Source organism: Thalia democratica, chromosome 6, assembly GCF_965202585.1.
Source record: "Thalia democratica chromosome 6, ktThaDemo2.hap1.1, whole genome shotgun sequence".
In the NCBI taxonomy this organism is placed as follows: Eukaryota; Metazoa; Chordata; class Thaliacea; order Salpida; family Salpidae; genus Thalia; species Thalia democratica.
In genome coordinates, this window is record NC_139170.1 from 10,640,997 (window position 1) to 10,785,175 (window position 144,179).

The 144,179-nt window shown below is 26.3% G+C and overlaps 3 protein-coding genes and 2 pseudogenes across 4 annotated transcripts; 4 read left to right on the forward strand and 1 right to left on the reverse strand.

Moving 5' to 3' along the window:
• Nucleotides 1-19,129: 19,129 nt before the first annotated feature.
• On the forward strand, nucleotides 19,130-20,314 carry LOC145838717 (kelch-like protein 7). Its single transcript, XM_082946342.1, has one exon. It carries the CDS (start codon nucleotides 19,130-19,132, stop codon nucleotides 20,312-20,314), a length of 1,185 nt encoding a protein of 394 aa, XP_082802468.1.
• Nucleotides 20,315-29,989: 9,675 nt separating this feature from the next.
• On the forward strand, nucleotides 29,990-100,644 carry LOC145837885 (BCAS3 microtubule associated cell migration factor-like). Of its 2 annotated transcripts, none has more exons than XM_082945367.1 (21): nucleotides 29,990-30,094; nucleotides 31,873-31,961; nucleotides 32,816-32,867; nucleotides 34,738-34,890; nucleotides 36,327-36,411; nucleotides 37,391-37,454; nucleotides 40,354-40,547; nucleotides 41,079-41,155; nucleotides 41,314-41,409; nucleotides 42,956-43,138; nucleotides 43,316-43,549; nucleotides 46,399-46,526; nucleotides 54,075-54,199; nucleotides 56,217-56,462; nucleotides 88,989-89,172; nucleotides 89,463-89,667; nucleotides 97,564-97,676; nucleotides 98,015-98,086; nucleotides 98,767-98,837; nucleotides 99,225-99,407; nucleotides 99,590-100,644. In XM_082945367.1, exons 2-21 carry the CDS (start codon nucleotides 31,900-31,902, stop codon nucleotides 99,646-99,648), a joined length of 2,586 nt encoding a protein of 861 aa, XP_082801493.1. In that variant the 5' UTR covers nucleotides 29,990-30,094; nucleotides 31,873-31,899; the 3' UTR covers nucleotides 99,649-100,644. The 2 variants fall into 2 exon arrangements, with proteins under 2 accessions (XP_082801493.1, XP_082801494.1); XM_082945368.1 differs by having other exon boundaries at nucleotides 40,387-40,547; nucleotides 99,590-100,643.
• Nucleotides 71,443-73,580, forward strand: LOC145838657 (guanine nucleotide-binding protein G(i) subunit alpha pseudogene; annotated as a pseudogene).
• LOC145838637 (guanine nucleotide-binding protein G(i) subunit alpha pseudogene) lies at nucleotides 78,218-81,077 on the forward strand (annotated as a pseudogene).
• Nucleotides 100,645-112,793: 12,149 nt separating the features above from the next.
• On the reverse strand, nucleotides 112,794-117,494 carry LOC145838718 (uncharacterized). Its single transcript, XM_082946343.1, has 7 exons — nucleotides 117,317-117,494; nucleotides 116,393-116,586; nucleotides 114,932-115,048; nucleotides 114,145-114,270; nucleotides 113,747-113,867; nucleotides 113,390-113,544; nucleotides 112,794-112,958 (listed from the first exon to the last, which is right to left on the reverse strand). Exons 1-7 carry the CDS (start codon nucleotides 117,492-117,494, stop codon nucleotides 112,794-112,796), a joined length of 1,056 nt encoding a protein of 351 aa, XP_082802469.1.
• Nucleotides 117,495-144,179: the final 26,685 nt, after the last annotated feature.

Here is a 144,179-nt window from a genome sequence, read left to right on the forward strand (position 1 = left end):
AATCCTTTTTGGTCTACATTTAAAAAGTAGTATACTTTATATTTATTTATTGTAAAATTTTGCAACACTTGTTGTTTTAGACATGTTGGCTTTTGAGCTCAAATAAGAAAGCTGTATAAACCTAGAAAAGATATATTGTGTTTAGACTTTTTTTAAACATACTAAAATGTAATTTTTTTATGCTACTCAAGACTTGACAGGCTAATTTTTTTGTATAAGTGTAGCTAAACTTTCAAATTATTTCTTAAAATAAGTAGATAGAGTATTATCTCTTATAAAAATAAAAAAACTTATATATTTTATATGAGTTTTAAATCTTAGTACTTTTAATTAAAACACCTGTTTCATTTTTTTAACTAGTTGGGTTTAAGACTAGGGTAAAAAGAATTGTACTAATTATATAAATAGTTGAAAAGATGTTAGTTGTATAAAACCTTTTTTTACCATTGAATGATTTTGTACTACTTTAGTTTCAAAAGTACTTGTATAAGTCAATGAAAAGTTCCAATTCTAAAATCAGGAACTCAGAACAGTTTAAAGTATTTTTTTAACTGAATATGTTTGATTTTTTGTTTACTCACTTCATGCTAAGACTTATAACTAACTCTTTTTTATAAAACTATTTGATATTTTCTCATAAACTAATTTTGTTTCTTATAGTTTTGTAGACTAATTAGTGATAAATTTGCCATTGTATTTTATTTAATCAAAAAGTTAGCTATTTTTTATTTAAACTCAGCTAAGTGGTATTTTTTTTTAAAAGAGTGCCATCCTTACATCCATTACATCCATTACAATAAAAATTATGTTAAGTTCATGTTTAATAGGGTTGCCTCTTAGAGTACTCAAGCTAATACCGAAGAATTAAGCTTTAGGAAAATTCAGGCTACATAAGGACAACTTAACAGGGTAACAAAAAAAAAGGAATCCTGGAAAAACCAGGAATTTTACAACTTGGTCCACTTTGGGAAACCCTGATAAAGATAAATAATTTTTGTCATCATCAATTTTTTCTATTGTAACACACATGTAAAGTAGCTTTACAGTATCTTTTCTACTTTAGTGAACTACTAAACACATTTTTTACCTTAACTTAACTTTAAATTTGAAAAAGACCAAAAAAGTGTACTTTCAAAAACCTGGAAAAATTCAGAAAACCTGTAAGAAATTTCTCAAACAGTGGCAACCCTGACTTGGGATAATTTAATCTTTTTAGGTTATTTAAAAGTCTCAGGTTAGTTTTTTATGTTTTAGACAAATTTTTATGTCTTTGATATATTTTTTGTCAAAAACTGTATTTATATTCTAGTAATTTTATTCTAGTAAATATTGTTTAAAACTTGTATTAACACACATACTAAGTATTTTACGTTCTAGTTAGTATTTTGTTTTAAAAGATGTTAACCTTAACCATTTGTCTTTGTTGAAAATGCCAACTTTCTTGAATTATACTGTATATAACAGTGGTGCGCAAGGTTACGTGAAAATTCAAATTCTGACAATTCAAATTCTAAAAAATTTAAGACAGCGAAAACAAAAAAGTAATATACATTTAAAAAAATAAAAGAAGCGTATGAAGATCTTAATAATATCTACCAGCCATTTTGCAAATTTTGAAGATTACTAAAAATTACTATGTTTTAAAACTTACTTTAGCCATATCTCAAAAAATATTTAAAACTTAAAAAAAATATTAATTTTTCTCGTATATATGGTAAGATCTATATACAATTTTTTTTTCAAGTATACACAATTTTTGAGCTGTTGCCCTTATAAATTTTTTTAAAGAATTTAAGAAATTTGAAGTTTGTACGAAAAATTGAGTTGTTATGCAGCCGTTGGCAACATACTGCCTGCAAATGTAAACATTTGGCTTGCGACATACTTCACAGTGCTCTCAATATGACTTTTATAAACGTAAGTGCTTTTTAAATAACTATTTCATTTGAATTAAGGGATTAAAGAGGTAATTTTTAATTAGATAGTAAAATTCTACATAATTACGCTTTCAAAAAAATATATTTTTAACAAACCCGGACCATGAATGAGCTTTTAGCCAAATCAGGCCCACCTACTAGAAAATTTGCCCCTTTTTATTATTGTAAAGTCCATTATAGTTTAACAACATTTAAAATTTATCATCTGTTTCTTCATTTTTAAACTAATATTTTTATTTTTTAAATTTTGGCAGGTAAATAGCTATTAGTACGAGCTATTAGTAATATTTATTTATTATGTTGTTGAACTATAAGAATTTTTAAAGATATTTTATTTATAGAAAAGAATTCAGATTATATTTCATTTACTAGAGAGTAATTACAAAGGAAAATTGAGAGCTAAAGTTGTGTGCACAAAGCTGTGTATCCAGTTAAATTATTATTTTTAACTGAACAAATTAATGCATACAACAATTTTTATCTCTATGTAAATTAATCAAAGTTAAACTGAATAATTTTTAAGTTTTTTAATCATTTAAATGAAACAAATTTCATATTAAAATTGAACAGTTATATCTAAGTAAAGTTTTTATACTTTTAATAGCATGCGTTGTACAGATTAAATTCTTTAAGCCCTAAAAAGGTATTGTTTGTAGAAATTATAAAAGTATAAAACAATTATCAAATGTAAAAGAAAAAACGATGTAAGTTTGAATTATAAAACACACAAATAAAGGAAAAAAAAACTATAAGAGTTATAGATATTGTAAAGTTTTTAAATAAAAAAATCATTTTTTTCTATAATTTTCTTTTAATTTAAAAAATATTTGTTAATTTATAGTAAACACGTTAGTTTTAAAAAGTTTAAAACCAAATCTTTAACAAAAATTCAAATTTTGACCTCTGCTTTACCTTTTTAAACTAATAGGTAACTTAGATTTATAAATCGAATTGTTTAATATCATTATAAACGTTTAGCTTTACTTAATTTTAGCTTCCCTAATAAATAAATGTCAAAAACCTAAAAAGCTTTGAGTTAAATCGTAATTATTTTTTTTTTTACAAATATGCGTTAAAACTATAAAGGAAATAAACTTAAACAACTACATTTTCATATAGAAGTAATAATAAATACACTTAAATACTCAAAATGATGATGTTTTTGTTCTATCTGGAAATAATTGCCATGGCTTGCATGACATTGGTAACAATCTTCTACTGGTCTGGAAAGCCCGAGAGAGAGTACAAAAGACTCAAAAGCCTTTCAGTAGTCCACGGAAACAAGGAATGGCACAAAAAAGCTTTGGGAGAAAGCATCGCCGAAAAAGACAGGAACTTTTGGAGAAAAGTGTTAATTTCGGCGGTGTGGTGTGTCCTCTTATCAACACTGTGCTCGTTCTTCGAGTACTCAACCGACAAACCTCGGTACGATCCGTTCGAAATTCTCGGAATCCCCAGCAACTCCAGCATGAGAGAAATCAAGACGGCCTACAGACAGCTCTCAAAAATCCACCATCCGGACAAAGGGGGAGAAGAGGAAACTTTGTTGACAATCCAAGAAGCCCACGAAACTCTGACGAGGCCCGAGATTAGGGAAATATGGCAGCGCTACGGTCACCCGCAGGCTGACTTGAAAAACAAATTGGGCAAGGGCGGTATTGCATTCCCGGAAGCTTTGATGGACCCCTCCAACTGGTTAAGCGGTTCGCTGTTGTACTTGTTTTGTCTTTTCTTGTTCGGATGCGTTGCGTGTTTTAAGTTTCAGAAGGAAGAAGAGCGAGATGTCGGTACCAAGCAGGTTGATGTTGAAACAAAACACCTTTACACTAATTTGTTTTTGAAATTTCCGAAAATAGACGACCTTTCCGTCTTGATTGAAATCTTTTCAATGGCGAAAGACTTCGATCATCAAACGAGCTCTGAAGTTCGCACGATTACTGATGAGAACTGGAGCGAACAAGAAGGACTTGTAAGAGAAATTTTAAATTTGACCGGCATAAATGTTACAAAAGACAGCAAGCTGTCAAAATTACCGTTGACGTACGTGTCCAAGGCTCGCTTGATGCTGTACTCTCATTTGGTAGGAATAGACGGCGGTTTGTCAGCAGAGCAAGAAGAGGACCGGGACTTTGTTCTTGAAAAGTCTCAAGTTGTGTTCGACAGAATGGTTAAGTGCTTCGCAGATGCATGCTTTATAGGGATGACACGGTTCAAAGAACCAAGGCGTCTGAGCATCGCCACCCTGCAAAAAATAATCGACCTTTCTCAGTTGACCGTTCAGGGACGCATGGAAAACGAATTTCCTCTGCAGCAACTACCACACATCACTCCTGAACTGGCTAGATTCTGTGCCTTCGGTCAAAAGGATCCTATCACAGCGCTTAAAGATTTGGCTTGTGTTGCCGAAGACGAAAGAAGAAGACTTCTTCACAAGCTGAGCGATGACGAGTACAAGCAAGCGATGGGAGTGTTGGAAACATTCCCAGACGTTCAACTTGAAGCGCACGCCTCCGTTGCTGGTGAACAAGTAATTCACACAAGCTCTCTTCTTACCCTTAAAATTCGGCTTAACAGGAAGTCTTTGTCTGAGTTCATGAATAACAGCAGTGACAAAAAGTCATCGAAAACAGGCAAAGGTTTTGTTGCGGCGAAAAACAGCGGCCAAGCTGACGAGTGCGACTTGCTGATAGAAAACCTCAAAGCAGAGCGCGCGGCCAAATTAGCAGCGCGCTTGAGGAGGAGCGAAGCCGAAGCGTGCACGGTTCACACCCGCAGCTTCCCGCAGGAGAGGACGGAAAGCTGGTGGGTGTTCGTCGAAGACAAGAGCAGCGGAACGATGATAATCGGGGGTTGGACGCTCCGCGAGCTGAACAAGATATGCGAAGACGACGAGATTGAGCTGCAGTTCATGGCGCCGAACGTGGCGGGAAGGCGCGAGTACGTGGTGTGGTGCAGGAGCGACTCGGTGTACGGGTGCGACGCCAGCGTCCAGTTGGAAGTGGAAGTTGTGAGTGGAGGAGATGGTGTGCAGGAGGAAAGCAGTGAGCCTTCTTTAAGACGTCGGATGAAGCAGGATAAAAAACTGAATTGCTAATTATCAATTAAATGTTCTATTAGTATTTGTTTTTAATATTAGTCGTACTATTTACTTTAGTATGTGTGTTCATATCGTGTTATTATGGTTTTAAATAAAATATTCCGACAAGCTTTGTCATTTAAAGATACTTATTCCTAATAGACATAGAAAAAAATCTTTTCAAGTACATGATATAGTTATTATATTGTTCAAATGTTATATAAATCTTAACTAATCTTTCTAAAAATACAGATACCTGCTTTTTTCATTAATATGTAAAAGTTTCAAGAAGCGGTATACAATATACTGAATCCGGCAGTGTAAGTAATATATTTCAGCGTATTTTCTATCTGGAATGGAATATTGATTTACGCAAAATAAGTAAAACTATCATTTAAATCAAAAGCCACGATAACTGCAGATGATACTTATTAGCAAGACTCTAAGACTTAATTTAAAATAGCTTGGTTTCAGTAACGAGAAACTTAACTATGATCTTCATTACGGCAACGATTATATAAAATGTGGTTTAAAGGTTTGACACTAGAAAAGTGTTTTTATTCTCTTACTCTAGCTACGAATTAAGTATCTCAATTACAGTTGATTTCTTTTGCACTAATGATTTAGTTATAAAATATTAAAAAAAGTATCACTAAAAATAATACTTACAAAGTTAAGTCTGGTTTTAGTAATAATAATTCAAGCAGTAAATGTCTAAACATGTTTAATGTACTATATTTTATTACGTTAAGCCAATATCAACCTGAATACAGAGTTTCATTACAACAAACAAAAACTTTTTTATATTGTCGTTACGAAAGAAATTCATAAACTAGGTATGCATTTTCGCCAGTATATAGTTAAATAACGATAACTTAAATGAAGAGAACGCAGTTGAAAATTTTCTATCGTTTGTAATTAAAAACCTGAAACTAAATTAAAAATTCTTTAAAAGGTCACAGCATGGGCGGCGCAAAAATAGATGCAATTTTAGACTAGATGTTTAGTTTAAACCTAAAACTTACTAGATGCCACAAAAAACTATGGATACATATGCCTGCTCTTAAATCAACTGCTAAATTATTTTTTCTTAAAATATTGTTAAAATAAACACAACACTTTAAAGTATAGTTTTATTTTACTCATATAGATTCAAACATAAATTCCTTTTTGTTTTACTGAGTTGCCTATCTTCTTTTTATATTTATGTGGTGTAAACCTTTAGTTTTACTGGAAGCAAGAACTTAAAAATAAAAAGACCATAGATTATTTTAAAACCATTAGAGTTTTTTCGCTGACTGATTTAGCACAAAACTCGTGTTCTGACTTATACAATTAAAGTATCATTAAAAGATTATGTAAAATTTTGTAGTAAATTAAATATCTTTAAAAGGTTTAACGTAAAACAGCTATAATAGCTTATTAACTTTTTACAAACTAATTAAGTCTTATAAAACTAGTGTAGTATTCAGTGTAGTACTCAAATTAAGTACTTCAATTACTTTGTTGCTTTTTAATTATGAGTGGTAACAATATAAAATAAAGTGATCTACTATTTTTATCAACTAAATTTATCAACTTTTCTTATAAAGAGAGCACTTAGAAGCATACATTATAAGAAATATGATGATAGTGTTAGAAATTTAAAAACAAGCTAACTTTAATGATTACTTTAAAAATGTTAAAAAATATCCATAGCTATCATACGAGGTCTTAAGAAACAAATTATTTCCTACCTAGATTCAACAACAACAGTGGTCACAAATTGCTAGCTTACCAAGGTTGTAAATTATGAACTGAACTACGTATGTTTAAAAAATAAATGTCATTTTGGAAATTTCCACATTGAACAAAAAAATTATTTAGTAACTAGTTAATGATTGTCAAGGTCATAAGTATTCATTACTACTTGTTTATTTACTTTTGTTTAGGGAATTAGTTATAATTGTTATCTAATACACAAAAACTTTAGTTCAAAGTTGATTTGTATGGTTCAGGGTTGCCTGAAAACCTGGAAAAACCAGGAATTTCACAATTTAGGCTAAAAAACCTGGAAAAGCCTGGAAATTTGAACAATTTTAACATGTTTAGTACTAAAATTTCGATTTGACAGAAAAAATATATCTTATAGATATTTTTTTTATTATTATAGCTTTCGAGTAAACTTTATACTCTTTAACACAGATTCTTACCTTAAACTTAACTTTAAAAAATAAAAATAGACCCAAAAGTGTGTATTTTTAAAAACCTTGAGGAAAATATGTGAAAATAATTATAGTTGGTTGAACGACAAAAAATACGCTCAAAATATTTGGTCCTAGGACCTGGTGCACGAATAACCTCTCGGTTATCAAGTCGCAAACCACGGATACCTTTAAAGGTCTTGTCCAGGACACAATGAAAGTTTGACTCTAATTTAAAAGTAAGAAATTATTATGGACATGTTATTACTTATCTTATCACATTTTTGGTTAAAAATTGTATTTTTAATTTTTACTGCAATTAGTTTACATAGCTGCTTCGCCGTGCAAAATGTTTTTCTATACAAAAAGGCCCATGAGCGAACTTGTCTCTGAAAACTATTCCTTAATTTGCAAAAGGCTGACTACTTTTCTTCTATGTAAACTGCGAGCAACTTTTTAGTTTAGGATTTAAATTCTTACAAAAACATCAAGTAGTCAAAATAACAACTAATTAGTTAGATTTTTTTTTGCAAAAAAAAATTATTAAGAAAAGTTAATTTAAACGAATAAACTATAGTATAATAACTAAACAATGTTCTTTTATTTTAACCATTATAAATTTTAAGTAATAAAGTATTTCAATTAATAGTAGTTGATTGCTTATTAAACTATAATAATCACTGAGTTTCAGACAATAACTGAACAAAGTTCATTGTTCTTAAACAATGTTCACTGATAGCACTAAAAATTTTAGATTATAGATGTCCTTCATATTGAATTAGTTAATCACTTATAAGATTTTAATTTTTTCACTGACCTGCTTAAGTATCTAATTAATTAATTATGTTCAAGATGTACATTAATTTTAACCTTTTTTAATTCTCTCTCAGCACTATGTAAGAATCTTTAAATAAACACATAAGAATTTTATTTCATTATAATGTGATATAATAGCTAAACGTTTTTTAAGAAATATATTAGTAAGCATAACATACTTTAGTTACAATTATGAGACTTTTTTAGTTTATAAACAGTTTTTTTTTGTTTGTTTATTTTCAGTAGCTTAATTGAAAATGTTTTACTTATTTAATCATTAAAAGATGAAAAAAAGTAGTTTTCAATGTATCAATGAAAACTTCTTTTTTTAAGCAACTGTATAAAAGTTGCACCGAGAAGTAGACACATACTTTATAAATTAATAACACAATTTTAAACGCATTATCAAAACGAAAAATAGAACTTAATGTTCTGAAAAAAATGACTTCCAAAGAAATTTTACACGAAGACTTTATTTTTCATTGTTTAGTTATTATAAAGAAAAATAAGAAACTTGAAGTTAATTTAACTTCGAAAAATATATACAAAAAGTGTAAAAACAAAATACAAGTATTTTATTTATATACAGGAAAACTAATTTAGTAAAACGTTGAAAAGTTTGCATTAATAAGTGAAATGCTAAACTTTAAAGCAGCCAAACTCCTAAACATTATAGTTTGTTTAGTAGTCATTTACGGGACTAAAGGTTAGATAATTCTTTAAGTCTGCTTCCAAATGTTTTTAATATTCTATATTTTGTCATGCAAAAAAACTAACTAAATACTGTTTAAAAGTATGTAAAAAATAAGTCATGTGATTTTTTTTAAAACCTAAACTGTTTTGAATAATACATACTATTAGCTGTTTCTAAAAATGTTGCATAAAATTTGTCAAAAAAAAGTTTTGAAATCTACGACTACTTCTTTGACAAAAATATTGCTAGTGAATTTAAGATAATTTTTTTAAGAAAAAAGTGCTATTCTCCTATTTATTTGGTACGTATTACAAAACACAGAAAGCAAAGCAGCGGATACAGAACTTTTATCGTGGAAAAGAACAGGGTTCCGAAAGTTGACGTTCAACTGTGAGTTTCTGATGCATTCCAAAGGCAATGTGACGTGGCTTTACAACGGTGAAAACATAGAAACACTAAACAACTTGCGCGAAGGAGGACCTGCTGCTTTCAACGTGACCGAAAAGAAGAGCTCCATTCAGAACGCCCATTTGTCGAACCACGTCATACTTTCTAGTACTTTAAAGGTGGTTTGCATACGACTGTTTAGTTGATTATTATTTTTTACTCAATATGCAAATATATAAAACTAAAGGAACTACCAAAACTTGTTTTAGGTTTCGCCAAAAATAACTAGCATTGGAAACACTTTGACTTGCAAACAAAACGACCAAAGTCACATTTTTAGTAAGTTTACAGACGTGTGTTTGTTTTTTGATTAATTTCCAGTTTATAAAACATATCTTAAACTAAAACTGCTTAGATGGTATTGAATTAAAATTATCCTTTATTTGAAGTTTATTTTAAATTAAACAATTAACTTTAGAAAAAAAACTGACACCTTTTAAAAGATTATGTTAAATACTTTTCAAGTACGGTTTGAAAAATACATATTTAATTTCAAACAAATCTATATACTTTTAAAACCTAAGTGTATTGCAATGTATTTGTTATTGAAAGTATGATTTATTATTTTGTTGGTATTTTGATTATCATTAGTACAAAAAAAAACCTCACAACTTATGTTTATACTTTTGTAATCGTAAACAATTACTCTAATTAAATTAAGTTTTTTTATGTTTTTATTTATAGTTTTTACAGAAATCAAATCAACAAAGTTTATTTCTGCGCAAAGATTGGGGAGACACGACATGACTTTTGTGTGCAAATATTCAGCTAGTATGCCTAGAAATGTCACGTGGCTGTTGAACGGTTACAAAATCAACAGTTACTCACGACATTTCAAAGTAGTGAGCAAGTTCTATCCAATGATGAACAAGCTTATTAGCGTTTTGATACTGGTTAGTTCAGTTGCGTTTTTGATTTTTTTTTTCAAACTAAAAAGAGAAAAACAGCTAATTTTCATCTTATCATTAGTTTTACTACAATATAAAAAATTACGTGCTAAAAACGCGTATTAGTTTTAAAATATTTTTTTGCAAAATATTAGAATGAGAATGTTTTTTAGGAAAGGCCTGAAATAACTAAAGCTGGAAGCACTTATACTTGCAGCTGTGACGATGCATTTTATAAATTTCGTAAAGTAGAAGGTAATAATAATATTTTTGTAAAAAAAAAAGTTAATGTACAACGAAATTAATTTTATTACTACAACATTTATTTTGCATATATAGAATTTAGAGGTTTTTTACAATTTTGTCAGTTATCAATAGTTTTAATATTTTTGTATGCTACGGTATCTTAAAATGGTATTTATTTGTTAGTAAATTGATTTGACAGGTATTTGGAACCCGTCTAGTATTGGTGGTTCTAATGGAATTGGAAGGTTTTATTTTGGTCGTGAAACCGACGATCTTAATAAAACAGTTGTAGAAAACAGCCACAAGTTTCACGTGGACACAGTGAAGGATATTTGTTACGGTTGGAAAGCAACCTTTGTTAATCAAAATGGAAACAACAGCATTTGCAGTAAGCAAAAGCTTAATTAAAGATTTTATAGTCTAGTTGTTTTTCGTGTTTTACTTCAGTTAATATTGAGCTATTTTGAACTTTAAACAAATTAGAGTTTAACATTAACAAACCATGACTTTTTTTAATGATATTTCTGTTGTTACTTGTTTTATAAGCTTTTGATTATGCTAAAAAAATCACAAGTACATTTAAACTTTTTCACTAAAACTTTGTGTGTAGAAATTTTTTTAAAAACAATTTCTATTTCTAGTGGGAAAGGGATGCTATTGTGACGGCATAAAAAGTTAGTTTTTGTTCTATTTACCTTTATAAAACTAATCAATTTTATTTACTCACAAGCTTCACATCATTGCACGTTTTCATACGATATAGTCATCAACTCTTAATATTTTTTCTTCTTTGAACTACCTGAGTAAAATACTTTAAATTTTGATTTTCCTTGTTCAGTTTTCGATTTCGAGAGCACCGTGAGCGCGTACACCAAAATCAAGCCGGTGCCCTTCTTCCGGCTGAAGCTGGACGACCGCGTCACCTTGCCCGAGGACCGCAACTACACCATCAGGTTCGAAACTTCAGATTTCGACCCCGTCATTGTGGAGGGGGTCAACACGACCAAAGTGACCGTTTCCGATGAAAAGTTCAAGCCGGACCATGAGTATTCGGTTAAAGTCAGTTCTGTCGCTTTTGAATTTTAGGCTGTAAATTTTGTGTATACCTTTATGTTATACTTATTACTTACCTTGTTTGTTTTTAAAACATACATACTCAGTACAAAAGTTTCATATATGAAAATAACTTCATGTTTTTAGATCCTGTGGAGTCACCCAATTATGAAAAAGCCAATTTTGTTCACCAAGTCGCTTGTTTCCACAAGTTTGAAGCCAGCAACTCCTAGTATAAGTTACGCATGGATGGATGGGGATACGTGTAAAATGCATGTGAAATTTCCAACCAATGTCGCTGTTAAGGATACTTATGAGCATTTTGTAAGTTTTTTACTCTTTGTATATAAAGTATAAAGTTGTGATATTTTTGAACCTAAAAGTTTTTCATTTTTCTTATTTGTTTAAAACAGACAAAGATTGTTTTTCGAGATGAATTTTTTATCAATAATTGCAATTTTAGTCAATTTTGTCTCTTTTTTTAAACTGCACAGTAACCACATTGAAAACAAACAAAACTATCTTCCAGAAACCTCAAATACTAGTGAACGGAGCAGCATCGAAAATTGCTTCACGAAGAACTTCCAGGTTTTTCCACAATTTTTTTGAGGTCGGAGTTGACAAGAATATAGAAAACTTTGTGTCGGTACGAATTTTGTCAACTGAAGAGAAGCACAACTCAGATCTCAGTAGAGAAATAAAATGCGTGAAAAATGAATGAAATATGCTAAATTTATAATTTGTTTTTGCACCTCAGTGTATTAATTTTGAATAGACATCGTTTATATTGTTTCTTTAAAATATTTTATCGTGTTATCAAAAAATACTCGAAAAATAACAAATATTTTATTTTAGTATTTGATATTTATGTAACGTTGAAAAAATACTTAAACTATTTTATTGTTTGGGAAAAATAATAAAAAGAAATGTTTTATCACCAGCCTCAGGATACTTTAAACTTTGAAGATACTAGAAAAACAATTGACTTTCCTTCTTAACTCGAAGTAGTAGACAGCTTCGTTTAAGGTTCACTTTTGAATGTCTTGATAAAACTTTCTGAATTGATTTATTTGTTTTTCCTATAAATTTTTCTTCAAATAAATGAAAGTTAGTACAATTATGCTTTAGCCAAGGGATCGGCGGCCTTTTATAAGTTTCGTGCCAATTTTCCTGCGGGTGGTAATTGTTTTTAAGTAGTAGTAGTAGTGCTCAATACAAAAACACTACATTAATAAAAAGTATGATAAAATAAGCAAGTATAAAAACACTAATAATGAGTAATTACAAAAAACTTACTTATCAAGTAGCTTTATCTTAATTTTCAACAACAACACTTTTCAAAATATTTTTAGCCATAAAGTACCTCACAGGTCGCGGTTTACCGACTTCTTTTGCTTGAGCTTAAAACAAAGGGTGATTCCTCTTTGTTTAATATTGATCGGCATCATACTGCCTGACCACCTTGACCTCGGAGTTTTCCTACTTAAACAGGTGAAGTATTGGTTTTGTCCATATTATCTAAATAAATGGTTGAGTTGGCAATTGTACCTCTTTCAAATGCTAGGAATGTTAAATATCTTTAGCCAAATTATTTTACTAAGTTTAACATGGCGAGTAAAAAAAAAAGCACTAAGGATAAACACAAATAAAATAAAATTTTAACCTTAAGTAGTGAAAACTTAGATTAACAAAGAACAACCTGTCAGCATAGTCCAGAACAGCCATGTCAGCACAATGTATTTAGTTTAGGCTAAGAACCTACAACAGACAAGAAATTGCAGTTGGTAAAAATTTTACGAAAGAACCATACTAAAATATTAAAATCATGTAATTCCAATTGGGCTGTTTCAAAGTCAATACTAAAATAAAACTATACAAGAGAATATTAACAGCTTTTGGTAATAAACTTGTTCACACTTATTTACTGGATTTAACTAACTTAAATAAATTAACAGCAGCTTATGTGTGTTTTTAGCACTCAATGATTATTATCAATTTTATTAAGAAAAACAGTTTATACTTGTTTTGTTTTTGATATTGCTCTTTTCGCACCTACAGCACAGGGAAAAAATCTTTAATAAACTAACTAAACGTTAAATAGTTTATAAAAGTAAAAATCAGACAAAAATAAAAGTTATTATTTTTCATAGTGGAAACACTGTAACAAATTAATTTATACAAATACTTAAATCAAAGTATCAAGTTGAAATACTTACAGGTCTTACGATTAAACATAAAATAAGTTTTATATAAATAATTTACAACACACTAAGCAAAATGTTTAATTTCTAGCAATTCTATACATCAATAACTATTCAAACCATCCAAAATCTGTAAGAAGTACATTCATCCCCATAGTTCACAACCACCTTTGCAAATTATCTTTTAATAAAACACTTTGATACTGCCAAACTTCCTTACAATGATACCCTTACAAAAAGCGGCTTTAATCTACTAGATGAATTTAAATGTTCCACACAACCCAGTAAAAAAAGTTTAGAAGAAGAAACATCATATACTTCCACCTCCCTTACTGTAACTCAGTAAAAACCAAAGTTGGAAAACAAATCCTCCATCTCATAAACACGCATTTCCTTGAAGGTTCCACGCTACACATGATATTCAACAAAAAAACAGTCAAGATCACCTACAGCTGTTCTACAAATCTCAAATCAATTATCCAAAATCACAATAAAAAGTGCTATCCGAACCAAGCTCAACTGATTAACTCTGTAACTGCAGAAACACCACCCAATGTCCGTTCAACGGTCAATGTCTACGAAAGGGATTTATAAAACTTTAATTACATATCAGAACATAACTAAAGAATACATAGACTCAACTGGCGTATTATTTAAGACCATACATAACCAGTACAAATCTAGCTTGGCACATGAAAAGTTGTGTGCATACATAAGGAAAAATAACTAAAATCACACCAACATTTCATGGACATTCATGTATGAAGCTACATGCAAAAACCCTCCATACAAACCAGAAGCAGACACTATAAGCAACTTGGAAAGAGTTGCTATCGCCGAGTCTAACTGGGAAAAATCTTTGAATCAGCAAGTACAGCTCGCTATCTTGTGTTCCTACTTCAGATCGTGCTATTTTTGATTTAATTTAATGTTATTTTATTCGTTGCAGTATAGTTTATATTTTTTGTATTGTACTTTTAAGTTATTTTTTTTTTGTTGTAAAAACTTAATTGTATTTCAGTTAAGTTTTTGACCTAACAACTACTAATAATATTAAATACTTATCAAAGTATTGCTTATCACCTCTAGTTACCTTCCTAACTTTGTATAAATGTAAGGTGTTTTAGATCGTCGTTTTATTATTTTACATGAAAATTTGCTTAGCAGTGAAACCTAGTAGTATAAAAAAAACGCTTGTTTCTGAACGTTTTATTATTATTATAATCGCTCACGTTTGCGTTTGTGCACTTTATCATTATCCTGCTAGAGACTTTTAGAGTCTATTATGTTTAATTTAAATATAAACTTTTCGAATTTTTTCTAATTATAAACAAAACTATTGAGTTATCAAACAATAATTTTTTTCTTATATTATTTAAATATAGGTTAAAAGACTGCGTATATAAAACAATAATGAATTGTAGTTACTTATATTCTATTAAATCTCAAATATATAAACTTCTTTATGTATCGATCTTTATAAATAGATCACACTTTAAAAACAAACTTAGCAATCTTTTAACAACTTGGGGTGATCAAAATAGGATATTATATATTGGCTAGTTGAAAATAACTTAAATTCTAAATAAAAATAACTACTTCTAAAATAAAATAAAGCGTTAATACGATTATAAGTGATATAGCTTTTTTTCAATTGTAGTTTATTAAAAGGTTTATCCGTTGTTACTTGAAAACAAAAATTTTGAAACAAGTTTCAAGTACCGTGTGCTTCAAGAAATGTCATTTGGTTTAGTTGCAATAGTTTTTGATAATTATTTTAACAATGTATAAAAATAAGTAAGTCATTAAATCTATTTTTTTAGCCAAAGCATACAAAATTCTTAGAAACTTTGCAATTTTAAAATGATTTTAGACATTTAGACAAAACAAAATCAGTTTGAAAAGATTTAAATTAGTATACTTTATTTAAGATTTAAATGTAATAGCTTAAGTTAAAGTTAATAATAAGTTAAGTAATAATTTTACTACTAAAGTTGACAAAATCAAAAAGTTTAATGTAGGTTTTAGGTTTATTAAACTATTTATAAAAAAATACATACTGCTTAAAATAATACAATTAATAGACTTCTAAAAAATTATCATAACTCTGAGAGTATATACTATACATAATTAATTTATTAACTTTTATACAAAAAGTATAATTAATCATTTACATAAAAAAAAAAATTTCAAAGTATTGATACTCAATGTTAATTCTTTTAGTTATAACTTCAACGAAAGATTAAAAAAACGTAAGATCTACGGAAAAAATAAAAATTACTTTAAATCTCGTAAAGTTTTTAGAAATGTTAAATCTTTGGGCTTACAAAGTAGATTAAGTAGTTTATTATGTTCTAAACATGGTTAAAAAAAGTATCAAAAAACTATAACAACTAAACTAAATAACCTATATTGAAGCATACGGTATTAAAACTTGTTTTGATACTGCTCTTTTCCATATAACTACGGATAAACTTTCTTATAAATAGCAGTTAAAACAATGTTATATCAAATGTACATGAATTAAACTTTTTTTATTTCAGAGTTAGTCATTTTTATTTTTAAATTGTTATCATTCAAAAGTTATAAAAAATTAATTAACTTAAGTTTTGAAAAGATTGTGAATTTCTTTTTTCAAACGTAGATCGATTAAAAAGGTAGATAATTAAAAAAAGTTATTTATTTGATATCTAACAGAATTCATTCAATGCAATTAATTATAGTTTTTTATACATAGTTCATTAAGCTACATTCAACCTTAATAAAAAAAAATTTTAAATATTGCAGTTATTTTGTTTATAATTAAAAAGTTTCTTTTTTCTAACAGTTATTTTTTCCTTACAGTATCGTTATACAAATCTGTTACGTTATAAGGGGTTTTAGATTATTATTTTTTTTGCTTAAATTAAAAATTTAAAAATTTTGCGATGAGCTGTAATAAGTGAATGGTTAACTAATATCAAAACTACCAAATAGATAAAAGTTTTTAAATCATGTCCTGTAACTAAAACATACTTTGTCAGCTTTATAGGAGTAATCTTCAAAATTTATCGTAAAAAATTGTAATAATTATGAAAAGGGAAAGTCCATTCCGGCAGCCATATTAATAAAAATAACTTATTTAAGTTTAAAAATCTATAAAATGGAATACTGAAACTAACAAAAAAACAGATAAAAACTTTGCTCAAAAGCAAAAAAAAAAGCGTATATTTGTAAGCTGTTATCTGATATATTTATTTAACTTAATCTTTCTGAAAAAGTATTTTTCTGGATAAAAGTGACTTGGCCAAGAAGAGAACTTTTACATAATTGACCACATTCGATCTGAAGCCAATGTTTTAACGAGTCAGTTTAGTCATTAACATTACTTAAAAAATTTGATTGTGTTGACAACGAAACTTAAAGATAAAGTTTAACTGAGAAGTAAATTTTCAAGCTTAAACTTTTTATTATATAATTATTTACATAAATAAACAAAAATAAAACTACACTACGTTTTATCAAGAATAAATATTTTCACTGGCTTTTCAAAAAATAAGTCAAGTTTGTGGTCTAATTTTTGGAAATAGCTTAATTATTCGTTGAAAATTCAGCTTACTCTCAGTCGCTGAATTAAACCATAAGACTATAAACTTTGAAATTTTGAAAACATTAGTATTGAAAATAAAAACAGTTTTAATGTATAAAAGTTATTTAATAAACTAAAACACAAACTCATACAAACACAAAATTATAAATTTTGATGTATTTAACACACTAAGTTTTTTTTGCTACATACTTTGTGTGTTATAATATAATATTGTGTGATAAATTTTGTTCAAATAATTATTTTTCAAATAAATTATAAAAATAAAAATGGTTTGACTTACAGTTGCAGGTTGACTTCCTTTATTAAACAATTGTATCAGATGAAAAGTATTGTGCGAACAAAAAAATATATATCTTTCTTATAGTTTCTCTATTTCATTGTTTGGAAATAGAAAGAAGTATAGATATACATTTTAAAAACAAAAAAACAAAAAACAGAGCTTTAATGTACAATTAGTTTTGGGGTTTTGGACGTCTTTAACATATTTTTAATTTAAAGTTTTTGGTATCTACCAAGTAACAGTTTACAGTGATGACGAAATAATAGTTTTTAGAAGGTTCCTATAAATGTGTTTATGTATATTATATTTTTACGTTTTTTATAACAAATTATTTTGCTACAGTTTATATCAACTAACATCATGTATAATTAATTATAAATTGTTCTTTTACTTTATTTGTTGAGTAAAGTACACAGTTTTTCATTTCAATTTTTGAAAGTAATTATTGACAACAACAACAACTTTAGTTTTAAATTATCTAAGATTTTTTAAACTGTAGTATTAAAAGTAGTATTATTTTTTCTGTTCAGAATTTTAAATCTTATGTTTTTTTTTCCTCATTTTCTTAATGAATTAGACTTTTTTTAATAAGTTAACTGTTTGGTGTTTATTAATTTCATTTAAAAAATAATATTTTTTTAAATGTTTTAGTTCTATTTCTACATTTAATGTACTTCAACTTATTGTAATGTTAGTATTAACAAACTATATTATAGTATTTAAAATTTAGAACTAAAATGTTTTTGTTATTAAAAAGACCGCTAAACTTAAGCTTAAAGCCAGAGAAACCATACTTTAAAATTGTTGAAAAAGGATTTTTTCTAATTTTCTAAAATATTTTTACAGTTTTAATATTTATTGTTTTATATTATTTTGAAGGCCCATTATATACGTTACTATAATATTTTTATTACTTTATATGCTGTTTTTGATAGATTTTAAATAGATTTAAGTAAATTCATACTACTTTACTATTAATAAAAACCTCTTTTTTTAGACAATAACACCTAAAACAACAATAAAGGAAAGTTTTAAACGAAATAAGATATGAATTTTCAAAATAAAAGTGAAAAGAAAAGTGTTGAAAACTTCCATAAAAATGTGCTCAGTTGTAATGCATCCCTAAAAAATAATAAAAACCTAAAATTTGTAAATTTATGTAGGATGAACAGTTTAAAAAAAGTTGATCATGAAATTTTACAACCCATAAATGAACTATTTATAAAAGGTTTGGTATTTTAGTACTTGTTTTATTTTCAATTAGCTGTATTTGAATACTTAGTATTAAGGTTAAAAAAATATAATAATTTTTATGCAACTTTCTTGTTAACTTTTTAGTATTTATATTTCAACAAGAATTCTCATAAAATTCTTTGATAATGAATGATAATGCTGAAAAAGTCTTATGTGTTTATGTCAAAATAAAAGAAGAATAAGTTGCTATAAATAAATAAATTTAGATAAGTAGTTTTAAAATAACTTGTTGTTTTAATCGCCTTTTTACTGTCTAGGAAAATTAACGTTTGACGAAAAAGAACTTCTTGTTGCGGTAAAAGCAAATAAGCTTCTGCTTAATGATGATAGGAGTGACAGAGTTTTCAGAAAGATTATAAAAGTAATAAACGTTGAAAATGTTGCTACATTTTATTACGTATCTAACATATTTAAAATATCAAGTCTTGTCAAAGAGTGTCTGTGTTATATAGAGCGTTGTTTCACAATGGTAGCAAAAACTTCAAGTTTTTTGGAACTGGATTTTTTATCTGTTGCAAAAATAGTTTCTAGCTCAAACCTGCACATTACTTCGGAAGTTGAAGTATTCAATGCAGTAGAGTTTTGGTTGAACCACAACATAAAAGAACGAGGTAAGTTTGCAAAAAGACTTTTGATGAAAGTTCGTTTTCTGACATTATCGAGCCATGCTCAAAACGACCTTTATGACAGAGCTTCGTCTTTAATTCAAAACGGTGTTGATAGTTTGGAAGATTTGAAAACAAGCAACCTCTGTTCAACGAACAGGTACTGTAATGGAAACAAATTTAACATTCTTATTTGTGGAGGCTACGACACACGATTGAAAGAAGATGTTAAAAAAGCGCATTGCATCAATGCTATCAATTTTGAAAGTGGCAACGACATTCCTCCGATGACACAGCGTCGATGCTTTTCTAAAGCAGTTTGCATTGACAGTGAAGTTTATGTGTTTGGCGGGTGTGAATCAAAGCATGAACTTCTGTCAGTTGAAAAGTACTCACTGCTCACAAACGCTTGGACCAAAGTATCTGAAACCAAAAGCACCTGCGGTTTTAGTGTTTGCGCTTTTACTGATAAAGTCTACGTAATCGGTGGTTTTGAGCACGACGAAAATGAAGTTCCGGGCGTTACTGGCTTTTGCTATGAGTTCAATACAGCAAATAACAAATGGAAAACTCTTGCTGAACAAAGGGTTGAAAAAGTGCATGCAGACAGCACAGTTTTCGAGGGCAAGATTGTAGTTTGTGGTGGTTTGAATGACGATTTTGAAGTTTTGAACACTGTTGAAGCGTTTGACATCGTAGCAAACAAATGGTCAGATATGCCTGGCATGGTCAATGCAAGGTCAAACCACAACTCAGTTGCAATCAAAAACAAGCTGTTTGTGATAGGAGGCTCGGCGAAAACTTGTGAGGTGTTTGATTCAAACAGCAAACAGTTTGCTTTGTTGAAATCCCCTTCAAACTATATTTTAGAATATTTGGAACACCCGTCTGGAATCATAACTATCGGGAACACACTTGTTGTTTTTGGCGATCAATCAAGAAAAGTTTTGTTGTATGATGTTGAAAATGACTGCTGGTCAGAAAAACAGTGCGAAACTATAAAAAACATTATTTGGTCTACTTGTGCAAAAGTGCCTCAGATGTAGCAAGTTTGAAAGATTTTGTAAAACTGGTTAATTTATAGAAAAAAATAATTTGTTATGCTCCCCTGGATTCTGCAAAAGTGGTAAAATGAGCTTTACGTAAACAAAGTATAAACACTTTATTCCAACAAAGTTTCTAAAAATGAAACTAACTTGTGTATTTCACTATTATGATTTTTATTTAATAAAACAGTGCTACTTATATTTATAAAAGCTAACTTTTTGGGTTTGTTTAGTGTTTCTTTGTGATTTGTTTATCAAACTTTCACGTTTTTTGTTCAAATTTAAACTTTTGGTTTTAATAAACTGTCAAACCATTTTATACAATTAAAAAGTTTGTTTAGTAGTTGCTCTTGCAAAACTTATAGTTAATTTTTAGTAAAATATTATTTTTAAGAAACTACATATCTCAACTAAAAAACACATATAAAATTTAAGTTAAAAAAAGTACAAAAAATTTTTGAAAATTTAGAATTTAATATCATAACCAATGACCGATGGCTCGGTCGTAGTTAGGTTAGGTGATTGCTTGTTCTGGCTCTTCGCCTTTGTTTGTAACCGCGTCATGCGTTTTTTATCGTCCATCGATAAGCGTTTGGACGACATGAAATAATAATTAATTTTTTATACATAAATAATATTATAAATTGTTCTAATGGAACGATCGTTAACTTAAATGTATTGAGCTTACTACTAAGCTAGTGCTAAGAAGACAACTTGAAGTGCATGGTGATTTTATGTACATTAGAAAACAAAGCACGATAGTGTGATAAAGTAACGTGATGCAGTTCTACCACAATTGATTCGGGTTTTTTTTAAGCTTAGTGAGTGTTCGCTGGCTACGATTTAAAAAACTCGAACAATTCTTCTATCCTCTGCAGTACTTCTATTCCCTTTGCCCGATCCGTCAACAACACCCCGCACAACAACCCAAACATCCTTTTAACATACTAAGAAAAACTTATTAATTTTTTACTCATTTCTCTATTTACTACGTCTCGCGCAAAAGCCTTTCTGTAATTTTCCACTTAAACTTGTGTTAACTCTTTCGTTGTAAATGTCCACTTAAACTTATGTTGACTCCTTTGATGTATTTTTCAACTTAAATTTATCTTTGACTCCTTAATTGTACTTCTAGAAACAAGTAGTAAACTACTACTTGTTATACTACCCTTCCAACCTTACTTATTTGTTTTGTTTTATTTCTGAGTGCTAATATCTTTGAAGTTTTTCTCCTCGTTCTAGCTTTTGAAACAAGTAGAAGGTCCTACTTGTTATAGTATATTTATCGTAAAAGTAAAAAAAGCAACAATCAGGTTATCAAAAACTTACGCACCTTTAAACTGACAGCAAAAATTTGTACCTTAGGTTAAGTGGCTCTTTTATTTTTTGAGATAAATTTAACGTCTTTCACACAAAACAATAGCCAAAACCTACTTTTTTTTGATAAAGCTTCAATACATTCTAGTTTAATTTAAACTGTATAGTTCTTTACAAAATTTACTTATACTTTCATTAATCGAATTAAGATCATGTTTTTAGCTGTTAACTTAACTTTCATCATATTGCTATTTAAAAATTTTAACAATTTACATTAAGTATAAGTTGAAAAAAATATATACTAGTTATAATTTGTTTTATATAACAGCTTGTAAGTTTTTAAAACAGCAATACAAAATAGCTTAACAGTTTTTTGTTTAAAATGGCTCATTAGAAATTAAAGTGATAATAATCAAAGTTATACCGCAAATATAAACAATAGCAAGTGCATATTACCAATCAAAAAATAATCTGAGGTATTAATACCTTTTGTATTTTCTGGTATATATGTTGCTTATACGTTAGTTTAGGTACTATATGGATATTCTTAAGAGAGTAATCTAAACTAATGTGCTCCAAAATACAAGTTGAATTCAAAATTATTGTTTTAATAGAGTGCCCTGCTTAGCAAAATTAAGAGCCAACTAACAAGTTTAAAAACTACACGATTTAAAAGCTTATTCTCTACAGAATAACTTAACGATTAAGCAAGTTATATATCTAAAAGTAAACAAGTTTATCTAAAACCTAAGATTACTTTTTTTGTACTAGTTTGTTATGTTTTTGTTTATTATTGTACTTCAATTTTACTTATTATCACTTATAAGTTTTGATAGGCTTTTTTAGGCGAAAAATTGCTATCTTTTTACTTTTTAAACAAAACTTAATTACATAAGCTTTTTAAAGTTAACTTGAGAACTTAATTTTATATATTTTTTATTAGTTTATCTAATATATTTCTAGCTATATTAGTGTATGAGTTTAACTATGTTATAATGTTTGGTTGAATTAAAATTATGTTAATATATGAGTATAATAAGTGACATTTTTATTACTTGCAATTTATATATTTCCTCGTTATTCTAAAATACTTTTTCAGCTTAAAGTATTTACTACTATAAAGGTTTGTTAATAAGTTTTTGTTATATCTTTAAAAGCTTTGTTTTAAACATTAGTTTGCGTAATTAGTTGTGTATACTTTTAATTTCATAGCATAAATTAGTAATTTTAAGTTAATATTTGTTTTTAAAATACTTAATTCGATTAAACTATTCAAGTACTTTATCTTACAAATTTTCAAAAGATCTTTTTAGAATACTTTAAACTTTTTTATATTATCAGTTAGTTTGTATAGTATATTATTTTATATAAAAAACTATTTGTAGGTAAAATGAAAATAAAAACAGTAAAGTCACACAAAAAATGTTAAGGTTTATTATAAACACTCTTTTTGAAATTACTGAAATTTTAACTTTTGTAGATTGCCAAACATCCTATTATCCATTGTTTGAATGTTAAACTTTTTCTTTAATTGAAGTGAGAAATTCTTAAATATCGAGTCTCCACTGATAATAAGAAATGGGGGTTCAAATTGATGTTTTCTGCTAAAAATTCTTCTATTGCTTCTATCAACACTATATCGGCAGCGTTTTTGACCTTATCTTTATAGGGCATAACTTGACCTCCAATTGCTGAAAATTCTTTAACTAAATGCGAAAAATGGTGGAAATTGTCGTGAACAGAAGTTATTAATTTGAAGCTGTTCACTACAAACAGTTCTTCGTAAATATTTGATTTAATTATTTTGAAAACATTTTCTAACGCGTTTTTAGAACTATTTCTTCTGATATGGCAATTTTCGGAATCCCAAAAAATGCCAACGTGTGAACAAAAATTTTTTTTGTAAACTTTTTGGTAAATACTTGTGTAAAAATTAAAACATTTTACACAAGTTAAATGATTTTTAGATTTTAATTTTAAAGATGTGTTTAAAAAAAATAATCTGTTTATGTTAAACTTAAAAACTGTATTATGTTCTGCAAAAAATTCTAAAATATTTATTCTTTTAATGTTGTTTTCTTCATCAATTTTTCTGCAACAAAAAATACAAGAAAAACTATTTATGCTTGGTATACTTAAAGACATCTTTTTGTTTTTATGGGTGGTCCTATTCATTTTAGAGATTTTAATAAGTCGAAGAGAAATAATTGCCTCAACAATTTTAAGAAGAAAAGACTTCTCCTTGCTTTTCGCAGTAAAGCAATCAAATTGGTAGTGTTTTGTCTCGTAACTCAAGTTGAGTATTTGATTCGTATTTGCAGGTATTTGCAGGAGGTTAAGACGGTGTAATATTTCTTGGTTCATTTTTAAATGCAACAAAATTGTATTTTCTTTCTTCATTATAAAAGCAACAAAAAGTTACGTAATTTAAGTGTTACATAACCGATTAGGCTCCTTTAAGTTTAAATACTATTTATAAAACTTTTAGTTTCAAAGTATAATTATTTACTATTTTAGTAAATAAATTGAGCTTAGCTGTTAGAATATACTTAAACATGCTTAATTTTGTAATACTTTTCCTTTGTATAGCTTATTTCTATTGATAAAAAAACGATAAGAATTAATTATACAAAAAAAATCTTAAATTAAAATTATTTATTTTATTTTCTAACAACCTGTATTTAAATAAATAAATAAAAAAAGACGTTCATTATAACATTTTAGCTGTTTTGTAACTACTTAAAGTTTATTTGATTAAGTTTAAGTTATTGATAAATAAAAGAGATTAAAATCACTACTTTTTATTTTTATTTTTAAAGCGTTTAAAGTCTTAAACTTTGATAAATAAACAATATAGAAGAAAGGTAAGAATTATAAAAACTGGTTTTGACAACTAAAAAATCGATGTTCTTAGCCGATATTCTTGTTTTAATGCTGTTGTTTAAGTTTAGTAGTTCTTTTAAAAACAATAGAAAATATTTTTTTATAAATTAAAAAACTGATCGTTTTTCAATTATTAGAAGCTTAATTTAGTTTTAATACTAAAAATTAATAATTAATTTAAAATATTAACTATTTTTATAAACAAGAAAAAAGTACAAGTATGTATCTGTACTCTTATATCTAACCTAGCTTAATTAGTTGAAAATTAAGAAAAAATTCCCTATAAGCTGATTTCTAACAATCATAGACCAAGTAAATATACGTCTAGTTAATTAAACCTTAAAACTTTATTCATGCTAGTTTAACATTCATTATTAAATATTTTTCAACACAAAACTAAGTTAGTTATTTCCACATTTGCTAAGTTCTTCAAAGCTTTTGAAGCTGAAATAAAACTTGTACAGTCTACTAAAAGTATGCGGCCTATCAGATGAAAATAGAGGCTATGAAGGTCACTACTGGGAAAGAGCAGGCTTGACACTTTCATTTTATTAGTTAGCGAGAACATTTCTAAACGCTCTGAGTCTTTGAAACTTTTAGTATTTAATATCCATTCAAACGGCATGAAAAAAAAGAGGAGCAGCAAAACTAAAACCTTTAATGTGCTTAAAAGCGAGTGTTTAAAGTAAATCTTTTAAAAAGTTAATGTTGCTTACACTATTGTTTGTTGATACTTAACCAAATAGTATCTTAAGTAAGAATTAAATAATGTCTAAAAAGTTACTTATAAAAAATGTAAAACTAAAATGCATAAGCTCATTAGCCTGTCTAAATATTTCAAAATTTATTTTCATAGCTTAAAGAATATAAAATAAGCCACATAATTACAACAGTACACATAAAAAATTACGCAATTTGTTGTTTTTAACTAAGCTTTACAAAATTTAAAAGATAAATATAAACACACATTTTATAGGATATAAGGATTTTCAGCTGTTTTAAGTAAACGTTTTTCTGTTAAACAAGACAAGTAATTAAACTACTATTAATAATTTTTCGTAAACTCATAATTTTAAAGTAAACCATTTAAAAATAGTTAAACCGATACAAAAATAGGCTAAAAGTCTACTCAGCTTTGTTTGTTTTAAGTTTTTACAAACTTCCATACTTAAATATAAAACGAATAGCAATGATGTGTATTCTATAATGACTTTGCTTAATCCTTGTTCTTCACATTTTCTACTGGTGAATTTTTTTCAAGCAAACAAAGCAAAGTTACAAAGAAAAATAAAAAATAACATAAAAGTTTATTGTTAGATTTTATAGATAAAAGTTGATGTTAAATAGAATTTTAACACACGTGGACAAGATAAAAAATAGTAGATATAATATTTTTAAATGTTAAAACGTACTTTTCTTTCAATTAGTGTTATAAATTATTTCACAATATTAAGGTTTTTAATTGAAAGTGTATTTTTATCAACTAACTTTTTCAAACTTTTTATTTGTAAAAGTAATATATATTTTTCTTCATTTAATATTCAGTGTTTTTTATCTGCACTTTTATTTAAACATATAGCGTGGGTAAGTATTAATTTTTCAAGACCTGAATAAGTAATTTATATTTAAAACCATAACAACTGAATGAATTCTATTTCATTCAATATTCTGACCTGTCCATATTTTATCTGCAGTGAAACGTCGTAAGTCAATTAAGCATTGGCGAACAGAATCGATTGTTTTTAACTCCAAAAGTAGACAAAGCCAAAAATCGATATTAATCAAATTTGTATGAACTTGAGCAATGCTTAAACACCCATAAAGTTTATACTAATTCTGGTAGAAAGCGTGTATATAAAATAAATGGCTGATTTTTTTATAAGTAAAAGAAATCAGAATACAAGGAAGTTCTTAAAAAAAAAGCAAATGCACACTTAGAAGAAGTGCACATAAAATGGGAAACGCTCAGTTTCAACCCGCGAACCACTCCCATTCGATCAATTGCCGATTAATTTAAAGTAAAAATAAATGAAAGGAAATATATACATTCGAAACAATACAGAAAAAAAAATGACCAAGTGTTAGAGGTAAAAAATAAATAAAAAGGAAATAAAGGTTGTGTACGCGATTCAGAATTGTGTTGTGAGTATACCTATGGGATAAAAAACAAACAAAAGAAAGTGAAAAAGAAAACTAAATTTATAAACTATTTTGTTACTATTACTTAAGATCATTAAAAAAAAGTTATAAGAAGAAATTTTGTTGGTTTTGAATCAAAGCAGTTGGAAAACAAGGAAGAAGGAACAAAAACATTTTTTTAGTAAGATACTTGATAAATGAAAATAGAGGACTTAAGTTTTACAATAATATATTACTAGAGATAAACAAAAACAATAACAAAAAGCTATGGAATTGCAAGACATCAATTGAAGTCTTAAAAAAGGAGATTTTGAAAAAAAGAAATAAGAATGAAAAACAAAAGATTGCATACACATTGGCTGAAGGGGAAATGAAATTAATTAATTAATGTAAGTGCACAAGACAACGATAAACACAGAAAAAAACTAAACCTTTCTTTTTTATAATGATGCAACAGTATTATCTAAGAAGAGATAAATAATCTAAATATAACAAATCAAAAGAAGTTGTATAAAATTCCAATTCTAGCTAAATTACATGCAAAATGTGTTTAATTAAAACTCAAAGAGTTTTGAAATAATAAAAACTTTTTTTAACCAGAAGAAGTAAACTAATTGGTACCTGTAGAGTGTACATAAGGCAAAATATTAAAACATAACATGAGCAGTGCTTAAAGTTAAAACGAATAGTTCAATGTTTTTAGAGCAAAATTGTAATTGTATCAAACTGCAATAAACTTTTAGTTTTTTCGTAAAAAATATTATTTTGTATTAAAAGTAGTAAAACATTGAGCAAATTTAGTAATTTTATTGCATTAGTAATATTTTTAGAAAGTTTAATCTCGTTAATTAGTTTAAAATTAAAAATAATTGCAACTGCTTAACTTAAAAACTTATTTTTATAATATTTTAGTCACTACAAAACTAACCTAATTGAAAATTAAATTAAACAATTAACAAACAAATAACAAATAAATTAAGAAATATTTAATAACTATTCCGCATGTTTTTTTTTTTTAATCTTTATATTTCTTATAATTGATAAACTTATTTTATTCTTTTAATTAAGACTACTTAGGAACTTACACCACGCGAAACATTATTTTTATATTTTTTTTTGGGTTTTTTAAGACTCTAAACAACTAAAACGCTAAAACATTTAAATCTTATATGTAATTTAATTTCATAATATGTCATTCTTGAATAAAGTTATATAAGTTTTAGATTAATTAAATGTCTTTGTTTTAGACCGAATACTATTAGTGTTTAAAATGTTTTTATGAAGAAGCATACCATTAAATTAAACAGTCAATAATTCAAAACTTATTTAAGTAGTAATAAAATAAGTTTAAAAACAATAAGTTCCGTTTGATGCTATTTAACTATTTGTTTTTTATATTGTTTATAGAACGATAAAAAAAGCGCTCATAAGTTTGGTCTAAGGACTAAGTGTACAAAGGAATCTTTTAGTTATCGAGTCGTAAACCACATGCTTATAAAATCTTTTACGAGATATTACGTATAGTTCTTTTATCATCAAAATATTTAAAACTTTAGTAATAAACCTGTCAATAAAACGAAATGAATGGAAAGGAAACTAAACGAAAATTCATTAAACTTTGTTTACAAAATTGTAATTAAAAATGTCTAATGATATATAAACTAAAAAAAAAAGAAATCTACAACTTTAAACTAACTTATAAAAGGAGATAAGCAAAGCACTACCAAGTACTACTAGCAAACGTGGGAATACTTGAATGATAGGTTTCAATAAAATTTCTTTAAAAAGGTAAAAAAGTAGTAAGCTAAGACATTTTTACGTAAAATTTTATCAGTATTTTGTGCTAAAATTATAATTTTTCTTTTTAATTTAGGAATTTTACTTTGAATGTAAAGCAAATTTTACATTTGAATAGATAAAAAAACGATTGTAAATTATTAAAAAAAATTTAAAGAAGTAATTTCTACCAGAAGTACACTTAACTTTTATTTTTGTCCTTGAAAACAAGTTAAAAGGTATCCATCGTGGGCAACTTGATAATCAAAGGCTTTTTCGTGCACCAAATCCTAATACCATATTTTTTGAGCATTTTTTTGTCGTTTTATAAACTATAAAGTTTTTTACTTCTTGATTTTATAACAAAACTTGGCATTTTTACCTTTTTGAGTTTTTTGATCTGTGCTATTTGGTACTTACCAAAAAATGTTCCATTTTATCCATAGTCAGCTGAGAATTATTATTTTGTAAACAAAGTGCTATTGTAATTATGCTAAACTAAAAATAATTAGGTTCAAAAAATAAACATAGGACTTATTCTCCTTATACCTTTATAATATCCATAAAAAGCTCAGAAATCTACTAAATTAAAAAAAAATTGTTTATGTATTTTGTAATTACCCTTTGCTTCTGAGTTTAAAGAAGTAAACAATAAAGTAAATGAGTTAAGTTTAAATAAATTTTTGTTATACTGAAGTAGTTTTTTTATGCCCAACCTAACTATTAGTTTGACGCTTAATCTACTAACTTGCTTATTAACCCTAATTTTTTTGAATTAATTTAATTCATACAATCTGCACTTTGTAAAAGTTAATACCAAGCAAGCAAAAATATTTGAGAAAATAAAGAACAATTAGATAATATACATTAAAACTAAGGATAATAAATTAATTTTATGTTAATAAATTTACAAGCTGAACTTTTTGAAACAATTAATGTAATTTTATAACAAAAACTTGAAAACCTTGAATAAAAAACTAAATAAAAGCCTAATCAAAACATTCAGAAATAATATCATATGACTAAAAAAAGCTTACAAAAGCTATTTCTTTTAAGGTAATTAATTCTAAACACTTTTCATATATGAATTGACTTAAAAAATTGTTTATCAAAAGCTTTGAAAAACTGTAGTTGAAGTAAACAATTTTTTTTAACTCTTGAAGATATAATAACTGTTATTTAAGAATTTTGATAAAAAAACTTTGAAAGACTTATATTGAAAGCAGACACCTTCAAAACTGAATACAATCACTTAAACATATTAAAAAAAAGGGGTAAGATGTATGATACATGTAAAGAATTGTGTTAATTTAAATTGTTGGATTAAAGTATGTTTTCAAAAAACCCATTTTGAATTTTTTCTTATTATACATACCTCTATAAAACTTTGATATAGATGAAAATATAAACATTACAACTTTTAGGCCATAGAGGGTAACTAAATTCTTTTTTAAATTTAGTCTTGTTTTTATCAAAGCTATCAGTTACCTTTACTGACTTTTTAATTTCAGATGTAAGTAATCAAAGTTGGAGAGATTCAATAGGTTACTTATGGTCGGCTGGAACTAAAAAGACTATTGACAAAAATGTTTTTTCTTTCTACAACGTTGAGCATTTCTTGTCTAATGCTCTCTATCTAATCTAAAAATTGAAATATTTTTATTAGTTAGTAACAGTTTTTAGTTTTTTAAATATATCATATAAACAAAAGTAAAGTCTCATCTTCATATTTGGAAATATTTTTTTTTGTCCAATATAAAATTGTAAAGTAAAAATTCTGGAATTTTGCAAGTAGTGTTTCCTAAAATAAAGTTGCTGCAAAAAAATAGGCATTTAATAAATTTTTGTTTATATATTACAATTGACCATAAAAAATCTTTTCGATATATGATTTTATCAGAAACTTTTTACTAAAGAGACTATATCTCAAATATTATTTGAACTTTTTATTTTGTCAAAAAATATTTATTGTTAACAGTAATTTTTAGCTGTAAAGTATGTTCATAATGACCTAAAACAACTTTTGTATTTTATAAATCCACTATGGCCTTAAAGTAGTTATACAAATGATGTTTTAAAGTATCTTTTTATATAAAAAAGTCAGTCTTCTTTAAAAAAAATACACATCTAAAAATAATTTAGTTCTAAATCTTGTTGTCAATTGATGACTAAAAAACACATAAAAAAATATTTTCAGTTTAATCAAGGTAAATATAATGTAATACCATAAAGACATATTTCAATCTTTTTGAAGACATTGTTTTATTTTATTCTGGAATCCTATTAACAAAAATATAACTAATTGACTGTGATTACAATTGAATTGCAATCTAAATTGAATGACATATCACAATTGTTATGACTGAATTAGTTTTTATTTTGAAATTTATTCTGGTAGTATAAAGATGCAACAATTTTTATACATTTATTAAAATAATAAGTAAATTATTAAAAGAAGTTTTGAAAAAAAGATTTTTTAGTTTTCTTACTTTTTAGCTTTAAGTAAAAATTTTGCACTATTCTACCACAAAGTAGTTTGTTTTTAAATGAACATTTTAAACAGGTATAATATACACAACTTTAATTTAAAGTAGCATGAAAGTAGCTAGTATACCCAAATTATTAACTAAAAATTAGTATAAATTTTGATGTCAACTATATTCAATTTTACAAACTAATTACATTAATATTCGGCCTTAAAACTTTTAAGTTTAAGTAGGATTCGTGTAAGTCCATTTAAATTTTGTTTAATTTTTAACTAAGCTAAATCAGGGTTGACCTTTACACCAAAAAACCCTGTAAAACTGTATAAATAAAAAAAAAGGATGACACTTATGGTTGAAAACAAAAAGTTGAAAAATATTAAAAAAACACAGAAAAACTAACAATTTTAAATTTTCTGTTAGGTAGTGATATTTCAAAGATATACATAATATTTTATTACATGAAGGTAAAAGCATTACGCTTTTAGGTACAGTGGGGCGCGTATAATAATTAAAGGTACTTAATTTGAACTCAAGCAAAATTGCTTAGACTACATAACATTTTACCCTTTTGTCACTAAGTATAAATAACTTTATATATACTTGTTAAATACTTTTTATTTTTTTTAGATTCTAGATAAAATATGCTAGATAAAAAAAGTTTTACAATTACATTAAAATCATATTCAGATTATATTTTTGATAACTTAGTTCTATTCATTAAATAACGAGTCATAAAATTTGTTTTAAAAAACAGTTTGATTGTACTCATTTTAAAGGTTTAGTTTATTATTTATTGATGTCCATACTCTAGTAATGTTTAATTGAATTATACTATACTATTTGGTACCTGGTTAGATTAATAATTTTAATTTATAAATTTGAATTTTTTATCAATTTTCTTAGTTTTAGAAGCTTGTATCTATTGTGTAACCAACTCAATAGCAAAAATATTTTTAGATTAATTAATTTATTATTTGTACCAAAATGGATGAAGCTGATCATTCAACACAATTTGTCCCAAGAAAGTCTCTACCTACTAAACCTGAGTAAGTTTTAAGTTTTTTTTTTAACGGAAAGAACTTTTTAAGTAAAACTTATGTTTATAAGTTTAAGCTATGTAAAAAAAATCATTTCATTAAATAAATTGAAAATATTTCTCATTAAATATGAAATTTTATAAATAGTAAATGTAATAGGGTTTGTACGCATTCTTATAAATCAACTTATTTTGCAATACTAGAAAATTTTTGGAATTTATTAGTTCAATTGCTTGAAAAAAAAGAGATTAAATATTAAATTGCAATTTTCTTATAATTACTTATTGTTATCAACCTTAAGTTCAGTAAGATCAAAAAACGCATTAAAATAATTCATTCCATCTCAATTTGTAATTTTATAAATCTAATAACTTTTTTAAGGCTCAAGTTGCACAGTTTTGAGTACAAACCCTGGTATAAACACAAGGTTGCCACACTTTCAGGATGCTCAGAACACTTAGGATAACTCAGGATATTTTAAAGTTTAAGAAAATCTTAGGATGACACAGGACAGCTCAGGATATTTTTGTTTTCATTTTTAAACTCAGGCTGAATCGGAATAGTTTTAATGAAAAACTCAAGATAGTTTTATGTTTTTTTTAATAATCTCAGTACTACTATTTTTTAAAATATTTGAATGAAATTATTTGATTGAGTTTCAATATTTGATAATTTATAACCAATTTTGTTGAAGAACTTTAATTTTGTTATTTTTGAAAACTTAGCCAAAAACTTTTTCTAAGATTTGAAAAAACTCAAGATGACTCAGGACAGTTTAAAGTCATTCAGGAGTTGTAACCCTCTTATATAAATAGTTTTAAATAATGTCGTGATTATTCTAATCACTAATTTTTATTTTGCAGTGAAAAATCTACTGTAAACAGTTTGATTGGAAAAATTCAAGTCTTCTCAAAAGTGAGTTTTTTTTTGATATATAGTAGAGCATAACATTCTAAACCTGGGTTTCCCAAAGTGAGTCATATTTGTAAAAAGGGGGTGAGTAGTAAAGGCACCACAGGGGGTTTCATGAGGCCATAATTTGAAACTTACACTAGGTATTCTTGAGTCAATCGATGAAAAGCAAAAAAAAAGTAGTTTTTGGAGAAATCTTGTTGGAGGGGACCAAAGTTTTTTTTCTTTATTTGGGTTCTTATGAAAAACAGTTTTGAAAACCCTGTTTTAAAATGTAAATTGAAAATAGTGTATTAACATGCTTTAAATATTAAAAAGCTTTTGTCTAAATATTAATCTTTTCTGTAAAATATTATTAAACTGTTGTTATAAAACTAAATGAAAAAATAATGTAACTGTCCTTGTTTCTGATGAAAATACTATGTTTTATTGGGACTTGCTCAGTTCTAACCCGTACACAATTTCCACCCAATCAACTCAAATAATAATATTAAAAAAGTTATCAACCAAGTGTAAGGGTTAGGGGTACCAGTGATAGTTAGATAGAAAATAAAAAATAAAGAAGTAGAAAAAAAAGTTTTGGGTGGAAATGGATTAAGGTCGGAATTGATGAAGTGGAAATTGATTTGAGTTTGATTTGTGAGTATACGGTTTTATTCAAAGCTTACATAAAAGTTGTACTACTAAAAATAATCATTATAAGTTGATATTTATATTTTTAAATGGTACTATCCTATTTTTCAACAATTTTGGTTACAAATTTTATATATACTTATAATTTTATATACTGATGTTTATTAAAAGCTAAAACAGAAAATAGATATGCCAAAACTGTTTTAAGTTACTTTACAATAAACATGTAAGTTATAAACCATTTAACAAATTATATTTTGTGATCTTGTATACCTAAATATGTACCTCCAAAAAAAGTGAAAACAGTAATTAAAAAGTATATATAGTATAGAAAACAGCCTAGTAAATCTAAAATCAAACAAAAAAAGCTACAATCAAAACTGTAGATAAAAAATAAATTTTTTATTTAAATATTACAAAATATTTCATTTTAGAATAATTGACAGGATACTTTTCAAGTAATATTTTTAAGCAACTATCATTTTTCAAACTGAAAGTTAATTAACTTTTTTACATCTTTGTCATACACTTACAACACTAAGAATTGTTTATTATTCATGCACGCTATTAGAGTATTTCATTCTAAAATGATAACATAGAACTTTTTACAGACCAGATAATTTATAAAATTTTTTAGTTTTAGTACTCTAATTTAGTTGTAATAAGCATAAAAAGATACCCCTGTTTTAACATATCTTTTTATCAACTATATGCAGTTGATTTATAGCTAGCCATAGTTTCTGTATACTTCATATTGGCATATTGCATCGAACTAAAATCTTGGTGACCATAACAAATTATATCTAGTTGCAAAGATAGCATTTAATTAAACCAAAAGTAAAATATTTAATTAATTTTTTTTAACTAACAACCAGTAAAATGCACAAATATTTATACTATAAAAATTTTTAGTTAGTAATTTTTTTTAATAAACACTCTTTTTATTTCGTCCAGTATTTTAATCCTACACTTTAACTTAGGTGAGCATTATTACTATTTAAATTTAAACCTTTATCTTTGAGATGTTGACTTGAATATTTTTTGATGGAATATGTGTAGCTGTAGTTTTTATAACATTAAACTTATCAATCAAATGCATAACAACTCCATAATTGAATTTGTTTTGTATCAAGTTTCTATGGTTATAGTTTTAGGATGGTTGTTTTGAATTTAGTTATCATACAAATTAAATTCAAATAACCATTTTTTTTACGAAATCATAACAAAGAACGTTTCACAGACCAGTTCAAAGAGTGAATACAAGGAAACAATCAAGTGGACTCGCATACTGTCGCTGACAGATGGAGTCAGCAAAAGCAGAACTCTTGCTTTTGATCCCTCGCTCGTTCTCATCATAGGCTACACAAGTGGTTTTCAAATATGGAAAATGATGGTGATTTTGTTAAATTTTTTATTAAAATTGATATATTTTATTTTTAGGAATATTAAAATATAAACTAGAAGTTTCTTCTTGTAAAACAGAAAAAAATAATAATTTGTGAGATACATTCAGTTTAAAAACTTTTCCATATAGTTTAAATGAAGTAGTTCTCTATATTATTATATTATTTCTTTGTATTTTATCAACCTTGTAATTTTACTCAAATTATTTATTTAAGTAGTTTTTTAAACACAGGCTACTAAAGTTTAAGAAAATAGTCCTTAAATAGTTTAAAAATGATTTAAACAAAACTGATAAACAGATATTTTTCCAAATTTTGTAACTTAAGTCTTCAAAAAACTTTAAATTTTTATTGTGTTTAAGCATTATTTGTAAGATAATTAAAAAGTACAAAATAATAAGTTATAAATAAAGGTACAAAGCTATAGCGTTGTAAAAGTATATTTTACAGCTAAACAATAGCAATACTAAAAAATTCTTTTTTGTTTTAAAAGGTAAACTTTTTGTAAAAATCTGTATAAATAGTTGAGTTTTGTGAGATTAAATACATTTTTGAATACTTGTCCATACATTCTAACGTGTGTATATAAAAAGAGTTGTAGAAATACATAAGTAGTGACAGTTTAATACTCTATAATGTTAAATCTTTGATTATAGTAAATAAACTTATTAAAAGAGTTTAATTTTTTTTAATGATAAGTTTTGCTTTTTTTATCACTTTAAGCTTAAAATAGTAAAAAAAAAAAGAAAAGTTTTCTTATGATTCTTATTGTTTTATTAAACAACGTTTTAGCACAAACTTAATGATCTAATATATTTTTTGATGAACATATTTTTGTTTTTTATGTTTTGAAATAAAATTTTTCAGACATTTTTTACATATATATAATATTTTCAAACAGTTATAACTTTAATTTTTTAAAAATTTACAAAGTTTATACGAAATAAGTTAATAAGTAAAAAAAGAACTTGTACATACGGAATTAAAAATTTTCATAAAATTAAAAAATAAGACTATCCAAGTTTTTACAACATGACTTATACAGGATTGCCATATAACTTGAAAAACTTGGAATTTCATGTTCAGTAGTAAATTTTGATTTGACAGAAAAAATATATCTACAGATAAAAAACTTATTTTCATCATCAACATTAAAAAAAAAACATACAAAATAGCTTTACAGTATTTTTAAAATGTTTTTATACTTTTTAACACAGTTTCTTACTTTTAACTTAACATTAAACTAAAATTAGACCCAAAAGTAGGTACTTTTAAAAACCTGGAGGAAATTTTGAAAGCCTAGAGAAAGTTTTCCAAAAAACACTTGGCAGCCCTGCTTACATGTTTACACTGTGCAAACTTTAATTCGTATTCATTTATTTGAGTAGTTATGCTGAAAATGATATTTACCAAACCACTCACACAGGGTGACGGGGTGATTGAGGAAGTTTATTCAGTACGGGAAGGAAACGTAAAAGCTGTTTGTATTCTCAATCCGGAATTGAAAGAAGGTAATACTAATCTTGTATTTTTGTTGCAAAGTTAATTCTTATGTATTTATTATACATTTAAGTTTTAATTTTTCAAATACAGCATAATGTAATTTTTGGTTTTTAAGATTTGATCTTGTGAAATGTATTGGTAGTAATAATATTTACCGTAATTTAACAACTTAGTTAGTATACTTTTTAATTAATCATTTAAAAACTTAAACCTTATCAATTTTTTTTAATGTTAATCTGTTACTGTAAATTAAAACCTTTCTAGTGTACATTAAGGGTAGGAAACTTTTTAAAATGTTTTACATATGGTGTTAAATAAAAGCTTTAATCTCGCTAAAAATCTAATATCATTAAGCATTAAATTTCCAGGAAATGTTCTGTATGATATTACAAATAGCTTGCAAGAATCAGGTTTTTAAAAAAGACATTAAAAAATATTATAGAAAAAAACAATTTTTTATGTTTTTTATAAAAAATATATTTATATACAAATTTTAAAGTCTTTATCCTAAAAGTTGTTCAAAACTTATTAAAGACTACTCTGAAATTACTATTACTATTACTACTAAATTAAAACAATTACTGACAAAAATTAAGGATGTTATAGACTTTTAGTGAAATAGTCTATTTTTGCCATTTTGGTTTGCGTTTTTCATAAAGAACTTATAGTACTCCTTAACTTATCTCAAAAATTTAAAATCAAATGTTTACATGTGGTAAAGAAAACTGGTAGCTTTATTAATTATGTAAATATTTTGATTAAATTATAAATAAAAGCTTTACTCTCCTTTGCCCTTAACAAGTTTTTCTAAAGTTTTTTATTATTAATTTTCTACTTTTAATGCTTTGTTAGTACTATGTAGTACTATGAAATAATATTATTTAATGATATATAAGTTTTTTTCTGTGTATATAATAAAAACAACAAGCTTCGTTTTTAGTTTCATCAAATATTCAGAAATAAAAAGTTAACTGTCAACGTTTTTAGGTAGCTCAGATGACACATTGGCTGACAAGTATCCACTGATAGCGTCAGTGACCACCCGACTCAAGTAAGTTGAAAGTGTGAACATACATTTTCTGAAATGTAAGCCTTGAAACTATAATGTATATATTTTTAAAGCAAACTTCGATCTATATTGAACTTTGTTGTACGTTGATAGTTTTGAAAGCTGTTGGAGTAACTTTAAATTAAATAGTTATTTTTACTTGGTTTACTTTATGTATTTGGATACAACTGTTTGTAGCTTGATATTAATGAAACGAATTCAGATATATTATTTTGTATTAAATAATTAACTTGTATTCTTAATATTAGAATTTTATACCTTTAACTCCTCATTTACATTTAATACATTGCTTTTGTTTTGACTAACATAGTTAATTTTATGATAGTTTTTTTATTTTATAGATATTATATTTGTTCTAAATATCATTTATAATTATAACATAAGGAATAAGATTATTTGTTTGATGTGAAAATATTAAAATACATTTTTAGTAAAACCTTTTCAAGTTTAAAAAAACAGTTAAGCATTAATATTTATATACAGTAAAAGTTTGAAAATGTAGAAACATTTCTATAATCTAAGATAAGTGTTTTTACTTGAACTCTGATTATTAAAATTTAATTAGCTTACAATGCTTATTTTATTTTTTAATTAGATATTTTAAAGAAAAAAATAATGTTTGAAATTTATTAGTTAGTTTTTTAAAAATTGGTTATTTTATTTTTATTTGATAAGTTATTATTTGTTAAATTAACAAGTGTAAGTTATTTATAAAGATACTTACTGATTTATAATTATTTATTTTAATAAAAGTTTGAAAAGAGTTTTTTAGTGTTGTCTATCAGAATAATAAAAACTTGACGATTGTTTTTAGTCAAAGAAAAAGTTATTTTTTGTTCTTAATTTTTATGTAGTTCAGTTTCAACGTACACATTTTATCTTCATTTTATTAATAGTGTGTAAGATATTAATGTATTCAACGGCATTTCAAGTTTTATTACATTATTTAAGTGTCAAACTTAAAAAATTGGTTAACATATTTTAAATAGCTTGAAACACTGAAGACATTTATTATTTGAAAATAGTGTGAAGACACTTTTGGAATTTTGAAACTATCCCATTTTTAGCATATCCCATTGTTTTAAAACAACACATATTTCTCCTTAAAGTTATAAGTTTGTAAAAAAAACTATTAGTTATTCTTGGTTGAATTTGAATATGAAAAGTATTTCTTGTAGTGTTAGTTGTTACTCATTATATATATATATATATATATATAATACACTTTAATAATTTAAATTTAATATATTATATATATACTTATCTTTAAATATTATAAATAAATTTAATTTATAGTTTTTATACAATTAGATAAATATTTAGCTCCAATTTAATTTGTCGAGTACTATCGATCAGAACTTGTTATAAAACTTTTAATATATATATATATGATATATTAAATTTAAACTATTAAAATGTATTGTATTTTGTATTGCGACTTAGTACAAAGTTTACTAAGTTTTAATTAAACTTTACTTAGCATAAAAAGATTTCATTGTAGTGTACTGTATTTCTTAAGTGTATTCTTTTACTTAAATATTCATAACTAACCTACATAATTTTTTTAGTTAGTACAATGTTTTATTAGCATGATGGTTTTTGTAGCTTGTATTACTAAAACAAGTTTTAATTAGAAAGCATCATTAAACATTACTAAGTTTGATTTGCTTTGCTTTGACACCAATGCCACAAGTTTTGCGTAAATGATCAAAAAAACAGATCAGATGTTGTAAACTACTTTGTAAAAACCTGACTTTGTAGCGAGTTAAGGTTTTAGCTGATTAATTTAATTAGTTTTTAATTTTTTTATTAATCATTTGTATAAGAAAAGAAATAAACCTATTTTTGTGGTTGGTACTTAAATACAATCATATAAAATTTTATAGTGGTACTTACCATTATAAAATTATATTACATTTTATAGTACTCATACATTAAACAATAAACTGAAAGTTTCAAAACGCAAAAACATAATTATTAGGAAATAAAAATAAAAATGAAAATTTAATAATGTAAAACTAAAGTTATTTTAACTAAAGTTTTAGGACTAAAAATTCTGTAAAATCGTCTCTATAAGTTTGTTAATTTTCTAAGCTGACACATAAAATTAGAGAATATTTAAAAAAATGAACTAAAAGAAGGCACATGGTGTTATAAATGACAATTAAACCATAACAGTTGTTACGACACTAAATATATATCTTTTTATTTTACACTATAACAAAAATACTTCCAAAAACTATATTTTATGAACTTTTTTTTTTGGTATTTTATTTTGTTATTGAAAATAAAAGCTAGAATAAAATAAAAAAACATTAGTTTAAGTAGTTTTGTTGTGGTCATGATAAATAGTACTAGTTTAAAAAATGTAGTATCACGGAAAAGTTTATATTTAGATTAAAAATAAATTTTAATTTTCATGTGATGTATTCTCAATGTGACATTATTAGTTGTTCAAATTTAATAATATTTCAGGATTGTGTAAGCGTATTTCTATCTTTTAAAAACTATAAACTGTTAGAAATGAAGCAAAGATAAATTATTGATTTTATTTTTATCTTATTGCTAAAAAGCAATTTAAAAGTTTTGTACTTAAAATAAACCATGTAAAGGTGTATGCACATAATGCTTAACATTTATTTTTTTAAAAATCTATGGTGGGTTGATACATTTAATTTAAGTTTTAAAATAACATACCACAAGGCATAAGTAGAACTACCAAACTTGCTAGCTTCTAAATCTTCTATCAAAGTTCAACAATTTCTCCAGTTTACTTATTTTTCCCCAAAAAAATTAAAATTCCCCTAAACCGCAAACTTGTGGGGTTGGCTGTCCCGGTTTGCTGTGCTTCCTTTCGTCACACACTGCATCATCACGACAGACAAAACGGAAACTTGTTTATTTCCTACGTCAGCTTCCGAAGCCTCGTCGGAGGAGGGGAGATGGTGAGGACGGCGGAAGTGGACGGTGACGTCACGAAGCTGGTCGCCACGGGAAAGTACCTGGTTGCCACGGTGGCGGGGCTGGTTTACGTATACGACGTGTACACGCTTCTGCTGCTGTTCAAAGTGAAGGGTTTGTTGAGTGTTGTTATTCTTATTAATATTTTTTGGTTGGTACTTAAATACTATCATATAAAATCTTATGATGGTATTTGCCATTATGAAATTGTATTACATTTTGTAGTACTCCTGCATTTAAAAATAAAATGAAAGTTTCAAAATGTAAAATAAAATTACAAAGTTACAATGAATGAAAGTTAGTTCAAATTAGTTAGATAGAACTACAACGCTTGATGTCAATTAGGAACTCGAAATAAAATTGTTATTAGCAAGCTAGACTTTTTTTTTTAAATTGCTGAAAAAAATAATATGCTGATATCAATATCATTAAAAAGTAACATTGAAAAGTTATTGAGTATAAATGATTGCTGATAGTGCAGTGACTTTTTAAAGCTAGTGTTGACAAGTTATTGTACCTAACACTTTCGTACTTAACATAGTTATTAAACAAAATTCTCTTTGAAAAAAATGTTTAAATAACCTAAGAACACTTTATTGACCCTAATGCTAAATTTACAATCTATGCTAATGTTGTTTATTTCAGACTGTTACCAAAGCAACTCACTGAATGCCAACCCAATATCTTGTTCTCAAAAATGGTTGGTGTATTCTCCAAACTCTGTGAGTAGTTTTTCTTTGATGAATTGTATACAGAACTAGTCATGAAAAATATTTTTGTATTAATAACTACTTATTTAAGAACTTGAAATTATTCATCACATTGTAAATATATCTTTTTATTATTTGACGGACAAAAGTGACAACTGTTTTCATGACAGATTTGCAGAGAGGTAATGTCGCTAGGTGGATACCAATCGGGGGATTACCAGTCTTACACGGGCACTGTCACCTCTGTTGCTCAAAAGTCTTACGAGGTTGGTTTGAGTTCAAATAAAATAATGAGATTTAATGAAAGTAGAGACTTTTTAAGAATTATGAATTAACATTTTTGTTTAAGTAACAAGTTTTGCAAATTCAATTTGGTAAAAAATAAAAAAATAATTACTATTAAAGTACAAAGAGAATTAATATTTAAAATTGAAACAATTTCGAAAATTTGAAAAGTTATGAGTTCAACGATTCTGTTTAAGTTACAAATCTGAAAATGTTTTAATCTTATGAAGTTTATAATGAGTACAAAAAATATAAACATAAAAAAATAGTAAATTATTTACAACGCTTGTAATGTTATAAAAATTGATATATCTAGTAAACCTATTAAAAAACTAGTTAAAGCTGAAAGTTTAATAGTTTTAGTCAGATTTAGTTGAAGACTTTCCATTTATATATAATGAACATTTTTTATAGTATTTATAAATGTGGAGTACTATATAACATTTGTTTTTAACAGAATTAACTTTATCAATGAATATTGCTTTAAATAAAACTTACTTTATTAAATGTTAAATATGTTGCTATTAAATTGTTAAAAATCAATGATGTGTTGTATTACTTCAATTTAAATATTATGGAGTTATGTTATACGTTTAAGTTTAAAAAGTAAATTTGTAAAGGTTTTATACTAGTTTACACAAAGACGCTTGATTTGTAAATCTTAAATAGTCGGTTTAAGAAAATTAAAATTCAGTTGTAGGAAAAAGGAAAATATTATTTTATTTTTGAACGTACGTAATTATTTCATTCCCTTTAAATCTATATATAGTCTTTCGAAGTTAAATAATTTCGTCTGTTAAAATTTTCTTTAAAACTTTGCTCTTGGAATTCTTTTTCTTTTATTATTTTGTTTCATAAATAAATTGTACGAGATAGTAACGAATATATTTTGTTTTTTTCTAAATAAATAGTACTAAAGTTTGTTTTTTTATTAATCTATGACAAGTTTTATATTTGACTTAATTATTTTATACATATGTTATAATATGTTTATATGTGTATATGCTTAGCTTATACATACCTTAATAATAAGATATTACATTTATTGCTTTGATAAAAACTATTAAGTAATAAAAATAAAGAAATAAATGATAAAAAAAGCGGTATAAGATAAATGCGTACCAATATACTATATTATACTTAATAAATTATTATAGTTAATATTTTTTTATGTAAGTTGTGGATAGTTTTTTTTAAATGGAGAAATTTCATAATGCTAAGACAATGAAAACAGAACTACTTAGGTTCTACCATTAAATTGTAATTGTTTAAAACCAACAAATATAGCTTTTTACTTATTTACATTGAAGCTTAAAAATATTTTTTGTTTTTATTACAATAAAGTAGTTATAAATTTTTATCAAAAACATAAAAATAATTACACTTTTTTATAAAAAAACATAAAAAATAAAGTATGAAGTAGCCATTTTTTTTTTAAATAAAAAGCTCGCTGTTTAGCAACTCCAAACAGTTTTATATTTTCTCACGGGGCGTTGTTTCTTTTTATTTTCGTGTAAATCAAAACAGGCGCTGTCCTCAGTTTCCCAGTACGCCGCCGGTTGGCTCAACACGGGGAGTTCACCGAAACAAGAACAGCCGAGCAGGTCCCGCCACAACAGCGTGTCCTCCTCGCACGACAACCCGGCCCTCCTGGGAGACCCCGGCTACCTGACCGTCCTAGACATGGACCTGGTCGCGCACTCCGAACACGTTTGTTTCGACTTTGTTTAGAGGATTTGAAAATTAGGTAGAAAAACATGAAAGCAATTTGTTTGTATGCTTTTTAATTTTTCTTAAATGATTATAATTTCAAAGTTGAAAAACAACAAGTTTATTGTTGCAATGTTGCTGACGCTGTGAAATGTTTCAGAAATTTTTTTTTTCCAGACCACCGACGGAACGTTCCACCCGACCGAGTCCCTGGTCGTCGCGCACTTCCGCGCCCACAAAACTTCCCCCGTCGCGTGCGTGGAGTTCTCGCAGTGCGGCCGCCTCCTTGCCGCCGCCGACGCGAGGGGCCACTCCTTCCACGTGTACATGCTGAACGTGTACCCGGGCGACAGCCGGCAGACCTCGGTCCACCACCTGTACGAGCTGTTCAGGGGCGACACCCCAGCCATGGTAAGTTGTTTGTTGTGTTTAAAAAGTATATTTCAAACTTTATTTATTTTATTAAAAAATATTTATTTATAAATTATTTGAAATTTTAAAACAAAATATATTAGTTTAGTCTTAAACAGTTGTTTTTTTGGTTTAAAAAGTAAACTATCAAAATCCACCCGCATTCTAAATCCACCCAATTTTTTTTTCTTTATTTGTTAATTTACTTAATTATATTTGTTGCATTTTTTATTTGTTTTTTATTTATTTTTCACTATCGCTGTTACCCCTAACCCTTACCCTCGATTGGTGAGCGGTTCTCGAATTCGACTGGGTGGATTTTGATCGTGTCCCGTAAATAGAATGTAGAATACTCTGTGGTTGATGGTAATTGTTGTGTGTTGTCTTTTGTACTGAGAGTGTGGTTACATTACAATATCAATAAATATTTTTGTGGTCGAGGTTTATTAAGTTTTAAAGTTTTAAAGCCGTGTGTTGATATAAAAAAGTGTGTGTCATGTGAGCGATTGTTTTATAGTTTTTAATTGTTAATAAACACTCATGACATCTTGAAAAGCTTGTTTATGTAACACTTCTTTGTTTATAAATAATATCTTAACATTTGAATTTTTTTGAATCGTAATTTATATTTAAGTGAAAATTTGTGTAATAATTTAATAAAATATTGAACTAATAATTCACCTTCTATAAACTTTGCTATAAATAACAAACAGTGTTTAAATTAGGTTTAAGTGATTTGAATTATTAAAGAAAAATTAAAATAAGCAACTTCTTTAAATTTCTACTTAAGTCTTAAGAACCGTTTTTTAGTATCGTTTTTTATGAAAATAAAGGTTTTCTTAATTGATATAATAAATTAGTTCTCACGTCAAATATAATTGAAGCTATGTCAAATGATTAGGATAGAAAAATGTTTTTGTCGTTTGTTTTCATTTAGCTGGTTTTAAGACAAAATTATACCAACTTACCAACATAAATAATGCATACATAACATTAAATGCATTAAAAAAATTTGAAATTGTAACAAAAACCTTGTTTAAATCAGCAATGAAAGTGTAGATAATTATCTTTCATTACATTGTTATACATTTTTGGTAACTATCAAACCTAAATTTATAATTTTTCTTTAGATAAAAGAAAAAAAAAAGTTTTGCGAGGAAATTTCAACCATTGAATAACGATTATAAAATTTTTAAATGAAATAAAAACTTCAAAAATTGATTGTATAAGTATTAAATTTGTCCGCTAGGTTATGATAAAAGTCTCAATAACAAATTAAAAGTTGTTTATTAGACTGCACTATTTCAGCTACAAGTTTGAAATATCGTTTTATCCGTTGTCAGATGACAAAGAGTTGTACTATAATCTAATTTAGCTGCGAATACTTTCAGGGAAATGCGTAAATTTAATAAGTAAATAAATTTCGGCGTGCCATGACCCTTGATGTGCAAATTGCATATGAAATTTTCCGGTCGGCGTTGCAAATGAACTTATTCAAAATCGATACAACAATACGAATCGAACTATGTTGAAAAATATGGATTTTTCAAAAACGACACCTTTCAACTTTTAATTGCCCGTTTTCCTGTGCAATAAAATTTTGTATCTGCTTTTAGTCTTCCTTTTCCGTGTCGGTGTTTTGTAGTTTCAGTTTTTTATTTGGTTTAAATTCTGCTTGAACAAATTTATAAAATTGCTTAATCTATTATTAAGGCTAATTTGGCAATGCAACTTTAAACTATAACAAGTTTGTATATTAAGTATAGTATGAAAGTAAAAGTTGATGCACATAAATTAATTTAACTGGTTTACAGCTTCCAGACACAGTATAAAATCTTTAGCTTACCAGTTTAAACTAATACCACAAAAGCTAATTTCAGACCTGTTTTAGAGTGAGATTCTTTAAATCACCATTTTGAGGTACATGTTGAAATCTTCTTCAAACTGACACTTTCAGTTCAAATAAAATAAAGTTGCGAGCCAGTTTACGTGCTGTTTGTTATATGTTCACGATTGTAACTGATAATAAATTATTTAGAACCTGTCCGTTTTAACTTAAAAAATAAATATTTTAGTAATAATCCTGCTATTTAAGCTTACAAAATGTTTTAAAAAACCCTACTTTGACAAATAATTAACATGTAATAAAATTGGTTAAAAAAAGCATATAAAAAGATGTCTTAATTTTTATTCAAAAACAAAAAAACAACAGATACAAATATCTTTCGTTTATTATATAAAAGTTTTAAATGCTTATTCAAATAGAATCCAATTATATTCGAATAGTTTGTACTATTTGAATAAGCATTGAAAATATTTACACAATAAACGAAAGAGCTTCGTATCTGTTGCTTTTTTGTTTTTGTATAAAAATTTAGACAGTTTTTTATGTGGTTTTTTAAACCAATTTTACGTAGATTACAATATTTAAATTTCTACTTAAAAAAAAGGCAGACTACCTTAAAGCAATTACTTTTAAGACTAATAGTTAAAACATAGTTTAATAATAATATATAAAACAATTTAAATTTGCGGAGTTTTTGGAATCTACTTCAATGATTTAGTGGTGTGATATTATAAGCTTTAATTATAACCTTTTAATTATAATATATATACCTTGATGGTTGAAATAACTAACATTTACCTTATCTTATATTACTATTATTTTTTTTTTATCTATCCGTAAAATTTAAAGTGCAATAGAAAAAAAGATTGCTTTAGTAATTCTACAATTTTTTTAGCTGTAAATTTTGAACTATGTATTAAGAAAAAACTGTTTTTTTGGAAAATTTGTGAAGTTAAAACTTGTGATAATAAATAAAAATAAAGAGAAAAATTAATGTGGTCAGGTGCAACAACTGAGTTGGAGTTGGGACAGTCGGTGGGTTTCCGCGTCAACATCCAGGGGAACCACCCATTTGTATGCTGTTTCTTCGTATGGGGGGAGTCCCACTGTTAGAAGTCACAACAACAAGAGGTTTGTTTATGATAAGAATATTTTAGAGTTTTTTTGGTATTATTGCTTCCCGGTGTGGATTAAACAAATTTCTTAAATTATTAAATTTTTTATACAGCTATTCTTCCTTTAATAATACATTAAAACTACTATCAATTACCTAAAATAATTTAATTACTGTGGTTTTACTGTGAATATTTTGATATTTGTTTTAATTAAAAAGTCAATCAATAAAGTATTAATTAATTTAACAAGTTAAATAAATAAGTCTTACTACCGAAATAGTTTTTATAAGTTGTAATCTTAACTTTAAAAAAACCCGTAAACAAAAGTTACATAACTCGAAATTAAAGTAAACAAAATTGGATCAATACAAGTTTTTGATAAAAAATAAAGTCGGTAGTTACTACGAGCAGCTGGTCTTAATAAAAATTCAATAATCATCATGCGCGCATGACCTGATAGCTTCATTAAATTGTATCACGCATTATCTATAACGCTTTCAAAACTATATATATACTCATAATTGAATTAACCCATCTGACTCACAATTGATTCCGTATCGATTAGATGGTAACTTGGAGCCTGCGACTGTAGGCGTAAAACAATATTGAGTTAAAGAAAAAGTTAATTGGTCTTATTAAGTTATGGTCACGTACAAAGGTTCGAGTTTTTACAAGGTCAATTTAGAGGTTATATTCAAAATTACATCGGGATCAAATTTGAATATTTAATATACAAGTTTTACCGCAGTTCTAATATGAAAAGATTTAATTGTGGTTTCAAAGTTTGAATGTAGTTGTAGGTTTTTATATGTTAATTTAGTATTGTTGTTAATATAAATCTAAATGAGTTGTTTAAAATTTATAATAAAATGAGAATATATTGAGGCCAAGTATATAATTTAATTTGAGTGCTTTAAATTCAGTGTTTTAAAGTTTAAGTTAAATTCATGAAAAAAGTCAGATTGTAGTCCTGAAATATAACTAAATAAATGTTTTGATTAAAAATTTGTTTTATTTAAATCAAAGTAAATCTTTAAAAACTATGTAGAAAACATTATTGTAATAAATAAATTAATTATTAAAAAAACTGTTTACGCTATTATAAATAATTTAAAAGCAACAAGTTTTTTTACAACTTAAAAATATATTTAGTCACTTAACACTAATAGATATATATAATTTTTAGAAGAAAAACTTGCTTTATTTAGATTAAAAAAAATTTAAAGAGATACACATTACAATTTCATCATTTATTTTACTTTGACGGCGTTTCGACTTTACCTTGGTCATAATCAAAAAACAAAACTGTGCAAAACAAATAAAATGTTTTTAAAATGGTTTTGAAAAGTTCAAATATAGCCTCCTGTAATTTATTTAGATTATAATTAAATTTTTAAAAGCTTTTTTATAAGTACTTTAAAATAATTTAAACTAAGAAACACATAATCATATTAATTACGCTATGTATGATTACCTTAAAAACAAATAATTTCGAAACATTATTTAGTCATTCAGTAGATGTAGACAATTAGTATCATTCTATAATTTTAATAATGAAAATATAACTAGATGATTTTTTAAACACTTTATTTAGACCACTTTCATATAAAATCTATAATGTTGTTAAAATTTAGTTTTTGTATCACGGTACTCTGATATATACTGATATCTGATGTTTGATAAATTTAAAGCTAAAACTTAAGGAACTTAGAGTACTAATTTAAAGTTTTGTTTATGATTCAAAATGTTTACAGATGGCTTTATCTAATTGATAACGAATGTTTTAGTACAGTAAGTGTATAATTTGTTGTTATAGTTTCAAAAGTTAAAGAAGTTAAACAAAAAAGTTTGTATTTTAGTCATATTTCATAAAACAAAAATCTAGCAAAAGTAGTGTTATTGCCCAAATAAGTTTTACAAAGTTCAAACTTGATTGAAATTAGTGATGTACCGGACCCACAATTTCGGGTCCGGCCGGACCCGGACCCGGACTTTTTTTTCAAGTTAGAATCCGGCCGGAAACGGACCCGGACTTTTTTTTCAAATTAGAATCCGGCCGGAACCGGATCCGGACTTTTTTTTCAAATTAGAATCCGGCCGGATCCGGATATCAGACAAAAATGGCAATATCCGGCCGGACCCGGATAGTGAGTCCGGTACATCACTAGTATAAACTAGCCTGAGTCAGAATGAGGTTTTTAAAAACTGAAAAAAAGAACTTTAATCTAATAATAAGTAGAACAGCTAGCCACAAGGTTTACAAATTTAGGTGTTATTTACAATTAAAAATCTGAAATCAAGTTCTTGAACAAAATACACTAGAAAATTACCAAATATTGAAAACTGGATCAGCTCAAACTCATTCAAAATTTAAAAGAAAACAAGCCTGAGTTTTTATAAAAAACTAAACTAGCCTGAGGCAGTCCAAGATTTTCTAAAATTCCCAAAAGTTTTTAAACTAGCAGGGTTGCCACTGTTTATGTCAATAAAACTAGCTAGAGTGAGTATAAACAAGCCTGAGTCAGAATGAGGTTTTTAAAAACTGAAAAATTACTTTAATCTAATAATCAGTAGAACAGCTAGCAAAGGTTGACAATTTGGTAGTAAAGTTGTGAAGTGATTGTGGTACACTTAACTGATTAGTACTACCCATCATAGTTAAATCCTACCTTATTTAATTAATATCTAACAAATACTAAATTCTAACAGAGACTACTTTCTATAATCAGACACGACAGTTTTAAGTGATGAATCTTTTATATAAAACACAGCGAGAAATACTAGCATATACAAAATTATTAATTACTTTGGTAACACTTTAAAAACTGGAAGCTATCTAAATCTATATCAAAAAACTTAAAACAATAAACTAAAAATTAAATAAAACTTTTAGTAAAGAAGAAACTGTAAAATTTTTAATAAACTATCAAACTATAAACCTGGCTTAAATATTTTAACAATTAAACACCAGTTGAAATATTCACTTTTAAAACAAAACACTACTTACAATAAGATTTCACAAAAACGTTCAAGATATTTTATTGCTTCAAGCTGCACACCAAACTAACTAACTGCTTACATATATACTGCCTGTCATGTTCTGATGTTTTGTTGCATCAGTATTTAGTTTGAAACATTTCGTCATATGATTCTCATTGGCTCGTACATTTAACCGTATTAACTCTAAATCTTCTCTGAGCTCAACTTTAAACAATAAATAATGCAAGTATTCGTTCAAAAATTTTCAATTTTACAACATATGTAAAGAGTTGCATATCTGAACTGTTTATTTCATAGATTAAATGTAAACAAATGTAAATTAGTCACGTGTACAAAATGAGCCAATCACGGTAGGTGTTTAATTTTAATTGACGAAAATGACTCTTATTAATTTACACAGGGTTTGTTTTTGAAAAAAAAAATTTCAGTATGCTCTTTTTTACAAACTAGATCCGGGTCCGGCCGGATCTCTGTTAGGATCCGGCCGGACCCGGATCCGGACTTTTTTTTTCAAATTAGAATCCGGCCGGAACCGGATCCGGACTTTTTTTTCAAACTAAAATCCGGCCGGAACCGGATCCGGACTTTTTTTTCAAATTAGAGTCCGGCCGGATCCGGATATCAGACAAAAATGGCAATATCCGGCCGGACCCGGACCCGGACAGTGAGTCCGGTACATCACTAATTGAAATACACCACGAGTGAAATGAATCGTATGACCGAGCAGCCTTGATCAAATCATGTTTAATTTAAAAAGAATTTTCTTGCAATTTGCGAAAAACAAAATCAAGTAATTTCTCATACTTGACGAATTTCAATCAAGCATTTGTAAACAACTTGTGATTATGTGTAACAAAAAACAAACTTATCAAGATTCAATTTCGTGTGTCACTTGAACTAGCTTTTATGGCGTCATTAGAAAAGTTTTTTGAACTAATTTTTTTATTCAAAATCATCTTAGATTTTGATTTTCGAGTCCAAAAGCTTAATACTAAGGCGTGTAGTTAGGTATTAAAAATAGACAGTTAAACCTCTTTAAATTAGATAACACTTGTTTTAGGTGATTTTTACGTTAGTTAAATTATTTTTAGTTGAAAAATTATTAGAAGTGTACAAATTAAAATCAAACAACCAAGAGTTTAAGTTAGTGAAAATAAAATACAAAAAAAACTATCCAGTATAGTATGTTACATAATAGTATACTTGTTGTGACGGCTTTATTTTAATTTATTACGAAAAACAAGTACCTTTAACATCAAATTCTTAAAGTTAAAGTTTTTATAATATTTGTTTTCGTAGAAGCTCGAAACTTGAACAAAAATATTCGAATGTTCACTGAAAATTCTTCAGTCTAATTTTGGATGCGCGTCTGAAGAACAATGTGTTTTCTTAGAATAGTTTTGTAGTAAATAAAAAAAAGTTTTTATTACTATACAGCTTTTATTATTTTTCTAAAACCATACTTTTATTCTACCTCCCGTAGATTGAACTGAGCTAAAAAAATCTAATAAATTTCTGAACACAGTTGTGTAAAATTTCGTACCGTATTTTAGGTCAGTACCAGACGGCAATTAAAAATAAAACGCAAGCAAAAACTCATGTTAAGCGGTGAGTGGTAAAGTTTTACGCAAAAACCGATCCGGGAAAGTTACTGCAAATGAAACCCAGCAAATTAGCCTAATCACCGGTAATTATCGAGCATGCGTGAACGTGATGGCTGAACGTCAAATTATTAAAAAAAATATTCAAATTAAACTCCAACGACACGATTTTAATTGAAATTTTTAATACATTTCTGTTTCCTTGAAAATCGCTTTCTCGAAGTGCTTTTTGATTTTTTTATTAAAAATTTGGAATTTTTTATCAGTTTTCTTTTACATAAGGCCTACGTATTTTATGTGTTATTTAAGATATAGTGATTGATATTAGTTTTGTTCTATTTTATTAGGCTGACATAAAATCAAAAGTTTGAATTTAAAAAATAATACAAAAAAATTGAATTATTCTACTGTTACTGTTTAGGCCATAGGGAGGTGCAATTTTTTACAAAAAAAAATTTGGCTTTTATATGAAAGCTTAAAGTACAAACTACAAGCCAGTTTTTATAGAATTGAAAAATATCCATTAAATTTTGGGATATTTTATTTTTTGTAAAAAGTTTCCGATACAAACGTATGGACCACAAATTTTTTGGGGTCAATTATTAAAAAAAAATAATATTTTACCACAAAAATTTAAAAAAAAGTCTTTTTTTTTTAAATGGTATTTTTACTTAAAATTTTGTAAAGTCTAAAGCAACATTTTTTCAATGTATAAAAATTAGACTGTGAAAGTTTGAAGAAGATTGCTTGAAAAATGTAGGAGGAGATAGATAAAAAAAAGTCGGCTTTTGCTGTTTTAGTTTTCCTTCCCTATAAGGAATCTATTATGCGGCCCGACTTTGACCGGTCATATCTCAAAAGTTAATTTGAATTTTTTTAAATGATAAAAAGCAACTTTAAGTTTAGTAAAAACTCTATAAAATAAGATCAACTTGTAAAAACATGGCCTACCCCCTATGGTCTTAACTTAAAAACGTTGAATTTTTTTTTCAATTTAGTAATGTGTCATTTGCGTTTTTTAAGAATTCTTAGTTAAGTTATCATACTTAACTCTTGGCTAACAACTTTTCTTAAAATATCTACTTCAATAAACTAAAGTTTTAAAAAACTGTAATTTAAGTTAAATAGAATTGAAATTTGTATTGCTCTCTTTGAAACTTATATAGTTGGGTATTCACACATTTAACATAAGTTATGATAATTATTAACATTGTTTCTAACAAATATAATTCATTTGTTATCGTATAGGTTTTATAAAAAATGAATGATTGTAAGCCAAATATTTTAGTAATTACTAAAATTATTAAGATGAATAAAGTTTACACATTATTTATAAAACAACTAAAAGCCTTTGTTTAGTGTAGAGATGAATTAATTCAGTAAAATTTAATAACCCTTTTCCCCTGTGAATAAGAAGTTTTCTTAATGGAACTTTACTGTTATGCCAAACTTTTACAATTAGACTGATGGTATTTTGTATAAAAAATATGTTTACCACGTATAAAGGTATTTTTATCAATTTCCTTTGTGCGCTAAAACAATTAAGATTTAATTTAAAAGCTGTATTTGTATAATTTATAAATTGTAATTCCTTGCACGTTTTAATTTATTAAAAGTAGTTTTCGGTTTAAATTTTATAACAATTACAAAGTATGTTTTAAAAATAAACGGAGATATTTATGTACGTTAGACTGGATTTTAAACGTTGACTATTGCTTACTTTAGATTTACCTAAAAACATAAAACGTTTTCTGCTAAAAGTTTACCATTTTATGGTTTTAGTAATCAATCATAGTAAGTTTTGTAAAGTTAGACACTAAAATTAAAAAACAATAGTAGATTTTAGTCGAAGAGACTTAATGTGACCTGGTTTTCAGGTTCAAAGTCCAACAAAATGTGGTTGACTTTCAAAATTTCAAATTTGAAATTAGTTTATCAAAAAAAAAATCACGGTCATTAAAAAATACTATGTAAGTTCAAGTATTGTACAACCAATTTAGATTAAAAGTCTTATGAAGTGGCTCGTCAAGCTTAACCGTCAGAACGTTTATCGTAAAAAGAAACGAATGTATGTAGTTTCCACTATAAATTTATAATTTTCACGTATTGCGTCGTTTTCATATGTTGGAGTTAGTTTTCTTAATTTATCAGGCTTAAAACGTTAACATTAGGCCGTTAAAAAAAGATCGAAATTACATAAGAACATTTGACTTAGAGTCACGTGTTTTTTAACACCGAAGCTTCCAACTGGCTATTCATCAAACTCCGTGTCCGGAAAACGGAAAAAGTAAGAAAGTTGAAAAAATTGCTGCAACAATTAGCACTAGTGTTCGCAAAATTGATTTATTCGACCACGCGTCGCTTTTCATGTGGCAAAGATCAAACGAAGCTTCCCGCCGTGTTCGAAGCTTCTATTTATACGCCTCGTTTGTATCACGGCATATTGGTCACTTTCGTTTTGATGTTGACTTTGAACTTTCAAAACACACAGAAAGATTTTAACATGCTTTTGTGTTCTTAAACTGGAAATCGGCTTCAGGATTAGATGTAAAATAAAAATACTTACCAAAAAATGTCTTCGGTTTTTTTTTTCAAAAAACTTGTTATAATTGGTTATAGTTTGAATCATGCGGTTTTTTCAATCTTTCGAATTTGTACAGATTATACTTAGACAGTCGCCTCTATTATTAGAATATGTATGGCATTACGAAAACTATTTATGCTTGCTCTCATGCTTAGAGCTGAATTCTATGTGTTTAATTTTGTGATAAAAGTTTTAAAGAGTTTTAAATGTTACTAAACGAACGATTTTGTTCCTGACAAATGTAACAGTGTTCACCTGCTCAAATAATTTTGTTTAAAACCTAGTTTTGCAGTAGGTAAGAATCAGAACGCTTTAAGACATACTTAAAGATATTTTTTTACGTGGCAATATCAAAAGTTTCATTTTGATCAATTGACAGGATGGTGAGCAAGCTGGACCGGTACAGCAAAACGGCGGACAAGGACGATTGGGCCAAGCTGGAGATCGTCCAGGCAAACATGGCGGTGAAATCGCAAAAAAGCGCGTCGCAATCTCACAATTCTGGTGAGCTCATGTTTTATTTTGAATATATTAATTAGCAATTTTTACAGGTAAAATTAGTATTGCACTTATGATTAAAGTCCGATCACAGTTAAATTTATTTAAAAAATAGCGTTGTGATAAAGTACTAAAACATTATACAAAATGAATGTACGCAGTTTCCACTATAAACGTTAATTTGCAAATATTACGGGAATAACGTTGATTTAATATTGTTAATTAATCAAGCTTAAAACGTTAAAATCAAGTACATGGTGTTTAATGTGCAGGCTTATACTTAATTATGTTTAATTTATTTTGTCAAGTTTTTTTTCTTTATTTTTAGAAATAAATTAAGTTCAAACTTTTGTGTAAAGTACACAGGGGTTGGTTATTAATTTAAAGTTTTAGTCCAGACTTAAATTGTATACATGATTGATATAAACATGATACACAATGTGATACAGTTTAAAACATGCTTGTTTTAATAAACAGAAAAAAAAAATTTTTTATTGAACTGATTATATCGAAACACTGTACACTTGTATTTTAAACATTTCCTGAGTGTTATTAGAAAGTATTCGAACCATTAACTTCTTAAGAATAACCAACAATTTTTGTTGTTTTTATTTTTTAACAATTTTTCGTTTTTATGTAACTTGATTACTTGCACACAGCACTAAAATGAAAAAAAAAAGAATATAAATCAAATCTGTGAAGAAAAATATCTTTCAAATATTGAGTCTATTCAACGTGCACATTGTTTTCCTTACAATTATGTTTTATTTATAATGTTCAATACAAGCTGTGTGTTTTCGTTTTATTTTATTGTGCTGTTAATGAAAATTCCCAGAATGCTAAAGTAAATGAACACGAAGTAACAAACGAAAATTGCATATGTTAAAGCAAAATTAAAATCAACAAGAAAATTGTTTGTCCAAAATGCTCGCTGCATCGTCTGCAATTATTCCATTGTTCTTTGAAAATTCCGAGAATCCGTGTAAATAAATCATTCCTTTTGTTTCTACTGCAAACAGCCACTAATCAAAAATATGTCTTTTGAAAATTTTGCAAGGAAAAACGGGCCGGCCAAGTTATAATTCGTTCAACTTGTCTTCGCTGCACATTGATATATTGCAGCTTCCAAATCACCGTTCGAGATGGCTCTTTTAATTCGGTTGTAAATAATTTATCGCTGTCAACTTTTAAATGTCTTCTGCTGAGAGCTACTTGGAATCACGTGCAAAAGTTTGAGTTTGTTTTTGGTTCGATCCGTCAACAAATGAGTACTCAGTTCGATATTTTGCTTTGAAAAGAGGTAATGGCATTTTTCAAGTTGAAGTTTCGAGTTAAGTGAAGAGCTGTTTAAAAATTATTTCATTATTAAGTTTAACTTTTATTCGAAACAAAATTAGCAGAACGCAGTAAAAGTTTAATGAAGTAAATAATTTTTAAGTTTTATACTATAAGTTGTCTTCAAAAAATAAAATTGAAGTTTATAAATTAAAAAAGATATGTATTATAATGAAACTTGTAAATATTGTCAACATAAAAACAATAGTTGTTTGTGTGTTTTAGTTACAGTTTCAGTGGTAAACATAAACAAATGTTTAAAGATAATTGAAGTAATACCTAGCTAAAACTTTCACGTGTTATGCACAGTAAAAAGAAATATGTACTTTCACTCAACGAAGTTAGCAATATCTGAATGAGTACTTTGGTTTTCTTTTGTGTGTAAAATTTTTCAAAACAGAAAAAAAAACTTAATAGATCAAGCTAAAAAACTCTCTAAAACTACATAGTCAAGTATTTTGCTTTCCATGTTGCTCCGCAAATAAAGAAAACGTAAAGATTTGTTATAAAATTCAGTGGATATATTAACGGTTATATGAATTTTTTTTTGAAAAAATACAAAACAAAGTTTTAGCTAAAAAATAAAATGGTTGTCCATCAATAATATATCTTACTAATAAAATTTACTTTAAATTTCTTCCAAAACTCGCACATTTAAAACGCTCAGCAAGTTTTCACATGCCAACAGAGTCGCGAGTGAAGAAGCTGCTCCAGTGCCACTCCGCCCACTACAACCCCCGCCTGCCCCTCTTCCCCGACACCACCCGCCTGCCCTCCGCCCTCTGCAAGGTGCACGACCACTCGTCGTCGCTGCTGTCCCAGATGCTCGCCGCCCACGCCAACCAGCCGAGCGAGCCGTCCAAGCACCAGGCGACGGACAGCCAGGTCGCGGTGGCGACCTACTTCCTGTCCAACTGCTCGTTGGACGGTTGGGGTGAGTCGAGTTTGCGTTTTGCTTGAATAACTGCATGATTAGTTGGGATTAGAATTTTTGACGGGAAGTGGTAGAAAAGTTTTGTTAAATTTTTTTTGTGAAATAGTTTATGTTAAAATATGATAAGGTTCACCTGGAAACCCGGAAAAACGAGGAATTTGAGAAATCTTTAATAACTTTAATATTTTCAGTTGTAAAATTTTTCAAAAAACCATTTCCAAAATGTAAATAAGGTGGTAGAAAAGTTTTGTTAAATTTTTTTTGTGAAATAGTTTATGTTAAAATATGATCGGGGTTGCCAATTTACCTGGAAACCTGGAAAAACCTGAAATTTGACAATTCAGGCTAAAATAATCTGGAAAAACGAGGAATTTGAGAAATTTTTAATAATTTAACATTTTCAGTTGTAAAATTTTGATTTGACACAAAAAATCTATCATATAATTAAGATATTTTGTCATCATCAAAAATATTTTTTATTAAAAAACACATTTACAGTATCTTTTCAATGTTTTTATACTATTTAACACAGTTTCTTAAATAGAAATTACCTTAAAACTAAAAATAGACCGAAAAATGTGTACTTTTAAAAACTTGGAAAAAATTTGGAAAACCTGGAAAAAAATTGTAAAAACGAGTGGCAACCCTGTTTTATACAGACTTTCCAAAAAATCTGGAATCCTGAAAAAATCTGAAATTTGACAATTTAGGCAGAAAACCTGAAAAAATTTGGAATATGAGAAATTAAAAAAAAAAACTGGAACTTTGAACAAAAATCACTTAGAATAACCTGGAAAAACCTGGAATTTTTAATAACTTTTACATGTTAAATAGTAAAGTTTCGATTTGCCACAGAAAATCTATCGTTAAATGTTTTTTGTGATCATTGTAAAAAAATTAAATAAAAAACACATTTTAATTAGCTTTACAGTGTCTTTTCAATGTTTTTATATTGTTTAACACAGTTTTTTACCTTAAACTTAATTTTAAACTAAAAATAGATCCTAAAACGTGTAGTTTTAAAAATCTGAAAGCAGTTTTGAAAACCTGGAGGAAAATTGCCTAAATCATTTGGCAACCCTGTTTTCAAAACAAAGACTGATTAAAAGAGGGTATAAAGAGTTACACGGTAAAAATTCATTACGAAGGTTGCATTTAGCCTTATAGTAAAACTTATGACAGAAAAGTTGTTGAAAATTTAGATTTATAAAAAAAAATAAAGTCTGAGGTAGAAAGTGCAGTCGTGTCGCATTTTTTTTGCATGTTGTGTTATTATCATAGTGCGTATACTTTGTTTTTATGTTTGCATGTAGTAGTTTAATAATTTATTTTTGGCAATTAATTTTCACAATGAAAATTCCTTCGCTTGAAGATAACGGAAATTATTACGTGTGGAACAAGGTAAGTCTTGTTTGTAAAAAATATATTATACTTAAACACATCACAAGAACAAAATCAATAGTAAGTGTGTTCAAATTGACATACTGAAACATTCTATTTGAATAAGTTTGTTGCTATTACAAAAAATATTTTACAAATGTATTATATTTGTTTCAAGAAAACTGGACTTATTGGACTATCTGAAATTATAAGTTTCGTGCTAGAAAGTAAAATAATCCATCATTGCAATAGTGCATTTGATCTCGTGAAGTTGGTGGCTGTCTCTATATCTTTAGAGAAATCAGAATTGTGCAAACAAAAGTAATTAAGTATTACTTTGCACTGATTGTTTATTGCGCTAATTACTTTGTTAGTTTTAACTTTTGTGTTTTTAGTAAAAAAAAAATATTCATTATTTTATATTTTGTTCTACTGTTAGGTTCTGACAAAAATTAGTGCAATACGTACTAAACTATTACAGAAAAACTTGGAAAGTCTTTTATATCTGTTATGCATTTAAATAAAAGCTAATAATATTTGAAGTATTAGAAAGTTGTTAGCAAAATTTACAAAAATCGTGCCACAAGTTGTGTTTCACTGAAACAATCTTTGTTTTGATTTTGGTCTCTTACTAATACAATTTAACTTTATGAGCTTAAAGTTTCAATAATAGTTTATAAATAATTAAATTAGCAGTTAAGATATTTTTGTTGTATGTGCAATTGAATTTGATTTTTGATATTAGTTGTTAGCAAAAAAATTATATGATAGTATAAAACGGATATATATTGACTGTTATGAAAACATTCATGATATGCAGCTTGATTGGAATTTAACGAAAAGTTGTAATAATAACTCGATGTGAACTAACGTGAACCATATTAAGTTGATGAAAGTCATGAGAATAAATTACAAAATACAGTTTCTTTTTTGTACCAATAATTGATATTTAGTAAAATAATTAACATATAATTCTAAGTTGTTAAATCATTGAGTGTTTCAAACTAGTTTGGTTTACTTCAGAACTTTAAATTTTTAAAAAAATATTGTTGTAACTTAATATTAGTAGTTCAGTGTACAAATAATTGAAAGTATTGGTAGTATACAAAAAAAACAATTGTAGCAATAAACATAAAATTGGTCTTCTTTCTTTTTATAATCAAGGTTGTAAGTCAACTACAAACTTGAAGATTTTTTTAAACAAGAATAAATTAGAAAAAATTAAAAAATACACATTACAAAAAAGTTAACTACCCGAAATTCATTTGACATTTCTGATGATGTTTACAATGAAAAAAACAATCTTACAAAGTATTGTTGTTTAAAAATAATACTTCATATTTCTAATACTGTTTCTGTAAGCTACATATATTTATAAACAAGTGAGTAGAACTATCTAGTAGACTCATAAAATAGTTTATTGCTTTTCTAAGGCAGTTAAAATATTTAATACTTATAAAGTAGTACTTATATGCATAAAACCATTGGTTACAAAATATTTGATAGGACACCGTACACACTGAGTTGAAAAATGATACTTACAGGAAACATGCTTGAACGGTTTTTTGTTGAAGAATGTCTTATATGCACAAAGTTGCATGTAAATATTGATATTAGCTATATTTTGTTCAAAAGTTAAATAAAAGTTTTGATTGGTGCTTTTGTAAAGTTTAGATTTTGAGAGTTACTTGAATGATGGTTTACAAATCAGCAATTTTTCATTAATAGAACAGTTTTTATGATTAGTTTCGTTATTTTTTGTCTAAAAGTAAAAAGAATAAGTAGTATACCATTATTGTTATGTACTGGTGTTTATTGATAGTGTTAAGTTATATAAACAAACTAATACTAGTGCTTATTAAGCTGAAATTTTTAAAATTAAGAGTTTTTAACATTTTAAAAGTGAAAGCTAAAATGTTTTTCTTGTTTCAAAATTATCTTATTTTCTTGAACACTTTCCTACAAGGATTCTTTTAAAGCAAACCATGATGTTTTGCAACAGTCAATTATCATAATAAAGTAAACTTGAAGCAATTTAAACAAATAATTGATACTAAAGTGCTTTGTTCTAATTTGATCAGCTCTACTTATTTATACAACTACTTCAAAGGTTGTAAAAGCATCTTGCAGCACGGCATCTGTTCAACCCGAAGTAAACTTTGATGTTGTTTTCATTTCATTACAACGAAAGTTTAAATTTAAACCAGAACAGTTCGAAAGTTTAAATGTCTGCAGTGGCTGTTCAATTCCGTCCCGAAAGTGAGCACTTGAGTATTAGCACATGAATTTGCAGCGTAACTTAGTTTTCTGCAGTTTTAATTTTTGTTGCATCGTTTTATACTTAAAAAGCTTACAACCGCTGCTGCTAAGTTGAAACTGTCTAGTTAGACAACCAAACTAAGTTCAAGATTACAAATGATTAAAACTGTTAAAAGATGCTTTGTAGAGGTTAAAACGCTGAAATTTTTAATGGGTCTCAAGGGAATTAAAACTACTTATAATCCCAATCGGGTTGGAAAATATGAGTCAGCTGTAGATTAAATTAATAAAGTTTTAGGGCTTTTAATTTTTAAGCCAACACATGTTTAAAACTTTGAACATTTACAAAACAGTTCGTTTTTGAGTTGACTTATTTCATAAAAGGTAAAACAAGTCTTTTAGCTGTCTTTAAAACGCTCTAAGTGTTTGTATCAAAAAAAATCAACTACTAAATATATAAACGATTTATATGTTTTTATTAATGTTTGCTCAATGTTGATGTTAAAAAAAATTCATAACTTAGTTGTTTAAAACTGTAAAAAAAGCATTTTAGTTATTTATAATTTTCTAATGTTTTTAATGTATTTTAAAATTTAATTTTGACTTTATCTGTAACAATGAATAAATTTGTTTTGTACTATTTCAACGTTATTTGTAACTGATATTTTGGTTTTGATATAATAATAACAACGAGTGTTTTTCTATGTTAATCTGCACTTTACTTGTTAGTTAAAGACCATTTTTGTTGTGTTTTAAGCATCAAAAAGTAATAAAAATCTTGGGTAAAAAATCTAAAACTAAGTTAAAGGGAGTTCTTTCTTTCAAAAACGCTGAATGATGGAATTATTTAATGTCAAATGGTAATACTCTTTCACGCTTGCTCTCAAATCTTTTTAGTTCGTCTGTGCATTTCCAATACCTTTTTGTAGTTTTGCGAGGGAGAAAAAACAAGTTTGCGCGTTAAAATTTCAGATTTTGTTGTGTAATCTAAATAACTTGATGTCTGTGAAAATATCAAGCATATGTTATGAAAAATTGATTCAGAACGTTTTTAATGCATGTCTGGTTACTTTATGCTAATTAATGATAAAATGTTCTTAGTCAGAGCAATTGGTTGTAAAAGAACTAAAAAATTATATTTTCAAAAACATTTAAGCTTGAAATAAAAACATTTAAAAGTTTCATAAAACTTAATAATGTTTTTGATTAATTTAGAAAAAAACTATTTGTTTTTAAACACCGTAAAATAAAACTATTTGTTATAAGGTCTCTTAAATGATTTAAGCTTCAAAGTATTACGTAGAAATAGTTCATTAGTTTAAAAAAGATACGAAAGTTTCTATATTTTTTCATTAAAACTAATAAATGTTATAGAATTTTAACCAAAACTTTTTTTGACTGTTTTTTTAGTTTTAGGTTAGTGAGTAGTTTGCTAAAAAAAAAATTAAAGGTAAAATTTTTTTGTTGATTAGAAATTATACCAAACATAACATAAAGTTAATGTCTTAGTCAAATGAAAGTTTTGCTTATAGTTTAGCCCAGCGGTTCTTTATCATTTTTCATGTTTTACCCGTTTTAGGAACGTTTTTATCAAATTTACCGCTTTTTGGAAGGAAATAAATAAATTACCCCCAATCTACAAAATAGTATTTAATTAAAAAAAAAAAAAACTAGATTTTTTGAACTTTAGCTTATTAAATAAAAAAATCGTAGAATTTTAACTAGCTTAATTAACTAAAAAAATTATTACAGTTAAATAAAAGCTTATATATAAAAAGACAACTAATAAACATTGTTTTACTTAACTTGTAATAAAGAAAATCTACCCCCTAAAACAAGATAAATCGACCCAAGGTTAATAATCGCTGATCTAGCCAATTAAACTAAATAGTATCAATTTTTATGATTTTAAAGTATAGAAGGTAGTTAAAAAAAAAATTAATAAGTAAATTTCTGCTGATTTAAACGAAAATAGCAATTGACATTCGCACTTGTCATGCAGCAGCTCACGTGAAAGCAGTTAAAAGGTAGCAAATATGATTTCCATTACGAATCCGACCCAAAGTATTTCACAACCGAAGGCAACTCGCTCTTTGAAGTACGGACATTCTACAAATCATACAAAAAATCATGTTTGTAGATAACAATTTGCTTGTCAGCTGAACGCACCAAGGCTGGCAAGAAAGTCCTTGCAGCTTCTGCGCTGTAATATCGACTATGTGTCCGCGCCAGCTTCCGATGTTTCTCCACTCGCGTTTGCTTCCTGCTGTGACGTCACAAAACACGTAGCTGAGGTGGCACGTGAGAGTGTTGTGATTTTGTTATTCGCGCGTTGATATTAAGATCCCTGCGAAGATAAACAGATAATGTTTGGTTGCGTGATTCTTTTATAATATTGGGAAATTGTTTGAAAACATTATTTTAATCTTATTGTATTTTCTTTAATTTTGTAATCTTTTAAAAACTTTTTTAAATAATTAATCAAGTGTGTCAAAAGTAATCAAGCTTGAATTATTAAAAAATAGTTTTCTCCTACAAGCTAATTATAATGTTTTATTAAACATGGTTGATTTAACTTAAAACCAGCTTAAAATTAACACTTAAAATGGTTTGTCTTATCCAGTAAGCTTAAAAAGGTATTAGTAAAGCTACTTTAATAATTCATGGTATTTCTTTTTGTTTGTTAATTTGGTTATTATTTAAGCTTAAGGAAAACCAAATAAGCATGCTTCAGTTGAGTTATAAAGGAGTTGCACCACGCTTCACTTATAATTCAATATTTTCCAGTCTCTTAGCTTTCACACTCGAATCAGCTTTTTTTTTTCTTTAAAGTTGCATACAGCCACTAAAGTTACACAAAGTTCTTGACTGGGTTGAGTAAATATGAATTATATATTTTTTTTTATTTTATGAACTACCAAATTTTGTATATTATTGCTTTAGTCTTTTATGTACTTGTTATAAAACCTTCAAAACGAAAATTACTGTTGTTTAAGACTCCAGCCAAGCCTAATATATTTTGATTGAAAAGCAATATGATAGTTTGATTGCTTGTAATTTTGCTACCACTAAAGTCGCTAAAGGGCAATCTTTTTTTCTTTTTCTTTTTTTAAAGCAGATGCCTTGTTTTAAAATTGTTTTAATAAGAAGTTTGCGCTGATAGGTACTGTCTGTATTTTTTTTTATGATTGTAGATGCATCACAAGTTTATAATGACATTAAGTTTCTTTAGCTGTGTTTAGGTAGGGCTGAAAAGCTTGATTTTGTTTTGGAGTGCTGTTTGTAAACTATAGTTTTTAGCGTTTCTTAATAAAAAGGCAATTTATAGTGAGTTAACAAAACTTAAAAAAAATAGTTTTAGACAAAGCTCTGAAAGCCATTTATAGAGTTGCCATAAAATATAGAATCCTGAAAAAGCCTTAAACTTTATTCAACTTTTACATTCAAAATAAAAAGGTTTTGATTAGGTACGAAAAGTCTACCGTATACAATAATGTTTATTTGTATCATTTACAACTTTATTTATTTAAAAAACATATTTAAATTAGCAACAGTATCTTTTCAGAATTTTTATTTACCTTGAAACAATTTTTTTACTAAAAATGGACAAAAAAACTTATACTTTTAAAACCTGGAAAAAAAAATAAAACCATATCTTCGGCAACCCTGCGTTTTTAAATTTAGTTTTAAAGTATAAACTTGCATTTAGAGCTTATTACAATTAAAGGCACCATTTAAATTAGTCTTTAACTTTTTAATCATCTAAGTTTCCTTCCTTGAACGTGTAGTCAGCACGTAAGGAAAAAAATCAATTTGAAAGTGCAACCGAAACTATGTTGCTGTTACAAGAGAAAGTCTTTGTTACTTGCAACAATAAAATGGAATTTTTAGTTAAAGCATAAAAATGAGGAAGTTGGTTGTTAAAAAGGAGTCTAGACTGTTATCTCTTTGTAGAGTCTCTATTACCATTAAGTACCTAACTAGGCAGTGAAAGTTTAACAAGTGCTTGGTTAATTTGTCCTTGGTTTTATTATTAAACGTCTGCAGTCATGTATTAGTTGGTACTTTTAGTATTTGAAGTTTCATGTTTTTGAACATTCAGCAAACCAATGTTAGCATATGATTCTTTGTTTGGTTTCTGAAGAGAAGCCTAATTTTTGCATTGACAAGTTTATATGAAATTGCTGCATTTTGTTACTGTAGATATATACATATAGTATATAAAGTATAATATATATAGTATTAATATACTATTATATATATAAATATATATATAATCATATAAAATATAATTATTGCCACTAGTAATATACAATGATTTATTGTAAAAAAAGTGATTTAACCTTAAAAGTAAAATTTAAAATTTATTTTCTATAGCTTTGCAGTGTCTCTTTTCATAGTTTATGATAAGAAAAAGTGGTGTTTGCATTAAAAATGATAATTTGTTGACCGCTTGTTGGTATTTTTGAATTTTTTGTAGTCGACGTAAAATTATTGTTTCAACAATTGAATAAATAACTAGTTTATTATTTTAAGCCATAAAAAGAAAGTTAGCAGCTTTTACAACCCCAAAGCAAACAAAAAGGAGCCATTTATTATTAATGTTATTTTAGGGGTGGCTATTTGAAGTACTGTTTTATTACCCCTTATTAGCTAATATTTATAACCGCGATAAAAATCAACAAATTGATCTTAATGTAACTTCTTAGATACGGTAATTATCGTAATTTTTGTTATTTTTTTATTAGCAGGATTAATTTTTCAACTTAATAATTTGTTTCAAATTGGTTTAAGCATTAGACTGCAATTTATTTAGCTAAAGCTCGAACAAAGTTTAAATTTTAAATTTCCTTAAAAGTTATAAGTACCTGATATGAGTAAAAGTATTTAATTTTAGTATTTTTCAAAAAATACTTTAACAAGCATACTAAGCAAAGTATTTAAAGAATGAAAATAAAATAATTTTATTTGTTTAATGTTTCAAAATAATCACTCATGTAACTTTCTTATAAAAGAAACATTTTTAATTTAAGTTTATGTTTTTTTTTTATTATCTGTAGTCAAGCATTAAAAGCTCATGTATTTAGAAAAGTTATGGATTTCATTTGTATAAGATTTATCTTTTATCTATTTACCGGGCCTTTCAGTTTGCTTGAAACATATGGTTTGTGTGTGTGAGTAGTTGGTTTTTCAAATAAGCTTGTTCAAAAGTAATTGCTTGATAAATTCCTATTGGTTGTAAAGTCTCAGATTGACTGTATTTTTTCTTTGGCCGAGACGTAATTCATCATGTTCAGAGAAAGTTGTTTTCTATTACAAGCAAAATCAATGTCATGTTATGCTATTTTTATTTTGTAATACAGAAAACAATAGTATGCCATGTAAGAAAATTTGGTTAGGAAGCTACTTATTAATAATATAAACAGTTTTTGCATTTAACATCAAGTTGTTAAAGTACTTATTAAAGTTTAGAGTGTGATGAAAAAGTTTCAACTGGTCTATTGGTAAAAATAGATTCATGGCGTTCAACATTTACTTATCTAGCCAACATGTTATTTAAGATGTTAGTGTTGTTCTTATACTTTCTAAATATATAAGTAGCTTTTAGAATATTGACAAGTTGATAAAACTTGGCATTGAAACAAAACTCAAGCTAAATAAAAGATTGATAAAAAATACGGGTTTAATTTTTGCTATTACTTTCTAACATCATTCAAAACAAAACAGAAGGTTTCTTAATTTTTTGAAAAAAAAAGATAAAATTTAAAATAAATTTTGTTATACCTTTTTGAAATACTTATGAAAAAGTAAACTTTGAAATTGAATTGTTAGGTTCTATTCATTAGTTTCTAAGATAGTCTGGACAAAGAAAAGAATAAACAAAAGTTTATAATCCGTTTTTAAAGTCGGGAGTATATTCTTGGCTTGAATGGTTTATGAACACCAAATAAAGTCATGTTTTGTTTTTACAGTTCTTGTCTTTTCGTTGTATATTGCCTATGAAAACTTGGCGAAAAAGTATAAACAAAGTATTTTGTACAGTTGTGGCTTCCAACGCTCTTTCTCTTCAAACTTATTCTCTGTGTTTGATGCAACAAAAGGCAGCTTACCTGTTTAATAACCGCTCGCGCAAACTCTTAAATAGGTTACAATAGTTTCCGATTTGGCATGAAAATAAACTGAATTTCTCAGAAAAACTTCGCCAAACTTTGAGATTTTTCCATTAATAAAAAAAAGCTCTGCAAGTAGTCTTTTTTTTTTCGATTTGAAATACTGTGAAAAAAATAATTTTGAATTGTTTTGTAAACAAACGTACATAATTGCATTGTTTGTCATGAATTTAATTTATTTAAGTATAGACCTTTTCAATAAATTATACGTTTTGTTTTTAACAGTAGGTAATTTGTCATTTGTGTTTGTTATTTTCTGCTGAGTGCAGATGACTTGATTTGACCTGTAGCAGACTATCATTTAATATTTTATTTTGTTGTCATGAGTTCATTTCTAGACTCTTAAGACAAAAACAATAGTTATTTTGAGACAGCGTTTACTTATAAATTGATTTAAACCAGTGTGATTAAAAACAGCTTCAAAATAAGATGAATTAGTCGAGTAAATTCACTATGCTTTTCTCACCTTTCATTGATTGATTTTCACCACAATTGTTTATTTTCCTTCAAATTTTAAAGATTTGTTTGATATTACTGAGCTTTTTTGTGTCTGATACAGTCATTTGAGATAAATGCATGTTTGTTTAAAGTATTTTTGTTTAAAATTAGTAAGACAAGTTGAAAAAAAAATTCTTTAGATTACTACAAAATTAACAGCTGGTAATTGTTTAATAAAAGATAAAAACAATTTGAACTTTTAACTGTAGACTGTAAGAACAGTTTTAAGCTTAGTTGCTTCTACTCAAATATTTTATACATATTTAAATACTACAAACAATATGTTTTAATTAACTGCAATTCGAAAACTGTACGTGCTTTTTAAACTACAACTAAATGTTTTAAATTGAAATATAGTGTTTGATTAATATGAGTTGAAAGTTTTATTTTAAAAGCTCTTAAATAAATCTAATGTTGTGTTTCTTTCAAAAAAAAACTTAATAATTGAAAAATTGTTAAACTTTTTTACAAATAAAAAAGCCTTACAGCCTTTTACGTTTTTCGTTTTATTCAATTTTAAAATTTTACATATTTGTTTGACATCGTGAAAAAGTACTTAGCTGTTACGTCTTGTTAAGTTTTATAACTCTAAGTAGCATACCTTAAATTTTTTACATCTTAATATTTTTTTTTTCTTTTTTACATTTAAAGATTTGAAGCACTGATTCTCGTATGATTCAATCAAGTAATGTTCATACTTTGTCATTAATAATTGTTAAAGAGTTTAAAAATGTTTTTTTAAAGAGTTGTTTACTACTTTTTCAAGTGTATTTCCCCATAGTTTAGTTGATATTTTGTCTTATCAATAATGTTTTAGTTCTAACTTGTATAATGGTATACACATGTGATTATAAAAACAGTCGCTTATTATTGTTGTTCAAGTACAATTCTTTATTAAAAAAAGAAAAAAACTGTTTTACTTCCTTCTAAAAAAGTTTTATAAATTATAATACTTTAAACCTTATACTTGAACAGCTAGTTTGAGTAAAATAAAATCAAAGTTATTTTGTTTATTGACCGTTGAAAACAAATTAGTTGAAGTCCTTTTAAAACAGGCTAATGTGAATCATTAAAGCAAGTTTAAAAATAGCCACCTAAGTTCAGCAATAGTTCAATACATTCTTGTTGTATAATACATCAAAGTAGTATAAGTGAACTTATTTCTTTGAAAAATTTTCCTAAGGCTAGCCGTTATTGTAATGTAAGCAACTTTTTATTGCCTTGCCACTTTATTGCTTCATAATTTATGAGCATAATAATGAGTGTAAATAAGTAATGGATTTTATGGTTTCATCTGAGATAAGTACAGCTTAACTTAAAAAATTTTAGTACTTGGTACTTAATTGTCTAGATAATTCAAATATTATTTTTGGTTTTTTGGAGAAGCGTAAAATAATATTTTTAAAACTTTAGAAGCAGCCAGCTAAAATGTATAAAAGAAAGTTTTGATTAAATTTACAGACTCAGCATTTTTAATCTTTTTTTTTTGCAAACTATGCAATAAAGTTTGTCAACTTAACATAACTATACATATGTATATATAATACTTATTTCTTATTGTTCAGTTTGCTAAATTTTTTCAGCATTAATTTGTCATTTCACTGTACTAAGCTATTTTTAAAATAAGTTTTTAGATTAAAATAAAAAACATGACTGTTTTAAAAAGCATAAACAAAATATTGCATGTATTATAAACTGCTCATACGTTGCATTTTGAAACGTCATTTCCTCTACGCTGCCTTCTATATAACACGCAGTTAGCCTTTGTTTTACTTGAAACTGTGTAGAAAGTTTATTGTTGTGGCTGAGAAGAAACTTGATTATTTTTGTTTTGTTGAGGGTTTTTGACTTTGTTAAAGTTTAATAATAAAACATATTATTAAAAACTCTTTTAAAATCAAGTTCTAGAAAAATTAACAATTCAGCACTCAAAAACAAATGCATTTAATATGATTTTTCTTCTTGTACACGATTGTTTTTTTATTGTTAAAAAAGAAAAAGTTAATATTTTCAATCAGTTTTTTATCGTGTAGTAAACTGACAGCTGCCAATTCGAAGCAGTTCAGCACTCCGCTCTCTCGATTCGCCGTCCTCTCTCCTTTCTTCTCGCTAGCGCCGACAGTGGTGAATTTGTAGGTACCGCCTTTTACTTATTTTGAATCTACTTCCACCACACAACACATTCGAACACGAAAAGCCTTTTTGTAGCTGCTCATGGCTTGGTGGCAAGGCAGCTCGTTTTTGTTTCACAGCCAGTAGTTTAGTTTCTTATAAGACAGGTGTTATATGTGGATTTGTTTGTTTGGTTGCCAGCTTTTTGTTTTGCAACAAGAGGCTTTTGTTTGTTTGTTGTTTGTTTGTTTTTTGATTTAGGCGCGCTGTTCAAATGTTAATATTGTTACATTGTTTTTAATTGATTTTAAGCTCAAATTAAATTGGTCGTAATTATGGTAATGATTATATTATTTAAAAATTAAATTATAAACACTTTGTTCCAATTATGTTGTTTATCTAATTTTATTACGTTTACTTAAAATGTTAAATTAATTTGTGTTAAACAGCTGTAATTTAATAAAGTGTATTTTTATAATAATTTTATGTAAGAATAAAAACATGTTAATATAAGTTACTAATATTTTGTTATACTTATTATGGAATTGAAACTATTAACAGAACTCAAAGTCAACATTGTTAAAAATGCTATTTAAACAATTTTTTTGTGAAATTTAACCATTTGTTTTAACAGTTAAATTTGTTACACTAGTTCGAGATTAAAAGCTTTATTGAAATATTAAGCTATAAAATTTTAAGTATTATCTTAATCTAATTAGTTTTGTTTAAGTACAAAATAAGTTTTGTTGTTTTGTAATTAGCTAACTACTAATGTATTTAGAAAAAAATAACAAAACTAATTATAATAATTTTATATTTAAATGAAAAAGATAAACATATTATAAGATTATATTGGAAGTGATAGTTTAATAATATAACCAAAAGAAAATAGAAACAATTTATACAAAATTGAAACTCTCAGATTACATTGAACAGTAGTTTATGTTGTGTAATAAACAGTTTTACTTGTTATTAAGAGACTGATAGCAATGCATTTTTATTTAGTAATACAAACTGTGTTTATTGTTTTATTTACATTCAACTTATATTTTAAAAGCTTGATAGATTTAATGTATTTATGCTGACACAGCACTTAATTTTGAAATAGTTGGTTAATGTTAGCATTAAAGAAAATTACTTTAAATAAATTTGTTTCTATTTTCAGTTAGTCTTAGTTTCAAAATAAACATTTATAAATCTACTCAGAAAGATTTAAGATTTTATTTCATTTATATAGATAACAAAAGCTTACAAAATTTGTTAAGTATAAGCATTAAAGTGAAAAAAAACTTTAAAATTTTCATACTATTTTATACATTCAAAAAAGTTTTAAAATGAACAATTATAATATATTCTTAGATATTATATTTTATGTAAATAGGTTAAAAAAGCTTACCAAGTTTATATCATTTTTTGATACTTAAATTTTATTAAGTTTAGCCTTTAATATAAGTTATTTACTTAATTCAGTTATAATACTCTTATAAAATTAAAGCTAAGACTTCAGTTAATTAAATAAAGCATTTATTATAGTTTAATTTTTTACAAAAGTTCAATATAGAAAATGTAGATAAACTAAACTTTAAAACAGAAAGTTATTTTACAACTAATTAATTTCAAGCTTGAAAAGAACTTAAAGACTAAATATAGTTAATATACAAGTTTAGATATTTTTTCTTTGTTATTAGTTCATGTGCAAACTAAAAATGAAAACTTAGAAAGTTTGCATAGAAAGAAAACTTAATCATAGACCAGTTGGTTTGTTATAGTTAAACTGTGTTCAGTATTATACCGTAGTTAAGAATCCTTAACCTAGGTGTTATTAGTTTTTTAATTATTTATGTTTTCTTATTTACAAAAACAGAGTTTGAATATAATACTATACTTGATAGAAAACTGAAGGATTTTTATAGCTTTTACATGTTGTTAGAATAAATTATTTAAAATGTATATAAAATGTTTTTGTAAATAGTGTTGCAAGATTTTTAATGTAATGTAATCAGGGTTGCCACTTTACCTAGAATCCTGGAAAAACCTGGAATTTGACATTTTAGGCAAAATACGCCTAAAAAAACCTGGAAAAACCTGGAGTTTTTAAGAACTTAAACATCTTCAGTAGTAAAGTTTCGGTTTGACTCAAAAAATTTATCATGTAGATAAAAAATTTAAGTCATTACCAAAATTTATTGTATTAAAAAACACATTTTAAGTTGCTTTATAGTATCTTTTCAATCTTTTTATACTATTTAGCACAGTTTCTTACCTTAAATTTAACTTTAAACTAAAAAAAAAACCAAAAAATTGGTACTTTTAGAAACCTGGAAGAAATTTGGAAAACCTGGAAAAAGTTTTGAAAAAACGAGTGGCAACCTTGTGTAATATAATGTTCTATATGAACTTGGTAAAAATTTTTGTCGTGATTTTGTTTCATACTTTTCGTTGAACACAAACAAAAATATTTTATTAGAGTCCAACCTTTTTTTTCAAATAACAGTAAACCCATGACCCATAGTCATTGAGTTAACCACCAGCACTAACGTCTTGTTAAAACTTGCAGTTCTTTTAATTTAAAACTTGTAAAACCACCTAGTGTCAATATACAATGGGGTGCACCGCTTCGAAGATAGAAGGAGACAAGGAGGCCAGGCAGAAAAACAACCAGATCGACAAGCAACTGCGCAAAGACGCGGAAGCAGAGAGGAAGCATGTCAAGCTGCTCTTGCTGGGCGCAGGAGAGTCCGGCAAGTCCACCATAGCCAAGCAGATGAAAATCCTCCATCAGGACGGGTTCAGTGACGCGGAAAGGAGAAACTTCAAGCCGGTCGTCTACGCCAACACCGTCCAGTCGATGGTGGCCATCTTGAAGGCCATGGAGGCGCTAGAGATCAGCTTCGGCGACGAAGGTTGCCTTGACGACGCGCAGAAGCTGAGAAACGCCACTTCGCAGATGACCGATTTCGACTTGGCCACCGACGTTGGGCCGTCGCTGAAAAAGCTGTGGGCAGACTCTGGCGTGCAGGAGTGCTTTTCAAGGTCGCGGGAGTATCAGCTGAACGACTCCGCCGCCTACTACATGGAAGCCCTTGACAGGCTGTGCAACGCAGATTACGTGCCGACGGAGCAGGACGTTCTGAGGACCAGGGTGAAGACGACGGGCATAATCGAAACGACTTTCGAGTACAAGGAGTTGAACTTCACTCTCATCGACGTCGGCGGTCAGAGGTCGGAGCGCAAGAAGTGGATCCACTGCTTCGAAGAAGTGACGGCCATCATATTCTGCGTCGGGCTGTCAGCTTACGATCAGGTGTTGGTTGAGGACGAGGAAACGAACAGGATGCGGGAGAGCCTGAAGCTGTTCGACCAGATCTGCAACCTCAACTTCTTCCAAAAAACCTCCATGATCCTGTTCCTGAACAAGAAGGACCTCTTCGAGGAGAAGATCAAGAAGAGCCCTCTCAAAATCTGCTTCCCGGAGTACGAGGGCGAGGACGACTTCGAGCAGTCGTCGAACTACATCAGGCAGCAGTTCGAGGCGCAGAACAAGCAGGGAGACAGCAAGGAGATATACACGCACTTCACCTGCGCCACCGACACCACCAACGTCAGGTTCGTGTTCGACGCCGTCAGCGACGTCCTCATGAGAAAAATACTCGAAACCGTGTTCGGGTCGGGGTAAAGACTTTCGGTCGCGCTCGAACTTTATCAGTGGATTCTTACTGGACGTACGTGGACGTCCTGCTAATGCTGAGACTCTTAAAGGCTCTTTTAAATTTAGTGACAGTCTTGGTCGTTATTTCTCGAGTAATGTGTATTTAAATTTTAGTGATATTTTGCTGACAAGTTGGAAACTCCCATTTTTTAAAAGTTTATTTTTGACATCAACGAAATTTTAGTTGTATGATTCTAAAAAACTTTCAATACTTGATAATATTTTACCAATTTATTTTAGATGCACTTTTTAAACATGTTAAATGTCCTTTTGCTGCGTTGAATAATTTAAGGCTATACTTTTTTCTAATTTCTTTCTTGTATCTGACTAATGCTTTTTATTCCAAAACTTTCTAACATTTATTTTATAACAAAAATTTTAACAAAAATTTTCTAACAGCTATAAAAGTGCAATTAAGAAACATTATTACAAGCTTTTTAAAATAACAATACAATAAGAATGTTTGTTAGTCGGTTACTTTAAATTGAAATATTTCAAAAGCTATGATTTCTTTTAAAAATAGTTTTCTCTTTTTAGAGCATTTGAAGCTATCTATGGTTTTACGTACTAATTTTTTAAATTTTATTATAATGAAGCATGAGTTTTGATCGAGATTTTAAAGGAGCCTTTTTAATAAATATAAAAGTATTAAGCCTTTAAAATACAAGCCTTTTGAAGAGTTAATTCAGATAACTACGTGTCAAGTGTTTAATCTGTTATAATTGTAAATATTTCTTATATAAGTTTGTTTCTAGGGTATACCGTTTCGATTGTAATACTTGATAATGTGCTTTAATGATATAAACTTTCATTCGATAAAGTCTACCAAATTACTTTCCTTACTTTTTGTTTAAGTGTTTTTTTCGATTAGTGTTCACACACAAAGTTAGCAAAAAAGTTTGAATGTTGTCAAGTATGTTTTTGATGCTTTTACGATTTTTGTTGCAAAAATACTTTTCGCAGTTGAACTTACCTTTTCACGTTTTTCAGGTTTAGATAATGATATAAAAGTAGCAAATATTGAAATTAGCGTGCACTGAGCAACACATTGGATGCTCGCTCAGTTGAATTCGAACTGTTAACCTCTATAGGTGCATATTCGAAAGGTTCATGTTTTAATTGCTGTCACGGAATTTCTTTGAATTTTTCAAGTTAATCGGTGTATTAGAAGCTGTTTAGTGTTAAAGAGGTAGTTTTTAAATTGAAAAATAACTCTTAAAAACTTTTATAAAAGGTCATATGATATAACTTTGAATAAATTATTTAATTTACCTAAGAAATCTTTATTTGGTTAATTTTTAAAACATCATCTAAAACCAATACTTGTTATAAACAAGTGTTTTTGTTAATTTAAATTTTAATAAACTTACAAATTCTGTATAGTTTAAATTATATAAATACTTAGTTATTTTACATATGAGTTAATCTTTATTATCCTGTAATATCTTAAATAGTTATAGCTATTTTATTGATTGTGGTTTCCCAGTCTCATGCTGTTTGATTTTTGTCACAGTTTGAACTTACTAACAAGATTAAAGCTGATATCTTGTTTTGTTTTTATTTTTCACTTTGTTGTTTTGCCGTTTGCAGCAGATAAACAAAAACACAAAAAACATTTTGACCTTTGTGCTGCTTTATAATCTGGCTTCACACGAGAAGTCATGAAAAGTTTAGGGGTTTGGATTACTTGCACAACTCATTGCACTGTAGATATTATGCTGACTAGTGATAATTTTAGTGTTGTGTTAACAAAGCAAAAGTAGTTACATGTAAATGTGCTGACCTATGCTGTTTTTGAGTTTATGTTTAAAGCCGTATGTTACAAAAGTTGGCAAAGACTGGTTTGTTAATATTTTTATAAATGTTTCTCTCTGTAAATTATTGGCAGTTAGTTTTTTTTTTTGCTTGGGAGAATCTAGATTTTATAAAATTAATTTGAAAGTTTCTTAAGAACTGAAACTTAAATGTGTAGTATAAGTCTTTAAAGTATCTTTTTTAGGTTGTACATTTGAAAATTTAGTTGCATAAGCTCTGGTAAAATATATTTCAGATATATTCTTTGTTTTAAATATTTTGTATTAAATATAAACAAGATTTATATAAAAAGTTAAAAAAGATTTGTATATTTAGATAAAATAATTTATTTAAAAAAACAAGCTTTTTTAACTTTTTATTAAAATTTAGTTTAAGGTTGTCATACTGAACTTAAAAATAATATTTTGTTCATATAGGGAAAGATATTTTGATTATTATATATGTCTGCAACTTTGTTATTGAAAGCAATAAACTACCAAAATATTTTAATTAAACTTTTCAAATATTTTAAACTATTATTTTAATTTAATTTTGTTTTAATTTTAAGTAGTATATATATATATATATATATGTTAATGTTTAAATGAATTTATAAAAATAAATTTTAGGTATATTAGATGAAAGTGAAAAAAGTTATAGTATTAAAATTATAATGACATTATAATAGTTTTATTGTTTTTTTTGTTGTATTTTATATAATAAGTATATTTTTTTGCTTTGGTTTTCAACAATTAAGCCAAAATTAGTTGAAAAGTTTATGCTTTATTTAGGCTGGCAAAGTATTAATTGTTCTCCTTTTCTCAAAAAAAAAAAAAAGACAATAAAGTTCAGATTGGTAATGTTTGTTTATGTTATTAACCATGTGTATAATTTTTGTCCATTATTTTTATAACTCACAATTAAGCTGTATGGGTTCGAATAGGTTGACATGACTTTAAAGTTCCAACTGTAAAGAGCATTCAAGTTCACGAAGCAGTTATTTTGATCTTTTTTAGTAACTTATGAGTGTTCAAAATCTCCAGGGAAAATTTTAAACTCATCTGATTTGTAAAATTGTGTTACAAGCTAACTTATGAAAAAAAACATTTTATAAACATTTATGTTTACCTGAAAATCCCATTTAGTAGCTGAAAATGAACTGACTGTACAGTTTCTTATAGACTAATATTATAACACACTCTTTCCTTAGGTTTTAAAAATCAGCTTGAATAGAATTGTTTAAAATCTTCCAGACTTGTTTCTCTTACTTGAACAATATAATACTGTAAGTATATCCTGGTTCAGATCAAGCAAAACCAATCTTTTATTGCTTTAAAGTGGTCGTTCCATTAAACTTAATTACATGCATGCTTTTGGAAAGTTCTTTATTCAAACAAGCCTTTTAATTCACTGTTAAACATGAGTGTTTATTCTAAGAAAAGTTACCTTTCCAAAGCACATTTTAATGATGCATTTTATTGAAAACGTGCTGTGAATAACATCAAATTGAACACAAAAAATGATTAATTTAAATCAGTATAATATTTTCCACAGCTAGTTTTTGAAGAGAATATAAACATTTATGAGTTTATTGCATCAAATGCCAATACTGTTATTTTTATGCAAGGACTAATGTATAAGGTACTCTTTTATGAGTTAGTGATAGAAAATATATGCTTTGGTTTACAATGATTTAATGTAAAAGTGTATAGTTTGTGTTGATTTTTTTTTGTTCTGCTTATTTTTGTTTTATTTAAATCTCATGTTATTTTTGATACATAATGTGATTTAGTAATAAATTGTGTAGTAATAACAAGGAAATAATGAATTCGTGTCATATGCATAACAAACCACATGCTGTGATGTAATATATAGGTTTATATTTCATTTGTTAAAAACACAATTTTATTAACTTTTTTTTGTATTTTTACAAAACTTATCAAAAATAAGCTTAACTTTTAACTTTACTTGATAAATTGTTTTTATTGATAAGTTATTATACTTCTAACTTTTTGTTTGATAATGTACCTTTTAACTAAATTAATCTAGTTATTAAAAAATATATATAGCAGACTCTTTGTAAAAAAATATATTTGGTTTTTTATAAAGTTTGTTGTATGACTTAATTTTTAGAATATTAATCATCAATTCTGCCACTGTATAGTAGTAACACATGTAAAAATATGTTTTTTTTTATTAATACTATTGTCGAAAATTATTTGTGTTACAAAATAAAACGTTGTTTGATCTTCACTAATTTTTTAGATTTATGTCTTTTATAAAAAAGCTATATTTTAAGTCAAGGTAAATAATTAATGTTTTTTTTATAAAATTTGAACTAATTTAAAGATTAAAGTGAAAGTTTAATTCAGTACTTTGAAAACATTTTGATGATCATAGCACAGGGTTTTTTAAGTTACCATGTGTATAATAATATGTGTATGTTTTTTTGGAAAAAAAGATATTAAAAGTTCCAAAATAGGGATCAATCAAATACTCAACTAATAATTTAATTTAATTATGTTACCGTTTTGAAATTATTACTTGGCCAAAAACTACACAGCGTTACAAAAATTGATTATTTGTCATTGTTGAGACGTTCAGTCTGCTTTCATATCTACACGAAGTCATTTTGAATCGATACTTTGTTGTTTACGTGACAATGTAATTTGTGTGTTACAAATGTGCATATTTATATTTGCCTGAGTGGGGGTTTTGTTAATGCGTCTACAAATATAACGCAATGAGTAGTAAGTCTACAAGCTCATTATCTCTCTATTTTTGTCAGTTATTGAACCAGTCTGTTTCAGTTTTGGAAGTTTGATGTTGCAACAGGCTTCGTGTTATATTACAATATTTGTTGGATTTGGTATTGATTTGGTTTATTAATTAGCTGCAACGAACATGTTTTTATTTTTTGTTTTATGAACCTTTTTTGTTCTATGAATCAATTATGTTTATTAACAGTTAAATAAAATTATGATTATATAAGATAGACTGAAATATTTAGCTCATCAAATAAGTGATACATTTCTTAAAATGGTAATTGATTTAAAAAATTTTGATTTTGTTTATCAAGCCTATTTTTCTGAATCAAATCTAAATTTCTTTAAGGATGAGACACCTTAAGTTATAAACTGTGTGAAACAAAACTTTGCTAGAAACTTATTACTTTAAAACACTAATTTAGAATAACAGTGAAAATACAATGTTTTAAATAAAATCGAATTAATTTAAACTAATTAGAATAAGTTTGTTGTAGTTTTTAGGCAACACTTGCTTGAGTAGAAATTTATTGATGCAAAAATACTGTAATGTCTCGTAATGATCAAATAGTTGGTTTTATTTGAAAGTACTTGTGTTAAATCAAATAACTGATAAAGCAAAGGTTGTTAATAGTTGTTTTACAACTTTATATAAAGAGCTGAAAATGTTAGCATAATTATCAATCGTTTTGACAAGATCATGATATATGTTTTTAGTACGTTTAAAACGAAAAGACGAATTCAAAGTTAATCTGAAATCATTGAAAATTTTTTAACTGTGTTTTAAAAATAAAATAATGATCCAGTACATCGTTGAAATATATAACAAGTAATTAGTGAATATGTTAAGACAGAGTATATTTTGTTTTCATTTTATGTTTTCAGTTTATAAAATGCAGGGAAATATATATTTAATTAATTTATATAGCTTGAATATATAACCTAAGTCATGATTTTTATGTAGTACTGGTTGTTGATAATGTCTGTTGTATCTAAAACAAAACTAAATTTTTATTTGCATAAAAACACAACTAATTTAATCACTGAAGTTGCTATTTTGAGAACAGTACAAAATATTTAACTAAATTTTACCATTGGCCTTGCTGTGAACATACTCAACTAGCAACTTGTTAACTTTCAGAAATTAGTTCTTACCACTTTATTTTAATTTAAACAACACACACACAACATGGGTTGCACGAGCTCGAAAGGGGAGGGAAACAGCGGCAACAAGCTGAGAAGCAACCAGATCGACAAGCAGATCAGAAAGGACGCGGAGCTGGCGCAGAAGAGCGTCAAGCTGCTCCTGCTGGGCGCCGGAGAGTCCGGCAAGTCCACCATAGCCAAGCAGATGAAGATCCTCCATCAGGACGGGTTCAGCGACGCGGAGAGGAGAAACTTCAAGCCGGTCGTCTACGCCAACACCGTCCAGTCGATGGTGGCCATCTTGAAGGCCATGGAGGCTTTCGACATCGAGTTCGCCGACGCGGCGCTGGCGGAGGACGCGCAGAAGCTCAGGCACGCCTCCTCGCAGATGGACGACATTGAGCTGAACGGCGACATCGGGCCGTCGCTGAAGAAGCTGTGGGCTGACGGCGGCGTGCAGGAGAGCTTCTCCCGGTCGAGGGAGTACCAGCTGAACGACTCCGCCGCCTACTACATGGAAGCCCTCGACAGGCTGTGCGACGCCGAGTACGTGCCGACGGAGCAGGACGTTCTGAGGACCAGGGTGAAGACGACGGGCATAATCGAAACGACTTTCGAGTACAAAGAGCTTAACTTCACTCTCATCGACGTCGGCGGTCAGCGGTCGGAGCGCAAGAAGTGGATCCACTGCTTCGAAGAAGTGACGGCCATAATATTCTGCGTCGGGCTGTCGGCTTACGATCAGGTGTTGGTGGAGGACGAGGAAACGAACAGGATGCGGGAGAGCCTGAAGCTGTTCGACTCCATCTGCAACCTGCCCTTCTTCCAGAAGACCTCCATGATCCTGTTCCTGAACAAGGTGGACCTGTTCAAGGAGAAGATCGAGCGCAGCCCGCTGTCCATCTGCTTCCCGGAGTACGAGGGCGACAACTCGTACGAGGACGCGAGCAACTTCGTGCGCCTGCAGTTCGAGGAGCGGAACAAGGATGAGGAGAGCAAGGAGATATACACGCACTTCACCTGCGCCACCGACACCACCAACGTCAAGTTCGTGTTCGACGCCGTCAGCGACGTCCTCATGAGAAAAATCCTGGATCAGGTGTTCGGGTCGGGATAGGGGTTTTTAACAGTGCGGGGCAAAGTTTGGAGAAAATTTTGCCCAGCTGTCAGATTCAGCTTTCCCATGACTTTGTTTTAAAGCGGTGTTTTGTACTTTGCACCAGGTATAGCAAGCAGTTTTAACGTTTAATATCTATCGTTTAGTTTTATTCTTCACTTATAACTTCATCACACTACTAGTTGTTTTTGTCAGTTTTTCTTTACCAAAATCTACTTATCTAAACAACTAAAATAAGTTGAATATATATAAACGCAATTAACTTTGGTATAGTAAAAAATAAGTCGAGTGATGATTTTTTATAAATTTAGTTGTTCCATATTTTATGGTGAAACGTGTTTTTATACATATACTTTTGTACTATACTACTTTTTATTCTAATAAGTATAAAATTTTGTGTATTTTTTACATGACTTAATAGTTGTTTTTTGCTGCTACTATTTTTATGTAGTTCCTCTACCTTTTGTTTATATTTTAGTAGTTTTAAATTCATAAAATTGACCAAATTTCAAAAGTTATAATTTTAAAACATAGTACTAAACAGAAAACAATTAGTTGTGTAATTTTCTTGTACATATCTAACTGCTGTCACCTTTTAATAGTTTTAAAAAGAATTAAATTGCGCGTTTATAAAATAAACTGGGTGGCCACTAAACCTAGAGTTTGACAAATAAGGCTAAAAAACCTGGAATTTTTGACAAAAATCATTGAAAAACCTGGAATTTCAAATAATTTTTACATGTTAAGTAGTGAAGTTTTGATTTGACACAAAAAAATTATCATATAGATTTAAAGTAACTTTACAGTATTTTTTCAATATTGTTATACCATTTAACACAGTTTTTTACTTAAAACTTAATTTCAATCTAAAATTAGACCCAAAAACGTGTACTTTCAAAAATGTTGAAGAAATTCAGAAAACCTGGAAGAAATTTCTTAAAAATCACTGGCCACCCTGAATAAATTCTACAGTTATTTTTTTACAAAGTTCTGCTGCTTTTTCTTATAATAAGAAGTTGAATTCAGATTGATTATGTCTACTTTGTTTTACTGTTCTTAAGTTTACTAAGCTCATTTCTTAATAAATTTTAGTTGTTTTTTAATATCTCAGAAGCAAATAAGAAGCTCATTTTTCCATCGGAGATAGCATACTTTTACAATATAAACTTTTTGACAGTTTTAAGGTATCATGTTGTAGCTTTTTACCAATAAAGCAAACATTACTAGATAAATGAGATTCATTTGTTTTAAAAGTATTTTAATACTTTTATTACAAACTTAATATATATAAAGTTTATTTTATACATAGTTTAATACTATAAGTTTTTTAATTGCATATTTTTTTAAAAAATTGATAACGTCTTGTTGTGAACAAAATAAAAAACTAGCACTTATTTTCTGCCGGTACAAAAGCTGGTGCTATGAACCAGCAATTAAAACTTTTTTAATGAAATATCAAAAAACATCTTTTTGTCTTTAGCTACTTTTTGTATTCCAGCTTTTTATGAGATTGACTTCTATGTTTTTATATTGTTCTTCTTCGATAGCCTAATTTCGTAGTGTTTTGTGGACTTTTCAGTTCATAAGGAAAATTGTATTGATGTCTCCTTTTTTTTTTTGATTACTTTATGCCAATTTAAAACAATAAACTGCATAGTGTTTTAATCGTTCGTATTTATGCTTATACACTGATACTGATATTACTAATAAAAAATTTGGATAGCTTAACGACTCCTATATTAGTATGTATGAAAAATTAACAAAGTTCATAGCCATTAAGTTTCTACAAAGTTTAACGTTTTAGTTTAGTTAGTATACATATTAACAATATATGCACTTTATTAAGTAAAAAGCTCTCTTTGACAATCAGGTATCTGTAGCTACTAATTAAATAAAAGTATAATGTGGTTGTCTTGTAAAGTTTTACAGCTACTGAAATTTTTATAAAAAAGTTATGTTGTAAAAACTAAATAGTAGTAGCCTTAAACTACACGTTTACTTTTCTATATTTTAACGCCAAATTTAAGTCCACTAACAATTCTTGCAGTGAACTCTAATGATTAATAACTTGAGTTAAACAATTAAAATAATGCAATAAAAACGGTGTTATTAGTTATATATCCAATAGAAACTATAAATCACTGTTAGTTCATTTAACCAAACAATAAATTTAGTAAATAAAAATAAAGTCTGTTTTACAAGTTACATACATACTTTTACTTGCGTGCACTTTAAAAACTTTAAAACATTTACTAAAAAAGAAAAATAAAACAACTTTGTTTTTTTTTATTTAAAAAACCTACAATAAATTGAAAATTGTGTGAGTTAGCAATAACAGCTGCATGAGTAAATATTCCAACACTTTCCAAATGTATTATTTTTGATTTATTGCAAAGAGATTCGACAAAATTGTTATATAATACAAGCTTGAACTAAATACATATATATAAAAAAGAAATTAAATGTTGTCGAAAAGCTTCCTACTGTGATGTCACTTCCGCCTCAACTTTTTGTATTGCTCGTTACGTCACAATGCTTGAGCAGTATGCGCTCTTTCTTAAAAGTTTTACTTTTTGTTCAATTTATATGTTTTTAAATATATATAGTTCAAATAAAAACTATATTATGTTTTAAAAAAGTAAATAGTTTGAAGACTTTTTAAATTGTTACTTAATAATTAATATAATATCACATTTAAATTGAATTTTAATAATAAACTTTGTTAGCTTATGAATATTTCTTGTTTTATTACTTAAAGATAAAAAAATAAGTTCTAATTAACAAATGTATTTTAAAATAAAATGTGTTTTTTGTTTTTTTTTCTTTGCAACACATGGTTGTACGTATTTTTCTTGGTCAAAAGTTAAGTGTGAACAGCAACAAAACGTCGAAAAAAACAACTAACTTATTTTTTTTAAATCAGTTTATTGCATTCAAATGTTACCCAAATAAGGTTGAAGAACACTTTTTAATCAATCTTGCAATGTTGCATGTGATAAAAATGACTACAGGTACATACATCAATGTCTTTGAAACCAAACGGTCAGTGTTAATAGTTCCGTTTGTTGTCGATTTGAAAAACTACATCAACTTATAAATTCACAACATAGCATCATGGTAAAATATTGTCGCTGTTTTCAATCACAGCAATGCTGATGCAGATATAATTAGCTGACAGTTTTATTTTGAATTATCTGTTTGAGCCATGCAAGTCGTTTGTGCACAGAGACACGGCAAGATAAAGTCGGTTTCTGCGATCAATTAGCGCTAAATGGTAATTCATTGGCACCAAACTTGACTTGTGACCGCCAAACAAGCTCAATACACATTTTTTTCAATCAAATTTGATTTATAAGCCGACTATCCCATACTTAGATCAAGGTGTTGAAATTGAAAATTACACTATCTAAATTTTTGATTCTGACATATTGCACAAAATGTATTTTAATTAAACACAATTTTTATTTTAATATTATCACATATAAAAGCAAATAAGTAATGTATTACTATTCAAGGTTATTAAGTTATATTTATAAAGCGTCCTTAGAAGTTTTAAAAGTCGTTCTTTTAGTTTTCCTTGTTATACTAATGCTAATTAAATTTGTATTGATCGAAAAGTGTTTTATAAGTCTTATCTTTAAACTTAGTACAATACGTTTTCTTGTAACTTGTATTATCAATTTAACAATTTACAAACATTTTGTATCTTCTTTTTTTTTTAATTTCTATTTGTATTGGTTCACTAAAACCTATTTTAGTAGTATTACCTTAAAACTTTTTTTTTCAATAATAGAAAACTTTAATAAGTTGTTATTTCGTTTTTATTTCAAAAGATATAAAATGAATTTTAGTATTAACACTTGTTAATATTTATCTAAAGTAGAAATTAAATAAATTACTTAAGATATATAAAAATAAACAATATTTAGAAGTGTTAAAGTTGAACTAAAACAAGAAATTTTCTCCAATCGCAGATTGGGTTTTTTAGATTCGCTTACACTTTAAGGCACTTCAGATTTACCACCTTACTTATCTATTTTAATTTTCTAAAATTAAATCTAATTATTTATTTATGCGTCAAGTTCTATATTCATGTAAGTGGCCGTAGAAATAAAACTGAGTATTGTTTTTTGCAAACCAAACTTCTTTCTAACTTTAATTTTAGATTACAAACATCGATTATAAAGTACTAAACGTAAGTAGTTAACGTTTTGTTAGTTACATTAAGTATATATTTTCCATATATTTCTAAAATGATGAAGAATATCAAAGTTTTGCTTTAAAAAAAATCAAAAATAGTTCTGCTAAATACACCTAAACAAACCAAGTATATTCTCACAATTACGAAACCACATAAAACAAAACAAAAACTTGAGAATACAGTTGCATAATTGATTTTGTAACAAACTTTTGCGGTTTTAGTTACACGTGATTCTGTCTGATTATCAGCTTTGAACGAAGAAGAATCTCGAAGGAATATATTCGAAGTTGCAGTAAGCTTGTGCAGATAATTTTACAAGAGAATCACGTCTGATTAGCTTCAAAACTGATTAAATCTCACTCAGGCTGTTTCCAAGCTATCCTGCCTTATTAATGCTTTGTTAAATTAAAAAAATAAACTTTGTATTGCTTTCCTGAGTGTTTGCTACTGCTTGTTTAAGCTCAAAAAAAAACATACTGTTTTAATTATTTCTAACCATAAACAGTAAAGTTTTTACACGACCAATAAGTTTTTGAACAAACTTACTGTAGAAACAATAACGAAATCATTGATGAAAAAGTTTAAAAAAATGTCATGTAAATATTTTTGTTGTTCATACAACTTGACAGAATGATGAAGTAAAATAGTGCATTGTAGCTTTGGAAATTTTAGGTGTGTGTACATAAAAAAAATCCTGTCCATTAGACTGCTACTAAAATTTGAGAACCACACTTAGTTGCTAAAACCTAAGAGCACTTTAATTGCAAAACCTTTTACTTTAGTGCGAAGGTTCGGTGTTTGTTTCGTAGAAACAAGAATATAGAAAATGATTAAATTAAAGAAATGTTTTAATCGATAACAAATTAATTATTATGTTTTTGAAAGGTTGAAAGCATTATTTTAGCACTCAGTTGTACAATTAAACTGTACACAAGTAATTTTATGTTTTGATTTATTGAAAAGTTTACTGGTTTTCTTTGATTTATAAATGAAGAAAGCTTTTAACATAGCATGTTTTTGCAACATATTCTTTATTCATTTAAGCTTTTAATTTCAATAAGAAGTGTTATACATCTTTATAAAGATAAAATAAATATAATTGTCTATATGTTTTAAAAACTAGTTATATGTATTTTGTACTCGAATTGTATTCATTGAGTTATAAAGTAAGCTTTGAACCGTAACCATAGGAATTATTAGACTATATAGTAAAAAAAATTAACTAAAAACAAATACTAGTGTATAATTAACAATACTTAAATACAATTAGTAATACTAAACGCTCTGATTGGATAAAACTGCATTCGCTTACAATTTTACCAAGTTAGATTGAATAACAAGACGTTTGATTTTATTTTTAATATAAACCTTGAGTAGAATAAAGCTTGAAACTTCCACACTATGTACATTTTGTATACATCCGATAACTTTCATGGTTGTTTGCATTTGCTTGTAACTCCACTTATCAGCGTACAAGATACATGTGTGCTCGTGTTGCGAAACTGAATGAAGTTTTTGTTGCTCAATCGTAAACAACTTGTACAAGCGAAATTATACAACTTGAAAATTGCTGTTGTTGTGTAGCGTTGTTTTGAATTTATGTTTAATCGAAGCAATTTTTCTTCTTAACTTGTTTTAATTGTAGTTTTGATTTTTGTCGAAATTAAAATGAATAGGCATTTTCAATATTTTTTCTGTCAAGTTTTGAAAACAATAGTTTCTGTGATAATTGATAAAATATTTACGTTTGAGTAAAAATATTTCGTTTTCTAATAATATAGAAAATAAATCAAACAGTTGTGTTGTTGTTTAGTTTTATATACCTTTAAGACATTTCAAAATTGTTTTAGTTAACGGTTCATTTTTTACTTAACCTGAGCTTAATATTAATAATAAAAGAAGTTTTAAATGATATGGTTTAAAATCTACAAATAAATTTAAAGTCCTTAATAATTCTTAAATAAGAAATTGTTGAAAAAGTTTTAAGAGATAAATGTAACTTGACAAAAATAATCATACAGCTAATTTTACTTGATTCAAGCTGTTACTTGATCATAAATTTTGTAAATTCAGTGTTTTGGATTTTTGTTGTTTTAAAAAAAATTGTGTCTCTTGTTTTACATTTTTTTTCTATTTTTAGCTTACAAAAACATAATATCCACAACATCGCTGAAAATAATCAATTTTATTATAACAAGTAAAAAGCACACGTTTAAATTGTCTTTAGATTGTATAGAAAAGTATAATTTGCCTCAAAATGACAACTCAAGATAAACAACTAGGTCTAAATGATTTACAGGTTTTAATTATCGTGTACACAATTAAAGCTTAATTTTAAAAAATGCTGTCCTTAATTGTAAACAAAAATATTTCAAACATTTTTTTGTCATGCTTCATAGAAATAATTATAAATAAATGTAAAATAGATTTAAATAGCTTTACAGCAAAATAAACTTTAATTTTGGCTATAAACTCTCCTTAAGTATAAACAAAAAAATATTTTTAACATTTCTGTAGTGAAAAATTATAGCCTTCAGTTATTATATACTCAATTATAAATCAAATAATTGCCAAATGCTGTTGAAGTTATAAACAAAAGCTTTTTTTTTCCACACATTTTCATTTGCTTTTCTAAGTTTCTTAGTTGGTAGAAATTATATTTTTAATTATAAAGTAATTGATTGCCAATTACTGTACTTTTGTTTGTTTAAAATCTAAACAAAAAAAATATACTTTTCAATCATTTTTGTAGAAAGTTAACTTTCAAGCTGATGCAGCACTAAAAACTAAAGCTGAAGAAATTTTATTTTGCTTGGTGTTAAGTTGTTAAGAAGACATACAAATTGATTGTTTAGTAACAGAATTGTGTAAGCAACTCATCAGCTGTTACTAGCATGTTACAGCTGTTGATTAATTTCATTGAGATTCTGCTTACCATTAAGTTCAATGTTTGCTGCAAGTAAAACTTTTCATGCCTGTTATTAAGTAAATGTTTTTTATACTTTATAAAATTTAACAGTAGTTTCCTTAAGATTGTGTAAAAACTTATTTAGAGTTTTCTTCTTTTTTAAATAAAATGTTATTTGTTACTATATTTTTTAATTTGGTAAATAGTATTTAGTTTTTTATAGTTGGCTATCTAGCTTATTAAACATGCAAAAGTTGATTTCTTAAGTCTTGGCACAACTTAATTTTTTTTTTTTAAATACTAGTTTTTTTGTTAAATAAAGTTTTATTCAAAGAAATCTGGTAAAGCTAGTTCGCATTAATTTTTATTTATAATGCTTTTATTTTTGTTTCACCCACAATTTTTAAAAGCAAATAAGTATAAATTATAATTTACTCCTAAAAAAATGACGTTTATTTTATTACGCATATTACCTATAAAAGTTTAAATAAACAAACAACTTTTTATAGTTTTTGTAAAAAAAAAACTCCTTTAGTATAAAGCCTACTGATTACCTATATAAATTCATACTTTTATTAACTCACTCAGTGGTTCTTTAAACTCTTTTAAAACAAACTTGACTTTTTAAATTTTTACTTGCATGCGTAACTTGATTTAAGTCGTAGTTTTTACTTAGTTGTTAATTAACAACAATCACCGTTTTAAGAGTATTTTTGTTGTTCGTATGTGTTTTGGTGACTCTTGTTTAATTTTGTTTAGAAAACGCGTCCGCCCACTCACATCAGTCGGTTTGCGTTGAACACTGAAGTTACTCGAATTAATTTCGAAACGCGTAAATTGAAAAAAAATTGTTTTCAGGATTACAAAACAAAGCTTAAAGCCAGCTGTCAGCGAATCTGGAATTTTTTGTTCAGTCAGTTTTACTGCAGCGTTGAAATGTGCGTCTTTCGAGCATTTTAACAGCTTAATATCATGTTTCGACTTCGCACATGCTCGTGAAAAACTGCAAAAATACCTCTTAAATGACACAAAGCAAAATATGACAAAAGTGTAAATTTCCATTTAAGCATGGGTAATACCGTTCAATATTAAAAGAAGCAAAAATTGTGTGCAACAAAATTTTTCAGAAGTAAGAAGCAGATATTGTGTATTAGAACAGTTTACGAAGTTAGTGACACTTGGGGTAGCTACTTTAAATAATATTCTTTAAAACTTGTAAACTTGTTTTAATTATCCAATTTCGCAAAAAATTCTCAATGAATTTTCAATACTTACATTAATAAATCAAGAAATTAATTTAAAAATTTAATGCTTTTTATATGTATGAAAAATACGGCTTTTCATTAAAAGCTGCTACAATGCGAGGTTGTCATTTTTGATTGATCAGTTTTCGTCTTGTTTCGATTTTTTTGGCAAAGTATTGGTATTAGTATTTATTTTATTTGTAACCTCTAAAAAACTCTATAATTAGTGTTAACAAGTACCAAGCTTCAAAGTAAGCTAATGGAGTTTTGGACTGGTTAAAACTGAATAGATAATGACTAAACAAGAAATTTTATTTGTTAATGCATTTATTGTTTGGTTAACTTAAGTTTTGAAATAATTTAATTTAAGTACGTTGTTTTTATTTTAAAATAAGTAAAAATGTTAACCTTATAAAATCGTGACTTGCATTGTTTATTCACAGTAATAAAAATGATAACACTACTACCACTCATATTTTAAACTGTATATACTAGTATACAGTTATATACTGCAGAAAATGTCATTAATGACTTGAATCATAAATCATAACAAGCATTTTACTCCAAGTTTATTATTATAATTTCCAAGCAAACTGAATTTAGAATTTCCAAATATACATACCGTAAGCATTTTTCAATATAAAAAAAGCCAAATACTTATGGTGTCTCAATTTGATGAATATTTAATATGTTACTAATTGGAGAATAAATTATAGATTTTTAATTGAAATAATGTTAAGTTTTCTTCTAATATCTAAAAATAAAAGAATAATTTTTCCATCTGAAAAACTTTCATTGTTTTGTATTTAGTATTTTTTTTACATAATACAAAATAAATGACCAAAATAAGTATTTTATAAAAGCTAGAAATTTAGTGTTTATATTAGTTCTTTAGCAAAACTTGTATAGATTGATAATTAAATTCATCCTTGTCAAAAATTTTAAACGTGTACTTATCGAAAGTAAATATCTAACTTAACTATTAAGTTCAATTTCCAGTTTATTAAAATTAATTTATAGTAATTCTTAATATTAAAGTTCAAATAATTGTTCATTTAATCATTTTTGACCATTTGATTAAAATTTCAATACAACTTTTTTAGCTTGAACTTTTTGATGCTTGTTGTAGTAATTTGTTATTGCATGCTGACATACCATGGTAAATTCTAGTTAAAAAAAAAGTATGATTAAAATAAATAATTATATAACCATCTTGATTGCAGCGAACAAGACGGAGGACGCGGAGCCGCCCAAGGAGGGCAAACAGCGCCTTCTAGTGTTGAGCTCGAGCGGGTTGCTGACGGAACACGTGATCACTTGCAAGGCGCACTCGGGCGAGACGGTCGTGAAGGAGTATTCGCCCATCGAGGCGAGCGTCGCTTCCGCCCGTTGCTGGAACTTGCAGAGGTTGAAATATTGAGTGAAAGTTTTCTTTTTTGTTGTATTAAAAGTTACTAAGAGATATTTTATAATAAAAACGCCCCGTTAAACTGTTATTTGGTACTGTAAAGTCCTTGATGAATACAAAAACCAAAGCAGACTTGTTTACAATTTTTTTTTAAGTAAAATGTATAGTAATTTATGAATTTTAAAATCGTCAACTTTGAAAAATGCAAGCGTTCAACGTGAGTTTTGTAAAAACAGAAGAACAAATTGTCAATTTGAAGAGATTTAAACCAAAAAAAAAATGCATACAGGCACTCAGTTTGGGACATACTTCCTTACAAGCTGCACCACAAAAACTCCCTCCTCAGAATGTTCAGGAAATTTTCTCCGCAAGATGGCGCCGTCGGGGACGTGAAGACGGAGCAGCCGAGGCGGCTCACAAACGGGGATGCACCCGACATGAACGGGGAAACACCGAACCAGAAAGTTCCCGTTTGCAGGGAATGGCAATCGCAGGTGAGACTTGGAAATTGATTGATGTGTTGTTTGAATTTTATTTTTTTATAAGGTTGTGTATAAGGTCCGAATAACATTAGTTATTTATTTGAATAAAATTCCTGGTTGAAATATCAATCTATTTTTTGTTAAATTTATTCATACTAGAAATTTTTGTAACCGGTGTAATAAGTTTTAAACTTACTGTACAAAAAAAAGTTCAGTTTTTAATTAGGAAGGTCAAATTGTAATGTTAGTAACGGTTGCAGCGTTTCTTTTTTATTAGTTGTTTTTTAAATATTAGTATATTTTTAGTTCTTGTATTTAAAAATCATATCCTAGTGAAAATTAAAAAGTTTACGTAAAATTTGAAACAGTCAATTAAGAAATGAGTCACAAAAATTTATAAATGTTGTCTGTTGTCAAGTAAAAATTGTTGGTTCATCTCAACTTAAATTTGTTGTACGTATATTATTGTAAAAAACACTAAATTATTAAAACGCTTAGCAAAACAAGCTTTGTTTTTACTTTACGAGTTTTACCTAGTGCAAACTAAAGTATCAACTTAGAAAGCGTTAAACAGCTGAAAAAACTCTAATCTATTTTTGAAAGTTATCTCCTTTTTTTAATAGGTAAGTTGTAAATGGGGAAAAAGAAACATTAACCTCAATTGACTTATTATATGTAACTGCCAAATGGCTCGTAATTTGTCACAAAAATGCTTATAGTTTGTTATGCAACCAGAAAGCGGTACGAAGGTTACATCACTGACTCGCTCTGCACATTACACGGTTTAACACATAATATGGGGCTCATTACACAAACGCATGTGTTATCTAATGGCATACATATATATATCCGTCTGCAGACCTTCTATAAATTGATTTTTTCCAGATAATTTTGTCACGTCCAAGTCATTCATCTCGGTTTTTTTTTCTACAATTTAAAACAAGTTATTTTTATTTATTTTTTTTTATTCTGATAATATGCGTTTACTACAGCTTTTTTATTGTTTTAAAAATAGAATAAAACCTTTAACGTTACTAAAATTAACTTAAAGTAATGCTCAAATCTTGATTTTCGTAAATCCAGTTAGACTGAATGTAGTTAAGAATTAGTAAGATTTTTTTTTAAACGTTCCCACATAAAAAACATTAATTAGTTTATTTTGTTGACATGTCTTAAATAATTTCTTACAATATCAAGTTATCTCAAACTCCTTTGGTTGTTGTGATTAACGCTTTACTAGTTCTAATAAAACTTAGCAAACAGTTTCAAAAATAACCGAGCATTCTTTTAAAATAAGCCATACTCTGAAAATTGGTTATGTAGGAAAACAACCAAAAATTTTAATTATTGAATAAGTAAAATTTTGCTATTGAAATGGTGTCTACTTTAACATTAATTACCTACTCGCAGCAAATTTTTTTACGAGCACTTCTTTCTTATGCTGCTCACAAGGTTCACTAGAACTAGTCCAGTTTAGCAGAATTTAATATACCACTTGTTTATTTACTTCCCCCACACTGTGAGCAACTTGAAATCTGCCTGCGAAACGAACAAATTGACGCAATAAACTACCGTGCTAATAAACTTCACACTTCTTGACGAGAACAATGAATTATTTATGGTTTGTTTGAAGTATTTATAAAACTAGTGCACACATGACACAAGCAAACTGCAAAACACACAGCATAATCTCGCGTCTGAGCGAGTGTTATATCATAATTAGTGATGTACCGGACTCACTATCCGGGTCCGGGTCCGGCCGGATATTGCCATTTTTGTCTGATATCCGGATCCGGCCGGACTCTAATTTGAAAAAAAAGTCCGGATCCGGTTCCGGCCGGATTCTAATTTGAAAAAAAAGTCCGGGTCCGGTTCCGGCCGGATTCTAATTTAAAAAAAAAGTCCGGATCCGGGTCCGGCCGGATCCTAACAGAGATCCGGCCGGACCCGGATCTAGTTAGTAAAAAAGAGCATGCTGAAAAGTATTTTTTCAAAAACAAACCCTGTGAAAATTAATAAGAGTCATTTTCGTCAGTCAAAATTAAACACCTACCGTGATTGGCTCATTTTGTACACGTGACTAATTTACATTTGTTTACATTTAAACTTTAAATAAACATTTCATAAAATGCAACTCTTTACATATGTTGTAAAATTGAAAACTTTGGAATGAATACTTGCACTATTTATTATTTAAAGTTGAGCTCAGAGAGTATTTAGAGTTAATACGGTTGAATGTATGAGCCAATGAGAATCATATGACGATATGTTTCAAACTAAATACTGATGCAACAAAACATCAGAAAATTACAGGCAGTTTATATGTAAGAAGTTAGTTAGTTTGGTGTGTAGCTTGAAGCAACAAAATATCTTGAACGTTTTTGTGAATGCTTATTGTAAGTAGTGTTTTGTCTTAAAAGTGAATATTTCAACAGGTGTTTAATTGTTTAAATATTTAAGCCAGGTTTATAGTTTAATAGTTTATTAAAAAATTTACAGTTTTTTGTTTACTAAAAGTTTTATTTAATTTTTAGTTTTTTATTTTAAGTCTTTTGATATAGATTTAAATAGCTTCCAGTTTTTAAAGTGTTACCGAAGTAATTAATAATTTTGTATATGCTAGTATTTCTTGTTGTGTTTTATATAAAAGATTCATCACTCAAAACTGTCGTGTCTGATTATAGAAAGTAGTCTCAGTTAGAATTTAGTATTTGTTAGATATTAATTAAATAAGGTAGGATTTAATTATGATGGGTAGTACTGATAAGTTAAGTGTACCACAATCAGTCCACAATTTTACTACCTTTGCTAGCTGTTCTACTCATTATTAGATTAAAGTAATTTTTCAGTTTTTAAAAACCTCATTCTGACTCAGGCTTGTTTATACTCACTCTAGCTAGTTTTATTGACTTAAATAGTGGCAACCTTGCTAGTTTGAAAATTTTTGGGAATTTTAGAAAACCTTGGACTGCCTCAGGCTAGTTTAGTTTTTTATAAAAACTCAGGCTAGTTTTCTTTTAGATTTTGAATGAGTTTGAGCTGATCCAGCTTTCAATATTTTGTAATTTTCTAGTGTATTTTGTTCAAGAACTTGATTTCAGATTTTTAATTGTAAATAACACCTAAATTTGTAAACCTTGAGGCTAGCTGTTCTACTTATTATTAGATTAAAATTTTATTTTTTTCAGTTTTTAAAAACCTCATTCTGACTCAGGCTAGTTTATTCTAGTGATGTACCGGACTCACTATCCGGGTCCGGGTCCGGCCGGATATTGCCATTTTTGTCTGATATCCGGATCCGGCCGGATTCTAATTTGAAAAAATAGTCCGGATCCGGTTCCGGCCGGACTCTAATTTGAAAAAAAAGTCAGGGTCCGGTTCCGGCCGGATTCTAATTTGAAAAAAAAGTCCGGATCCGGTTCTGGCCGGATTCCAGTTTGAAAAAAAAGTCCGGATCTGGGTCCGGCCGGACCCGAAATTGTGGGTCCGGTACATCACTAATCATAATACGCAATACACACACAAATATATTTGCTTAGAGATATCATAACAAGTGAAAATTGGAATCAAGCATGGACCGTTGAACAATGATAAGTAGCACTCAGATGAATAAATTCATGAAAGTTGTGTATTGCAAATATTTTTTTGAAACATTTATTTGTACGGCTGCGTTTATAATTGGTGAATATCTTATTAAACAAATACTATTTTGACTTATTTTCAAAAATGTCACCTGTTCAGTACTGTGCTGTGTATATTAAGCATGGAACACCACTATGACATCATAAAAAAATACCATTTTATTATAAATCAGCTTGTATAAACTAAAACTACGTAGGAAGTAATTTATATATGATCAACTTAAATAAATTTGAACAGCTTACATAATCGTTGCTTACGTTTTTTTTTGTTTTTATACCACACTTTTGTTCATAATACGAACTACTTGTTTAATTATGATCTGATATTGAGAGTTTAAACTTTAAACCTTTAAAGGTTACCTCTGTATAATACATGATGCCTGTAGTTGTAAGCTAGTTTTAGGAGTCCATTTATTGTAATAATAAGAGAAACGTAATGCTATTTATCTTTTATTATACTAGCATTATTTGACAACAAACTTTCTTCTGTACTGTTATTTACAAACGTTATTAGGATTTAAACTCTTTTTAGATTAAGATTTTCTCTTAGTTTTTTAAGTAAAAATTTCATTTTAGTCTGTAATAAACTTACTTTTTTTTTTGATTTTGAAAGTTGCGTTATTTATTTTATGTTTTGTAAATCAAATATTAACTTTTTTAAATTTGATAATTAATTTTCTTGTAATACATAAGTAAAAAAAAATAAAATTAAGTTACTGCTAATACTAGTTTAACAATGAAGATAAGTTTTTTTTTTAGAATTTGAATTTGTATCTTTATAGAATAATCGTTCAAGTTGTAGTTCTTGTTTCCAGATAAAAAATGTAACTTAGTAAGTATCTAGTTTAAAAAGTGTTTGGTTTTTTACATTACATTTTTGTTTTTAAAACTTCACCAGTTATATGTAAAGTATCAAGTTAAGCACATATATACTTATCACTTATTTATGTTTAAAAATAAATTTAAAATTTTTTTACTGATTTTGTAATACCCACAGACATTAACTTAAATTGTTTAACAACTACTTCAAGGTTAACTTAACAGTGTTGTAAAACTTCCTTATTGTATATTTTCAATGTACAGTACGTTCTTGAAATTGGTAGTATGAAAAGTTCTGTTTTACAATAGACTAAAACATGATTTTGTAAAGTTTTACAAACTAGACTACAAAGTGTACTTGTAAAAAACTAAAAATAAAAAAATATGTTTTCAAGATAAAAGTAAAATCTTAAATGATTAATTGTAGTCTTTTTGTAATATTTTTTTTTTAATGAAAACTAAATTGAAAATGTTTCAAATTTGAAAAGTATGAAAACTTAAAGGTTTTTAAAAACGTTGCTTTTTACATATAATAACTTAATGTTTTTAATATTTTTTTAAACGTATATATTCATAAACTTGAAAATAAAACTAATCGCATTAACTTACTGACAATATTTCTATACCAATTTGTCTAACTTATATTCAAAAAATATGTTCTAGAAAAGTTACATAAGTCAATTACAATCATTTAAACTATATACAGACTCACGCCAAGCAACTTTAATTAAATTTTATGGTTTTTGATTTTAATTGCCTAGTTTTAAGAAACAACGTCCTATAATTTTTTTAATCAAAAAGTAACTGCTAATATCAATAATATTATATTAATAATCACAATATAATTTTCAAATTTTAACTTATTTAATTGATCTTGGTACCCTGTGAAATAACATTATTTTCTTTATTTATTAAAATTGTTGGTAAACATTTTTACTACATTCTTGTTAAACAATCTTACAGAGAATGTCGCTAGTTCAATAAACTAGTTTAACAATACTTTTAAGGCTATTCAAGCAAAAAACTAAATGTTTTTTTACAACTTTTTCAAAGTAAGCAATTAATTCTGTTTGAAAAATTTAACTAGTGGATTAATAACTATGTTGTGCTAAGGTTTCAGCTACATTTTCTTATGAATTTACGAAACTAAAAGATATTCATAACCTATTGTTGGTGTTATTACTAGATTAAATCTTAAAAATAGTACAGAGCCTATATACTGAAAATATATACCTACACTATTATATTGTCGTAATAAAAATAATTACTTATTTTCCTTGTAAGATCTATTATTGAGTAAAAAAACATTATATTTCAATTGAATAAGTTTTTTGACGATAAAATATGTAAAATAGCATTGATGTTATCCAACTACGTTTATTTAGTCTAAAAAAAACCTATGGAGTGTTTTTTTTTATAAAGGCTTTCATAAAGGACTATAATTAAAAATTCATTTATTTAAAAATTAAAATCAAGAGAACATGTATTTTGAAAACTTCTATAAATTTTTGTAACTGTTTTATTACATTTACTTTTTTCGTATGCCTTAAATACTGTACATTGGAAAGAGGGTCAAACAAAGTCAGCTGTAATTTTGTGTTTTTGAAACATCATTTTTACATCAATTCAATATATATTACATCAATGTATGTTTAAAACATCAATTTAAAGTATACTTGATTTGTAAAACATCTGCTTTATTTTTTCATCAACTAAATTCATCACTTTTACTCACGATTATTGATTATAAATTGTCACGATATTTATATTAAATCTTTATAATTTCTCAAAATTATTCAAATTCATTTGAATAATTTCCAAAAAAAAAACATGATGAAGCTATAAAGAAATAAAAAAATAATAACTTAAATTGAAGTTAGTAGTAAATATAAATTTAAGTTTATCCATAATTTAATTTTCTAATTATATTTTTAACACAGCTTTAAGTTTAAAATTGAAAAAAAGTGTTTTTTTTTTATTTGTAATAACAATCTATGTTTGTAACTTATTATAATAATAGTATTTCATAAAGATGTAAGTCAGAAGTTTTACGACTTTATTTTACATTCTTTGTCGTTTAAAGTATACTACATTCACTCAAATTAAATTTTAAAAATGCATTATTAAAAGTTGTATAAAAACTGTTCATATTTAATGAGTTTGGAAAGTTTAATAACGTTATAAAAAGCCTATAATTTAAGATTTGATATATCAAAATATTGATGTTATGCAACTTTATAGATGTTTTGTGTCGACGGTTATAAAGATGCGACCTTTTCAAAAGTCTTAAATATGTTAAAGTTTTCAGCAATAAATTTTTACCTTCACATGACTTGAAAAGTCAAACGCTTTAAGCAATTAAACGTGATTTATTTGCTTGGCAATAATTTTTTAATAAAAATTAATTTCTTATTGAAAAAATGGAAAAAATTTTAGCTTCTTAATATTTTAAATGAAGTTTTTACAATCTCTAAAAATTTTTGGAAAACATGCATCACATCTTGGTTTTACAACTTACTAAATTAGTTTTAAAATTTATGATTTTGTTAAACTGTTTTCACTGTTGAAATATTATAGTTTTATAACCTTCTAAATGGTTTTACCCAGTAATAAAGTATAAAGGCTCGAAAGATTTACTTTCGTTCTATACAGCAGCTGACGTATAAAAAATATTTGATAGACAGTTGTTTTGACACTTCATCTCAAGATTTTAGCGAATAGATATTACTGCCTGCGTGTTATCGGTTTACTTTATCTGTTTAAGAATATTTTCCACAAAACTAATTTTTAGGTGCGTTGAATTTGTTAATTAAATATATTTTATTTGCATGATTAGGTAGTTGGAACAAAAGCATATATTAAACTCTCTTTCCAACATTTAAAAAAAGTTCAACTTATCAGACAAAATGGTGTAATACCACCTTGAAATTAAACAAATTTATAAAGATGTTTTAATTTATTTTTTCCAGTGAACTTATAAGTTTTCTATTTTTATACACTTATAACTTTCGGTAGATAAAACAAACTTAATTGTTGGGAAATAAACCAAGTATTGCTGTTTATTACTTTTGAAATTAGTACTTAACTTATTACTAGTCAACTTCCATTGTAAACCGCAAAACTTCTTTTTAGTGTTTATGTTGAACAAAACAACAAATTAAAAAAAAAAGAGAAAGATGTTGTTAAAAACTGTTTTACTTATTTAGTTTGTATCAAAAACTTGAAGATTAAAAACAATAAATATGTTCACCATCACATCTTGTGTTAAAAGTACTTTATTGTGCACACTTTTCACAAAGCTAATTTAAATTTCCACATTTTTTATTAAAAACTGTTAATAAATTTATTAAAAATAATAAAAACGAACTCTGAAACAAAAACACTTCAGTTCTTTATTTTATAATTGTTCACTAAAACAACGGAAATGATGCATTATTACGTCATACAGGTGGAGAACTACACGCACGAGGGACCCCACAGAAGATTGTGGCTGGGACCCCAGTTCAACTTCGCCCCGTACGGCCTGCCCGACACCACGCCGTGCCTCACCGCACAATCCAGGTTTGTGACGTCACAAACAAATGTTTTCCGCTGTTTCATTAAAAGTGTTTCGTTAATTATAAAGGTGATAAAAATAAATGATGCTTTAAACTTCAGAATGTGATGATTTTACAGATGCATAACTGTGAGATCGAATATTTTCCTTGAAATTTTTTTATTTATTTAGTTCGTCGTAATAAAATCGGATTTTAGAGTTTTTGTTTGTTTAGCTTGTTTTTCCATTACCATTTCATGTGTTAACTTATTTTAATTTAGTTTATTTTAAAGATTTTTTTTGAACTGTTATTTTTATGTTTAGTCAGTAAATCTATATTTTCAATCATGATTCATAAACACAGTTCGGTACTAGCTGACGCGAGGCATCAAACGGAAAATTCAAACTATTTCGATTCGCACATCACCAGTAATTTGTTAGTTTCTAATTTTTCTTTTGCTACATGTTTTTGTATTTATTTTTTGTAATTTGTTATACATTTAGCAAATTATAAAAGTGTTACTATTTATTAAGTTTCATTAAAGTCATACGTTGTTTAAGTTAAAGTTTTATGTTTAACACATAATATCAGTAACGTTCATTCAAGATGTGTAAATTTGAAAATTAAAAAGCACGATTTGTAAAATACAAATTTTTTTTTAATTAGATATTTTATGTGTTTTGTTTTCTTTTTAATTATTCACTTGTTTAATTATTTGAAATTTTTGGAAAGTTAAAAAAAGATTGCAATAAGATAGTTTTTATTGACATTTTTCAAAAGTTAATTTTTAAACAATTTCTATCAAACTCTTTTTCAAAGATAGCTACATTTAGAACAGATATAAAATCAGTTTAAATAAGTTTATACTTGAAAAACGAATTTTTTTTGGAAATAAATGAGTTATAGAGTTGGGGGCATTTTAAACAACTTTCTTATACAAAATAAGTACAATCATTTTTTCATAAACGGCTGTCTACCTTACATAAAACTGGTTTTTACTTTTTACTCTTATTAATTATTATCTTTTTAAACTTAAAAGCTAATGTAAGATGCGCATTTTTAAAATTAAAGCTCAAAACTTAAGGAAACTTCTTACTTAATTTTATTTTGTTCAGAGCTTCTGCGCCGATTTCAATCACCAATAAGAGGAATTTGGACAACAATGACGTAATGCAAGTTGGTTCCGGTCAGTTGGGTTTTAATATTACGATCAAACTATAACCATTTGATAACAATAAAAAACATAAGCTGTAAATTGACTCAAAATCCAAGTAACATGGCCTCAGTCAAGTATAAAAAAATCAGCAAGTAATAGTCAATAAGTTAATACTTACATAAAAGACATATTATTGTGACTTTTAAAGTTGTTGTTTAGTTTTTGCATTTGAGATTTAACACCAAAGTTTGAATGCTCATCAAAGCTAAACAAACTATAAACTAAGCAGCTACGATTTTACTAAAACTACTGATAATTTAAGCCTACAGTTAGTTAATATGTTTTTATTTGTATAAAAACTGATAATTAGTAGTAATTTTTAAATGAATATCACCAAAACAAACAATCGACCAATAGGAACATTGGATCGCATAAATAGCTCGTTTTTCAACCAATCAGAAGAGACTTTGGCGAAGAATCAGCAAATCATCAGGCAGCAGATACAGGACGCCATCAATGAAAGTGACAATTACAAGCCGACTAATCAGTTGTTTGACGATGATAAACCTGAAGAATTGTTCGCAATGAAATTTCCTACTGGTAACTAATTTTTTTAATTATATTCGTTACATACTTTAGTGTTTTTAATACAGGTAAATTTTGAATTTTTTCACAATGGACTATTATTCTTAACAACGTCATTTAAAGTTTTGTTACAAAAAGACTTCTTTTTTTTTGATAATCCTGTTAATACATAAGGTACTAAAATTAATTATTAATAGTTAACGATGAGTATGTCTCCCTGCAAGATCTCTCAGATCCGGAGGTCGAACCCGAATAATCTGCCAACAAAAGTGTCTTCGTCTGTGTGGTTTCATCATAGCTTTTGTGACGTCATAATGAGTATTTGTGTGTGATTTCGCGAAACTTTCTGCCAATACTTGAAAAGTTAACTTTTTGCAACCCTCTTAACAGTATTTTTGAAAGATGTACATTTTAAACAAATTTTAAAAAATGTACGTCGTTTGGCACTCAGGTTTTTGATATTTCTTTTTACTTAAAACTTTACCTATGACGTCATAAAGATTTCAGCCTTTAGACACAAAATTTTTCATTTTATTCTTTGTCTGCTGTCTTAAGTACTTTTGTGTTATCTTTTTTGATGATAGTTTTGTCTTAATCGACAGATAAGTTTTTTTTTTCCAAAATACTTCTGTTTCGTAAACCATGCTGTAGCAAGACTAGTGATGCAAATTTTTGATGCAAAATTTCCATTGTAACAAGGCACGTACATTTTAAAATGAGTTCTAAGCTTTTTATTACATTTCTGATTAAAATGCTCCTTAATTAGTTCGAAACAAAGTATTTACAAAAATGCCTAAATCTAATGTAAATGTGAAAGTTTTGTTTCTCAATTTTATAAATCACTTTTTTAAATATTAAATGTTGTTAAGTATAAACACAAATCCAAGAAACATTAAAAATGTGCAGGTTTTTTCAATATTCATTACTCAGTTCATCACAGAAAAATAATATCTTATATAAATTCATGTTTTTAAGCTATTAAACACTTAAAAAGTGCAATACTTAAATTTTCTATAATCTGCTGCATATAACTTATAGTTAGTCATTAAGATTTATGGTAGCCTTGTCTATATATATTTGATTATTTAAAGTTTGGTAGCTCAAATTGGTTTCTATAATTGCTTTTGAGGTACTAAGATACTTTTTAATCTTTTTATTTTCGAACAAACATTATTTTAGTTTTACTTCTAAAAAGTTTAGAGTAAAATATAATTACTCTTTGATATTATCCAGATTTTTTTTGCTTGAAAAAGCTGTTGTTTGTTTAATTTTACTAAACAATAAAATGTTTTGTTTTTTTTTAAATAAACTGAACAAATTTTGAAAGAATCATTAATCTTTTTATGAATAAAAGATAATTTTTGACAGTTATTTTAATAACATAGAATAAAACAATGAATAAAGTATAAACTTGTATATTTAGTATGTAAAAGATTATTTATAATCTTTTTTAAGATATATAAGATTATCCATAATAAGCTAAGAAATGTAAGATTATTTAATAACCTCAAAATTACAAACATCATTTACACACTTTTTCTTTTTTTGAAAAATCACCACACGATTATTCTAATATATCATAAGATTTAAAATGTATGTTAATTATAAAACCCAAATCACAAACGTATTAACTTTTAAAATTAATATGCTTAAAAATAGTTTACAAACTATCACAAACAATTAAAGTCTAGTAAAATTAAAAAAAAGGTCAGAAATATTTGTTATATAATTAGTATTTTTTGCTAAAAGTTACAGCAAAGTTAATCGCTAGAAAGCTTTATAATTAATTACAAGCAAACTGAATCTAGTTAAAATTATAAAAAATATAAATGTCTAATTTCCTTAAAAGCCTTAGTTTAAAATTAATTTAAAAGCAATAACATTATACTAATAATTGACATCACGTTAATTTATTTTTAAAAGTAATTGACTAGATTTAAACTTTTGCTTTAAAATATTTTTCATGAAGCAACAATTTGGTAAAACGGCTCTTATTAATTTTCTGCCTGGAACTAACTACTCATAGTGTCAATTAAGTAAAGTTATGTAGATGGTCTCTCCTCTAATAAGATTACTTTGAAAAAGAAACGTATTATTGTAATCCAAACCACTGCATAAATTAAAAAATTTGTATCAAAGTTGTTTAACAGTTTGTAGTTCCTTTGAAGTAAAATAATAATAGATTGATATTGTTAATAAGAGTACTCTTGCTATTAAAATCATAATGGGAACAAATCAAAATTGCACGAGGTTACTAAATTGCACGAAGACAAAGTTGCACGAGGGCACAAAATTATACGAGTATACTTTTGCACGAGGGGAGAAAATTGCATGGAACAATTTTGCACGGGGGGTCATTTTTGCATAAGAGTAAAAAAAACAGACAAAAAAATATAAAAAACAGAAAAAAAGCTAAAAAAAAATAATAAAAAAAAAGCTGACCGAAGATAAGGGTTAGGGGTAACAGTGATAGTAAAAATAACTAATGAAATTTGTTATAAAAAAATGAATATAAATAAATGAATATAAATAAATTTAAAAAAAAAGCTACCGACCGAGGGTTAGGTGTAACAGTGGTAGTAAAAAATAAATTTAGCCCGTACAAAAATGTCTCCATGCAAAAGTGTCTTCGTGCAAAACTATCTTCATGCAATTTTGTGCCCTCGTGCATTTTGTACGCCTGGCAAATTTGACAGCTACCCAATCATAATATTTCTGCTAATTGTTAATTTTTTTCTAATTTTAAATACAATACTTGCATTAAATGTATTTTTCGCTGTGTTATTATTAACTAGTTTTTTTTAATAAAAACATAAAAAGTTCTTCAAAAAATATGACAAAACTTTTTGGTACATAAAATTTCTTAAAAGTTATTTTTATTTCAAGATGTAAATAAGCATTAGAAATACTTTAATTGATAAATAAAAATATACCTTTGTAGTTAGTCAAACAAAGTTCTTTTTGTAAATCATGACTAGTAGAAGGGTTACAGTAAACATAAAACTCTATATTCTTGTTCATCAAAAAATGTTTCAGTAAAACTACGTTTCGCTCAAAAATTTCGTAAGTGTATTAAATAGTTAGTTCTTGTTTAAATAAAAACTATGATATAAAAACTTTTATATATATATAATACTTCTCTTTATCTTTTACTTGTCCTGGACAAGACGTTAAACTGTACCCGAGCGGTGTGCAACTTAATAACCGAACGGATGATTCATACACCAGATCCAGGACCATTAACTTTGAGCGCTTTTTTTCGTCCAATAAACGATTTATGTTCTCAATTTATAATAACGCTTTTGATAAATACAGAAAATTAGTACTTTTCGTAGGATGAAAAAACAAAAGACCAATACAAAAGTTAAACCAAAGTATTAACGTTTTTATCTGAAAAAAAAACCTCATTGGCATGCAATTTAACCTTCAAATATTTTAATTAAAATCTTAGTTTTGAAGCATGACAAAAACGTTCTTTTAAGGTATTGGAATTTGTCATTCTATGTTTTATTTTCTCGATGTATGTGTTCTTTCTTTTAATTTAATGAGCTCTACCAATCAATAACTCACAATATTTAAGGGTTTCATAACAGTGTTAACTATTTAAGACTTTGACTACAAAGTAAGCCGAGAAAATTTTTACGTGAAAATTTAGTTTTTAGCTACATAAAAGTTACTTTATGAATATCTCAGCGATTTTAAATGCTAAACGCATGTTTTTTCTAAAAATTTTATTATTTGCAACTATAGTAAATAATATTTCTCATAACACTTTATCATTGTATTGAAGCAAAAACACCTTTAGTTTTATTCATGGGAAGCTCATTAAAATTATACAGCAATAGGTTTAGTATAATGACATGTAATTAACTTTAAAAGGTTAGAAGTTTTATAGAGGCTTCTTTGATCTTGAGTTTTATTTACACTTTGTAAATAAATTATACCACAGAACAGTGGCGTAGCGTGGTATTTTGGTCAGGGGGTGCGCAAATTTTTTTCAACAAATCACCTAAATTAAGACCTGTGGGCCGCAAATTTTTCGGGGTCAATTTTCTCGGAAATTTAAAAAGTTACTAAAAATCTATCTCCTACTTTATTTTTTAAGCAATCTTCTTCAAATTTTAGAAAATGTTTCTTAAATTACAAGAAAAAAAATGTTACTGATGAATTTAGATAATTAAAATTAAAAAAAAATTTATAAAAAAAAAAGTCATTTTCTTTCAAAAAAAATATGTTTTTACTACAAATTTTTAAATTTACAAGTAATGTTTTTCTGTTATTGTATAAAGATTAAACTGTTAAAGTTTGAAGAAGATTGCTTGAAAAATGAAGGAGATAGATTTTAAACAAACTAGCCTTTTTTCGCTGTTTTAGTTTTTTCCTTCCAATAGGTAACCTTTTATGCGGCCCGACTTTGACTGGTCATATCTCAAAAAGTAATTCGATTTTTTTAATACAATAAAAAGCATCTTAAAGCTTAAAAAAAATCTTTCAAATAAGATCAACTTCTAAAAAACATGCTTAAGCCCCCTATGGCCTTAAACTACAAATAAATAGTCAACTAAGTATAACAATTAATACCTCAAAGCATTTTTCTCTGTGCAATTTCTAAATAATGTTCAATATCTGTTTTATATCAACAAAAAAGGATCGTATTAAAATTAAACTCAAAATAACTCATACTTTTAGTTTGTTGCAGCTTTTAATATACTATCTTTATCTTTTATATAAAAATGTTAAATCTTTAGTATTAAAATTGAAAGTTTTAAATTTTTTGTAGGAGAAATCTAAAGAGCTAGTTTTTTTTTAACTTCTACATTTTTACCTATATTACAATATAAAACTGTAAAAATAAATCTTAATAACTGAAGAAAACCTGAAATATAAACAAAATTAAAATCAAAAATTTCAAACCACTTGAACTGCAGTCTTGGGTAATAGCAATATCTGGTGTTGGTCTGCTATTTTTCAATTCAAGCTTTGGAACTTCAGATAATTTTCCTACCTGACATATCTTTATTCTAGCAACATTCCATACAATATTACTTATGTTTACTTTTTCTTTAGTATTATAAAACATGTTTTACAAAAAAAAATAACTTTGAAGATATCAGGATTGCCTTGCCACTCTTTGAGTCAAAATAACTGTCCTGAGTTAGTTTAAAAATTTCATGTGTCATAATAAGCATTTTAAATTCTTTTACAGATTTTTTTTATTGTTACAAACTAATAGAAACTAAGCTTTATAAAAAAGCTTTTAAAACCACTAAATCTACCCTGAGTTAAAAAAAACAAGTCTATCCTTAGTCAGCCTGAGCTTAAAATACTTAAAACATTCTTAGTAATCATGACCTTTACTGAGTCATACTAAAGTTTTCCAAAACTTTATAAAATCTTGAGTTATCCTGAGTGTGTGGAAAGATTTTACTAAATTTTTCTGATACAAAACAAAATGTTTGAAAGATAATTTTTTTAAGGTTAACTTTTTCAATGCTTTTAAAAATTCACAACAAATATAACTTTTTAATTATCTTAAATTCAGTTTTTCTAAGATCTTTAGGGAATAGCATTTTTGAAATACTACAAACATTTGGTAGAAAGAAATTTTTTAAATATCATTTAAAATTTGATTTAAAAGAAAATTTAAAATTATTCAATTATGTCTTTTAGACTAAAAATTGATTGTAAAAAATTCTGTTTTACAAGTTGCTACAAATTTATTCATGATGTGACTAAAGAAATTTTAAAATAACTTGCTACAAAAATTAATTAACTTTAAACTTTATTGCTGATAAAATAACAAAGTTTGATGTGTTTGTTACTTGATAAAAAAAAACTACTTAAAAAAATTTTTAAGTTTAATCAATTCAAACAATACTTTTTTTTATAGTGAGATTAAAACTGTAATCACAGTATGAACTGTTTGTTTATTATTTGTTTTAACTTATTTTTTATTTTTTTCTGTTTTTTGTTATTTTTCTTTTAAATTATATTGTTAGTATTTTTTTATTTTATTATCAATTTATTTTTATTTTATTAGCATTTGTTTATTGCTATTTTTACTACAGTTTGTTTATTCTTGAATCATTATCACTATAAAACAGGTTTAGCTTTATGGTTTCTTAACAATATGTTAGCATTTGTCATTGTAAAAAAATCTTCCATGAGGTTATACTACTGCGGTGCACTAACTAGTTGCGTACTGTTTGAGTCTAAATTCTGATGAAGTTAATGAAGTTATAAATTTTTTCCTTATGGAGTTTTTCATCAACATCGGTGCGCAATTGCAATTACGTACCGAATCAGTATACTTTGTAATTTCCCTAACTTGTCACTAATTGGTATTCAAAATTTTGTTTTACTTTTCGAATAGTAGAAAAACATAGTTGAAAAAAGGCAAATTAAGCAAAAAAAAACAATAAAGGATAAAGATATTGCATTTTGTTTTTACTTATTTTTTTTGGGTGTCACGCATGCGCCAGCGTCCCTCTCCACGCTACGCCCCTGCCACAGAAGAAATATTAACACCGATAAATTTACTGTTTAATAAATATGTGATTATAACAGTATTAGCAGTTAATTTGAAAAAACATTTCTAAAGATCTCAAACCTATTTAAATTATAGAAATATTTAAAAACTTTTTCCTATTCTGTGAATCAGACTGACTTAGTTTAAATAAAAATTACATTAGCTTTTTTATTTTAAAATTTCTAAAAATTATAGTTAAATATAATACTGGACAAGACATTAAACGTAGTGTAAGATTCGATAACCAAAAAGTTTTTTCGTACAATGGGTCCTTAAAAAACTTTTTGAATCTTGTTTACTTTTGAAATTAATGAACAATATACTAATAAAAATAATGGTTTTTTTTTTGATAAATGAAAGGTTACAGAATATTTAATTTTGATATTTTTCTCAACTTTTAAAAGTTTAAAAGAAATTCTTACATCTTTTTTAATTTAGTTAGGCCTTTAACAGAGTTTAATTTGTTTCAATGAAATACTTTTATTAAATTGGTATAAATCTTTATCATATTTATAACCTATATATATGTTTACCTGTTGTTATAAAAGTTTGTAAGTATATTAAAAAAAACAGTTCACTATCTAAATTTAAATAGAATTAATAGCAATGTTACTTTTTATTAATTTATCATGTTTTAGTATTTTGTCTTGTTTTTTCCTTATGCATCTTTGGTTTAGGAACTAAAAGTAAGATTTTTATCAATTAAAAAGGGAATTTACGTAAAATAAAACATGCTTTAAACAAGCTTTTTAGTTATAATGATACATGTATATGTTTCTTTTGCTGACAGTTTTAGAATATGAAAATGAGTTTTTATAAAACTTACTTAAACAAACTTAATGTATATGTTAGTTGAGCCAAAAAAAAAAGGTAAAATAAAATATTTTTAATGTTTAGTATTGGTAAAAAAAAGTAGCAGACTACAGAGAAAAAAAGTATTCTTATAAAAATAGCTTTATGTTTTTCGTTATTAGATTGTATAGTAATGTTAGTTTGTTTAATAGAAAAATGTATTAAGTAAACATAAGATCAATTTAGAAATTAAATATTCTAGAAAGATACTTTAAACCATAGTTTAGACAACTTTAATGTGGAGTAATTTTTGAAGAAATGTTTAGTGTAGTTTTCATAGACAATTTTTTAAGAGTATGTACCATTGATATAAAAGAGTATCAGTTATATTTAGTGACCTTTTTCATTTTTAAAATATGCATAACATTTGAGTTTTTCTATACAAAATCAAACATGATACTGTTATTTTACTTTACAAAACAGTTTGAACTTTTATAATGCTTTAAACAACAAGCAAGCAGTTATCACCACAATACAAATTAAGACACTTATTAATTTAACTTGATTAATGTTGTGTACTAGTGTTGATATCTGCTCACAAACTTATTAGAAATGACGAGATGTAAATATTTAAAGTACCAAAGATTTTATGAGGGCATTTGTTAGCTACAATTGGAAAATCTTTAATACAGACTTTTAGTGATTTTATTTCCTAAATAGACAAATCTTCTGCTTATTTTTTTCTGAACAATTTGTAGATTTTTCTTATATAGGTTCAAAATCACATAAAAATTTTTGGTAAAAGTGTCAACGATTACATTGACATCTTTTTTTGCAATACTTTTTTATATTTTTTACTCTTATCATCAATCTTGGTCGTAAAAAAAATATCTGCTGAAGTACTATTTCACTTTATTCTAAAAAGTCCATACTATTTTCTTCTTCTTTAAGTTATGCAAAGTGTGCAAAGAAACACTACAAACTTATGCTTGTTTATACATAGTTTAAATGAAATATTTTATTTGAGACGACTACATCACTACCTTTTAAATGAAGCATCTATAGTTAGCTAAAATAAAATAAAAAAAGATTTACCAGAAAAAGTATTGTGCGTTTGGTTTGTATAAATGACTTCATAGACATTGTAAATTTTTTTAACCTGTGTTGTAAACAATTACAATACTTTTAAAAGCAAAATTTAAATATAATTAATAATTATAATTTTGAAGGACTAATTATTATACTAAACAATAACTAAATTAACTTGTCCTAGACAATGATGCTAAACTGTATCCAAAAGGTGTACACTCTACAACCGAAAAGCTTTTTGTACATTAAGTCTTTTGACCAAATGTTTTAAGCACTTTTTTGTCGTTCAATTAACAGTACTAAAAATCTAATGAAGGTCACAATTAAAGAATTTTGTATAAAAAGCTCAAATTTGTTAGTTTTTAAACAGTTGTTTTTCATTCTAAAACTGTACATAAGGTCTAAAGGTTTCTTTTTAGTTAGCAGTATGTTACTAACCAACAAGTTTCACTGTTAAAAAACATAGAAAAAACCATAACATACAATTTTTAAAATAAAATTTACGAAGATTGTTAGATTATGAATTTACGTGTTAATTGATTATTTCCTGTCAACGTACAACTACCATCTGATAAATTAAAATGCAAGCTTTTATCATTTAGTTTTTTTTATCTGATCAATTCTAGTCCAACTTTTTTCATAAAAATCTCTACAAGCCAAGTACTTTCTTTCCGATGTTAAATTTTCTTTTTTTCAATTTTTTTTTATATTTAATCTCAACTCAGAGAGTTTTCAATGCCGTCAAAAGGACCTCTATGCCATCAGGCCTTAGCCTTTTGTTATATATTTCATTTCAGAATTAAAATTAAGATTCCATTAAACAAAATATGTGATTTATTAATTACTTTTAAATTTAGTTATGTTAATTTTAATACCTATTAAACATTAAAGAGCAGGTTTTTATTCTATCTTACGATATATAGTATTTCAATTCAGTTCTAACAGTTAAAATGTAATTACCTGGTGTACTACATACAATTTCGAAAAATTATAAACCAATAAATTAAAATAAAATATTAGCTACGACTATTATAATTCACATATATCAAATCTTTTTAGAATTTAAACAAAAACTCTATCGTATCTTGCATAGCCGAACGCTAATGTTTTCTAGATAAAAATGTTAAAACTTTCTAATGAAAATATAAATATACATGAATATTTTCATAATGTATGTATCTAAAACAATTAAAATGAGGTAATTAAAAATTGGTAAAAATTAAGCAGTTTTAAAAATTTGAAATGTGAGCAATGATACTTTTTTTTTAAAAACAAGTAAAGTTCTGCTCATTTTGAAGAGTGTTTAATGTCAGGAATAAAAACAAACATAAATTCCAAAAAGTTTGCTTAAAGTTTAAGCCTTTACACTCTAATCAACTTAATATTGATAAATAACAGTTACTAAAACAAAATTAACGATTAAGTTGAAATGTTATTACTAAAACTAAGCTAAATTTTATTTCAATATATATAAAAAAAAAAAGCACTAAACTAAAACACACTGATTAAAATGAAAAATACACTGAAATTTTGTAGAAGATTAAAATAATAATTTTAAAAGCATAATGCTTGCTTAGTTTTGAAAGTATTCTTATTTATATTTTTGTGCATCAAAGGGTTGTACTGGATTAAACTCATGTTGTTTGGTGCTAATATTTTCTAGTCAGATCTAAAATTAAAGTTTTAATTTTTTTATTCCAAAACTATTCAAAAACATAATTTTAGTTTGTAAAAATAGTATTTGGTTGTCGTAAAAGTTTTGTTATTGCATAAGTTATGGCTTTTTCTTTGTTAAGAATAATATCATTTAATGATTATAACAACTATTTTATATAACTGCGGCCATAAGAATATTTTTGTTTTACAATTCAGACGGCAGTAGAATGCCGACGTTTGTTTAAAACTATATACCATATACTCCATTTACTGTACTAAGACTCTTTTACTTATGGGTTATTGTTGAAAAGACTTTATATAAAGTATTTTTGTATAGCCCTATTAAAGAATTATATGTTAATTTTAGGTGGACTTTTTAAACACACCTCATTTTATTCTGGTTTAAATTTCAGTGATAACTTCATAGCTTAACTTGGTTTATTAAAACTTTTAGAAGCAAAAGCTATAAAAATTTATCATATTAATAAATCAGTAAACCTAATATTCTACTAAAAGTTATTATATTGAGACACAATAAAGATTTAAAACTAAATAAGGTACTTATTTAATTAAAAGTTAGTTGAAAACAATTATTGACAAATAAGTATAATTTTCTATAGTTTTTTTAACCTCTCAACTATATTAGTTAAAACTTAACTAGTGAAAAAAGTAAAACCTGAGTAAAAAAAAATGTTTCAAAATAACTGACTATAAAAAAAAACGTTTTAGCGAATCAAGTTTAAGGTTTTTATTTCTAACACAATTAGCAGTCTCATTTAATGATTAAAAAAGGTTTTTATTTTTTGCAGCCTCTAAGCTTTTACTAGTTGTATTTACATACGAAAAATATTTTATGATAGAATTCCTTAAAACTTCTAAAAAACTAAAAAACTTCATTCATGACCTCCTTTACCCCTTAAATTTTATTACAATCAAAAAATATAAGTTTATATTCAAAATTACTAGCTTATAGTTTCTTTATACGAACCCTTGCAAAACAAGTCTGTTAGAATATGCAGTATTTAATCAACTTGCACAATATTTTTTTTTATTTAACTAATATATGCTTCTCTTATTAAAAAATTTAAACGGTTCGAAGAAATTCAGTAGAAATTAAGTACTGCATAAAAAAATATAAAACAAAAGAATAAATATGTGCACTTATTTAAATATACGCCATAGTCCTTGTAGATTTGTTACTTATAGTAGGTGCAACAAACAATTAATCACTCACACTGCAAATTAAGACATTAAGACTGGGATTAAGACAACAAGCATTAACTAACAAATTTTAACTCTACTACAATCGAAAGTTAGATGTTGGTTCTTTAATACAAGTTAATAACTTAAGATTGTAGGAATTCAAAAAACTATATATCCTTTTATCAAATACAACATTAAAACAATATTTATGACATTTAAAGCCGAATAGTTAGATTAGGTGAAGAATTAAATAGTTAGGATAGAATAATACAATAAATAGGATTAGAGGAAAATAATGTTTTATAATACTCCTGGCTTATATAGCTTTAGATACAATAAGTAATTATTTTACCTTGTGCTAAATACTAAATGTATGATTTTTAGGAACTGTAGAGTTTATATTTTTTAAGTTGTATTAAATGTACAGCATATAACTTTTAATAATATTACACTACAAGTTTACTTTTTGTGCATATTGACCCTTTTGCAGAGTGAGTGATCAACATACATTGTTTATACTATTAGTTGTTAATTTATAATCTTTTTTAGTAAATAAATAAATGTATACAGTTCTTTAAATTCTGTTTGAATTTTATATTTAATTTTTTAATAAAGAAGAACGTATGTCATTTAGATAAATAAAAATACTGTGCAAATTGTTATTATAAATATAAAGTCTTATTGTATACTTAAGAAGTAACAATTAACAACTTGTAAGGATCGGTAAAAAAATAAATATTTTAACTGGAATTTTTCTTTTAACGACGAATAGTTTAATCATAACATTACTATTATATAAATTAATGAATTTTTTTTATTAATGAACAAAAACTTTAATTATCGGTTCATAAATAACGATCGCTTTTACATTAAGTTTAAAACCCTTTGATTTTTTAAAACAAAAAACTCATTGTCCTGGACATGACATTAAAAGGTATCCGTGGTGTGCGACTCGAAAACCAAAAGGTTCTTCGTGCACTAGGTCCTAGGACCAAATATTTTGAGCCTTTTTTATTTTTGTCGTATCAATAAACTATAGTTAATGAAAATTAAGGGTATATGGGCTTAAAAAATGTAAATAGACACATGTTACAAAATAAATATGTTTATACATGTTTTTTTTTAACATGGTTAGTTTATTTAAACAGGCTGTTTTTATACTTACTATAAGCACATAATAAATTGTTAATTTGAATCAAATATTTTATTATATTTCCAATTTGGTAAAGATAGATAAAAAATGGAAGTAGTTTAAAATTCTTAACAACACTAACTTTAAATAGTAGCTATCACTCTAATGTAGAAGTTTGGCTAATTTAGGAATTTTTTTCACAGTTGCAAGTTGTCAGTTTCTTTGAAAAGCTTGATTAAAAGTATCAAAACATTTTTTTTCATCTTTTTTATAATTACTAAGATATTATTAATAAATATTATTAACCTTAAGCTTCTGTTTTTTCAAAATATACTTATTTTCAGTTAATATTTAATATAAATGATACGTTGTATTTGCAGCAATTTTTTAAAACTTGTCCGGTTTTGTTTCTATGGCGAACAATATATTTTATAAGTTAGTTCTATTCTATATTCTGTATATCATTTTATAAAAACAATTTCTTAGTAACTGATCTCTATAAAATGCTTCTTTATATGTTATTTCAAAAAAAAATTATAACGATCTGAACTTTTTTAGAGAATATGATTTAAGATTTCTGTATACAGTAAAATTTAGACTCTTTTTACCGGTACTTTTAACTTAATTTTTTATTGATGTAGTAACTTAAACGCTGTTACCTTTTTATTTTTTTAAGTATTTTAAGTCTTAATAAAATTTACATCTACCTTTGAATGATTAAATGTATGGCAAAAAAGAGAGAACTAAGTAGTAATTTAAATTAAATATTATAACGTGACTACTCATCTGCAAAAGTTAACTACAACATTTATTTACTAACTTATGGCGTTTTGCATTATTTTTCTTATTAAATACACAACAAATAAGGTTTTAGTAGATAGTTAAATCTATTCGAACAGCAATCATCCGCATTTTTGTGTATCATTATAATAACCCTTAAACTAATAGAAGAACATTCGGAACTAAATTAGCATTGATAGAAATTTTAGTACAGTTGTTGTCAACAGTATTTGATTTGTACTTTTGGATTGGCGTAACTTGCTAGTATAGTGACATCGTTCATTTTTTTCTTACTAATTGCATCCAATGCTGCACTTGATTGCTCAGCTGATTCGAAATGGGCAAATGCGTAGTTTTTGCTGGTATCCTTTTCTCGTGTGTATGTCTGTACAAATATTTTTTTCTACTTAATATAATTTTTAAAATAGTAATTTGAATAAAATTAATAGTTAATGAATAGATTATATATAATTTTTAATGTTAAAGTTTGTTTATTAAATTTTATTATGAGCATAAGAGAACATGCATAAGTTTGTTTGTGTATTTTGTCGCTTATTAATTTAGTTTAAACTGTTTATTAAGTTGAGATGTAAACCAGATAAAAGTTGTTTTGTAACAGTAATCAAATTTTAAATGAGGTTGTTTAAATGTACCTCAAATGTTTTTTAAACTTTTAATTTTCTTATTTTCATTAAGTAGAACATTTCATTTTTAGCAAGAAAATTACAACTTTTACAAAAAAGCTCCTACTTGGTAAAAAGATAAGTATATTCCAGTTTTGCTACTTAGATGTTTTTAGTTTTTTCTCAAACCAACCTTCAATTGTTTTATGTTCTTCAACTCAGGGTAGTTTTCTTCCAGTTCATTTTTACCCACGCCTTGTGGTATGTTGGTTAGGTAAAGCACCATTTTCTGTCGCTCATCGTTTATTTGACTTCGACTTTTTGCTCTGCTCACTTTAATGCTCAAGTCTAGTAAAATTTACTATTTTGTTATATTTTCTAGTCCGGTTAATGCAGGTTATACAGTTGACAGAAATATAAAAGCTAAAGTAAATTAATCTAACATATCACATGAACAACGCATAATTTTATTTTTAATTTTTTTCTTAAACTAATTTTAATTGTTTCTAAACGCACGTATTATTTTTTTACGTAAAACTGTCAAACAAACCTTCAAAGTTCTGGTTATTGAGTTCTTTTACAGCAGTTTCAGCGCCTTCGCTAGTAAAAAAGGTGACAACTGCAAACATGTTTGTACGCCCTACACTTACACTTTCGACTTGACCATATTTCTAAAAAATTGATTATATGTTTTTAAAACATATTCTAAACTAAGCTTTTCAATGACAAACAAATACTAATCAATGCAACAACCAGTTAGTTTAAACAAGTTCTAAATCAAGTATAACACTGTAACTATGTGTAATTGTTCTTGATTAGTTAATATTATTAAAACATATTAAACTTCCGGAAGGTTTTTTTCTTGTTCCAAGTCCTCGCACAAAATTTTTGAGCGCTTTTTTGTTTTTAAATTATTTTTAGGTCTACATAACTAGAAAAAAGAAATACCTGACATATTTCCATCAATTGATCTTCATTGAGCTCATTTGAAAAGGATTTTATGAAAACGCTTGAAAAACATTTGTCCAATTGTTTCATTCTCTCACTTCGACTCTTAAGTTTTGTCACGTAAATCTGTAGATAGAAAAATCATTTATAAACAAACAAGAAGAACTTAATTTAAATAAACGTAGTATTTTTATTGTGCTTTTAACTAATGTTCTGAATAAACTATAGTACGTTAAATTTATAAGTACTTTAACATTTTAAAATTTTACATAATGCTGTTGAAATTTTTTAAAAACCTTCACTGTATAAACTTTGTTAACATGATAATGTCTTATTTACTGAAAATTAAATAAGTTTTATCAAACAACTAATTTTAAAGAAAAGTTTAATATATTTGGAAGAAAAGTAATATATTTCTCTCACTTCTGTTTGTAACTAGTAATATTCATTATTTTAAAAACATGGGCTAAAATATCATATATAATTAAGGCCGGGTTTATTTAAAAAAGCAAGCAGTTAAAAAGTTTATACATAGTAAAATATCCTACTATATTTTCTTTCAGTCAAAACTTTGTAATTATGAAAACTTTTGATGTGCAAAATGGTTTTGATACATTAAAAAATTTAATTTTTCACAAAAACTGCTAATCAAGTTTTATAAACTTAGTAAAAAAAATATTTTGTCGAAATACTTGTTTACCAAAATGATAAAAACTTTTTTCAATATTTTTCTTTTAATAACTTAACAAATACTTCCTATCAAAGCAAGTTATAAACTTCAACTCACAGTCCTTTCACAACCTTCCCGACCGTTCAGTTTCCTCACACAAATGTCAGCGACACTTTCATCTTCGAATGCAACAAACCCGTAACATTTAGAATTTCCGTACTTGTCTAATGCAACCTTTGGTCGAAAAAATTACTGGTTCAGACCAATCGCATAAAATAAATAAACAGTAATAGATTAGCCGACAGTCACATTATAGTATTGAATACAGTCATCTCTCGCAAATCTACGCCGATTGTGTCCACAGTAAAAGTGCATAACCAGACAAGATGTGGCAAATATGAAAACGGGTCTAAATTTCACAAAGACAAAAATGCACGAGGTTACTAAATTGCACGAGGGGACTAAACTGCACGAGAACAAAATTGCATGAGTGCACATAATTGCACAAAGCCAAAATTGCACGAGGGCAAAAAATTGAGAGAAATTGAGAGAACAAAATAGCACGAAGATGGTTTTGAACCAAGGGTCAATTTTGCACGAGTTATTTATTTCATGTGAATAAAAAACTATGAAAAAAATAGAACTAAAAAATAAATCTTTAAAAAAAGTAATTTATTAAAAATAAAAATAAAATAAATTTTCTGACCTAGGGTAAGGGTTAGTAGTAACAGTGAGAGTAAAAATAAAAGTAGAAAAAAAAAATAATTAAATCTAAAAGTAATAATAATAATCAAAAAAGATAAAAAGCTACTGACTGAGGGTAAGGGTTAGGTGTAACAGTGATAGTATAAAAAATAATGAAAATTAAAAAAATTAATAAAAAAGTAAAACCTGAACTTTAGAAAAATAATAAATAAAAATAATTACTTATGGACTGAGGATAAGGCTTAGGGGTAACAGTGATAGAAAGAAATAAACCTAATTAAAAGAAAATTTAAAAAATTAAAATTATTTAAAAACCCATGTAAAATTGTCTCCGTACAAAAGTGACCCTTTGTGGAAAAGTATCTTCATGAATTTTTATTTTCGTGCAATTTTATCCCCTCGTGCAAAAGTATCTTCGAGCAATTTCGTGAGCTCGTGCAATTTTGTTCCCTTGTGCTATTTAGACAACTACCCGGCAAATATACCTACTATGGGTGTTTTTTTCTGGTAGTGCATTTGATTAAAAATCCCTATTGTAAGAACTTTGAAATAATTAAAAGAAGTATTTTATTAGTTTTTTTTTTCAAAAAAAGCTGTTTTTTCTTATTAATATTTTTTATTGAGAATTTTAAATTGCGTAACCAAATTAGAGCGTAAATTCGCGAGAGGTCACTGTATTTAGCGTATACTATTTCAATTTTATTATTATATTCAGAAAACAAACTATTTTCTACAAGTATAATTTAAATAACAAACTAGTATAAATAAACTGCTTATACATTTTTTTTCTCAACACAACGTTTTGCAAAACGGGTTTAAAAAAGTCTGCAAATATTTGTATGTGGACAACTAAACGCATATTTAACGACTAACCTTGCACCTGAGTACAGTTCCGAACTCTTTGAACGAATCGATCAGGTCACTGTCCCTCACCTCAGGATGCAGGTTTTGAAGCAGCACAGTGGAGTTGACGTTGAAGCGATCTTCCCTCTTGTTTTCTTTGTACATGACTCGCAAGTACCTGCCTCTGTACAAGGCGAGGTTCATTTTCTTGATTGCATCAGCAGCTAGAAAGAAACATTTTGTTGCACTTTTATTGAAAATGTCTGAGTTACGAAACGCATTTTATTTTTTGTAGATTAATGTGTTTGTAAAATTAAACTGCTTTTGTTTTTATAAAGTTTTTATATATAGTTAAATAAAGAACTGTTCACTAAGAATCAGTTTCTAAATCTTCCAGCTATGTTTGGTATGTTGTTTATGGTTTAAATTTTTACATAAGCGTTACATATAAGGTCACTTAAGTAGAAGACAACAAGCAGAATGCAAGATGAAACAAAAGAAAAAGAAACTTGCAAAAGTAAAGAATGTTTATCAACAAACAAAAATGATCATAAATAAAAAGTTTATGAGTATTTTTTGTAAATTAGAACTAACAACGTAATACTACAAAACTTTTAAATTTTTTTTTGTGATCATATTATAAATTTAAATCTAAGCCAAGTTGTAGAACAAAATAAAAGTTTTTTAGTGCATTTAAAACTAATATAAATACTATAAACTAGTGTAAAAAAAAGACTTAAATAATACAAACATCACGTTACACATTTTTATAATTTCTCTTGTTTTGTTGACATAAAAAAAGCGATTAAAATACTCAGTGTTTTACAATGCTCTTTATTATATTTATATAATTATTTATAAATATATACTTATTGTAGATGTAAACAACTAGTTTAATGCTGAATGCTAAGTTCAAAAAAATTAAAACTTCAACGAAAAACTTTAAACACTGACCATGGTCTTCCCAAAAGAAGTTGACAAATCCGTACCCGCGAGACAATTTTGTTCTCTTGTCTCGGCTGACGTAAGTAGAAACTACTCCGCCGTGCACAGAAAATAGTTCGTACAAATTATCAGGCGTGACGCTTCCGTCTAGGTTTCCGACAAACAGCGATGTAACTTTGCAATGCATTTTTATTATATTTTTTTATATCAATTTTCTTAAAAAGAGCTTGTAATTTACAAATTTTTTTTTTTAAATCAGTAGTTTTGTTTTTACAATGTCTTACATATAAGTATTCATAAAAAATTACGTAAAATAACATGGTTTTTTAAAACATGCAAATTACAGACAATAATAAATAATTGTCAGCTTACTTTATCAGTTTAGTTTGAACAAAATCAAATTTTTTTCTAATGTACAGGGAGTATTATATAATGGTCATAAAAAACTTTATAAACTATTTTAAAGTTAAAAAGAACAGAAAAAAATTTAGTATGTAAAAACAAAGTTAAATATGTTTTATTTTTAATATAAAAAATATACAAGGTTTTCAGAGTTGATTTTTATGTTATTCATTGAAAATAATTAACTAACTTGCAAAATCAGTAAACTATCATTGAAATTATTATCTTTGAGCGAAATAAATAGCATATTTGTTCTCACTTTATGTAGAGAACTCAAACTGTTTCTTCAAAATAACTGAGCATAAAATAAAAACCTAGCTATTTTTCATAACCAGATATTAAACGATTAAAACAAATATTAAAAGCTTTTTCATGTGAAAGCTACAAAACCTTATCATATTAAACTGTATAGTTTTAAAAATTCATTTTACAGTTTAGCTGTTTAAAATTATGTTAGATTTGTAAGTAAGAGCTATTATCTGTATGTCAAAATATAACACTTTAAGCTCATACGAAACGAAAACATTTCAACTCAATACAACAAACTACTTTAAAAGACAAACAAACAAGTTTGATCATTAATTTTGTTTTTTTCTTTTTTTACTTTCACAAAACTCAACAAACTTTTTTATTTAGTACTTGATTAGTTCAAAAAACTTTTGTAAATATTGTTGAAAGTCTAACAAATTATCAAAACCAGTACGTTTTTTTGTTGTTAAAATTCTTGCTTAAACTTAAATTAATGTTCTTAACTTTATTGTATCTCCTTTAAATATTTGGTTAAACAATCTTGTTTAAAGAAACAAAACGTTAGTTTAGTTTGTTAAAATAAAAGTTTTAAGCAAATTGTGTCAGTATCTTTTTCAATTAAATACTAAAACTAAAGAGTCACTTAAATAAGTAACCTGTAAATTTTTTAAAAATTTTAAATTGCAGAGCTTAAGAACTAATTTTATAACAAAACTAAAAACTTGATTGTTGTATTGATGTTTTAACTAAAAACCTGAAACAAAATTATCTGTACAGGTTTTTTTCAATAAATTGTAAATAATGTACCCGTTTATATATAAATATATTTATAATATGGATATATGTAGAGCTAATGTTTTTAAGTATTTTTAGCCTAAGCTTTACTAAGTATTATAAATAATCGCAAATGTGTTTAACATAAGTTTAATACCTCAGTGAATATTTTACTTAAAAAGCGTAAACATGTTTATAAAAACAAATAAATATTATCTTACTTTAAACTATTTAAGTTTTTAGTAAGTTAAGTCTACTATTAAAATTGTTAAAATAAACAGAAAAGGCTTTTGTATACAGTAATTGCGTATCTTAGAAAAGCTGTGGAAAAACTTTTAATAGTTTTAATATTAGATTAAAGTTGTATTCAATATGTTTAAGCCAAAAAACCAAAGTGATTTCATAAATAAAACTACAGAACTTACAAAAAATATTAAAAAACTGATTTTTATCTAAAAGATTTAAGCTACTTAATAAAAATTTTATAGTAGAAAACGTTCTTGCTTGGATATTTCTTAACTAGTTATTTAAAGATAAATTTTAATAACTTAATTGAGAACAGTTACTAAAGTATTACACTAATTTCCTTGGTAAACTTTATAACAAAAACATTATTTAAGTTATTATTGTAATTACTTTTACTGTCTTAAAAGTATTAAGGTAAACTTAGTGAATGGTTACTTAATTTCTAGCTAGTTTTTTAACAAGTAATAATCATGTTAGAATAACTGTACTGATAATGAAGGAACCAATTAGAAAACTTTCTATATTTTTTAAAAAATGATAAAATTAAAAACAACAAAGTATCTGAATAAAATATTTCATTGATGAAACAGAAAGCTTTGTATAAGCAATCAATATTAAATTTAATGTCCCAAAATACGTAAAACATAAATAAAATAATTTTTTAACATCTCATAACCTAAAAAATCAGTTAATTAAAAAACAAAAGAACCGATAAAAACTTTTTCAATAAATCCTCATTTTACATATATTAAATTTTGTTGACATATAATGCAAGCTTTGACTATTCAAATTTCGTCAGTTCAAAGTCCGACAATTTTATTTCTGACAACCTAAATTATAGTTTGAACTTTTATTTAGAATAATTTAGAAGTAATGAATTGAAACTTTGTTTTTTGCAAGTAATGACGTATCTTTTTTTTTATGGTTAACTCTTAGGATGTTAATAACTTGTTTTTGCTTTTAAAATGTTTTGTTTAAATATTGATAAAGCTTGTACTGTACAGTAAAATAACGGGTTATTTTCATTAAAAATATATTTTCTTAGCTAAGGTTTTTTTTTATGCAACAATTTTTTAACACATCCTATAAGTACTACAATATTGAAAAGAAAACATTCTATATTTTAAACTTTAAGAAAAATTGAAATTCTTCTTTTGTAATATCAAAGTTTTTTTTTTAAATTACATAAAAAATTATTAACAAGCAGAAATAAAATTAAATTTTAAATTCTTAATTAAACTCAATTTTATTCATAAGTTTTGGGAATAAGTAAGTCGTTTAAATGTTTTTAAAAACTATTTAACATATTAAATTTGTAAAAAAATGTTGTAATCGAACATAAAAAGACTTAGAGTCACTAGTTTGAAAAACTGTTAAATAAAAATTTAAACTTGCTTGTACAACTTTTTTTAGCTATTTTTAATATCACACAAAAAAATGACTATTGAGTTGTAATACATCTAATAAAGTTCTTTAAAATTTCAAACTTTACTTCGTTTGTTCATTAAGTGTTGATTGTAAATAAGTAAAAGGAGTAGATAAATTTTGAAACATCGATTAAAGATAATAATACATATGTTTTAACAGTTGTGATTATAATTGTTGAAACTTAAATTGTGGTACGTTGAATCGTAAAGTTTTAATTGTAACAGGTTTTGAAAAAATTAAGTATTAAATTCAAAACTTAAAAGTGCCAAAACTATTTTTTTTTTACCAAATACTTTCTTTGAAGTTAAGTATCAAGGTGTTCATATTTAAAAAGTTTACATATGAATTATACCTAAAATAAGATATTACCAATTGAAAATATATAAATTTTATTTCAAAGTGTGTATTATCTTTACTAGCAAAAAAGTTCTAACTTATAAAAGTTGTTTGACTATTATGAAATTATGATCACAAAAGAAGCATAACAAAACAGAGAGTTGTTATCAAAATCAATCGGAAGCACTAATGTAAACTTATCAGTATCACGATTAATTGAATATTTTGGTCGTAATTAATTATTTTGTATTTTAATTATATTAACCTAAATTTTAAAAACTTGGATTTAAATATTTATTGGATAAAAATAAAAAAACTCTAAGACACAGTTCAAATCTTAGGATATTAAAACGTTTTAGTTTGAATCATAGAATTTTATATTTATAATTTTAAGTTTTTGTTATATGAGTTGTATGAATTTGAATTATCACAATTTGACTTCCTTACGTTTTCACTGACGGAATTTAAATTGTTGGAAATAAAAAAATTTAAAAATTTTACCACTGCTAATAGTTGTGTTTCCAACTTATTTTTAATGATACAATTTTTTTTTAAATCAATTTCTATTTTAATTAGTACCTTGTATAAGAAATTAACTTACTGTTAAGTTTTTTAACTAAACTTTCCACTTATACTTATTAATTTTCGTATTAACACGAAAAACGGTGTTTTCAATTATTTTAGTTGAATTTGTATTATTTTTATCTGAAATCATCAAATAAAATAGTATACGTTTTAGATGTTCATTGAACTGTTTTTAAACCTGGGTATAAAAATGTAGGTGTTAGTATAAAACCTACTTCTACGTTTAAACATGTACTTTTTAATTATTTTTTGCTGTATTCGCAGACAACGACATCTGATGTTGTAATTAATTTGATCATTTGATTGTTGAAAGCAATTAGGACTGTTTTTTATTTGCATATGATAATTACTTTTTATTTTTACTAAACATTTGAATTAAGAATATTTTTTAATTAATATTTTTGTATTACGTTTTGTTTTTATTATTTATATTTTTTATAATTAAATACTTAATTTTAAAAGTTTTGTAGAAAAAAAATTTATTCATTTTAATTTTTAACAATTGCAAACATGTTGCTTAGAAAACCCTCTATCAATAACTTCATTATTTTTAGGATAATTAATTAAGTTATATCATAAGAAGCAATTTCATAAATATCTACTTTACAACTAAAGCGCTAAAATAAAAATTACAAGTGTTTAAAATAACAGCCTATTTTTTTAGGTTTAATTTTTTTAGGTTTAAAGAAGTTTAAAACTATTTAAGTTAATTTTGACCAGATTTTTAGACGCAGCTATTAGATTATTTAATAACTAAAACTTTTAAATCGCCGAAAAAAATTAATCTAATAAGTTTTAATTTAATATAGCATCAATTAGTATCGGAAATTTATTTAACATAAAATTATAACATTTTCAAATGCTATAATTTTAACAAAATAAAAATTTCCAAACAATTTTGTTGCTTACATTACTTAATGTAAACTACCCATTTAAAATTCGGTTTTGTAAAGTTCTAATTGTTTTAACAAGCTTCTTTTTTTTTGTTGCCATCAAAAATATGCTTACTATAAGAATTCTACCTTTAAAATAAAAATACCACTTTTAGTTTTGCTTTAAAGTTGTGAAAAATAAATTTTCACACTACTAATCGACACTACGTTAAAACACTAATAAAGTAACTAGTATCTTAAGTATTCTCAGAGTATAAGTTTATTTAATGCTCACTACATTTAAAGCTGTAGGTTACTTAGTTAGGTTAATGTTCTTTACAAGTTTTGACTACGTTAACCAATTATTTTAAAACATTCATTGACAGCATTTTCAGAAGCAGCTTTTAGAATTCATATGAATTAGTTTTTTTTGATTTTTAAGTCGTCAAAAATAATTAATCCTTTAAGTTTTAATTAAATCCAGCATCAACTAGCATGAAGATTTTCTTTAACATAAAAATATAGTATTGTTAAATGCTATAAATTTAACAACTTAACAACTTCAAAACAACTTTGTTGCTTACATTACTTAATATAAATTACCCATTTAAAATTTGGTTTTGTGAAGTTCTAATTGTTTTAACAAGCTTCTTTTTTTTTTGTTGCCATCAAAAGTATGCTTACTATAAGAATTCTACCTTTAAAATAAGACTATCTTTTTTTTTGCTTTAAATCTGTGAAAAATAAATTGTCACACTGCTACACAACACTATTTAAGTAACAAGCTTAAGTATTCTCAGAGTTTAAATTTATTTAATGCTTACTACATTTAAAGCGAAAGGTTATTTAGTTTGCTTAATGTTCTTTAAAAATATAGACTACGTTAAACTATTGTTTTAAAACATTTAAACTATAGTTTTTCTTTGTGTAGAGCACATGAAAGTAGTCTTCAAGAAAATTCTCATCAATGTGTCTTCTTTAACTCAAACTTACGGTATAACCTTTTTTAAAAGATTTCTGGATGTTAAATTTTCATAAGATCATTGATAATCCATCAGTGAGCTGTAAAGGGATTTAACCACCTTAGTGACTAAAAGTTAAACCAAAAGTTTTTTTAAAGCTGAGTTAGGTTCTAATCTGCTTCAAGTATGTCAAAAGTTATGTAAGCTTAAATGTAACAATTTTCAATACATTCATTAGTGACTGTATTGAAACTTAAAAATAACTCGAAAAATACTTAAACTTATGGCAAAATTAGTGCCTACAGCAACTGGAAAAAAATACCTTAAAAGCTTTTGTACAAATATTTTTTTTTGGTACAGTGTTAATTAAAAAAGTCAAAACTCTTTGAATTTAAAAAAAAGTCCTAACCAGGACAAAACCGGTCGTAGGTTGTCTCGGATTTTGTTGTTGATGGTCGTGTATTAAAGTTCATTATTTATAATTTTTAAAAACGAAAGCTTAGTCTTTCTAAACTAAAAAAACACTTTTTTCTGAGAGTTCATCGGTGTTTTTTATCTATAAAGGGTAATTTCAAAATTAAATTTCACAAAACTGCCGTCACAGACAATTTTTTTTTTAGTAATTATGACAAAGAATCTATATAAAAATCTACAAACATGTATCTTAATGACTATTTTTTGATTTTTTAGGATTAAATGTGATTCTCTTGAGGTATTCATTTTTCTTAGTCTTAAAGTTTCATTCTAAATTGAAGCTTTAACTATATTAAAAAAAAACAAACCATTTAAGGCTTTATTCTTTTTTTGATAGCGCTTTTTGTAACAGATTACAGAGACTTCATGTAATAGAGATACGCCAATTACCGCTTGCAAACTAAATAAGCAGGCATAACTCAAGTTAGAATAAACTATCGTCGCTAATAAACTTTTGAACAAGTAAATAAATTTCTATACAAAACCGCATATACTTTTTTTTGCTGTGAGAGAGCTTTCATAAATTAAAAGGTCATATTTTTAAACTGAAACTCAGTACGGAAACTTAAACTTTTACAAAAATAAAATTCTAAATTTCTAAAAAAACATAATCTAAATAAAGAAGCATTCTTGATTTTTTTTTTTAAGAAATATTAAGTTCAATTAGAATAACAACATATGTTAAAACTGTTATTAACTGAATCAGAGGCGCTAATTATATAAATTATATGCAGTCTCATTTTTCAAAGCTTTTACAACTTTTTGAAGCTAACCGGGCGTAAAGCCAATAAGTTAGTTAAATGAACTTGGCTATACTTTGTTTTTTTTTTTTGAGTATTTTTCAGTAAAGTTTTAATTCAGTTTTTACTAGAAAAACGGTTTTCTATAGTTAAGTGATAAAATTACGTAAAAAACTTTAGTTTAAAAAATTGTACTACTTGTTAGTTGTTACTAAAAAACACTTATAATAATTTGAAACATACTTTTTATTTTAATCTGACAAAAACTACAAAGCTGCAAAAACATAATTTACTTAATTTCAACATTAAGTTCTTTCATTTTTTGTCTTAAGTTTTTGCTTTATCTAAACACCTTGGTAAACTAGTAATGATTTTTAAGGAACACTTAGCATTGCAGAATTTACGTAAGCTTTTTTTTCGATCAGATTATATCAGTGCTACACTGTAATATGTTGTTCTTTTGCTTCTCATTTAAAATATCCAGAGTAGAGAGTCTGCCGATTGTGTTAGAACTTTTAAAACAGCTTAAAACTGCTCATTACGTCCTAAACTTAAATGCTTAAACAACTCGGAAATTTTTTTGATTGGAGTCAATTTTACCTCGGACTTTATTTAAAAGTATGTATTTTTTTATCTTGTTCAGCAGTACAACTTTAACTTCTCATTTTAACAATCAGCTTTTTCAATTTCCCAAGAATGTTATCAACTATTATTAAACATTACTGTTTTTATGAATTTATAGAAAAAGTACTAGACTCTAAGTATAGGCAGTTATTAGCAAAATTTTTTAAATCTGCTCTTTTCACTCGTAAGGTTTTTTTGTCTTTTCTTGCATTGAATCATGAGTTTATAAGCGTTTTTTATTCTTACTTGTCTACATAATTAAGACTAAAACAAATTGAAATGTTGGTTCAAATTACTTTTTTCTAAGTAAAGGATTATTTAATTCAAAGTTTTATTTCTTGAACACAAAATTTCGGCTCAGTATTGCGAACACGATTGGCAAATAAACTAATAGTCTATTAATGATGAATAGTCTATCGTGACAAATTAAGATATTATGTTCCTATGTTTTACTCATATATTATACAAGTATAAAAAGCACTGTTCGTTATTTTCGTTAAGTTATTAAACTTAAATATGTTTGTTTATAATAATACTTTTGATGTACAATTTTTAACTTTATAACATTTAGTTTTAATTCATTTAAGTAAGGTACAGTTTATTTTATTTAAAATATAATACTTTTGTATTACTAGTTTTAAGTTTTTTTTTTTAAAGTAAAAAGTGAATTTTGAACACAGATTTTTTTGTTATTTTATGCTTTTTAGGAAAGCTAAAAAGGTTTTTTAGCTTTCCTTAAAAGCATAAAATAACATTCACAGCGTATTTCAAATTCAGCTAATCGTTCAATAAACTGTACCATTACTACGTCACAATTATTATAAAAATTCTAAAATCGAAATTTCTGTTCACTATTATAATAAATTGTAACTTATGACGATCACATGAAATTTTACATTTCAATCTGGAAACAGCTGTTTAAACTATAGTTTTTTATATAATTAAATAAATATATTTATATATATGTATATATGTACCTTTTATACTGTAGTTAAATCTACTTTGAATTAACCTCCATGCATTTAAAACAAAAAGACAAATTGTTCATCTCAAGGTCTTGTTTGAAATCAATTTAGACCAAACAATTCATTATTTACTTATAATGACACCAATACAAAACTTTTGTTAACTTTAATTTTTTTTTTTTTAATCGAAATTTGTGTTGAATTTACTTAAACTAATTTATTAGTATGATTTGCTGTAACATATGATACTTCAGAAAACAAATACTTACTAATTAGATAAACTTATATCAGTTTTATTTGTAACTGAATTTCGAATTTAAAATATTTTAAACGTAGTATGAAGCAGAAACTAAAATTGTAGAACAAGCTGTTATAAACTACGACAATACAAATTGTAACAATTTGAAATTGTTATACATTACAATTTACATCATGACAATTCAAGTTTCCGACAACTCAAACTCTTATATTAGAAAATCTAACAATTCATCAAAAAAAAACGAAACTGAATATCTATAAATTAAGAAACAATAATTAAAGTTGATTAAATATTAATAACCAACATATTGATCTTAAATTTTATTGTCTATTCAGTGTGACAGTTTAATTTGTCATTATTTAAAATGCATAGTTTGAACCGTAAGAAAAAATATAAATAACTTAAAATGTAAAAATTAAAAAAATTAAACCACGAGATTTATTAAAATGTTTACACATTTAATTTGTTTTATATGCTGTAAATAATAATGTATTTTTTACAAGAGACAATAATGTAATTTCAAATTTTCAAGACTATTTAACTGCTGACATTATAACTTTGAAAAGTTTTTTTTTTGGTTTAGATTATTTCAGAATGTAATTATAAGATCTGATTAACACTTTGATGCTTTTAACTAAAATATTTTATGTCTAATATCTTTTAAGTTTATTTATATTAATGTGTTAAAGACTATTTTAAACTTAGACATTTAAAATTACAACGTTACAAATTTTTATATTGTTTGTTTATTGAACGATAAAAAAGCGCTCAAAAAGTTTGGTCTAAGGAACTGGTGTACAAAGTAACCTTTTGGTTATAAAGTTCGTACACCACTGTTTAAATAATGGTCATTTTACTTAGTTCTTGTGATTGCAGTTAGCATGAGTTCTACTTTCTGGTTTAAATATTTAAGAACTTTCCACACTAAAGTTAAAAACTGTTTTTTTAACTAGGGATGGTTAAAAACAGGTTAAAAGAAACTATTAATTCAAATAGTACTATTTTATCTATAAATACGTCTTGTGATATTAAAAATTTTAGTTACAAGTAAATGTTTTTTGCAAACAAACAACAGATAATGATAAATCGAATACATTATTTTCCTTTAAATCGCACTATTGAACCTAAAATTGTGTTCAAAATTTATTTTAGACTACAATCAGCTAAAAACCATCATGTTAAATAAAGGAAAATACTTTGCGTAACAACGTTAGTATTTTTACATAACCCACGGAATTCGAATCCGTGAACCCTAAATCACAAAATTAAAATTCTGTGCACCCCAATTTGCATTCTTTAGCGCTGGTAGTGTTTAAAAATATGTAAACATTTTTAATCGTTTTTTTTTTACTAATAGTTCGGTAACACCCAATTAATTTTTACACGGTAACTTTATATTTACTAGTTTACCCTATCCATTTCAATAAACTTTTAATATCGATGATCTATTTTTAAAACAATATTTTACTTGTATCACTCAAGTCTAAAATACCAACTAGATTAATTTAATACAATGCCACTACCCCAACTAACAATCAGTAGTCTTTGTGCTTTTTATTGAAAGGTGGTAGATTAACCTGATTAATATAATGATTTTTAATGTAGCAAAACGTTTTTAAACAATAAGATTTAATAGAATTAAACATTAACAGAATACTAATCGTTTTATTTTGCTTTAAGAACCTATGAGATTTGCTCACTTCGGTTTTTTTTGGGCGGCTAAGGGTGGAATAATTTTTACATAATGTAACAGAATAGAACTAGGAGAGTACTAAATGGTCTTTTTATTAACAACAAAATGGTCAATTAGATATCAAGGTTGAATATGTCTTAAATTTAGAAATATTACAAAAAAAACTTTAATATAGTTTCTGTGCGAAAAAAAAAAGTTCATGTACCCCAAAATAAGTTTCATGCATCCCAAAAGTCTTGTGCACCCTAAAATAAATTTCATGTACACTAGTGTGTACCAGTGTACACCGTGCCGACCACTGCTCTAAAGGTACCTATTTTCTGTTGAGTACACATTTTCAGCTATCTTTAAAATTCGTATTTAAGAGGAAAATGAGTGTACTAACTTTTTGAAAAAACTAAAAACTATCTTTTTTGACTTCAAAAGTTTAACATTTGGTTAAATAAAAAATTTAAGCTAAAATATCTTATAACATTCCTTTTTTTACAGATTTTCTATTTTATTCTAATTCTTGTAAAATTCTAAAAGCATCAAAAAATTTTTTAAAATAGGTTTAAAAAACTACTATTATTTACACTTAATAACAATGTTAATATAAAGTGTCTAAGTAGACAAAAATTTTTTAGTCTCTGGCTTTTTTTAACTACAGACATAAAAAAACATAATGCACGATATAAGCTAACACGTCTAAAGTTCAATTTAAGGACTTAAAGCATTTTTTACCATAATAATAGTTCAAAACTTAAAAAATTGAATGAATATAGTTAGTAAAATAATGTTTTATCAATCAGAAAATTTTAATTTAAAGCTAGAGAAAATAAATAGTTTTCTTCATTATACAAAAATTTTGTCTAAAAATATCTTTACAATTGTGCTTTTGAAAACTTTGATAAAAGCTTTATTTAATTTGTTGGTATTAAAAAAAACTCATTGTTTTTATTCATTTAGTTTTTATTTAAAATAGTTAAAAAAATATAGATAAAACTATATTTTACAAATTTTATTTTACAAATGAACTTAGTGTGTCAAATACAAATTAAAAATCATCCATAACTAAGTGCATTATTAAGATTAAAAATGTGCATAACGTTTTTAAGATATTAAACTTCTAATAAAGTAGTTCAGTCTAATTAAAGACTATTTACTATTAAGGTATCTTATGTCACCAGACAGAAAAACACAAAACGGTTTAACTTCAAACATTTTTAGTATATTAAACCTGATTTAAATAAATTTATTTTTAAATAACATTTGATGTAAAAAAAATTATAAATAGGAAACTTTTTTTAGCATTAAAACACCCAGTATGGAAATTTACTAACTCAAAAGATATTATTGAAGTATTGTAAAGTTAAAAATTCTTAATTGTTAGATTCTAAGATTAAGTAATTTAAATGCAGTAAATTTAAATATTTTTAATATGAAATATCAGGTTTTGAACAGTGGAATTTTAATTTTCGTAACTTGAAATGTAATAATTGAAAATTAGGTAATTTGAAGATTCGGAAAATAACATTTTACTTCAAATGAAACTCTTAATATCGGAATTTGATATAGTGAAGTTTAAATTGTCAAAGTTCTGGTTAAAGGAATTTAAAGTGTCGTAATTTGAAAAATTTGAGTTTGAATTGTTAAAACTTTCAATTGTCGAAAGTTTGGATTATCAGAAACTATTGAATATAAGTTGTATGATAAAATAAACATAGTTTAGATAATCAAAATTTTAATTTTTGTGTAACCCATTGTAACGACATTTAGCTGATAACATTTAAAATTTACTTTATCCAAAAGCGCTGATCAACAACTAATAATTTCAAATGTTTTTTTTTTTCTCTTAATTTCATACATAGTAATGATCTACCTAAAATATTACCCTGATCAGTTTATATCAGTGATGACGCATTGTACATAGTTAGAGCGTGCAAAAAATTTACAAGCATTAGATTACTTCATACTTTCGTTTTATTTTCAAGTAATTTATTAAGGTGAAATACTACAATTACAACAAATCGTTAGTAAGGAAAATTTTTTTTAAGAACAATAATTTTAATATTTTTATTATATTATAACTAGTTGTTTAAATTTTATTAGAGGGTGCAAAGAAAAGTTGGTACTTTACGTCTAATGCGTGCCTTTTGAGACTAAATCTATTTCTAATCTAATGTAATATATCTGAACAAAATACTGTTAATATTAAAATTTTCTAATATAAAATAACCAAGTTTTAACTATTTTGAATAATCAACTTCAATTATTATGAATAATGTAAAAAATACGTTTTGTTTGCTTTTTTATTTGTTTAGGGGCATGGGGGTCCAGCTTTTTACTAGTTGACCGTCTTTTATAGGTCTTTATCTTAGCTATCAGATGCTTTTTATTAGTCTGAGCCAAGTAAAACAGAGAAAACAACTTTTTCATAAAAATATACCTACTTTATTTTTTGACCAATCTTCTACAACATTTTACAGATTGTCCATCACTGGTATTTCAACAAACTACTGAAAAAGTATTTAAATTTAAAATTAAATCTTTATTATAAATCTACTTCTTTTTAATCAAAAATTAATTTCTTTTTTCTTAGGAAATTCTAGTTTGTTTTGTTTTTTATACTGTTTAAGTAGTCTAAGTAGATTTTTGGCTCTAAATAAATATGAGATAGATCTTTAGTAATTTTTTTTAATAAGAGAAACTTGACAGTAAAAAATTTGCGGTCTATATGTAACGTATATCGTAAACTTTTACAAAATTGACTGTGTTTTAAAAGCTACGTAATACTGTTTTAGTCTTTAATTACCGAGGTATAAACTTTACTTTTAGCTTTAGTGTGGAACATAATGCTAGTCTTTCTGTTAAAATCTTTTGTTCATCTACGACCATGATAGAAAATCATAAATTGATTTCTTTATTTCTGATTCCATTTGTTGCTAAGATTTAGTATGTACATTAATCCTTATTAAAGTGCTTTAAAGTTACCTTAAAAGGTACTCTACTGTAAAGCATTTTTTATAATACATTTGTTTTAAAAGTTGTAAATTTAGCGTTGTTAGATACTTTTATAACCTTTCAATTATTTTTAGTAAATTAGACTGTAATAAAATTTCGTTTAAAAATAATAATTTCACACATACTGAAACGTTAACAACTGTTTAACTAGATTCAAATTTAAATAAAACTAAACTATGTAAACTTTATAATTAGTATATTCTTCGAAAAATAAAACAGTTTTTACTTAAAATTAGTTTTCTAAACAACCTATCTGCATAAACTTCTCTAAACTTTTACAAACTCTGTACCGCATGCATTGATACAATAGTTAAGGTATATTATGGAGTTAGATGTTTCGTAGCATCATATAAGTTGAGAATTTTACAAGAAACAGCACAAAAACTTAAAATACTTTTAAAGTAAATTTCAACTACTTAAAATAAGATATTAAAACATAAATAAATAAGCTTGTCTGAATTTAGCTTATACATTTATAAAATAAATTACTATCAGTTTTGAAAATTATATTTTTTAAAATACAGCTTAAAAACATTAACAAGTTTAAAATTTTACGTTTTACCTACTGAATTTGTAGTATTTGATAATCAAAAATATATAATTTTGTCTCTGTTAACAGAACACACTTTAATAAAAACAAAGTACATTATCACTAAATTTTGAAGTTTTTGTAAATATAGGTTAAAAAATATACATCCTAGCTAATACAAAAGACAAAAAAATTACTTGAAACGAAATCTATAGAAAACTTTCTTACGGTAATAGTAAAACATAGCTTAGTATTTTAAATAACAATACAATGTAACGAAATGTTGACTTAAGGTTCTAATAAAAGGTTTATAAATAAAAAAATTTATTTCATTCTTTCCAAGTAAACAATAAGCATATGAATTGTTCATTAAAACAAAAATATTAATTAAACTGACTTAATTTTTTTTAACGTTTAGTTGCCATAGCTTTCTTAACCTAGCTACCTTAAATGTTTTGATTTTCTTCATTTAGAAAGTCTTAAGCCTAGTATTGACGATTTAAGTTAAAAAATAAAAACTTCATTGTCGATAGTTTTGAGGAAGCTAAATTTTAATCGGCTCTGTTTAAAAACTGATTTACAACGTCTGTATTCTATGGTGTTGTTATGTTTATTTTGTATATGTACCAAAAAATATTAATGTACGTAAGAAAACATGCAACAACGGATATTACCTTGTTTACTTTTTTCAAACTCTTTAAGTATGTTTTATAAGATTTTAGCGTTTTAAATGTTTAACTTTGATTTATAACTTTTTATAATATAAGTATTTACAAAAAAGGGGAAACTACAAAACAGAAGGTAATATAAGTTTTTTGTACATGCAACTACCATTAAGTAAAGAAAGCTATGTTGGTTTTTTATATACATGCATTAGTTTATGTACATTATATAAGTCAAAAATTAAGGGTGATTATAAGGTAAATTTATTATTATATTAGTATTCATTTATTTTATTAGTAAGCTTGCACTTTTTATAAAGTATGTTTTTTTACTCAATTTGAACTTTTTTTTCATTAGTTTGTGGTATTATGTTTTAATTTTCATTTCTTTTAAAATCAAGTTTATTAATAATACTTAACTATTCTAAAATATCATCAAACAAGTTAGTATTTAATTAGCGACTTTTTAGAAAACTTGTTTGAGATATCTACTCTCTCAAAACTTTTCAAGTCCATACTATTAAAGTCCAATTTTACTAGATAACGGTAAATGTAGATTTAAACAAAAAATTTTACCAGTTGTAAAAATAAATAAAATAGTAAGTGCACAGTAAGCATTGTTATTAGTGTATAGATATAAATGTAACTTTGCACGATTTTTTATTGTCGACGAGACATTAGGGCGACTTTAGACCCGGGGCGTTTCGAGACTTTTTTCAATGGGGTTCAATAGAGTTTATCGTTGTATAAGAAATGGTATATCTGATGTTTTTCTACTATAAAAAAATCTATTCAATGATAGAGTATTTTCTGTAGTAGCTTTTAACAATACAAATTGAAATATTACACAACTGTCCAAAATTTGTTACGTACATAAACATGATTAAAGTTTAAACTATTCAATTATACCGGTAAAATAGAATGCAAAATTTTAATAAATAATCAAAATCTTTGATTTTTAGTAAAATAATTTAGATATACACCTAAGTCCTGTTTTAGTTGACAATGTGAAAAGTTTGCCTAACATCGTGAAGCCAACATTGATAACATGAAATAAGAACTTTTTATGCATAAGAAACAAAAAAGCAAAGTACTAATCAGAATAGAAATTAGTTTTTTTTTTTTTGAGTGAAATAAAATTATTATTTGTATGTAAATAAATTTAATTAGTCAAACAGTTCTAGTTAAAATACTTTAGCTAAAAATCAACTTTAAAAGAAAAACTAATTACATTTCTAAAAACTAACTAGAAGCAGACAAGATTTTTCTTTTCAACTGATGAAAAAACAAACTTATATAACTGCAATTTTACTAATATTGTAGAAATAAATACTGTACGTGATTTGGTCAAAAGTTTCAAAAGTTAAAAATGAGACCCTTAGAACTGTAACTTCGTTCAAAAATATTAAAATAAAAATTTTTGGTTGGGTTATTTTGAATGAAAAGTTTCCTTTTCGAAGTTGTGTAACTTTAGTAAATATAAATATTTTATATAGTTTATAAGTTTTTTTCTACAAAAAACTAATCATTTTTGACATAGTTATTCAAAAAATAAGAGATAAACCTTACTTGATATCAAAAAATTAACATACAGATATCAATATCTGGTAAATTATTTTAAAATAAAACCGTCAATTGCGTTTTATACGTTCATTTTTTTAAGGGTCACACAGAAAACCATTCGAAACATGACCCTGCACAAGACAACCTAAATTACCTGTACAACTCCTAAAAAAATTAAAAAAAAAGACTCCTAAAACTACACTTCCACTATAAAAATCAACACTTTATTTAAAAAAAAAATTGTATAATACTAGCTCCTGAAAGTTGAAATAAAATTATTATTTTATGACTAATTTCTTTTAGTTAAAAAAATTGATACTTTGGTTATATGTTTAAAGTTGTATGCTTATTTTAATCCGAACATAACCGTTTTGTAAACAATTTTTTTTTATAAAGCATCTTTTTTAATCAAATTTTGACTTGCAGTAACTTTTTATAATAAATAACTATTATAGATACTCTTCATATAATTATTTTATTAATAAAAATTTTCTTACTTTTTAAAATTGTTTTTTAAAAGGAAGCTTTTGACGGAAAAAATCTTAAACTGCCTACTTAAAAGATCTATCTATTTTAAAGTTTTTAAAACTTTTTACAAATAAATTAAGAAGCACGTTTTTCTTTAGCTATTATAAGCTTTTATTTAGTTAAATAAAAGAATTTAAAACATATGAAAATTTTGTGTCAACACTGAAATTTATTGCAAATAGTACAAAAGAGACAAAAACAATATAAACTTTTTACAATTTTTAATGTAATTATACAAAAAATGTTTAGGGTTTAATTTAAAACATTTATTTATTTAACAGTCCGTAAGTACAAAAAAAAAGATCTTTGATATCAAAATGTTAAAATATTAAATTCTAAAAAACTGAAAACAAATACATTTAAATTTTTAAAACTTGTTTACAAAAATATTTTGAAACTGTTTTGTATTAATTGTTTTAGGTAAAAGCAAAAGTAATAAATATAAAAGTGCAAAGCTTATCTTGAGCGTTAACCGCCATTTTTAGTTTAACTTGAACTTGAAATTTGATGAGTTACAAAACATGAAATTTTACTTTTCTGCACCTGTAGTATTTCGTAAACAGAAACTTAAAAACGTAACTTTCATTAGAATTCATCATATAGTTAGCTTTAAAGCATAAATATGTCTTTTATTTGTTGCATAAATAAAGTGAATTGAAAAATAGTAAATATAACACATACAAACTTCAAAGACTGATAAAAGTTGCTAAAACAAAAGAAAATCACTATAAATTAAAAAAAACGAATAAAAGTAATTATTTTTTGTTCGAAATTATATAGCTTAAATTTGTACTACGTTAAACAGATTTAAAATAGTATCAAGTATTTGGAAAATTTTGAATTGCATAACTTATCTTTTATATGATAGCATTACTTGAACAAAGAAACTATACACATAAACCCTTTTACAACAAGTAAAAAGAATAAAGATAATCATCATGCTTAACTTTTCCAATTCGAACTTTTTTAATGCTTTATACAAGTATTTTCTCTTCTAGGCAATCTGTATAAATAACTTTTTTTAGTAATCAAAAATATTGAAATGTTACTTATTCTAGCTGACATTTAAAGTAACATAAAACTATAGTTTTTCTAAGAATGGATGTTTAGTACTTTTTTAATAATCGTTTAAAAGATAAGAATTAACTGCAGTTAGTTTAAGCAAGTAAATATTTGATTAAAGTTAAAAGTTTATTTAACTTTTAAAATTTTTCAGTATTTTCAATATCAGCAAATAAAGATTATCAACACCTTTTATTAACGCAAAATTTTAATGATAAAATAAGCCCAACATATTTAATAACAGCAGTACCTTATATTATTTTTTTACTATATAAACGAAAAAAAAGCAGTATGTATGTTTATTTTAAGCTTATCAATTATTCTTTTGTCGATAAAAAGTTTTCTCGCTTTAATTACATTTAATTACCTGCTGCATCACAATATACTTCGTTTTAACTAATTAATATTAAAAAAATAATGTTAGCTAAGTTGTTACTTAATTACTTACTTATTCAGAAGACTTTTTAGTTTCCTTGGTTTCATTTTCACCTAATGTTATAAATAAGTTTGTTATTTTCATAGTTTTTTGAATATATAACTAAAGTTAACACACAAAACAATCATACAATTGAGGTTTAAGATTTGTTCTGATTATAAAACTATGAACCTTGATGAATAGTTGTTTTCGTTCGTTTTTTTATAAAACAAGAAGATAGTCATAAAATACAAGCTAATATTTATAAAAGACGTATTACAAACCGTATGCTTTTTTAAAAAGTTCTAAAAGGTTTTCATACGTGAAACCTTTTAGACTGATGACTTTGTTTTTGTAGTAGATACTTTTTGTAAGGTCAAAGGCTGTCCCATTAAAAAGTTCTACTGTATGACCCTCCTGCTTAAAGTTAAAAATAAACAACTTTAATCAAACTTGAGATAAAACTATCACTTTTGATTTCTTTTGTACTGACTTTATAATTTAAAAAAAATAATTTTGCAGAATTTTAAAATCTAGTTATACAACCATATACTTTAGAAACCGAACAATAATGATTAAACCAACTTGCTTGCCATGCCCATTATCTTCAAGTTTATTAGCGTGTTTAAAAGCTTTTTCTTCCGTATCGTCAAACTTAAAGTGTTTTATAATGGTTCTTCCTAGAAAAACAAATTAAATTTTTCAAACACAAGGTATTTATATATTATTTTAAATAAATATGTCTAATTTTAAAATAATGCTTACCCTTGCTTCTTCTAATAGTTTTTTTGCCACTTAACAAATTAAAGTCTTTGTGACCTTTCACCAAACTCTCTGCTGATTTATCATTTTCCAGACGGTTTTGCACTTTCATTTTATCTATAAAATAATTACTTTAATTGATTTATTTGAAAATCTCAAGCACTTTATAAGATGGCTTGTTTAAATAGCTGTAAGTTGAAGTCAAATAAAGATTACACTGTTAAAAACGCTAAAAATTATAAGGTACTTTCTAAAAGTGCAAAGTGACTAATAATTATTTTTGTAGTGCTTACACAAGGCGTATAGTTAAAATATTCTTAAAAGTTTATTTAATTTATTTTTTTAGTATCATTTTAGATGACATGGAATTTAAAAGTAAAAAAAGCAAAATCAGTGTTTTTACTTTATCTATTTTTAACAAAACCTGTTAAATGTTAAGCTTAAGAGTCAACGTATTAAATTCTTTAAACAATTTTTAAGCATTGTAACTTTTTCATATAGAAAAACAATATATGAAAATCCTTTATAAACTTACAGTAAAATAAATATGTTTCAAAGCAACAAACTTAAAAAAATTACAAGCATAGTAAATTATAAAGTTAAGTTGATGTTGAAAGCTTGAAATTCTTTTTTTGCTATTTTATAAAAAATCGAGAATTTTTGTTCTTTAACTAAAATAATGTAATCTTTCACAACAATATATTTTTAAGTGATTGCAAAAAAAGCCTACAAACTATTAATTTTTTAATCAAGCTTATAAATGTTTCTGGGTATTAGTAGATTATTAGCTAACTTAAACAAAAAGCTTCTAGAATCTAAGAGTTAGAAGATGAAAGGAAGATTACGGAAACCGGTTTATTTGGAAACAGGTTTTCACTGTCCGCTTTATTTAATAAACTTAAACTAAAAAATACTTTTGGTCTAACTATAAAAAGTAATAATCAAGGTTGCAACTATATTAATTTGATAAGAATACATGAAGTGAACTTAATTTAACAGTTTTGTAAAAGTTGTTATTGATAAAATTGAGTTGTTGTCTAGATTAATTTGCTTGACAGGCCTATTTTGTTGGCTGTTTAATGTAACTTTTATAACTCGAATAGAAATTCTGTGTATTTTAATACAATCTGGTAGTTTTTAAAGAATTTGGTAACTATAAAACTGTAGTTTCTACTACTAATACAGTTGTAAAACAGTTAAATATTTCGATGCATACTTTAATTTATATTTAGCCTGGATATAAGCTTTTAGATAACTTGAATACGTTTTACTAAACTTCTCTAATTAAAGCTAAGTATATACAATATTTTTATATGTTATTTATATTCGTATATATTTATAAATATTCTTTAAAACCTGTTAAACATGTTCAGAAAACACTTCTTTGCAAAAACAATATTAGATTCAGCTTTTGTTTTTGTCTAGACAGATCTAGGCAGCCACAAGAATTTCGATCATATTTGACTAGTAAGATTATGACACTAAGCTTACAAACAATGTCTGCAATTTTTAGCGCGAAAACAGTTGGCTTTAAAATCTCTATTTAAATTAACAAAGTAGTCAGTTCATACGTGTCATAACGTCTATTTTTAGTTTAATCTCGTATTTTGTTATAACGTATCGCCGTAAAGGTATTTATTTACTTTAAAAGCACCTACTTATATTTTAGAGCTTTAACAACTTCTGCACTTTTCTTTATTTCATAAACTCTTAGTGGGCTATAAATTGTTCATAATCAGTATTTAGAACAACTCTAATCAAGCATATTTAAATTTTTGCAAGTGTAGTTTAGAAGTAAAAGAGTCTGAAATTATGAAAGCTTTTCTGTTTTTGTTTAATTTCAACTAATTTTCAACGAAAAACTAATTTATGTTTACCATGACATTTAAAAGTATTGTTTTATTTAAAACTAATTTGATTGATTTTTTTAAATTGTGAAACAATCAATTACTAATATTTATTTTTTCCTTTTAATTTTGCACTGAACTAACAAATACAAGCTAAATAAGATTGAACTTAAACATAAAATGTATTTTTTTTTCGATTTACTCTATTCTTTCTCTTTTTTCTCTACAGGTAAAGATAAAAAACGAGTTAGGGTCTTTTTTTAATTTGCATTAGCATACAAACAAACAACTTAGTATCTTAGACGAAAGTTACTAAATATAATAATCATTTACATACTAATACTTTGGTGAAGTTAAAGATTAAGTAATATACTTTTAACCTTTATTTAGAATATAGAATATATTATGCTTTAACTTTGAATAGTACATTTTGTATACTAGTTTAACTACTACTATACTTTAATGATTTCATAAAGTAACAGAAACTAGATTAATTTAGAAGATTCTGATAAATATTTTGTTTGAGTATATTCTAAAAAAGGCATAGCAGTTAATTTTATAATTTAAGTTCTATCCAAAACTAAATTTAATGTCCTAATAATGCTGAACAACGTCTCGGTACTGTTAGTAAAATATTTTGTGTCTTTGTTTGTTCTGTAGCGAAAAGTCTCTTTAAACTAATAAAAATGTGAATTAAATAGAAATCGTAGTAATAACAAAAATTCTCATTTAACTTGTATTGAAAACTACTCTAAACTTATCATGTAAAAGCTCAAGGTGTTTTTCAATAAATTAGTTTTAACTATTATTAAAACAATGACATTCATTTTAAAACTTTGTTTGTTATCATTGTGTATTAAAGAAAACCTGGGTAAGAATACTTAAATTCAGTACGTAAAGTTCATCTAACAAATTGGTTTGTAGTATAAAAAAGTATTTTATGTTAATAAATATTTGCAGCTTTCTTAATAATTTGTAATAAATAGTATCTATATATTCTAAATATAAACCTTAAAATTTTTTGCAAGTATAAGCTTTTAGGGTTTCATAATTTTATAAGGCATTCTTAAAACTGTTTTAATAAATAAAATAAAACAATTTTAACAAAAGATGTTAAAGTCAATGTCTTAGAATGAAATGATGTATATTTTCTAATACTGTTAGAATCAATATTACTTAAGTTTTGTTTATTTTAAGTAGTTTTTGCAGTAACAATTTTTTGTTTGTTGCTAGGTATTCTTTCGATAAGAAAAAATTCTTTGAAATCTGTTTAAATATAAAGTTGATTTTTTAAAAGAAATTACTTAAGAGAAAATTAAAACCAAAACAGTTTTATTTATTTTTAACATAAGCATAAAAATATAAATAATAGCTGTAAGAATTAGTTAAATTTTAGTTTAGCTAGATAAACTATAGTTAAAAACAGTAGTCTTTTTTGTGTATAGGAGTTTTGATATAAATTTCATTTTTTATAAACCGATTAACCGCTTTTATTGAAAAGGCAACAACGATAATGAATTTAGTTATAAAACCTACTAACAACTAAGTTATTAATATAAAAAAGGTATTTCAAAGGTTAATATGAAAAATTATAAACAGTACATTCCGTATATTTAAATTTTTTTTTTTCTTTAAATTCTAAAACAACTAAATTTTTTCTTATAAATAAAATAAATATTTTGCTGAAAGTGTTTACTTTATAACTATTTTGTTAGTTTCTAGTTTGACTTACCTTTTCTTTCATCCATACTAGCAATTTTTTTTGTCTCCAATTTTGAAAAAGCTTTACCAAGTTAGTATAATCTATGAATTATAAATTGCAACAAGTATTATCATAAAAATATTTGATAAAAATTTACTTAAAATAAACACCGTGAGGTTTCTTTTTCTAAAAGTATGCTTTAACAAAACTTAACATAAATTATTAGATTAATTTTTATATTTTAAGTTTTTAGCAGCCAAAGGAAATAACCAAAAAAGTATTCCTCTACTTATTTCTCTAAGCGCAATTAGGTTAAAAGGTTAGTTTCTTAAGAACAAAACATAATTAATTAGAAAAAAAAGTTGTTTTTATATAAATAATAAAAAAATTCTTAAAAGTACACCTTAAACTCAACTAATTAAGCCTTAGTAAAATTTGAAAGGTAGTCAAATTCTTTTTACAGATAAAATTAGGTTCAAATAAAACTAAAAACTTTTCATGATCACATATTATATATACTTTTGTAATTTCTACAATATTTTTTGAGATATACAACATATGATACACAAAGTTTTTTAATCAACTTATTACTCTTTTATTTAAGTACATACTTTCAAAAATTAAAAACAAACTTTTCCTATAATTTTTTTTCTAAGAAAAAAAAAATTTAACAGTAGTTAAACTAAGTCACTTATCAAGTAGTAAAATTCTACTAAACTAAATATTAGTACTCGAATTTTAGCATAAAGATGTCCTGAGGGCAAAAAAAATATTTAAGGTTGACATGTCCCTTTTTCTGCTCTTGTATTTTTTGTTTAACATAATTGACTCTTTATGAATATTTTTTACTTAAAATTTATAATACACACTTTTTTAACAAAACCAAATAAATTTTTTAATCTCTACATCTTTTGAATATTTTTACTAAATCGGTTGTAACTTTTGTGAAATATATTTAATATAAATACTTAAAAATTGAGATTTTAAAAACTTACAATGAATGTAAAAAACACGATCATCTAGAAAGTAATTTTTACTTAAAAGTTATTAATATACCTTTTTTACTGTTTTTGTGTAAGCTTTATTTTAACAAATGAAGATAAGTCTACAAGCTCCGTTAAGTTAAAAGAACTTCAATCGTTTACAAGTAAATGGTCTTAAAAATTGAAAATTTTTTAATGTAAGTTTTTATCGCTTTAAATTTTGTTGTTTAGAGACAAAAAAGCCAACGTCATACATGCATCAAAAACAGTATATATACTTTGTTAACGAAGAGAAAAAAAAAACAACTCTGTACATAAACAGCAGGTATGGCTCTGGTTGGTACCACTTAAAAATTCTTTTGTTAACTCAGTTGTCTTTTACCTTGTCAAAAGTGGTCGATGTTATTTTGATTAACTGCTTTTTGTTTCATGACATGTAACTAGAAAGACAGTGTAAGAGCAAAGTCTAATGAGAAAACGTGTGAAAGTGATGACGATTGAGTAGTTCGCGCATGCTACTCTGCCATCAAGTGTGTTAAGAATTCAACGTCAAAATTTAGTCACAATAAATTACAGATGTACAATTAGTTTAACAGAATAAATGTTTTAAACACTACTTTTTAATTTTTAAAAAGTCACAGTCAAGTAATGCATTATTTTACTTTACGTAACCTGTAAAAAAAACTTATTTTCTGTATTGGTGGTTTTTACAAGTATATATCATGCTATCAACTATGTTAAAATTTCAATCTTGAAGTTTATTTACGAATAAATAACACAAGTACAAGTAGTTTAACAGAAGAAATGTATGTAACACTACTTTAAAAAAAAGATTAAATATGACCATTAATTAAAGCGTTATTTTACTTTGCATAGCCTGTAAAAAAATATTTATTTGTATTAGTTATTTTTTGAAATTATTTGAGTAGGTGACGTTTTACTTGCTGCTTCAAAGAAAGTAGCAGGCGCAGTTATGTTTATTTTAATTAGAACGGCTACATGACAATTTAAATTCAGACAATTCAAGTTTTAAAAAAACTGTTTAACGGGCACTACTCAAAAAGTATTACATGCTTGAAAAAAAATATTAAAAAAGCACTTGTAGGACTACTTGAAGGGATTATGACAGTAAAAAATATTTAAAAATATGTATTTAATAATAGAGATTTTTAAAAAATACTAAAATTTATGTACTTTTAAACTTACTTAAGCCAAATATTTAAAAAAATAATCATAACTTTACAAAAAAAAATCTCATATGAGTTAAATCTACTACGGCTTTTTTGAGTTCTTTATAAATTTTGCATTAGTTTTTGATTTTTGGTTCTTTAAATTATTTCTAAGATTTTGAATTCTCAGAATTTGAATTGTCCAAATTTTATCAGTCGTGCACCCATTTGGAGCATATAATTTTAATGATCAGAAAAGTTATGATTTTATCATGAATAGATTACAAAGGTCTAATTTATTACATAATAAAAACTTTCAGTATGAAAAATTACGATATCAAAGATCTTCTAATATATGTAAGATGATGTCAATTTTTTATTGAAACTAAACATCACTGAAAATCAGTTTAAAATATCGTTAACACTTTTTTTATTTAAATAAGCCAAACTACGTAAAAATTATAAATTTGGTAAAATTTTTTTAAACTTTAATGAATCATATATGAAGTAAAAAACAAGAAAAGACTTCAGTAGTTTTATATAAGTTAAACAAGTCTTCATTAAACCGTGCATAGGAACAGTTTTACTCGTAAAACTTTTTAAGTATCTACTCCAAATAGGTTTGTTTCTTTTGTTTTTACGTTTAAAATATGTTTGGTACTACTCATAACCTTTAACTAATAATGCATCAAAAGAGTAAATCGAATATTATAAACATTACGCTTTATCGAACATAATACTTTTTTAGAATTCAACAGCCTGAAACAGTTTATTTATTTAAAAACCAAGATATAAAAATTGTAGAATTTTTTTTATGCTATTTTCATAACTGGATAATCATTGGTGACAAATAAGTTTTTGTTATTATACTTTCTGTATACATAGTTGTTTGAATTTTTTTTTATAGAGAAGCAAAATTTTATAATGTCCGTTAAAAGTCACGCGCTGAATATTCAATGCAAAAAAAATTGACAAAAGAAAAAAATCGCACAAGGGTACTGTAGTAATGTTTTAAAAATAGAAACAACAACAACTTTCAAAATGATTTCTCGAAGTCAATTACAGTAACCTCTCGGATCTTTACGCACTCGTGACGTTACGCACTCTCGTTTAGTTACGCATTTCAGAATTCTATGAAATTCAGAAAATAAAAAATTTAATTTTTTTTAATATTGCACAAATTAGGTTTATTGTATATTTTTAAATTAAAATATGTTTTTGAATGCTAACACACCTCTCTATATCTTTAGGCTTTGTAAATTTATGTTCCTTGACTAATTGATAAACATTTAGTTATATCTCAGTATATCAGAAATTTTGTTAACAATAAAAGATTAAATCAAAATTCTGAAATAAACATGACTGTGTTTAATAATGAAAGTATAATGAAATAATAAGAGTTTAAAACACAAAGAAATAATACAGCAGTTCTGCCCTATATATTAATAAACACCATTTTATAACTGTAAAGAAATTCTTAATTATTAATTGAGTTTGCTAAGTAGAATAGAATATAAATGTCACATATAAATAAAGATAAAGATATTTTCTACTTATTATTAAAATAGTTAAATTATTTCTACTCGTATTATTATTATTTTATAGAAATTCAAATTCTTTTTTTTTTAAACATGTATAGTTTTATCTGTTGTTTTCATATTTATAAATGAAGTAAATAAATAGTTGAAAGTGGGAAAGTGCCCAGTCTGCTTTTAACTTGAAGCAATATTAAAAAACAGCCACTATAGTGAGTATATTTGGTACCTCTCGTTTCTTTACGATCTCTCATATCTTTACGCACTTTTTCTGTGGACACAATGTGCGTAAATAAGCGAGAGGTTACTGTAATTCAAAATCCGAGATTTTTTTTCTCATTTTTATTACAATTTATACTTTAGAAATGATCGTAACTATTTTAACTTAATCTATTTTTAATCTGGTCATACAAATTTTTTTCTTATAAAATGCATAACTCTGTCGTTTGCATGTTTGACAAACCTATGTCGATTTTAATGCTAAATTTGACTGCTAAAATAAA

What these genes read in the sequence shown, in the direction of transcription:
- LOC145837885 (XM_082945367.1), top strand. Translation starts at nt 31,900, where the DNA reads ATGGATGAAGCTGATCATTCAACACAATTTGTCCCAAGAAAGTCTCTA. An exon ending in TCTCTACCTACTAAACCTGA is followed by an intron (nt 31,962 to 32,815) that starts GTAAGTTTTAAG and finishes TTTATTTTGCAG; the next exon opens with TGAAAAATCTACTGTAAACA. An exon ending in GTCGCAATCTCACAATTCTG is followed by an intron (nt 54,200 to 56,216) that starts GTGAGCTCATGT and finishes ACATGCCAACAG; the next exon opens with AGTCGCGAGTGAAGAAGCTG.
- LOC145838717 (XM_082946342.1), top strand. Translation starts at nt 19,130, where the DNA reads ATGGTAGCAAAAACTTCAAGTTTTTTGGAACTGGATTTTTTATCTGTT.
- LOC145838718 (XM_082946343.1), bottom strand. Translation starts at nt 117,494, where the DNA reads ATGCATTGCAAAGTTACATCGCTGTTTGTCGGAAACCTAGACGGAAGC. An exon ending in CAATAACCAGAACTTTGAAG is followed by an intron (nt 113,545 to 113,746) that starts GTTTGTTTGACA and finishes AAATTTTACTAG; the next exon opens with ACTTGAGCATTAAAGTGAGC. An exon ending in AGAACATAAAACAATTGAAG is followed by an intron (nt 112,959 to 113,389) that starts GTTGGTTTGAGA and finishes ATATTTGTACAG; the next exon opens with ACATACACACGAGAAAAGGA.